General features: G+C 41.4%; 4 protein-coding genes across 6 annotated transcripts in view; 3 read left to right on the forward strand and 1 right to left on the reverse strand.

Annotated features, from left to right (window-relative positions):
* The window catches only part of LOC147020138 (microtubule-actin cross-linking factor 1-like), a 212,772-nt gene extending 204,071 nt beyond the window's left edge, over positions 1 to 8,701 (forward strand). The window contains exons 93-94 of the mRNA XM_085895175.1: positions 7,218 to 7,341; positions 7,731 to 8,701. Coding sequence (XP_085751301.1) covers positions 7,218 to 7,341; positions 7,731 to 7,984 — 378 coding nt within the window. The 3' untranslated portion in view covers positions 7,985 to 8,701. The remainder of the gene's footprint in view (positions 1 to 7,217; positions 7,342 to 7,730) is intronic.
* A 12,337-nt stretch (positions 8,702 to 21,038) lies between these two features.
* Positions 21,039 to 80,998, reverse strand: LOC147020140 (uncharacterized). 2 transcript variants are annotated; one of them, XM_085895188.1, is made up of 11 exons: positions 80,891 to 80,998; positions 74,407 to 74,584; positions 73,382 to 73,450; positions 67,218 to 67,294; positions 64,641 to 64,741; positions 58,431 to 58,547; positions 58,216 to 58,290; positions 52,574 to 52,712; positions 30,442 to 30,524; positions 26,218 to 26,314; positions 21,039 to 24,943 (listed from the first exon to the last, which is right to left on the reverse strand). In XM_085895188.1, the coding sequence occupies exons 1-11, from the start codon at positions 80,972 to 80,974 to the stop codon at positions 24,776 to 24,778; spliced, it is 1,188 nt and encodes a 395-aa protein (XP_085751314.1). In that variant the 5' UTR covers positions 80,975 to 80,998; the 3' UTR covers positions 21,039 to 24,775. The 2 variants fall into 2 exon arrangements, with proteins under 2 accessions (XP_085751314.1, XP_085751313.1); XM_085895187.1 differs by having other exon boundaries at positions 30,442 to 30,602.
* A 23,389-nt stretch (positions 80,999 to 104,387) lies between these two features.
* LOC147020141 (uncharacterized) lies at positions 104,388 to 106,261 on the forward strand. Its single transcript, XM_085893779.1, has 3 exons — positions 104,388 to 104,816; positions 104,914 to 105,090; positions 105,188 to 106,261. Exons 1-3 carry the CDS (start codon positions 104,724 to 104,726, stop codon positions 106,259 to 106,261), a joined length of 1,344 nt encoding a protein of 447 aa, XP_085749905.1. The 5' UTR covers positions 104,388 to 104,723.
* Positions 106,262 to 125,477: 19,216 nt separating this feature from the next.
* Positions 125,478 to 144,179, forward strand: part of OXR1 (oxidation resistance 1) — a 325,783-nt gene continuing 307,081 nt past the window's right edge. Inside the window, exon 1 of one of the 2 annotated variants that reach the window (XM_085895180.1) lies at positions 125,478 to 125,610. The gene's annotated coding sequence lies outside the window, so the exon portion shown is untranslated. Of the gene's footprint in view, positions 125,611 to 143,817; positions 143,837 to 144,179 lie in introns of those variants that run through there. The other variant, XM_085895181.1, reaches the window with a different exon arrangement.

Here is a 144,179-nt window from a genome sequence, read left to right on the forward strand (position 1 = left end):
ACATATAGGAGTAAGGTCACAAATATACAGCAAAACAGCTCACCTTATTGTGAGGTGGTTGTTGGAGGTTTACAGGTTGGCATGTGGCAGCTTGGAGATGGTGGCACATGGGTTGCGCAGCAGGCATTGTACTCTGTATATGGATCGACTCTAGTTTATGATGGTACAACTGCCTCACACATGCTGTAACGACTCCAAATTTCATTTTTTTGCTTTTCTGATTTGTATCATTGCATGCGTGCTGCTGAACTGGCTTTAACTTCATGTATTTGTTTAATCTGTACAACTTGGCAGTTTCAAACTACAGCCTATGGGAACTTATAGTGAGTGGCCTTCGTTAAAAACACACCAATTGTCCCGATCACGCTAGAATCTAGATCATCACGACTTAATTAAGTGACATATTCAAAATCTACTTTGTTATCAAACAATCGGAAGTCAGAATGCATTCTCTATATACCAACTCTCTCAACAACTAGATAGGTATATGGATTGAAAACGCTTGGTTTAGACAATGGGATGTATATTTGGAGGTGTAGATTTGGAGTCGTTAGCCAAGGTGGTAATTCTTTTTTCTACAAACTAATTTTTCACCCTTGAAAGTTATGCTGTTCGATGAGCAGTAAAATTATCTTTTAATTGATGTATAGGTTGTGTTTGTACTAAGCCTGGTGTTGGCGCAGTGGTTAGGGCAGCGGCTTGGGATCCAAAAGGTCCTGAGTTCAAGCCCCGTTGGGCCACTGAATTAATACACCAGGGGGTTGACTCAGCCTGTCATCCTTCCGAGGTCGGCGAAATGAGTACCAGTATACTGGGCCGGTGTATACCCCGGTTAAAATAGGTGTACCATATCCCTGTGTCGTAAGAGGCGGCCAGGGTTGCGTCAGGAAGGGCATCGGCGTAAAACATGTGCCAAATCTCTGTGCGGATCATGCGGATGATCTGCTGTGGCGACCCTTAAAGGGAGCAGCCGAAAGAAGAAGAAGAAGAAGGTTGTGTTTGTACTATTTTTCGTTTTTGAATAATTAGCACATTTGAGAGGTCACGTGACTCCTCCGAATTTTCTCTTCTTAAATTCAGTTGTTTGTTGTTTGTTAATGGTGCTTCCGCATATCTCATAATCCCCGTCAATCAGATAACATTCTTCCTCACGAAACTGATTTAATTGTTCCAGATCTTGTATGTTTATTGAAAATGACCAATTATACCATGGATCAAAATTTCCAATGATAACTGTGCTCTGCAGAATTTTTTTTTATACGTGATTACACACAAACAAAAAAAAACAAACAAACAAAAAAAAATTTAAAAAAACATACAAGCTGACTAACTAAATATATATATATATATATATATATATATATATATATATATATATATATATATATATATATATATATATATATATATATATATATACCATGGATCAAACATATCATGTGCTGAAGGTTTTATTCACAAGTTAACGACACACCCTTGTTTATAAAATCTCGTCCTAATTGGACAGTGAATGATGTCTCACCTGGTATTGTGTCTACCATTTTGTATTTTTAGAATCCATAGCCATTTTCTCATCAGTTAAATATTGTGTAAAATCAGTTAACCTCATTAAGTCAATTGCTTTTATAGGACTTGGATGATTAATTAACCTGTAAGTATTTTTCATGTTAATATTTTGGGTTACACTATATTTCTCTGTCAGCCTGTGCTTTTGTATCATAATTTGACGAATCAATACCAAATTATTGAGATGCCAAAGGTAGAACCATCCTTTCGAACATGTCTTTTTGTATTTATATTAGACTAGTGGGGTACCCGTTACTGATGGGTTCGTGGACGTCTCACCTCAAATGAGGGTATATTGGTAGAAATAAGAATTCAGTGTGCAGATATCGCAGTAGTTGGAGCTGTTAACCTCAACAACCTCATTCTATTCCACCAGCGAAGATTTCCAATCCATGATTGTTATATCTTGGAAGTACTGCTTGGGAGTGGGGATGATATAACAAAAGCTCAGCTGGGAAATGGACTTATGCATGTTTTGGGCCTACTGCCTGATGGAAAATCACCAAAGTGCTTTCCATGCCAACCGACCACCTACAGGCACCTATCCCCGTTCTCCACATCGTTTCTTCAGTCCCCGACTTGCCCCCTCTCTCTATGCTCCCCATAGCTTTGCTTTCGGAAATTTCCATTCAGTATTTCTCACAGAATTTCATTCTGGTTTCCCATCCGATGATTTTCAACATCACTTTTTCTCTAGGACATCAGTTTTGATTCGTCATTGCAACTTGGTACATGACGTGAATGGTGCATGAAAAAGGTTCTCAAAAACTATTTTGGGGGCAATTTTTGGTTTAAGAGGTCTAAAGTGGCTTAAGGGTCTTTAAAAGGTCAAAAAGGGTCTCAAGATATGATGGGTTGTGAGGGGATCTAAGTGGCATAAAGGGTTTCAGGTGTCTGAAGTACTTATCCGCTGACACTCCTTTATTTCATAAAAAAAATTGTAATTCATTACGTCTTCTCATTAATTTAACACCAGCCTGAGCAATAGAAAAATAAACCAATGTCACCCGCAGGGTGACCCGTATCTTGCCAAAAGGTGACCACGTGTGACTTCTTTAAGGTCACACTGAGGTGAACAGAGCTGCTATCCACCAGGAGCGACTCCTTGAGAAATATCTGCCTATGAGAGATTCCAATGAGAATCGTTCTACAGTAACCATGAAAAATATGTTTTCCTCATAGCATCACTAAATGACGTCATAATGTCTCAAGCTTGACATATCTAGAAAGCACTCATCGAGGTGTTCAATTTGAGGTACAACATGATATGGTTCCTAAAACTTGAAAATTTGACCTTGGGGTCAAATATGTTTGACCTCAGGCACTAACCATGAAGTTCAAGGCCAATCGCCACCAAAAACGAATCAGCAGAGCGCCAGACCATATACTACATTCCCATAAAGTTTGGAGACTATTAGATTATAATTACTCAAAAAAATAAGGGTTTCGTCGACTCCCCTGATTTGCGACAAAGTGACCTTTGACCTTGACCTTCAAAATTTTATGCGCTGAAAGGGACCTCTATAGGCCTCTGATATGCGAAGTTACAAAAATTTCCAATGATAACTGTGCTCTGCAGAATTTTTTATACGTGATTACAGACAAACAAAAAAAATAAAGAAATTAAAAAAACATACAAGCTGACCAACATATCTTGCAAAAACTTCGTTTTGGCAAGATAAAAATCACATCTCCAACTAACATTCTTGCTTCATCTGGGAGACTTTCAAGCTTTTGGACATAATCTACAATTCCACTGATCTCTTTATTATGTGATTCCAGCTCTTTTTGAGCTTGTTGTCGAGAATTCCTTTCATTGATAGTTTTTACCACTGCTGAAATACCACGAGTCAAAGCTCCCACTGCACTAAAACCAGCAAATAAAAGAATTAGAAATGATAGAAATTCATCTCCCTCAACGAATATTTCTTCAACATGGGTTTTGTTGTTTTTCATTTAAGTGAGCCAGTATCATTTTGGATTTTTACCTGTTCTTTTGTCATCAAAACATCAATTCTTAAAGTTCCTTTTCTTTGAATAAAGGACATTAATAATTAATACAAGGCTTTTGATTTTGAATCAAAAATAATTTAGTTTTTGAAGATTGCTTTGATTAACACATACTCCCATTGACACTTTCATACTCATTTAGTTATCAAAAATAATGTAAGGTGAATCATAACACCATTTTCTGTATTAACAAGAATATAAGACCCGTCGCTTCGTTGATGGAAATACCAATCTTTGCTGTGATGGCTAATCAATAGGGCAAGAAGAAAAAGGATTCCTGGGAGTGCGGCAATAACCAGCGTCGCAAGTTGGCATCTGCAATTTCGCCATGTGTGCCCATGTACCGATAAAAAAATTAAATAACTTTTTCATCACAAACTTTCCCGGGAGTTCACTGAATCCACCATAGTTCGATTTATGGAAATCCGTTAATCCGTTCTCAAGTTATGACATGGCAAACAGACAGACAGACACGGGTCCTTATATAATATAGATCTTTAATTCCGTCTCTTCTTAAAGCAAACAATAAGCATCAATTTATTCATTCTCTCCTCTTGCAATGTATAGGGAGGTATCTACTCTATTGGACTTGATTGTTTCCTTTTGAGCACTCAGGTCAATAGCATATACTGTATGGAGGCTTTTGAATCCAACCATAACTAAAATAGGTTCTTGCCGTTGCTTTCACAAAACATTTTGGTAAGAATTGTAAAGCTTCTGCATAATCGTTTTTATTCACTTGATTTCTAATCTATCTCGCAGGTAAAATTTTGCATCGTTGTTTCACCTTAGGATTATCATTTAGTGCAATATTATTGTCAGTCGCAGTATCTCTATCTGATTTCTTTAAAATGAGCCAGAAATAGCTTTGGTCGCCATATTGGATTAAAGGAAAAACTTTTTAAAATCAGCTTTTCTGAAAGCGCTTAACTGATCGATGCAAAATTATACATATGTGATCAGGTACCCATGCAGAATATTTTTTGACCGATGACATCGGTCAAGTGGTTTGACAGCCATATTGGAGTGAAGTGAAAACCTTTTTTTTTTTTTTAAATCTCCTTTTCTGAAACTACAACCAATAGATGCAAATTTTAAAATATATGATGGGGTACCCATGAATAATTTTTTTGACAATTTCTATCAGTCATGTGGAGTCTCTCTCTCTCTCTCTCTCTCTCTCTCTCTCTCTCTCTCTCTCTCTCTCTCTCTCTCTCTCTCTCTCTCTCTCTCTCTCTCTCTCTCTCTCTCTCTCTCTCTCTCTCTCTCTCTCTCTCTCTCTCTCTCTCTCTCTCTCTCTCTCTCTCTCTCTGTCTCTCTGTCTCTCTGTCTCTCTCTCTCTCTCTCTCTCTCTGTCTCTCTGTCTCTCTGTCTCTCTGTCTCTCTGTCTCTCTGTGTCTGTGTCTCTCTCTCTCTCTCTCTCTGTCTCTGTCTCTGTCTCTGTCTCTGTCTCTGTCTCTGTCTCTGTCTCTGTCTCTGTCTCTGTCTCTGTCTCTGTCTCTCTGTCTCTCTGTCTCTCTGTCTCTCTGTCTCTCTGTCTCTCTGTCTCTCTGTCTCTCTGTCTCTCTGTCTCTCTGTCTCTCTGTCTCTGTCTCTCTGTCTCTCTGTCTCTCTGTCTCTCTGTCTCTCTGTCTCTCTGTCTCTCTCTCTCTCTGTGTCTCTCTCTCTGTGTCTCTCTCTCTGTCTCTCTGTCTCTCTGTCTCTCTGTCTCTCTGTCTCTCTGTCTCTCTGTCTCTCTGTCTCTCTGTCTCTCTGTCTCTCTGTCTCTCTGTCTCTCTGTGTCTCTCTCTCTCTTTCTCTCTCTGTGTCTCTCTCTCTCTCTTTCTCTCTCTGTGTCTCTCTCATTGTGTCTCTCTCATTGTGTCTCTCTCTCTCTCTCCGTGTCTCTCTGTGTCTCTCTCTCTGTCTCTCTCTCTGTGTCTCTCTCTGTGTGTCTCTGTGTCTCTATCTGTGTCTCTCTCTGTGTCTCTCTGTGTCTCTCTCTCTGTGTCTCTCTCTGTCTCTCTCTCTGTGTCTCTCTCTGTCTCTCTCTCTGTCTCTCTCTCTGTGTCTCTCTCTGTCTCTCTCTCTGTGTCTCTCTCTGTCTCTCTCTCTGTGTCTCTCTCTGTCTCTCTCTCTGTGTCTCTCTCTGTCTCTCTCTCTGTGTCTCTCTCTGTCTCTCTCTCTGTGTCTCTCTCTGTCTCTCTCTCTGTGTCTCTCTCTGTCTCTCTCTCTGTGTCTCTCTCTGTCTCTCTCTCTCTCTCTCTCTCTCTCTCTCTCTCTCTCTCTCTCTCTCTCTCTCTCTCTCTCTCTCTCTCTCTCTCTCTCTCTCTCTCTCTCTCTCTCTCTCTCTCTCTCTCTCTCTCTCGTCATTGGAATTTCCCAAGTGTCTTGTGGTGATGTGCCAGACTTAGAAAAGGGATTTGCCAAAAAACACAACCTTCTAGGAAACTAGCCAAGACATTGAAAAGAGGAAGTTAGTTAAACAGCAAAAGCAAACACTGTCTTCTCCTTATATTACCCTTGGAATAAATGATTTAGCATTAACAATGAAGTGTGAGGAGGGGGGGAGGGGCTCTGGGACGAATATCAACATACTCCAAAGGATCAATTGGACCCCACCGGTGTCCCAGAAATGACTTAAATTGTTAAATGACAAAATGATAAAAATTATTAAAATGTTTTTTTTTTTTTAAAGTTTTTGAAATGCTCATCCATTTCTGCAGAGTGAAAAGTGGTGAATATTCATGGTTTGCACAGTCCTTGAATCTCCTTAAAAGTCCTGGAAAAAATAAGAAAGTATATTCAATTTGTCCTTGTCACACTCCCAACCTGTCCACTAAGTTTTATCCAGATTCATCCATAACTCTTTGAGATATCCTGCTCACAGACAAACCAACATACAAACAGACAAATGCACAAACCAACCAGGCTGAAGTTTACATTTTGTAGCCGACTGATTGGCTGAATCTGCATGCATACCTTAACCAAATTCTAATCAGCTTGTTCTTGTTACCTACCCAACTCATCCACCAAGTTTTGTCATAATCCATCCACAACTTTTTGAAATATTGTGCTACATGTCGTTTTTGGCCCCATCTCTCAATGGTGAAGAATCACTTAAATAATTTAAAGCTTCTCGTATCCGGATGCGGATCCAGATCTTCACCAAAATTGAATCAATTCCTCCTTTTCACATATCAAACCTGTCCACCAAATTCGTCCATAACTTTGAGACATCCTGCTCACAGACAGACAGACAGGGGTGAAAAGGTGGCAGAGGTAATAAGACAGTTTGAAGCGTGTCAAAGCTTTGTTATTTTAATTTGCCGTGGCTAAGATTTAGTCTTCCATGGCTGTGCGAACCATAACATTGTGTTATTCCCATTGACTTAAAAGTTAATCTGATATGTTCAGAACCAACATTGTCTGTTTATACTACTCACTTTCCTCTTCCTCGCACTGTGCCTCTCCTCCTTATGCTGCCTCACCCTCTTTTCTCACCACGCCCCACACTCTTACCCACTCCTCCGTACTCCCTCTTTCCCCAACAATTTACACTCCCTGGAAACTCGTCTGAATCTTCCCACTCTTCGCCCATTTAGGTGTTCAAATTGGTAGAGACCCGATGTCGTTTCAATGGTGACCATGTTGTCCAACAGGTGACGCCAATTCACGGAAGCAGACTTCGGCCCCCAGGCTATCTCTCAGGCAAGAGTCTGCACGTTGGAGAAGATAGCCTTACCTTAGACTCGACCTCTGACTTGCACATTCTCCAAGCATTTGGTGAGAAAAGTCGATTGGTTAAATTGACTGCGTTTAAATGGTTAACCAGAATCGCTCGGCATGTTCTTGGTTGATTTCTAAAGGTAACCTGTAGAAATCGCTGTTTACGACAAAGACTCGTGCACAGCCTTTCTTTCGAGTGTACAGCATAAATGCACGCATGCTAGAATTACCTTAGCACAAAGGAATGGCTTATTGTAATATTTTCAGCCTGAATTGTAAGTTGTACATCACCATGCTTTCAGATGAGGCCAAAATGGAGATTATTTTTGAGCACCCATGTGAAACTGGAGAAGCATCTCTCTGATAGAACATATTTACAAATGTGAAGAAATCAATCAAATCATTGTTAATGACATCAAACACGGTGACATATTTGATCCTCATAGATATGAGTCGATCACCAAGTCGTGGAGGAAGTCGACCAGGAAGCCGACCCGGGAGCCGAACGAGCAGCCGGAGGGGCAGCGAATCATCGGACCTTGATGTGCCAGAACGCGCCAACCTCGCCACGGACGGAACCGAAGGGCTCGGTGGCGTCGATGCTTTGGGAGGCTCACGACCTGCATCTCGAGCTGACAAAACAACAAAAATTCCCAAAGGCGCAGGGAGCGGCACGTCGAACAAGCTTACACGGAGATAGTACCTTCGACACCTTCACCTGGATTTCCCATGCTCACGGATGTAAATTATTGATACAAACTCGAGTGCAAAACGCAACAGAAAGTGACCTTTAATATACGCTACACAAGGCCTTACCTCTGTAAAAGTGTTTTACACGAGGCTCCCGCAAAGTTTCTGAATGTCCATCAACAGTAATACGTTTTGGGAAGCCAAGCAATTGCAAAAGTTTTTGAGTTGCTGAACCTATGCCTGTGTTGTCACATAGCAGGTGCGTATAGCCGCGGCCTGCCACGGAACTGACCAGTAAGATTCTGCCAACATCTCCATTGCATCTCGGCTCGGAATGAACTCTCATGTACTCACATTAATTTGCACCTCTGATCGCTCTTCTCCTCGATACCTCAGCGGAGGATGCTCCTCATGGCGATGCATGGTTGACACTAACAATGCACAGGACAGACTAAACTAAGCAACACTAAAGGGGTATTTAATGAGGTACTATGGCAAAGGAAGGTTCCAAACCACTTAACCAAATGAACATTATGCAAAAGCTTCATGCTTTGGTGACTTGCATCTAATTTTCGAACCCAAATCGCACTGTCACTGCTTTTTTGTTTTTTGTTTTGGCTTCTGTTAGACACTTCATAATTATTAATAAATAAACTTGTTTTTGTATAAAAGCTAAAATGTGCTTGCAATAAATTGAGCAACTTCAGCTGTTTCTCAATGTGCAAAATGTTGCTGTGGTGCATTTTCATTATTTTCTTTTCATGGGTCAAGGCTCATGAAAGAGCTGGATGGATGGATGGGCAGCGTTGCCATGGAGAAAGAAAACAAATCCTGGATGTGATGTGCCACCGTTGTAAAAGACAACAGTGGAAGCGATGATTGGACAGTCTCGAAAGGGTGATTCCATGGATGAAAGAAAAGGGATTTGAGTTGAGCGATGAGGTTGGATCTTTGGGGGTTAATAAGGTACGAGTTTGTGAATGAGTGCTCGTGTGATGAGGTCAGACTGAAAGGAGCAGACAATGCATAATACTCGCTCGCAATTGGCTCACCACAGATTTCCTGAAAACTTCCATCGGAAATGATAAGTTTGACGGGAGAGTTGCAGTTGTGATTTGCCCAGTGCTGTGAAAAAGACTCCATGTTTTTATTGGTGATAAAATGATTTCATTACGTCGAGTCATCTGTGGATCTGGTACAGTTTAACTTCGTCTGGTTTAAAATCCAGGGGTCTTGGGCGAACAGCACTCACTATTAGAACGCTTTTATAATCGACCTGTGAAAATAGGATTGCAGCACAAAATCATCACCTTCACACGCACGTGAGATTATAAAAAGAACTACAACTGCACTTGGTAGGGTGCATCGTCTCGCCTCGCGCACTTATTCTGAACAAAAATACCATTGTTAACTGAACACACTAATGTAATGGCCCATATACCCTTATCATCCTTTCACTCTTGCCTTTTGAACAAATCGTGACTCTTTTTCAATTCATTTCACCAACATCCGAGGTCTGTCTTCGAATCTTTCCTCTGTTGAGCAACATCTGGCAAGCTCCTCTCCTAATATCTCGCTTCGCTCAGAGACCCAATTGTCGCATGATGTTCTTGATCATTCTTTTGACACTTTGAACAACAACCTTTACTCACGATTCCGCTTCAAAGGAGGAGTCTGTGTTTACTCCGACATCAACTAGCCTGCTGTACACCTTGTGGACCTCGAATCTCCAAACTTTGAAGTCATCTGGCTTAAGATTTGTCTTCTGGCCATCATTATCTTTCTCTGTTTCACTTACTGCCCTCCCAATTCCACAAACTTTTTAGCTTTCTTTGACCATCTTAACTCTTGCCATGAGGCCATGACATCCGAACACCCTCAAGCAGAATTTCTCGACCTAGGAGACTTCAATGTACACCACAGGGAGTGGCTGAAATCTAACCACTCAGATGCTGGGGGGGGGGGGGGGGTTGAAGCTCTGATATGTCCCAGAAATGTGACAACCTTTCATCTTCTTTCACTTATAGATCTTTCTGGTCCTTCGCTAAAAGTATCTCCAACAACTTCTGTCACTTGACTTAACCTTCGCTTTTCCGTTCCGATGATACTATCGCTGTCTCTCCGACCAATAAAGCAACTCTTTTTGGTTCTCTTTTCTCCTCTAACTCCACACTGGATGACTCGAACATTCCATCTCCCTCTGATGCTCCCCTCACCAATCCGATGTCCTTCCCTATAATCTTTTTCCATGCAGTCAAAAAAATACTCCTCTCTGGACATAAGCAAGGCCTACGGGCATGATGACATTCCTCCCCGTGTCTGGAAGGAATGTGCTTCAGAACTTGCGCCAGTACTTGCTCGTTTGGTTCGTTTTTGTTTGAAAACCCAAACTTTTCCTCTTTCCTGGAAACATGCCTCAGTACAGACTATTTTAAAGAAGGGTGTTCGTTCACACCCTTCTAACTACCGTCCTATTGCTCTGACTTCTACTGTTTCCAAAGTATTTGAATGTCTTCTCAATTCCCATTTTCTCAAGCATCTTGAATCTCACAGTCTTCTATCTGACCACCAATAAGGCTTTCGCAAGGCAAGATCTACAGGTGATATCCTTTCTTACATTACGAATGTCTGCGTCTCTTCTTTGAGAGACTTTGGGGAATCCTTTGTTGTCGGCCTGGATATCTCAAAAGCCTTTGACACAGTTTGGCATCAGGGTCTGATATCCAAGCCTCCCTCTTTCGGCTTTCCTCCTTCACTCTGCTCTCTCATATCGAGCTCTCTCTCTCTCTCTGACCGCTCTATCTCCGTAATTGTTGATAGTTCAACATCTCCCCCCTTCCCCATCAACAGCGGTGTATCTCAGGGTTCCGTTCTGTCCCCAACACTCTTCCTTCTTTTTTTATCAATGACCTTCTTTCTTCCACAAATAACCAAATGCACCCGTATGCTGGTGACTCTTCGTTACATTCCTCCATGCCTTTCCTATCTTCTCCATCTTCCCTCACTCGATCTACATCTTGTTTCATCACAGCCACCTCTTTAAATCGGATTTGGACAAGACCTCCCAATGGGGAAAATGTAATCAAGTTAAGTTTAATGTTTCAAAAACTCAATTTCTTCATATGTATGTATATGTATGTATATGTGTGTATATATATATATATATATATATATATATATATATATATATATATATATATATATATATATATATATATCTTTCTCCCAATCTCCTTTGAAAGCTCTACAATTATACCATGTGATAAAATAAACCTACTCGGTATCATTCTAACTTCAAATTTGTCCTGGAATCCACACATTACGCAAATAGTTAAGTCTGGGAAAGTCACATTTCCAACCTTGCCTCAAAAGCCAGTCGCCAACTGGGAATCCTCCGTCATGCAAAGTCCTTCCTCGGCCCTCTTGAGCTCCTGACTACTTACAAAGCTTTTGTCCGTAGCCTGATGGAGTACTGCTCTCCCCTCTGGGCTGGTGCTCCTGCCTCCCACCTTTCTCGGCTTCACGCTGTCGAAACCAGGGCTTTTAAGATCATTGGCATCTCCCGCAATGAAGCTGAGTCTTTGGGCCTCTCACTCAATCACCGCAGGTTGGTCGGTGGTCTTTCTGTCTTCCACTGACTCCTCTCCAGCCTTGCCCCCCCTGCTCTCTCTGCGATTTGTCCCAACCACATTTCCACAGGGCGCTCAAGGTCCGCCAACAACCCCCTTCTGGTAAAACTACCAAAATCACGAATCACTGCTCATCTTCACTCTTTCATTCCTCTTTTTTCCCGCCTTTGGAATAAACTTCCTCACTCTATTCTTTCCCATTCTTCCCTCCAGGCTTTCAAAACAGCTGTTCACCACCACCTCTTATCTTCCCCCATCCAAATCCTCGATCTTTTCTACCCCCGATAATCCACCCAAGCCCACTTCCTTCAATTCTCCTGCTTTCCTTCCTGAAAGTCCCTGTAATGTCCATCTTCTCTTCGCCATGTTCCCCGTCCCATCCCCATCCCTCTCCCTTCCACAGTTCACCTAATGTGTCTGTTCCCCACTGTTTTGTCCCTTCCACTCCCGCCCCTCTTGTCTCATGCCTCCTTGCTGTGAGTTATGTGTTAGCTCTCATACGAGCCTCGACCAAGGTATACAAAAAAAAAAAAAAAAAGTCTGCCTCGAAGAAATTCGGAGTCCTGTTCAAATGTGGAAGATGATTCTCCTCTGAACAGTTGCTCCCACTGAACCGTCTGTGTATAGAGGATTGCTCTCACATCTGGGGAGATTCCAGCTCCACATACTTACTGGACAGAATTAAATCCAAAGTAATTCGACTTGTCAACTCTTGCAATGTGACCTCAAAACTCGACCCGCTCAAATTACTCCGCAAAGTCGGTTCTCTTTCTCTTTTCTGCAGATATTACATCTGTTTCTGCTCACAAGAACTTGCTGCTACATTTGTGAGACCAAGGAATACTCGACAAGCCACTACATAACTTGATCATTGTGTGGCCATTGGCAACTCAAGGGTGGCCCATTACGATGTTCATTTCTTCCCCTCCACTGCCAAACTCTGGAACTCTTTACCTTCTCACATCTTCCCAAACACATGACTTTCCCCTTTTCAAAAAGCAGATTTTTTACTTCCTCAAAAACTCTGACTATTCTCCCTTTCCTTACTTTTGTACAATGCAGTTATTTTATTTAAGGCCTGGCCTCGATGTGGACTATTTAGTCCGTGACTGGAGCTTTCAACATAAAAAAATAAATAAATAACCCCTATTATGTTGCACACATTGCTATTATCCGTAGCTTTATTGATTATTAATTCTTAGGATATTTAACGACCACTTTTGTGCACATTAACACTAAATTGTGTCATTGAAGATGAATGTGAAAAAAATTCAAACTCTATTCCCCATGGCTCGTCGATCATATGTATGAAGTTTCTCATTGATCTTTAAAGCAGTGCTGGAGAAGATGTTTTACGTTTTTATTTTTAATCCAACATGAACACCAGACCAGGCCACGTGACCGATGATGTCATAAATATAATTGCCCACTCATATCGGGTCGTTCCTCTGATGTACGAAGTTTCAAATTTTTCGGATACAGATTTTGATTCAACCAATTTTGGGTGGAATACCACTTCACTGATGATGTCATTGTTATAATCCTATATATCCCACGGGGAATTGATGACGTGCCAAGTTTCCATTTTTTCGTTGAGCAGTTTCAGTGAAAAAGATGTCCAATTTTTTTTCTTTCCTTTAATCCAATATAGCTGCCATGCTATGTGACCTATGACATCAGAGGTATCAACAAAATATTCTCTATTGGGAGTCCCTCCTTTGTTTAAAGTTTCACATTGATTAGATAAGCAGTTTCAGAGTGAAAATATATAGATGTGGACACAGATACACAGACAGAAACGAGTGATACAATCGTGTCGCAATCTCTTTGGGGCGAGACTAATAATATTGTTGCGGTTCTCGGAACCACATCCATCCAACAGATAGTGGTCCCACGACAGTTATTCCATTTATATACGTGTAGATAGTCCCTTCCCTTTTATCTAGTGGGACAACAGGGGCATGCGCTGCATGATCTCATAGCTAGGTTTGCTTACATCATTCCTTCTTCATTTCATTTCTACTCTTCTTTTCTGATTATTTCTGAGGTAAAATCTGAGCCACGTACGCCTTCGCTGTGAGATGGGCCCTCGCGGAGGCCAGCGCGTGCGGCGCCGCTGCGAGGAAACGATGACGCACGAGCATTAACAGCGCAGAGCCCTCGTTCCCAAGCGAGCCCTCAACCCAACGTGTGCGGCGAGTCATACAGTGCACTTGGCAGTGCGGGATTATCGACTCGAGCTTCCGATGATCTGGGGAGGATTGCCGGTTGCATTAAAAAGGCATACGAATAAATATCTCTTAAGAGGATGCACGAATGGTGTTTTTCACAACACAGGAAACACAGCCAGCATGACGCCCACGCTGCACGGAATGCGTACGGAGGCCGATAAAGGCGACTCCACACCACGTTGGGCGGGATACGAGTGTGCAAGGTAAAAGTGGCGCATTCCTTTTCAACCAAATATCTGATACATATCGGTGTTCGCCCCGCGTGCGCACGAGCAGAACCAGGTGAACGCGAGCACTGACCACGTGAGCCATGGCGGATCCACGCGTACTGCGCGAAACATGCATGGATTTATCCATAACAATGTACCTTCGGCCCTCGCTGGCAGCAGCGGATTCTCCACGGATGGTGAACATCTTTTCGTCTCTACGGCCAGCGAAGCTGCGATCAAGCAGGGGAATGTTGTACAGTGCGGGCCACGTTGGCGCGCGCGGAGCAGACGCGTTGATCGGCGCTGGTCGGGCGCCCGAGAAGGCATGCGGGACCCTCGGCCGGTCGCCAGGGCACGGCCCGGGCGATTTTGCGGGACGATTTGCACGCCAATTTCGGTGTGAGCGATTCGTGTCATGTCGTGGGGTCGGAGCGAAATATTTTCGCTGTCTGAGATGACCTTGCTGGAAACGAAGTGGTGCGGTTTCCGGCCAAAGTTAGCGGGCCGCCTGAGCGGTCGGAGCCAATCGGAGAGCCCGATTCAGGTGATGACGCTTCGCTTCGGGGTGGCCCCCCGCCCCGCGCTTCAAGTCCTATAAAGGTCGGAGCGGTCCCTCTGCCTCTCTCTCTCTCTCTCTCTCTCTCTCTCTCTCTCTCTCTCTCTCTCTCTCTCTCTCTCTCTCTCTCTCTCTCTCTCTCTCTCTCTCTCTCTCTCTCTCTCTCTCTCTCTCTCTCTCTCTCTCTCTCGCCTCTCCCTCGTCGACATCGCCACGATCCGCCTCCTGCTGCCTGGACTCCTCCTCGTCTCCACCCACATGACGTTGGCCCCGCCCACCTACCTGGTCCCACCTGCCACTCCATCTACGTGCTCTGGACTCCACCCATTCTCCACTCAAGCCCCTCCTTCACGCCCACGGTCTCCACACGCGCTGCTGAAGCCAGAGACGACGTGCCAGCAGTCGGGTGCCACACCACGGAGCATCCCCCCCTCCCCGAAACATATTGGTGGCGCGTTCGTGCAATCAAGTACAAAGGTACCGAGATCGTAGCCTCAACTACTCTCCCTTCTTGTTTCAATACTCCCTCTTCGTCGGGTTGTGTGTGTGTGTGTGTGTGTGTGTGTGTGTGTGTGTGTGTGTGTGTGTGTGTGTGTGTGTGTGTGTGTGTGTGTGTGTGTGTGTCCTGGCGCCTGTCTGCTTTAGTAAGACTGCAGAGGATCGTTATTGTTATCATTATTATTGTTATTATTTTCACGTTAAGTCTGCTCTGTGTCCCCTTTTGTAAGTTGCTTGTTTATTTGCTGCTCCACACCTCTCTCACCTATCTCTGCACAACACACCCCAATAAATCTTGATCGTGCCACATACCTTTCCTCACCCATTGTAATAAATAATTATTAGGAATGTTCCCAGATTGTTTTTGTGCTTTCTTTCATTGATCCAGCATGGTCCGAATCCCAGCTTCGCCGGGACTTTACTCCCAACGACCCGTTCCTTTTAGCCGGTATGTCCTTGGCAGTGTCGCTCGGCTGCATCCGATCCGGTAGAGCGATCCGGTTCGGACAAGGCGTACCAAGGGCGTGTTTCCCGGTAAATAAATCACGTGATTAATTAGGTAACCCGATTAACCCAGAGACGAGAGGACCCTCGGTCACGCGGTTTAGTTATTGGCGTCCACGGTCGGTGAAGCAACCCGCCGCATCATGGAATTATCCGTGTGCGACGACCTACAATTCCAGGGAGTCTGGTGGGAGCCGAGATAGCTTCCCCCACCTCGTGGTCATCTCACCCGACCCCCGGCCCGCAACAATATAATGAACATTATTCTGATCTATGGTGAAGATGCATGGAAACTGACATGGGGAGGAGAGGGTGTTAAAGACCAGATAAGATGTAACAGAAGGCCAAAAGGCTGTCAACATATCTTACGGTGAGTGAGCAGGAGACCTTACGCCTCAGACCTTTGAATTATGAAGCCTTCCCCTATCTAGAGGATATCGGAGCTGGTTGACGTAATTTTTTGACCTTGACCTAATTTTAAGGTCATGACCTCATTATAGACATTTTCACGATAACTCAACTTAGGCTTGTCTGATGAACGAAATTGCACTCTAGATATCCGATAGCAAGGCGCATTTCCACTTAATTTTCATCATACCCCTCCGAGTTATAAATCGAGGTCTTAGACCCCTCGGAGTACTAAACCACCATTTCGGTTTTTCTGCCAATGTCTGAGGACTTTTTCGAAATGAAATTTTGAATCAATAATCAGAATAAAAAGAACAAGGTCAAATGACAGTGAAAAAAAGTGCGTGTTTTTTTTTTGTCATTGCTCAATTTTGCCAAGGTGGAATCTCAGACTGCTTGGCCTTCCAATATTCTCTTGCATCAGAATAGTGGACCTGCACTGAAGTTGGGCATCTTGTATTTGATTCATGTCCTTGACCTGCTTTTTTTCAGATTGTGACCTAATTAACAAACAAAACATTTTTCATCATAACTTGAATAATTTTCCTCCTATTTTCATGATGCGCTTTATGGATGGATTGTAAATGGAGACCCATTTTCTTAATTTACACTCTCTCCCTAAATGTTGAAAATCTAGGTCATATGGTGGTCCGTAAAGAATATGGCCATCATTGGATCATGGGCCAAGGCTTACTCTTGGTGATCGCTTTGTGAAAGCAGATATCCAGTTTTCATTGTGATGAACTTCAGAGCATGCAGGAGCAAGAAGCAGGGACTGCGGTCCAGAAATAAAGTCTTACTCAACTGTGTTATGTATGAATGCTTTACAGAATACAGCGTTCTGAGGTGCCAAAGAATGATATGGCTCAACAGAGAATCCACAAAATGTGTGCCTTTGGAAGAGATATTTCAAACCTTGATGGAAGAAAACATTTTCATAAACTGTCAAAACGTTCAACTGACAACGTGACACTCATTCCTGTTTAAAGTACAATATCTCCTTTTAATGACATGGTCTACGGTTTGTGGAAGACCTGCAAACACCAATAGCACATACATAGGAGACAACACTGGACTTGACCAGCCATGTACAGCTTCCTGGGGCAGTCTTAGTACCAGTGACGACATCCTTATGAACGCTTTTCTCTCTGCACTCAGAGGGGAAATTGAAAATGTTCTTCCTCCCCATGGATGCTAATGAGAATATGAGGACAAGTGCTTCAGAGCTTCTAACCACTTACAAAGCTTTCATCCACAGTCTGATGGAGTACTGCTCTCCCCTCTGGGATGGTTCTCCTGCTCACACCGATTTCGACTTCACGCTGTGGAAACCAAGACTTTTAGGGTCATTGGTATCTGTTGTGATGAAGCTGAGTCTTTGAGCCTCTCACTCTCTCACTCACTGCAAGCAGGTCGGTGGTCTTTCTGTCTTCTACCGTCTCCTCTCCACTCTCGACACCCCACCCCCCACCTCCATATTTCTGCAGGGCGCTCAAGGTCCGCCAGCAACCCCTTTTCTGGTAAAACTACCAAAATCACGAATCACTGCTCACCTTCACTCTTTTATTCCTCTTTTCCTGCCTTTGGAATAAACTCCTTCACTCTGTTCAATCTCATTCTTCCCTCCAGGCCTTCAAAACAGCTGTTCACCACCACCTCTTATCATGCCCCATCCAAATCCTCGATCTTTTCTATCCCCATGAATACACCCCATATCCACCTCCTTCAAATTCCTTGCTTTCCTTCCTTAAAGTCCCTGTAATGTCCATCTTGTGTACCCTGTGTTTCCCACCTCATCCCTCTCCCTTCCACAGATCTAATGTCTGTTTCTCACTGGTTTGTCCTTCCCTCTCCCACCCCTCTTGGCTCATGCCCCCCCCCTGTTGTGTGTTCGCTCTCATATGAGCCTTGATAATGTATCCAAAAAAAACAAAAAACGTAAAATTGACACCTCATTAAAGACTTTGGTTTATAGGAAACCAACCCACACCAGTCTGCATTTTAACTTGAAAATGTTGGTCATTTAGTGGTCATCCTTATCCCAGTGACGTGTGCGTGCACGCACGTGCGCGCGCGCGCGCGCACACACACACACACACACACACACACACACACACACACACACACGTATGTGGATTCAGATCTGGGAGGAGTCCATTCTACCTTCTGAAACTCACGTGTGCATGTGCACACACACACAATAATACAGTACCTCTTAAGTTTTATGGAGCTGTAAATTTGTACCACTTGCTGCAGAGTTTCATGCTCCAGATGATTCTGTGTACATGGATCCGTAAAGATTTTTCTTAAAGTGCTGAGACGTTTGTGAATTAAAGTGCCTTGGAGTAAGAAGGTGAGTGGAATAGGGTAAAACAACAACTCTCCCCAACAATAATCCATGAGAGTCACACATCCACCAAAAACAGGACCTGTTTCAGGTTCCTTGCCTCATCGCTACACAGCACCAATTCATTAGGTTCAGTAGATTGCTGTAAAAAAAGACTCCATGTTTTTATCCGTGATAAAATCATTTAATTACGTGGAGACATCTGTGGATCTGGTACAGTTTAACGTCGTCTGGTTTAAAATCCAGGGGCCTTGAGCGAACAGCACTCACTATTATAATGCTTTTATAATCAACCTGTGAAAATAGGATTGCAACCGAAAATCATCACCTTCACACGCATGTGAGATTATAAAAAGGATAATATGATGAACATTATTCTGGTCTTTGGTGTCGATGCATGGAAACTGATGTCGGGAGGGGAGGGTCTTAAATACCAGATAAGACATGACAGAAGACCGAAAGGTTGTCAACATGTTCACGGCAAGATAGCATTAGGCCTTGTGCCTCAGACCTTTGAATTATTTTCATTGCTATGGTAAGAACCTTACAGCATACAGGAGCAAGAAGCAGGGGCAGCAGTCCAGAAAGAAATGCATTACTCCACTGTGTTACATAAGCCTGGTGTTGCTTTAACGGTAAGGTGGCTGGCTTAAGATGTTAGGGTCTTGAGTTTGAGCCTCTGTTATTACCGTTGAAATAACATTAGGTGGGTTGATTATGATTACCAGCTTACTGGCAACAAGGACACTGCATCAGCAGCACAGCTGTGCTTCCAGAAAATGATGTAACCAGCAGCCACAAGCTACATATGAAGCAACAACTACCTCATTACATATGAAACTGCAGTGACAAGATCCAAGCCATGAATTTGGATTCTGTCATGGTCAATCAATTGGACATACTGCTGATTCTCTATCAGCAAAGGTCAGAGGCCCTAAATCTCACCAAGGTCAGGACTATCTCCATGGACATAGCACAGGCATTCAACATGGTCTGGCATCCTTCTCTCCTCCTCTCGTCGTGCAGTCATGGAGCTTCTGTCAATGGAACCCCCTCCTCTCTCTCCCCCTCCCCTCATCCTCCTCCCTCTCTCTCTCTCTCTCTCCACCCCCCTCCCCACACTTTCTCCTCTCTCACCCCCTGTCCCTCCCCCCCTACCCCTTCCTCCCCTTGCTCTTCCTCCTCCTCCTCCTTCTCCCTCTCTTCTCTCCCAATGGAAACTGGACTACCCCAAGGCAGCCTAGTGGCTTATTCTTATTACTCATCTCCATAAATGAGATCCTGATACTCAGGAAACCACACTTTTCCTTTTTGCAGATGACTGCAATGTGTCGTACAGTATTTCATCCCACAGCCGACAGCTCTCTGTAAGGTATCATCTCATCCCACAGACAACAGCTCTCACTCTGCCGATGTGGAATTGATTAGATGCTGGTCTTCAATTGCAATATGTCCTTCAATCCTGGAAAATCTCATGCTCTCATCCCGTTGCTCATCCAATGAACCCACCTAATTCCGTAGCGAGCCACTGTGAAAGCTCCATATATTGAACGTCTAGGTCTTACCATCAGCCACAACCTCTCCTGACCAAATAGAAAAGTGGCCTGAAAAATCCACCGACAGAATGGGAAGCCTACGTCGTTCCAAGTTATTTTACTTTTTAAATCAGGACTATACACAACCCACAAAGACCTTTAACCGCAGCTCAATAAAGTCCTGTTTAAATCGCAGCTCAATATCCCCAATGGATTAATAGACAGCCCACGCATCACATGTGTTCCCTGGAATTTAAAGCCCTCAACATTATTGGCATCTCCTACTCTGAGGCTGAAGCAGAAGGCTTGGGCTGTTGCTATCAAATCACAAACAGATCGGTGACCTCTTTCTACCACCTCTCCTCTGGTCTGGCTTACTCTCTCTGGTCTGGCTTACTCCCTCTACTCTCTCTCATCCCCTCTACTCTCTCTCATTCACACACACACACACACACACACACACACACACACACACACACACACACACACACACGCGCACCCACACACACACACACACACACACACACACACACACACACACCCTCTATCCTTTCTCTCTCACATCCTCTATCCTTTCTCTCTCACACATACATACATACCCATTCTGTACCCACACACATACACACACAGTGTACACTCTACTCTAACACTCTTCAAGTCCTCCCATAATCCTCACCTGCTAACAACACAACACATTCATTTTGTTCATCTCTTCTCATGTGTGTGCACAACCTTCCACAGAAGGTTCCATTGCAACTGGTGCACAATCATCTCGTAATCGTTTCTACCCCATTAACCGAACCAAACTCTCTTAGGTACGGATTGCTGTTTATTTGTTTGCTTGCCTGTGTGCAACGAAGGTCCCACTGCCACAATTCCATGACTCTAAGTGTTACATTAAAAACTGTCTGCCATTTGTCAACTTGTGTGAGCCTAAACATAAAAAAGTGCAGATTTTAGATGCACCTCTTGTGGTTGGTGGTTATTTTTACTTGAATTTCATCCCAACCTCATTCATTGTCGACATTGAAGAAGGAATGGTTTCATTGTTTGTGAGCAGAACACAGGCAATGAGAATTGTTACATTTAAATTAAATATTATTGGTGTTCACAGTTTGCTTGTTGTTTAAAGAAGCATGTGACAGGGCAAAGTTTTGTCGATTTTATTTTCCAAAGTATTGAAAAAGTTGAAGCAATAACAAAGATGTACAATCCTACTGGATCTTCAATGTACAGACCACCAAGTTAGAGCACAGTCCTGAGTTCTAATTTTCTTTCTTTCTTTACAGGAGCGAGACTCGTGGAAAAGCAAAGTATAACTAACGGTGTGACAAACAACGGAATGAATGAACAGGAGAGGAGGAAACATTGAAACGAGAAAGTTAGGTGGTTGGTTTAGGACGGGTTAATGTTGGTAATCGGGATCACAAGTGATGGCCGTATGCTGCTTGCTTGAAGCCCTGGAGGGAAGAGTGAGACAAAACAGCCTCTGGAAGGTGGTTCCACAGATAGGAGAAGTAAGAAATAGTTGCCTTTGACAAGAGAACAACAAACCTCATGCTTCAGCCTCACCATGGGAAATGCCAATAATTTTGAGAGATTTAGGTTCCACTACGTTCTCAGTTGAGAAAGCCAAATGGTCCATCCAGTAGGCAGTGGGTATGAACGATGGACCCACGTGTGTACAAACTGGGATAGGATGAGGAGCTCTGATATCCCAAGGAAAAACTGATTGATGGAGGATGTTCAGTCTGTGTCTGGCTTTGGAGGCCAGCTTTGCTTTGTGGTTAGCCCAGGAAAAGTTATGCCTGATGGTGAAGCCTGGAAGTTCAAGAGACGATCAATTTGTTCCAGTGGATGACCAAGGAAATAGGTGGGTTCGTTTGACTATCCTTCCAGAGCGACTGAGATTTCCCAGGATTGCAGGACGTGCTCCATTTCTCAGATCAATGTCTAATCATTTTCAAATCAACAAAGAGACGCAGCTGCTGTCTGCCTAGCAGAAGGATGTCTGCTGAGCAATGTAGAGTCATCAGGAAAAAAAAAAGGGAAGAGGGTTTTCCAGAGCATTGGAGAGGCCATTTGTACAGATGAGGAACAAGTCTGGCCCCAAACACTGCCTTGGGGATGAGAGGGTCCATTGATGGCACATTTTGATTGCGTGAGTGGAGGCAGTCAGAAATCAAAAAAATGGAGGTGGCCGATGCCATAGGCAGATCTTGGCAAGCAAAGAAGAATGCCAGACAGTGTCAAATGCCAAAGATGTGTCCAGGGAGATGGTCCCAACCCCTGGTTTGAGATTGAGGGCCTCCAACCATTGCTGAGAGAGGAGTGGAACCATGTCCAGAGTTGAGTGATGGGTGGAATCCAATCTGATGGTCAGAGATCAGGTTGTTTGAAAAGTAAGACGTGACATCAGAGGAAATGATGGATTTCATTACTTAATGCTTGCAATTAGATTCCAGCTCACTGGCCTAGAGTTGGTATGGTCTTTTTTGCACCCTTAATGTGGACAGGAGTGATGTTTGCTGAATTTCATCAGAGAGGGTAGTTGGCCAAAGAAGGAGAGACTGAATAGGACAGTTGGCCAATGAAGAAGGAGAGACTGAATGGGGGTAGAGAGAGGAGAAGCAAAATTGGTCGAGTATGATTTGAGAACATAGGCACTGATTCCTTCGCCGAAGCAGCGTCAAGGCCGGACTTAACTTTAGATACCTTCTCATGAGAAAAAGGGAGAAGGACACAGAGTCCAGTATACAGTGGGTATGTTGTGGTAAGATGGGGGATAGAACATGAATGGTTGCTACACAAGGTTTGTAGGTAACGGCAGAGTTTTATTTCGATATTCTGCCTTATCTTGGGCAATGTCTGCAGTAATATAGTTTGTGGTGAGGGACAGGATGTAGGGGGAGCATACACCACAGACAGACTTGACAAGGCACCACCATGACTTGGAGGTAGGAGACTGGTTGGATAGTTTGGCCTTGAGATTTGGAAGATGATATTTTCTGGCTTGCCTCAGGATGGACACACACTTGTGAGCCTTACGGAATGAGCAATAGTTACCCTCAGTCGGGTTAGCTTTCTATACTGAGAAAGCAGGTTGTTAGGATTCAACATGCCAAGGTCTACAAGATGAATAGGAAAGCTGCAGGCAGGATGGGATAAACTGGTGCATGAGATAAAGAATTCTCTTGCGGAATCGATAACAGGTGCTGTGGAGATAATGATCAAATGATTTTGTGAGAGTGAGAGGGCAGATTGAAATCCCATGCAGTTGTCCTGTTTGAACAGCCATATTCTGTATCTGAGGTTGATCCCTTACATTGGCGAGAGAGATATGGGCCTTGGAAAGAAAGTTCGTCATTACAAGGTCCAGGAGAGAGGACATTCCAGTAATAGAAATCTCGGTTGGGAAATTTACAGATTGGGTCAAACCTTCAGTTTCAGAAACATTTCCTTCAATGCCATGGCTAGTTGTTCCTGAGCCAACACTCAGCCAGCTGGCATGGTGACGGTTGAAATCACGGCAGATGAAAAACAGAGTGGGGATGGGTGATTAGACGGTTGTAGAGAGGAAAATACAGCAGAGGGATTCCAAAGGGCTTGGAGGGGTTCGTGAAAACAATGCAGTTCTTGACATACGCAGCAACACCATCTCCATGATGTAGAAGGGGCCTGTCAAATTGAAAAAAATAAAGAGGAAGAGACACAGAGGAGTCGGAAACGTCCTGTGAGAGAAATGTTTCTGTTAAACATACAATGTCCAGAGCAGCAGCAGCAATCTGAAGGGAGAGATGGAAAACATTAGAACAGAGAACTCGAATATTGGTAACCATACTAAGAGAGGGCGATGAGGAGATGAGGATCAGGTGGAGTGTGGGATTGGGCTTGCTTTTGGGGAGGAGGGTGAGAGGGAATCACGGCGGAGAGAGGGGTAGCGGGTGCGACATGGAGTAGGATACACGGCGAGGGGTGTGGTCCATGCAGAGGGGATGGGGAGTGGGGGGAGGTATGGTGTGTGGAATGCATGTGGGGTGAAAAACGGGAAGTGTTAATGGTCGTGTGCTGGCGTTCTCTACAGACTGGACTTCTCATGATCTACAATTCAGATAAACAAAGATGGACATCATGAAAGGGATGATAAGAAGCATTATTGAAAGCACAGAGTAAAGTTGTGCTGCAAGTTCAGAGGGAAGATCCATGGACCGAGTGCTTGTGTGATCAACAGAATTGGAGAATAAATTGTCTGAAGAGGAAGAGAGTGAGATGAAGAAAACTAAAATGAGGTTTTCATGGTGGAGATATTCAGAAAATGAAACATTTTTAAAGTAAGAAGAAAATTAGTTACATGAGGTATTGAGAATGAAAGATATAAAGAATGAGTTGGTGATGTTTAAAGTTTGTTTGTTTTTTAAAGAGGAAGAGGATGATAAGGAAGTACAATAGAAAGTCTTTTTTATGAAGGGAGTCCACCCAGGATAAAGAAGTCTAATGAGGCACGCTTTCCAGCTGAGGCCTGGAGAGATTAGGCCAGAGATACAATCACGAATTTGGTGATACAACCCAGACGGTACCGTTAAGATGTGGAAATGGGTTAAAAAAAAAAAAAAACAACAAATAACCACACGGGGATAAAACGACAAAAGAAAGACAGGGCAGATCCAGTCTTAAAGAAGGAGATAAAAGCCAACGCACATGATGCGCAGACTGGGAAACCGAAAACAATTTTACCAAAACACCTGTGCCAGCCCCCCAATCCTTCCCCATACTCTCTGGTCCTCAGGCCACATTTACACCGCAAATTATAAATTGGTTTCCAAAGAGGTTCTTTGTGCAATGATTACCATAACCCGTCGCTGGGTTGCACACAATGCCGTGTCTTCACTGTGCCAGTGATGCGTCACGCCGCCGTGCGACCAACTTTTGCAGTGTGCGCACAATGGCGGAAGGATGTGTGGTGAGAGCATGGCGTGCTGTGCCATCCAGAATTACGATGGTAGATGGGTAAGGCAGGCTGTGTTGGAGATTCTCCTGGCTCCGTTCCCAAGCCTGAGGTGAAGGGGACATCACAAAAGCGTGTGTAAGTTTAGAAGGTACAACGAACAGGACAAAAGTTATCTTTTTATTTTATTTTAAAGACTTGCAGTTTGATTTGGTCGTTAACTTCCAACCAGACCTGAGTTCAATTTAATTTTTCTCTTTACTTCTGTCGAAGCAAATTTAACTCTCTAACCACCTGTTCCACGGTCAAGAGATGCTCCCAAGGCTGATGCGTTGTCTCTCGCTGTTTGTTACGCAATTTTCTTGCTGTCCACTCTGGCGTTTAAGTACACGAAAGGAATGAACAAAACTTGTGCAGTGGAACAAGTCGATCTATCTAATCGAAAAGAACAAAAAATTATTACAAAGTCGTTAAGAAACTGCAACACCACTCGGTGGAGTGCATACCTCCACCAGGCTGAACAGTTTACATTTTGTATCCCACCGATGGGTTGGATATGGATCCGGACCTCCAAAACCTAATCGGCTTGTTCTTTTCACCTAACCAACTCATCCACCAATTTTGTCATAATCCGTCCAAAACTTTTTGAGATATCCTGCTCACAGACTGACAGACAGACGGAGGTGAAAACATAACCTGCATCCATCTTCGGTGGCGGAAGTATTTATCGATCAACAACTAATGTGACACGCAGAAAAGCAAATTATAGTCGTGTCAATACAGTTAATCTCTCGAGGAGAAAACACCCATCTGTCAGCAAAGCATTGCGAAATGGAAACTAAGTTCGCTAAGAGTAATATTATCATCGTGGTGCTGCAATCTCCCTGCGAAATGGAAATTAAAATTAATTGCAGTTCACACGTGCAGCAAATCTAAGATGTGAACGCTTTGAGACTCAACAATCGTTTGCAGATCTAATCAGTCACACAACCACGTTTTTATAACCACTTTTAAATGAATAGCACAATCAGAGATTAAGAAGAATGATGCAATTTGAATCCGACTCTTGCCACGTATGGCATGGTGGAGGGAAGGGATGCTTGGAAATTCCTTGAGGGTGATGTACTTTTGTTTCACTCAATAATGACAATGGAGCCACCAATGATATGTGATCCAGTGTTAATCTCCATTAAATTTAATGTGGCGGCAACCAATGAGGATTCACTGGATGTAATAATCGTGAGAGCTCTTCAAGCCATAGAGTTATGGAGGCAAAGAAGTACAAAAAAAAAATCAACTAATTGGCAGAAGCCTGGCTAGTCCCATCAAACCATCTCTAACGTCGTGCACCAACAACCAAAGCCAAAATTAAACAACATACCTTGTTGACGCGTTCAGGAAGTTGTTCATCATACATCTTCCAAGAAATTACAGTCACGTCCACATGCTTCGGATGAGGTTTAAACCTGGAAATGGCACTGAAATGTAAAAAAAAAAAAAAAAAAATGAAGTTACTAGCGAACAAACATCCATTCAAATTACACGCAATGGCTGAGCCACAACACGCCAACACTGGATGGATCATAACGTGCTCGCACTGGCTTGCAGATGGGCAGTCGATGCAGTCGGCCTTGAAGGAGACGACTGAGAGTCTCGCACGGAATGGTCGAGACGGTGCCGAAGTTCGAGGGAGGAGAGAGGGTGACGAGAACGATTGATGTTGATGCCGTGCTCTGTCGTGATTCAAGCCACAGCACGAACTTCTCAAACTGCCGCACAAATGTAGAGTCCTGACCAGCGTGCCCACATTACACCTCCCAGCGTCCCTCCAAGTAAAAGGCCACCACAAACCTCTACCTTCACCATTTGTCTGAGTCTTTTGGCTATCTCATGTCCCTGAACAAATCTGCATGTGATGTATTTAGTTTGAAGTTCAGTTGTTCAATCTGCTTTTGTCGAGCAGAAGCACGCCGGTAGATTTCCATATTGTCGTCCTTTATTCATTAACTCCTTGCCGTGCCCCCATGCTTGTAATTTACTAAATGTGTTCGTTTCTATGCCACTGTCGCTGTGGGTTTTCAGCCAGGGAATCGCCCTCTGATGTGACCGAATTATCATTAATCCGAACGTATGCCGAGCTTCGGGGTGCAGGCCGAGTATTTGATTGCCAAAACCACATCACATGGCGGAATTGCCAGCGGTGTGCAGAACACTTCCGTCCGGGTGGCCTGGCATTCATCTCCAGCAATCTTGGGCCCGCTAAAACCTCGGCCAGTCTGGGTGTGTTATGATTCAACTAGTGTGAGAGTGTTTGTTCACAACACGATTAATTAATTAATTGTGCAGTGGAGTGACAGAGCATATGATCAGCAAAGTGTGATCCAATAGCATAAACCCATTTGAGGAAGCCAGATTCCTTAGAGAAAGGTGTCTGGACAAGTGTGTCGATCTTAAAGCATCACTGCTCTCACCTCATCACAAACTGGTAACACGATTACACAGTCAGAAAATAAATCCTGATTTTTACACAAATTAGATGTACAAAACATGCTTTTTATGCCAATGATAAAGATGACATCTTAAATAAACATCGATAATGACACTATAATAAAAGAGCTCCGACTCATCCAATGAAAATGTAGATGAGATATGATGATGTGGGAAACAAACAGATGGACGTAGACAGGAAACAAAATATCCACAACAATGTGCATCGTTCAATTCACCGGGCACTGTGTAAGGACCCCCCGCCCCCCAAACCCAAACCCCAGCCTCCCACTCATTCATCCAGCAATTTCAAAAGGCTATTCCTGTAACCATAATTATACACTATGAGACAAAATTATCATGCACCAATGTGACGATGAGATAACACTATTATTACAATTCAAATAATTTAAAAAAAAAATTGTTTGGAACGTATGAACCGAAAAACAACTTCTGATTCATAAACTCCTCGTTTTCATCGGTTTTTACAAGCTATGGTCTGCAACACTCGCTTAACACAGCACGCTCCTCTATCAGATGTATTATATTTCTGGTGTGCTTGTGAATCAAGGAGAGCTCCTTCTGTGATCTGCCGCCTTCCTTCCGTGCTGCAATCTCGCGTTATTAACCCAAATAAGGCCGTGGTGCTGCTGTCACACCACGTACTAAAAACGAGAATACAAGTCCTCATCGAGGACAAAGCCGCCAACAGGTGGAATAGTACCTCAATAATGGGATGTGTAGATTTTACATTTAAATAATGAAATCAACAAACAAATATGTAGGTAGTGGACATGGTAAAGTATATATAAATAAATAATCCAGCATGGTATGGTATGGAATGGAGGTAGCAGTGATGGTAAAGTGGATACAAATAAATAATTCAAGGTGGAATGTGGGGTCATGGAATGTTTTAAAGTATATAAATAAATAAATAAGTAAATAATCCAAGTTGGTGCGTTGGTAATGGAGATGTTAAAGTGTAGAAAAACTAGTAATAGGTGGCATCCACAACCATCGTTGAACATGTTGTGGAAGGTTGGCTGAGGTTCTTGTGCGAATGAGATGAAAAAAGACTCCACTGGAAGTTCCAGTCAACACAAGGTTCAGGATAATGTTTTCGTGCTCATTAACTTCTATGTTGTCTATTGTACCACACTTGTAGCAATTGTTCCGCACCATTATCTATTGTTCCACACCATTGTCTATTGTGCCACACCATTGTCCATTGTTCCACACCATTGTCCATTGTGCCAAACCATTGTCTATTGTTCCGCACCATTGTCTATTGTGCCACACCATTGTCCATTGTGCCACACCATTGTCCATTGTGCCACACCATTGTCTATTGTTCCAAACCATTGTCTATTGTGCCGCACCAATGTCTATTGTGCATGACTGGTGTTGGCTTAATGGTTAGGATGGTGGGCTTGGGATCCGAGGATCTGTTGAATTAATACAAGGTGTGGTTGATTCAGCCTGTCATCCTTCTGAGGTTGGCAAAATTTGTATCCGCTTGTGGTATCCTGTGTCGGAGTGGCGACCCATCTAGGATTGTGCCAAATAGCCCAGGAGACTGCTTAGGCAGCACCAATGCTCTGTACAGAGTATGGTCCCAATGGATGTATGGATGGGGTTGACTCAGCCTGTCATCCTTTTGAGGTCAGCAAAATTAGTACCAGTTGCTGGGATGATGAGCCATTCGAGTGTCCTGCGTCAGAGTGGTGATCTGTCCAGGAATGTCCCCAATAGCCCACAAGACTGCTTTGGCAGTACCGATGCTCTGTACAGAGTATGGGCCCAATGGATGGATTGTCTATTGTGCCACACTGGGAGCAATTGTGCCACACCACTGACACGCCGCATACGATAGAGATGAGAGATGGTGCAAGCCTAATTTTCTCGCGTTTGGGCTGAGAAAAGCTTTCAAACAAATCAAGCCAAAGCTAGTGTTTATTCCTGGTAAATAGTTTCCCAGGAATTCCTCCAAAATGATTCAGGATTCCTGCCTTTTCCTGTTTTTATTATTACTTATGAAATCTTATATTGATGACTTCCGTCATCTGTTTGTGTGTTTGTTTGTTTGTGTGCTTGTTTGTAGGCACGATAACTCGAGAACGGAAGAAGCTACCAATGTCAAATTACACCATGTGATTCAGGAGCGTGATGGCTAGTGCTGATTATATTTTGGTAAAAATCGGTCAAAGGTCAAGGTCACAGTGAGGTCAAGCATTCGATTTTTGATGGTTTGGTACAGAATCATCGTAGAAACTTCTGGTTTGCGTCGCTACCTTCTCTAGAGACAGCTTTTATTAGACAAGGTCAGAAGTCAAGTTGACGATTTCGTAAGTACCAGTCTATGACTGCTTGTTTTTGTTTTTTTGGGTTCGGGCTCAGAAAGTTTCGGCTCGAACCATCTCTAGAGACAAGTGTAGATGTGTTTACACCTGTGTGGTGTGTTCTGTGGACCTCCTTTCCCAACACTAAGGAAAGACTCATCAACTTGTATTTGATGGCCTTCAAAATCATCGCACAACCAATTTGACTCGATACAAAATGTGTGCAATGGTAAAAGTTCGTACAAAGTTGCATGATGAATGGATGGAAAATGCGGCCGGCATTCCAAAAAGTCTGTTTTCTGGAGGCATGCGTTCCAGGGTGTTTCATGTATCAGGAATAAACGGCCTCGACCTCGCTTCACTCTGCGTCTGCCGAACAATTCTGTACTCCTCCAATGGGACGAAGTCCAATAGTACCACGCTTCTGCATTGCCTTGGCCACGATACTCCTCCACCTTCCTCTGCCCCCAGCTAACTCTCTCCACTCTCCAACCATTCCCAGATTACTGATTGATATACCTCCTCAAACAATGCTTTACACTCTCCAAATATCCTGTACTATTCTCCATAAAAACACAATTTCCAAAATTCCAAATTGGTTCCGATCCTAAAATAATTTGACATTCCTCGTGTCCAGATATTACCATATTCACATGCCAAATATGAAAGAATTGCGTCCCGTCATTTCTCAGTAGAGGCTCCGGATGGACGGAGAGGACCCCGACCCAGGTGGGCTGATGCCTGGTTGGAGGCTTATAGCGAAAGTGCATGTGACCCACCGCACTTGTACGATGCTTTCATTGATGAAGAAGTGCTCGTCCAACGCCGCACCCACATGCTGCAAACTGCAGAGCAGAGACTTCTGTATGAAGGCACGCACAAAGCAGCCAGTCGTCAGGAAGTAGGTCCAGCACACAATGGAAGAGTTCACGGCTAGAAGCTGGGGGTAAACACGGTGTTCCTCGCGGATGAGAGTACGGGATCAATTTGGTGAGGAGCAGGTGCAGATACCACCAAAGTTTAATTTCCAAGCACACAATAAAACATTCATGCCACAGTGTGAGCTGGAACAAATCCAGATTCCAAAATGAAGAGAATTGTGTACTGCAGCAAAATACAAATCAAATTTTGCATTATTTAAACAGGTGCACAGCAACGGAAAGTGAATTACATGGGAGATTAATTTCACGAAACAATGAACGACGTGCCAACTGTCCCGTATCGCCTGGGCGAGTTCCGCCGAGTGTGGAACACAGACTGTTTCCCCCATTTGGTCACCTTCACCTCAACTCATGTTTTCCTATCACCTTCACAAGTCATTTTAAAATGTCCATCACAAGATACCTGCAGCTCGACAGGATGGAGCAGAGGTAACAAACTTGCCTTCGGGTTGTCTCGTCTGGGTTTGATTCCCGAGGTGACTGTAAACTGTTAGAATGGTGTTGCATCATGGAATGGTGGAATGGAGTGAGAGTGTTGCATCACAAAGTGCCTCGAATAGATGTTAAGCTGGGTGTCCCATCTGCTCGCATTCGTTTGTGGACAAAGATCCCACAGAGTCATTCATGGATAGTGGGTGAGTTATCGCTGGAACCCTGAACAAACTACAAAATCTGCAGAAAATGCCTCGAGTCAAATGTCAGGCCTCGCCAACCGGTTCATGGAAGGCTTTGGCCAACCAACATGGAGCTGGGAATAATTTGGTGCTGTTATGGTAGTAATAGTAGTAGTAGTAGTAGTAGTAGTAGTAGTAGTAGTAGTAGTAGTAGTAGTAGTAGTAGTAGTAGTAGTAGGAGTAGTTGCACTTTTGAATGTATAAATACAACATCGAATTGCAGAATTAATGTGAAAATTTTCATAAATGCACAGCTTTTGCAGCTTTTCCAACAGAACAAGTAAAACACCAATAACTAGGAAGTTCATGGAACACCTTACCCTGTGCAGTTTTCAGAACAACATGGGAATGGTCTTTTCCACGATTGCTTTACATTTCCGAGCACGAGCCGCCATTTTGCCTGAATCACGATATTCCCCCGTCCTGAGAGCGTAAGCAGCAAATTTGATTGGTCGAGATTGCATGGAATTTTGCTCAACTATTGCTAAACTGAAGGTTTTTGAAGTGCAGATCATGCGATTTGCATTCGACAGTGTTCAAGTATATAATTCAATTGAAGTAAAAGTTTTAAAGGCTTTTGGGAAGAATTATTTTTTGGAAGTTTACAGCTGTTGATGCAGTGTCTTATACGCCACCTTATTTCACACGTTATATTAGTTATTCATGCCAGTAGATGATAAATGGGGTTTCTGGGACACCCATTCAAATGAATGGGGGGAAAGGGAAAAACTTTCTGACTCAAGCCCCAAGAGCTCAAAATAGGAGATGATTTTCTCCCCACCTCTCCCTTTCCCTCCCATACAAGCAAATGTAAAATTGAGACTGATTTTCTCCCCACCTATCCTCTTCCCTCCCATACAAGCAAATGTAAAATTGAGACTGATTTTCTCCCCACCTATCCCCTTCCCTCCCATACAAGCAAATGTAAAATTGAGATGATGAAAGATTGAGACTTACTGATTAAAGTACTTCTTCCCCACAACATAATCACAGTCCTTTTATAATTTCATTCCACTCGAAGAGTGAACCAACGAATATTTGCCCATGTTCTACTTTAGGGAATAACTTCATTTTCTTATAACATTCATTTCCATCGAGTATATTCACAAAGAATAACTTGGAACTTGGTTCTTGGTTTAAGTCTCTTTGTTTAGCAAGCTGTTTCATTTTAATGTTAAAATGAGTCAGACTGCTTGAGAACGGCTGCCTCACCCAAAGCAAAAATGCGACTCATTTCCTGTGGGACACACCATGAAAAACCTATTGTTGTGTAATCTCCCTTGATGCCATCAACTTGGGGCGATTTATTGTCAAAGCGAACTTCGTTCTTATTCAGAGAAATTTGAGTCTTATTCAGAGAATGGAGTATTTAGAAGAGAACTTTGACCTTGCAGATCAATCGTTTTCACAAGATGAGAGGTGAGATCCTTGAACCCATTCATATTTGTTGTTTTATACAAAATGAAATCACTATATGACTAATATTTATTGTGTCTTTTTCTAACAGGTTGTCCCTAATAAGAACATTGTTGATAACTGATCTGGATCAGGAGGCGTTTGCATATCACGACGAGTGGCAAAAAATGAATGACTTCCTGAAAGATATTCAATCGTTCAGAAGAGAATTGAATGACATTTTTGTTGGCTGGAAAGAAGTTCTCTCACGTCCTCTGACCTTGAATGAGTCGAGTAAAAGCTGAGAAATTATCCGTGTGTGTGTGTGTGTGTGTGTGTGTGTGTGTGTGTGTGTGTGTGTGTGTGTGTGTGTGTGTGTGTGTGTGTATATGTGTGTGTATATGTTTGTATATGTCTGTCTGTCTCTCTCTCTCTCTCTCTCTCTCTCTCTCTCTCTCTCTCTCTCTCTCTCTCTCTCTCTCTCTCTCTCTCTCTCTCTCTCTCTCTCTCTCTCTCTCTCTCTCTCTCTCTCTCTCTCTCTCTCTCTCTCTCTCTCTCTCTCTCTCTCTCTCTTTCTCTCTTTCTCTCTTTCTCTCTTTCTCTCTTTCTCTCTTTCTCTCTTTCTCTCTTTCTCTCTTTCTCTCTTTCTCTCTCTCTCCCCTCTGTCTCTATGTCTCGGGCTATATCTCTCTTGGGTGTTGACTCATTATTATTATTATTTTTTCAGTTTAAACACCTGTCTGGATGAACCAAACACACAACTTAATCTTCTGGAGGAATCTGACACGACACTCTATCTTCTGGAGGTAAATGTTATATTTATTATTTTATTATTATCATAATAATGTTGTGGATTTTCGCCCGTCTGGCGTGCGGGTGACCGCCTTGAGCTCAATTGCGGCCGCGCACGCCCACCGAACAAGCAATCGAGTCGCAGCTTTCGGATCAACGCCGAAACCCAGCTACGGGTGTTTTTAACCACACCATAAACCAGCCAACTCTTCTGTCCACGCGCTACAGGGTCGATCGCCAAATTGTCGATGTACCTAATTATTCGCGCAGACAGAAATGCCGGGAGTTTATACCTCAACGGAGCCTGCACGAAAACGAGACGCTTTAAGCAGCTCGTTCCGTTTGCGATTGCCGAGCGGTTTTATATCGACAAGCCCCGTCGGACCAGATGTATGTTTTATCGGCTTATAATCAGCCAGCTAATTATTCCGAACGCAATTATGGCAGTCAATGGAGGAAGGGACGCAACGAGCAGGTGACAATCAAAAATGGGGACATTTATTTCCACACAGGCATGCAAGCAATGCAATGAATGGGACAGAGGGGGGGGGGATGGGGAAAAAGGACACGAGCAAAAACCTACAGCCGATGTCTATTTATGATGTACATGCACTTAATCAGTTCTACTTGGGAGACAAGGCGCCACAGACTTTCATGCAAACCCCAAGAAAGAAAGGAAGAAACGGGCTTGTAAGCCTTTATAATTGCTCGGAGCCGGGATGACCGAAGGAGCTCCGAGAGACCGAGCGGGCTACCTGTCACCCTCTTGGTGACTCGCTGGGCGACCCTTGATGTCTCTGCCCGCACTCCAACCTCCGAACTCTCCAAGCTCTCTTCCCGACTCCACCACACCAGCGCAGCGTGAACTTGAATGCTCTCTCCCAGCGCTCCTCTCAAACTCGTTCGTTCCTTGTCGACGACTCGGCGTCTCTTCAACTGCTCAAATGGACTCCAGGCTCCAAACTCCACTCTCCGGACTCCAACACTCAACTCAACTCACCCACTTGACTCCGCTCCGCGGCGAACGCAGCTTTTTATAGCCCCAAGGGGAGGGGTCGCTCTGGGCTTACCACCTGAAATCAGCGCCCTCCTTCCTTTCACCTTTGAACCTTCACCCCCAACTGTCTCCGCCCCTTTCGCCGTTCTGATCCGATTCTGCCGTCAAACGCGGCCGTGTTAGGAATCACCGTCTTCTCGCGGATGTGTTTGGAATCACTGGCTTCACGCGGACGTGTTTGGAATCACCGGCTTCACGCGGTTGTGGTGAAGATGGTGAGGAGATGATGGCGGTTGTGGAGAAGATGGTAAGGAGATGATGGCGGTTTGTGGAGAAGATGGGAAGTATATGATGGCGGTTTGTGGAGAAGATGGTAAGGAGATGATGGCGGTTTGTGGAGAAGATGGTAAGGAGATGATGGCGGTTGTGGAGAAGATGGTGAGGAGATGATGGCGGTTTGTGGAGAAGATGGTGAGGAGATGTTGGCGGTTGTGGACAAGATGGTGAGGAGATGTTTGTTTAAAATAAAAGACAGAAAAAAATAACACGACCTCAAAGGTTCACAGCCTGGCACATGATTAATTCCCGTTATACATCGCTGGGGAAATCTAACCTGGAACACACACTTATTGACATAAATGATCTTCGGGGAACCTGAATGGTGATCTGTGAATTTCCACAACCGTAACAATATAATCATTTTTATATACCCTAATTGTTCTTCCCTCTTTGTTTTGAACAGAATATGTTGACCGAGTTTCAAAATCACAAACCATCAGTCTGCTGCGAAAGAAGATTTTGTTCAATGTTTGTAATCTTGCTATATTATCCCCCCCCCACCCCCCCGGAGGGAGGGAGCAGGATATTGTAATCGTCCGGTTTGTTTGTCTGATTGTTTGTTTGTCTGCCTGTCATTTAGTAACTTTACAGCAAAACGGCTTTCGCAAATACTATCAAATTAAATCCACAGGTGGGCAATGAACCTTGGACGACCCCATTAACTTTTGGGTCCAATTGTATCAAAGGTCAAGGTAAAGGTCACGAAAAGATCAAAATCGTTTTTCGCTCATAACTTCGTCAAAAATGATCTGATTTACTTCAAACTAAGCTTATAGTGAACCTTGTTGTATTTGTCACTTATAATCCTACCCATTCCTATAGTGAAAAATGCATATTTGTGAAGATTGGTAGGGTCTGAAGTTTTGGGGGTCATGGTCATCGGTCAAAATTATAAATTTTCCATTATAAATCAAAAAAGGTTAGGAATATGCGTGTTTACTATGGAAGACATATATCAAGTCCTTTATTGGCTTTCATTTGACACCATGACCTTTGACCTTACGTGGCCTTGAAAGGTCAAAATCATTTTACGGTCATAACCATCAAAAATGGTTTAATTGACTTCAAACTAAGACTAAAATATTCCTTATTCTATTCCTTTTAATCAACATTCAGGTTAAGGATGTATCAAATTTAAATTTGATCCCCAAAATAACTTTATGCCTTAAATGGGTGGGATTTGTTGTGCCGGGCACCACTTGTTATATATGCTTTCCTTATAATTATCTGATTTTGAATTACAACAAAAGAATAAAGGAGATGTAAAGGTGGAGATGGGGGTTGGGGGAGAGTTAGGGTTGGGGGGGTTGAGGGAGGGTTAGGGCTGGAGGGGGAATAGGTGCGCTCCCCCAACGACCCACCACCCCTTCAACCCTCTCCCTTCCCTGTGTGTGTGTTTTGTGTGGGGAAGGGTGGGGGATGGGATGAGGGGGGTGGTGGGTCAAAGGTGGGGGCACACAGGAGGGTGGGGGTGGGGTTTTTGTGGGTGGGGCTTGTGTGGGTGGGGTTTGCGTGGATCTGGCTTTTGTGGGTGGATTTTGTGTGAGTGGAGTTTGCATGGGTGGGGATTGTGTGGGTTGGGTGGGGCTTGTGCAGGTGGAGCTTGTGTGTATGGGGTTTGTGTGGATGTGGCTTGTGTGGGTGGAGCAATTTTTTTAAATCAAATAAACATGTTGTGTGTAGGAACTAATAAACTAATCACTAATTATGTGGATATGATGGATGTGGATGTGGCTTATGTGGGTGGGGTTTGCGTGGATGTGGCTTGCGTGGGTGGGGCTTGTGTGTGTGGGGCTTTTGTGGGTGGGGCTTGCATGGATGTGGCTTATGTGGGTGGGGTTTGCGTGGATGTGGCTTGCGTGGGTGGGGCTTGTGTGGATGGGGCTTTTGTGGGTGGGGCTTGTGTGGGTGGGGCTTGTGTAGGCGGAGTCAAAAAGGGGTGGAAGCCAAAAGAAATTCAATATATCTTTATCTTTTGTAATTCCTGTGAATAAAATGAACCTAAAATCTCTTCCCCCTTTAAATCACGTAATTTGTAAGTCCAAGGAACTGCACCGATGACATCTACAATTTTAAAAAGTTCATTTGTCCATCGCTTGGAATAACCTTTATCAAAATGAGATTTCCACCTGTATATTCTTAATATATTGTTACGGATGTGGAAATTCGCAGACCACCATTAAGGGCCTTAGATCAGTCATGACGATAAGTAATTGTGTAGTTAGATTTCCCCACCGTTATTTAGAGGGATTTTCCTTGTTCACCGGGCTGCGATCCTTTGAGTTAGCCGTTTTTCTTTTCTCTATCACTATTCTGGACCAATCATCCCCCAACAACCAAATCGCCACCACCAACAACACCCCCAAACAACTACACCGAACCACCACCACCTTCGCCTCTTTACCTCCACCACTCCACCCCGCAAACATCGCTTCACCGCCATTCTCAAACGATTCCCGCCAGCAACCAAATCGCCACCACCAACACCCTTCCCAAACCACCGCAGCAAACTCCCACCACCTCCGCCTTTCTACCACACGTCGTACCATGGGTTGTGAATGCGTTCCTTTTGCCTCAAAAAGCGGATCAGGAATGCTTCACGCCCCCTTTTCATCCATCCAATGACTGAGCATCAGATGGTATAGCCCCGCCTCCGAACCCACTGTGATCCAGAAATCTGCATATACACTCCTCCCTCGGCCTATATAAGTGCGAGCACAACGCAGCTCGCGGCAGAAAAGTGGCAGTCTGGAGGGTCTGGAGAGCGTGGAAAAGTGGGAGCAGTGGAGTGGCAGCAGCAGTGTCGGCGGGGCAGTCGATTCGAGTGCAGTGTCGGTGGGGCAGTCAAGTCTGGAGACGGAGCTCGAAGCCGACGGGAAAGGCAGATGGGGAGCACCGGAGAGAGCTCACCGACCACGCCAGGGGCACGAAGCCAGGTGCAGCTACGCTGACATCACGGCTTGCCTGCCATCGCGCCACGAGGGCGCGGGTAAGACCCTTCAGTCTCGTGGATCTGGCCGCTCATCCAGGTTCCACACGCATTAGGCCCACGGGCCCAGTCTGACTCCCTTGTCTATGAGGGGGTCTTTTCTTGCTTTTTCTTTGAATGCGTGTTGTGGCGCCGAGTCCCGTAAGTAAAACCGTATAAGTGACTGTACATAATTGCTTATACAGTGGGGAGAACAAGTATTTGATCCACTGCCGATTTTGCAGGTTTTCCCACTTACAAAGCACGTAGAGGTCTGTAGTTTTCATCATAGGTATACTTCAACTGTGAAAGACGGAATCTTAAACAAAAATCCTGAAAATCACATTGTATGATTTTTAAATAATTCATTTTCATTTTATTGCATGAAATAAGTATTTGATACATCAGAAAAACAGAACTTGATATTTGGTACAGAAACCTTTGTTTGCAATTACAGAGATCAGACGTTTCCTGTAGTTCTTAACCAGGTTTGCACAGACTGCAGCAGGGATTTTGGCCCACTGCTCCATACAGATCTTCTCCAGATCCTTCAGGTTTCGGGGCTGTCGCTGGGCAACACAGACTTTCAGCTCCCTCCAAAGATTTTCCATTGGGTTCAGGTCTGGAGACTGGCTCGGCCACTCCAGGACCTTGAGATGCTTCTTACGGAGCCACTCCTTATTTGCCCTGGCTGTGTGTTTCGGGTCGTTGTCATGCTGGAAGACCCAGCCACGCCCCATCTTCAATGCTCTTGTTGAGGGAAGGAGGTTGTTGGCCAAGATCTCGCGATACATGGCCCCATCCATCCTTCCCTCAATACGGTGCAGTCGTCCTGTCCCCTTTGCAGAAAAGCATCCCCAAAGAATGATGTTTCCGCCACCATGCTTCATGGTTGAGATGGTGTTCTTGGGGTTGCACTCATCCTTCTTCTTCCTCCAAACACGGCGAGTGGAGTTTAAACCAAAAAGCTCTATTTTGGTCTCATCAGACCACATGACCTTCTCCCATTCCTCCTCTGGATCATCCAGATGGTCATTGGCAAACTTCAGATGGGCCTGGACATGCGCTGGCTTGAGCAGAGGGACCTTGTGTGCGCTGCAGGATTTTAATCCATGACGGCATAGTGCGTTAATTATGGTTTTCTTTGATACTGTGGTCCCAGCTCTCTTCAGGTCATTGACCAGTCCTGCCATGTAGTTCTGGGCTGATCCCTCACCTCTCATGATCATTGAGGCTCCACGAGGTGAGATCTTGCATGGAGCCCCAGACCGAGGGAGATTGACTGTTATCTTGAACTTCTTCCATTTTCTAATAATTGCGCCAACAGTTGTTGCCTTCTCACCAAGCTGCTTGACTATTGTCATGTAGCCCATCCCAGCCTTGTGCAAGTCTACAATTTTGTCTCTGATGTCCTTAGACAGCTCTCTGGTCTTGCCCATTTTGGTGAGGTTGGAGTCTGATTGAGTGCGGACAGCTGTCTTTTATGCAGATAACGAGTTCAAACTGGTGCAGTTAATGCAGGTAATGAGTGGAGAATGGGAAGGCTTCTTAAAGACAAAACTAACAGGTCTGTGAGAGCCGGAATTCTTACTGGTTGGTAGGTGATCAAATACTTATTTCATGCAATAAAATGAAAATTAATTATTTAAAAATCATACAATGTGATTTTCAGAATTTTTGTTTTAGATTCCGTCTTTCACAGTTTAAGTGTACCTCTGATAAAAATTACAGACGTCTACGTGCTTTGTAAGTGGGAAAACCTGCAAAATCGGCAGTGTATCAAATACTTGTTCTCCCCACTGTATATGGTCGTAGCACCTTTTGCTTTCCTTTTGTTCTGTATACGTGCATGTTAGTGTTTTGCATTCCTGACTGCATATGTGCTTGTATAATAAATGTATGAGTGTGCAATAAATGTGCTTGTCGAACTGTTCCCCGTTTCGTTGCATCCTTTCCTTTGTTTGAAAGTTCCATCTTGCATCACAGAAGGAATTGGTAGAGGGGTGTAAGCATCCGATAAATAATCACGTCCGTCGGGGCCGGTGATAACACCGCTCGGTTATCACTGAAGCACGGAACGGACCACTTAAGCGGTTCGTGTCCTAGGCCGGCCAGCGGCGAGGTACAATCGCCCGGTTAACTACCCGCGCAGGTACTTAGGCAGGTCGAGTTTGGCGAACATCCTGCGCGGGTGGCCGATTGGCACAATTGTGGTGTGGTCGAAAGACCCACCCGTGACTAGCTCCTGGCGGTAGTTCCACGGAGGGTCACGACTAAATTGTCCGTTCCGGTGGGCGATGCGGTCGCGATTTGAGTTACGTGGCCGATCGCATGCCGGGCGGACCGAAATTCGTAACAATATCACCAACTTTGAACTTAGGCTTTCTGACATTAATCTCTTTTTCATATTTTAATGTTGTACATGTTTCTGATGGCTTAGTTTTCGTTGAGGTATGAATCATGTCGTTGTACTTATCTACAATGTCCTGAATTAAAGATAACCATTGTTGAGAACCGAGTTGAGTGAATTTTTTATATAGTCTCTCTTTTAAAGTGCGATTAAAACGCTCAATAACAACCGCTTTTCCTTCATTAAAGGTGCTATATTGTTGTGGTGCCGGGTTCGGTGGCGAGGACGACCGCGAGACGGAGCAGTTGGGCCATCTCCCACCGAACACCGGAATGGAAAGGACGTCACCCCTGATAACTCCGGAGTCGAGGGGTCGCTTAAAGGACCGTGGTAGCCAATATTTCGACGGCGTGAGGTAGGGTCCACTTGTCTATTCCAATTTATCTAAGTACTCACACCATCTAACTACCGGGGAAGCCACACCCTCGGCCGGCTTTGTCCGAACCGAGTCGCTGTTACCGACCCGGATCTGGCGTAACCGAATGGAAATTACCAAAGCTGCGCAGGCCCAAATGACAACTTACGGCACAATTGGCCTTCCGAATTCTCAAGCCCGAACCATGCTAGGCCAATGAAAGAAAACACAGACAACGAACTGGAACATTTAACAGGGGTTTATTTACAATAAGAAGGAAGGGAGACACAGAGCAGACTTAATCACAAATATGCAGGAAATGTACAATGAGCAATCAACACTTATATAATTTCTACTTATAGGATGGCGCCACCAGAGACATATACACACACACACACACACACACACACACACACACACACACACACACACACACACACACACACACACACACACACACACACCAAAAGAAAATGGACCCAGATTGTCTTTATTTCGACCCTCGCAGCCAAGGGGATAGACAGGCTGGAGGTCAGAGTTTGGTCGGTACCTGGCTGCCTTGTGCGGTTTGGCCCGCGATTGCAGGTGTGAAACTCAGGGTCGTCGGCGAGCCCAGACACGGTATAGCGGGGTCCAGGCGGGGGCCAAGGTCACTCCTCACAGAGGGCCAGCGGAGATTCCCGGCTCGGACTCCGAGTTATTGCTCGACAAAATGAGAGATGGAAGTCAACGGCTGTGGAATAGTCAGAGGACCAGCTTGAGACACGGCGACGACAACCACCAACGATGCACACCAAGAGCAATGGCGACCCCTTTCTCCTCCGACAATTCCAACCCAACTCCAGCGAACACTAAGGGAAGCCCGGCGACTCTTATCCCTCCTCCGGGCGGGGTGGGGTCAATGGTCCTCTGAGGTAATCTTTGCCCTGATTGGACAGGGTTTTGTGGGGTGATGTGCTGGCCATCCGTGATTGTACAGGGGGGAACCCCCTTCTTTCCTGGGCGGAGTCGGTGTTCTGAGATGAGAAAACCTCCGCCCACGTCCGTGGTCGAACGCACGTGGGCAATGGCGTCAATGGTGCGAGGAAGTGAAGGATTGATTTGTTGGTGTTGGGTATTGCAAAAATCTAACGAGAAAGAAACTTCGCAGTGCACACATGTAATTCCCTTTAGACATAGGGAGGAATCTAACGATACACATACTTTTTGAAATAACTAAGCTTAGGGAATGCTGTCTGTTTGTGTGCAAATGGCTTCCAGATTCATAACACTATAATGTAATGTTATTTTAAAGAAAATTCATAAATGTTTTGTTGTAGAACTCTGTACCCTCATCAGTCCACAATTTTTTAGGTTTTCTCTTGCTTTTATTGAATATCTGTTGGAAAGCTCACATAAGAGTATTCCCTGTTTTGTTTTTCAAAGGGACAACCCACGCATATCTACTCCTCAAATCAATAACGGTTAAAGCATACTTGTACCCCTTATCATTATTGAGTTCAATTAAATCAGCGGACCAGATATAATCAACTTCCTTGGAATAAACCTTCCTTCTATGAAACTTTGTGATTATTGGTTCATGTAATTCATCAGCTAATTGCTCTTCAATCTTAATGACATCATTAGAGCCGATAAGTTTTTTGAATTTCCAAGCCCAAGTTTCAATTTAGCACTAATCATCTTCTTCATGATGAACCTCTCAACTTTTTCTCTCAAGGTTGGATTTTGTATCAGAGACAAATTATACAACATTTCTCTATCAGCTTCATGTTTTTCTTTCAACGTTGTGCTTTTTCTAAAATCAATATCGTGCCTCATGCACACTTAATCAACCCTATTGATAGGTTTTCTCCACGGTTTAGGATTGTCAGCCTCATCTAATCTTTTATTCAAGTTTGTTCCTGGACCACAGAAAAAATACCCTGGTAGATGTAATTACCCTGGTATTCCAGTTATTGTAAATTTACTTCCTGATAAAAACTTTTGTATATCTCCACCTCGTTTGTGTTAGATGATGAATTCACTCTTGTTTGAGACACACACCGAACATGTACCTTTGTGTATAACCCGATTATTTTTGCTTTTAACATACAAGATATTTTTACTCTTGGTTTTCTTTTTACATTTTAGACAATAACTCATTTATTTATGTGAAAAATTCCGACAGAGGGCGAAAACTTTTTTTAGTTTTCAACATGCACATTTGAATCTTAATTTTTAAAACATAAAGAATCCTTAGAAATGTCTTCATTCTCTCCTCCATTTATTTAAGAAAAAAAATGTAAAACTTTAATCAAAGTCAACTACACCAACATCAGCAATAATATAATCTTTTCCTTCTTTCTCTCCTTTCTCTTCACTTTCTCGTTTAAATCTCCCTGAAACTGATGTTAACAGTCTTGATGCATATATTTCTAATAGACTTGCCAATTCTTTGTTTTCCTCCTCGGTGTGTTGAGAATGATTTCTTTTCTGTAATACCTTTGATCTTTTTATAATCTCACTGGTTTCCATATTTTTATATTTATTTATTCCCTCTCTTTACTCCTTCTCCCTCTCCTCCTTCTCTCTCTTCTCCCTCTCCTCCTTATCTCTCTTCTCCCTCTCCTCCTTCTCTCTCTTCTCAGTTATTTCAACTCCTTCCTCATCCCTTACTATCCTCGAACCACTTTCACCCCATAGAATATCATACACATATTCATCTGGATTACTTGATATTCCTGCATCCAAATTTTTTTTTTTTTTACAACAGGAAACCAATAAAATTCCTTCTGATTTTCTCAGAGCCCTTTGTTTTCTTAACTTTAAAATTCTTTCATTATTTAACATTTTCGTAAAATCCAAAGTTGTTGGTTTATTAACATCAGTATTAAGCCAATCTATTATTTAAAATACCTCATTCTTATGTTGTCGAACATATTTATTAACATACCGAATACCCTTTTCTTGAAGGTATGCTTGGACACAGAAATGACAATTTTCTTGAAGCCTTCTTGCTGTCATTTATATATCAGAAATATATGACAGATTAATATAATGACAGGAAATACCTCCCCATCTTCCCATAGTTTAATCAGTTTGTATTCCCTTACTTATTATGTATAATCCTGTTCTTTGTGTTTTCATGATATAAACTATAGCAAAACCATTATTGATTTTACCATTATTAAATTATTTTATTTGTTGATTGCTAATCGTGCTTCCACAAAACTCATTCTCGGCACCAAGTGGATAATATTCTTCCTTACGAGACTGATATAATTGTTCCAGGTCTTCTATGTTCATTTTAAATGACCAATTATACCCTAAATCAATCATATTATATCCGCATTGTTCTATTCTCATACAAACGATACGCCCTTCTTTATAAAATTTTATTTTAATTGGAACTGTGAATTCTGTATGACCCGGAGGATAACATCAACACTTCTGTATCTTTGGAATACACAGTCGTTTTATTTAAGGATATATTATATTGTGATAAATCACTTATCCTCACCAAGTCATTCGCGTCAGTCAGGCTTGGATAATTTATTAATTTATAAGCATTTTTCATATTAATATTTTTTGCTTTTTTCCTTTTTTTCGAAAGTGATATCCTACACACCTTTGGCTCTTCGGTTTATAGTATCCTCTACCAAGATACATACCTACACCCTTGTAGTCTGGGGAAAGGAACATCCCATCCCCTGTAAATATTTTATATTTTCCCAACTCGTGTTTCCTCACAATAACCATCGTATTTATTTATTGGAAAACTTCACGTAGGTGAATTCTGATGGATATAATTTCTCCATTAAAAGAAATCGTGTGATTATCTTGGTCGGTTATCCTCAACTTTACTCCGTAAATGGTTTTTCCTGACAAAGGTAGATAAACCAGATTTTTGCGTTCCATATTTTCATTCAGCGCATACTCAAACCCAATTGGTTATAAATTCAATATGGAACGCAAAATGGAACGAACACAAAATATAAATTCAACGCAAAAATCAGGTTTATCTACCTGTGTCAGGAAAACCATATACGGAGTAAAGTTGAGGATAACCGACCAAGTAAAGATAATCGCATGATTTCTTTTAATGGAGAAATTATATCCATCAGAATTCACCTACGTGAAGTTTTCCAATAAATAAATATGATGGTTATTGTGAGGAAAGACAAGTTGGGAAAATATTAAATAATTACAGGGGATGGGATGTTCCTTTCCCCATACTACAAGGATGAAGGTATGCATCTTGGTAGAGGATACTATAAACCTAAGAGACAAAGGGGTGTCGGACATGAATTTAGAAAAAAAGGAGATGGTATAATTGATACTCTAATGGGTATAGGTTCAACTATTCTAAAACATAAAGACCGAATTGGTTCAACTGCTTCTGCTGTGGGAAATGTAGCGGGTGCTACAAAGCATATAAAAGATGCCCAAAAGGAATTTCAGAAATTGCAAGCAATAAAAGAAATTAAGAAAGGCAAAACTCAGTTGTCTCCCCAAGAACGACAGAAAATAATTCAAATACTTGGGTCAGAGTTTCAAAAGTTTTAACATCTTTTTTTCCTAAATAAATACAAGTCTGAAAGCAATTGATAGTATATATGATTTGGATGATGCCATTGCCATCTCAAACTCTACTAAAAAGAAGACTACTTCAAGGTAAATGCAATAACTGGAACAGACTGGAATGCAAATGGAACAAAAAGTTATGAAATAAATAATCAACAAACTTATTTGAATCGAGCCGAAAGTTTCTTGTTGTGTAAATTTACATTCACTAAGGCTGTGAATAACACAAACGCGACACTCGTAAATGATTTCCTCTGGAAAATGTTTGATAGTGTTCGTTTGTATCTTGGAACACAAGAAGTTGAAGCGGTTGATTATGTTTCTGCTACATCTGAAATTATGAAATTTACACTTTATTCATTTTGTGATAGAATGGGAAAGGGGGCCGTCTAAGGTTTTATTCCTGATATGGCAACGGGAACAAACACAGACCCTGGATATCGTCAAAGGAAAGGAATGTATAATGATGATACAAAAACAGGGAATAGTTTTACTGTGACAGTTCCTCTTAAAGGTATATTTGGATTTTGTGATCATGATAAAGTTCTGTATGGTCTTAAAATTAGATTTCAACTGCAAAGGAATGATAATGAAAATAGATTGCTTTTTGGTGGGGCTAATGCTTTTGCTGAGAAGAATAAATTTCTAATTGATGAAATTAGTCGGTATATTCGTGAATATACTCCTTATCTTAAAACAGAAGAGATGTTGAATGGAAGACTTAACTCAAAGAAACCACTCAATGTATCATACGTTAAAAGAAGATGCCAACACGTTAAACTGAACCAAACCACTTTCACATGGAATTTGGGTGTTCTGGAAGGAAAGCCACGATATCTGTGGCTCATTTTTTTAAAACCAGATGGTGATACTGCTCCTGATAAGAATAATGCATTGAGTGATAATGCAAAGGTGAAACAACTTCGCGTTTCTCTGGATGGAACATTTTATCCACGAGATAGATTGGAAATTAATTTGGAAAAAAAATGATTATGCTGAAGCATGCAAGTCTTACCAAAAGGTGTGTGAAAGCAATGGAAATAAAGAACCCATATTGGATAAGACAGCATTTAAAAGTCTGGAAACAATCTATGCAATTGACCTGAGTGCTCAAAAGGAAACTATAAAGTCTAATCGAGTGGATAATTGCCTATACATTGAAAGAGGAGAGAGTGAAGAAGTGGATACATATTGTTTGCTTTTGGAAGAAACAGAATTAGATTAATGCAGATAATGGTGTTATGATTAGTCTCACATAATTTTTTTGATACATAAATGAGTAGTAAAGTGCCAACTGGGGGAATGTTACTCAAATCAATCTTCATAAATTATCATCTTGTATTCAAAATGAAAAGCCTTGTGTGATTAATGTTCATACAATTCAGAGAAAAGGAGCAGTAGAAATTGATGTTTTGCTCACAAGAGAACAGGTGAAAATCTTGAACGATACTGGCTCACTTAAAATTAAAATGTCAAAACCAATGTTGAATAAATATTCAATAAGAGAAATGAGTGGAGGATTTCTCCCATTTCTAATTCCTTTATTTGCTGGTTTAAGTGTGGCTGGAGCATTTAAGGGTGGTATTTCTGCAGCGGTGAAAACTGCCAATGAAAGGAAGGCTCAACTCCGAGCTCAATAAGAATTGGAAGGACATAACAAAGAGTTGGAGAAACAAATTAGTGGAAGTGGTGCTAATTGGAGATTTTGCTGAAAAACTTGAAAGTCTGCCTGATAAAGGGAGATTGTTATTTGGAGATATGCTTTCTTCTGTCGCACAAGCAGGTGTAAAATTAACCAAAAGGGGTGATGGATTATATCTTTCTAATAAATAAATGAGCATTGATGAGTGGTTCAAAGAATTTGGAAAGAATACAACATCAAATTTAGAACTTATCAAATACTGTAAGAAATTAAAAATTCATAATGTGGTTATTTGTATGAGAGATCAATTAACAAACGTGTCTAAACATACAAAGAATATTATTATGAACTTAGAAGATAATAATGGGAATGGTTCAAATTGTGTTTGTATTTTTAATAGTCAAGACAAATATTATTTTGATAGTTATGGTCTTCCCCACCTGTTAAAGTTATAAAATTCTTACAGAATGGTGTTTATCAAACATTTCAAGTCCAAGAATTAAATTCCAAGTATTGTGGTCAATTATGTCTCTATGTGTTATTTCAACTCAACAAAAATAAAATTTTGAATGACATTATTTTTAATCTAATTTCAATGACTTATGTTGGAAAAGATGGTTCTATCTTTGGTGTATCCCAAGAACTGGATATTGATTTATCAAAATATTACACAAAGGCACAGGCTGAAAGACAGAAGTATAGGACAGCAAAAAATATTAAAATGAAAAATGCTTCCAAATTAATAAATTATCCAAGCCTGACTGACGCTAATGACTTGGTGAGATTCAGTGATTTATCACAATATAATATATCCTTAAATAAAACGGCTACGTATTCCAAAGATACAGAAGTGTTGATTTCATCTCCGGGTCATACAGAATTCACAGTTCCAATTAACATAAAATTTTAGAAAGAAGGGCATATCGTTTGTATGAGAAGAGAACAATGGGGATATAATATGATTCATTTAGGGTATAACTGGTCATTTAATATTAACCTAGAAACCTGGAACAATTAAATCAGTCTTGTAAGGAAGAATATTATCCACTTGGTGCCGATAATGAGTTTTGTGGAAGCACGATTAGCAAACAACAAATAAAATAATTTAATAAGCGTAAAATCAATTATGGTTTTGCCGTAGGTTATGTCATGAAAACACAAAGAACAAGATTATATATAATAAGTAACGGAATACAAACTGATTTAACTATGGGAAGATGGAGAGGTATTTCCTGTCATTATATTAATCAGTCATATCTTTCTGATACATAAATGACAGCAAGAAGGCTTCAAGAAAATTATCATTTCTGTGTCCAAGCATACCTTCAAGAAAAGGGTATTCGGTATTTTAATAAATATGTTCGACAACATAAGAATGAGGTATTTTAAATAATAGATTGGCTTTATACTGATGTTAATAAAAGAACAACTTTGGATTTAACTAAAATGTAAAATAATGTTCGAATTTTAAAGTTAAGAAAACACAAGGCTCTTTCAGAAAATCAGAAGAATTTTATTGGTTTCCTGTCGTAAAAAAAAATATTTTGGATGCAGGAATATCAAGTAATCCAGATGAATATACGTATGATATTCTATGGGGTGAAAGTGGTTCATGGAGATAGTAAGGGATGAGGAAGGAGTTGAAGAAACTGAGAAGAGAGAGAAGGAGTAGAGGGAGAAGAGAGAGAAGGAGTAGAGGGAGAAGAGAGAGAAGGAGGAGAGGGAGAGGGAGGAAAGAGAGAGAATAAATGAATATATAAATATGAAAACCAGTGAGATTATAAAAAAGATCAAAGGTATTACAGAAAATAAACTCAAGGGGGGGCACTCGGTAGAGTGCAAAACCTCCGCCGTCAATACTGCTGGGTCACTTAAGTGAACCTGATTTCCTATTCATTGTAGGTCAAAACGGATCAGACTCTACTGAACCACGATTGAATAAACTAAACTAGATCGACGCGCATGTAGAAATGCCAAAAAAAAAAAACGAAATGTTTTTGAAAAAAAAGTTGCAAAATTTCTAATTTTTTTCTCTAACAATTTTTTTTTTTGGGGGGGGGGGTTGGAAATCACTTAAAACATGTAGAAATGCAAAATATATTCAAATATTTTTCAAATAAAAGCGAAATTTTTTTGGAAAAAATGTTGCAAATTTTTTTTTTCTCGAGCAAATTTTTTTTGGGGGTTGGAAATCACTTAAAACATGTAGAAATGCAAAAACAAAAATTCAAATATTTTTTCAAAATGGCCACCATAGCGGCCATATTGGACTTTGGACCAAGTCTAAAATGTCATGGCATGATCCTTGGACCATACCTAATCCCCCCACCAAGTTTCGTCGAAATCCGTCCAGGAGTTTTTCCGTAATACTGTTCACAAACAAACAAACAAACAAACAAACAGACGGGTGAAAACAGTAACCTCCGTCCATCTTTGATGGCGGAGGTTAATCAATCTTAACGCACCGAGGAGGAAAACAAAGAATTGGCAAGTCTATTAGAAATATATGCGTCAAGGCTATTAACATTGGTTTCAGGGAGAAGATTTAAACGAGAAAGTGGAGATAAAGGAGAGAAAGAAGGAAAAGATTATATTATTGATGATGTTGGTGTAATTGACTTTGATTAAAGTTTTACATTTTTTTTCTTACATAAATGGAGGAGAGAATGAAGACATTTTGAAGGATTCTTTATCTTTAAAAATTAAGATTCACATGTGCATGTTGGAAACTAAAAAGGTTTTCGCACTCTGTCGGAATTTTTCACATAAATAAATGAGTTATTGTCTAAAATGGAAAAAGAAAACCGAGAGTAAAAATATCTCGCATGTCAAAAGTAACAATAATAGGTTTATTCACAAAGGTACATGTTCGGTGTATGTTTCAAAAAAGAGTGAATTCATCACCAAACACAAATGAGGGGGAGATATACAAAAGTTTTTATCAGGAAGTAAATTTACAACAATTGGAATACCAGGGGAATTGCATCTACCAGGGTATTCTTTCTGTGGTCCGGGAACAAACTTGAATAAAAGATTAGATGAGGCTGACAATCCTAAACCGTGGAGCAAACCTATCAATAGGGTTGATGAAGTGTGCATGAGGCACGGTATTGATTATGGAAATAGCACAACGTTGGAAGAAAAACATGCAGTTGATAGAGAAATGTTGTATAATTTGTCTCTGATACAAAATCCAACCTTGAGAGAAAAAAAGTTGATCAGTTCATCGTGAAGAAGATGATCAGTGCTAAATTGAAACTTGGACTTGGAAATTCAAAACACTTATCGGCTCTAATGATGTCATTAAGATTGAAGAGCAATTAGCTGATGAATTACATAAACCAATAATCACAAAGTTTCATGGAAGGAAGGTTTATTCCAAGGAAGTTGATTATATCTGGTCTACTGATTTAATTGAACTCAATAATGATAAGGGGAACAAGTATGCTTTAACCATTATTGATTTGAGGAGTAGATAAGCATGGGTTGTCCCTTTGAAAAACAAAACAGGTTATACTCTTTTGTTAGCTTTCCAACAGATATTCAATAAAAGCAAGAGAAAACCTAAAAAATTGTGGACTCATGAGAGTACAGAGTTCTACAACAAAACATTTATGAATTTTGTTTAAAACATTACATTATACAGCACCTTCAATGAAGGAAAAGCGGTTGTTATTAAGCGTTTTAATCATGCACTTTAAAAGAGAGACTATATAAAAAATTCACTAAACTCGATTCTCAACAATGGTTATCTTTAATTCAGGACATTGTAGATAAGTATGACACGATTCATACCTCAACAAAAACTAAGCCATCAGAAACATTTACAAAATTAAAATATGAAAAAGAGATTAATGTCAGAAAGCCTAAGTTCAAAGTTGGTGATATAGTAAGAATATACAGGTGGAAATCTCATTTTGAAAAAGGTTATACCAAGCGATGGACAAATGAACTTTTTTAAATTGTTGATGTCGGCGGTACAGTTCTTTGGACTTACAAATTATGTGATTTAAAGGGGGAAGAGATTTTAGGTTTATTTTCTTCACTGGAATTACAAAAGACAAAGATGAATTGAAATTTTTTTTGATTCCACGCCTTTTCGACTCCGCCCACACAAGCCCCACCCACACAAGCCACATCCACACAAGCCCCATCCACACAAGCCCCATCCACGCAAGCCCCATCCACGCAAGCCACATACACACAAGCCCCAACCACATAAGCCACATCCACGCAAACCCCACCCACGCAAACCCCACCCATGCAAACCCCACCCACGCAAACCCCACCCACACAAACCCCACCCACATAAGCCACATCCACATCCATCATATCCACATAATTAGTGATTAGTTTATTAGCTCCTACACACAACATGTTTATTTAATTTAAAAAAATTGCTCCATCCACACAAGCCACACAAACCCCAAACACGCTCCACCCGCACAAGCCCCACCCACTCACACAAACTACACCCACAAAAGCCACACCCACACAAGCCCCACCCACATAAGCCCCATAAACACAAGCCCCACCCACCCACACAAGCCCCTCCCTCCTGTGCACCCCCACCCTCATCCCACCCCCCACCCTTCCCCACACACACACGGGGAGGGGAGGGGAGAGGGATGAGGGGGGTGGTAGGTCATTGGGAGAGCGCACCTACTCCCGCCCAACCCTAACCCTCCCCCTTGCTTGTATGGGAGGGAAGGGGATAGGTGGGGAGAAAATCAGTCTCCTATTTTGAGCTTTTGGGGCTTGAGTCAGAAAGTTTTTCCCTTTTCCCCCATTCATTTGAATGGGTGTCCCAAAAACCCCATTTATCATCTACTCATGCCTGTTTGTGTCCTTTATGACGTCCCGAAAAACAGTAAGTTTACTGTTTGGAATGAGTTTCAATTTTGTTTGACTGCAGGACAGGCAGACAAACAAAAGCAATTACCTTCCTCCTCTGTGTGCAACACGCTCAGGATTAGATTCCGTACATTTTTTCCAGATTCAGAGCCAAAGTACTGCTAAACTGTTGGTTCGTGTTCTGATTCATAAGACAGAGTGAACCAATTGCTTAACCCTGTTTTGAGCCTCGCACGAGGTGTAAAAACATGGCTGGGCCAATCTCCACCAAATTTTGGATAAATGCTGGGGTTACCCAGGCTCAAATCATGGGCGCACCACCCCCCTCCCTCCCGCAAGCGACGACTTCCGGTCTTCGCCTGTGCACGTGGCACAGTGCAAATGGTTCACTAGCCCCTGCTGGAGACAGGGGGGATTACTTGGCAAAATATATATTACCCCATCTCTGCAAATACCCCCTACCCCCTGCTCCCAGGCTGTTCCCAACAGGAATGGTTGTTTCTGGAGTTGTTAATAATGGCAAGAAAGGGGGAAGAGGTTGATCATTTAACATTCCAGCATTAATTACTTTTCACATTATTCTTAACAAAGGGGAACAGAAACATTGTTAAGAATTGGAAGAAAGGGGGAGGTAGGGGGGGAGCATAGAGTGGGAGATTGGGAGGGGCAGACAGCTGTGAGAGGGAGGTGGAGGTGTTGGACAGAATGGAGGGGGGGCGATTGAGGACTTGGTGTTGGGAGTGAGGTTAAGGACTCAGGGTTTGGTGGATGGAGGGGGGGATGAGGACTTGGAGGTTTTTTTTGGGGGGGGGGTGGGGGAGGGTTGACGACATGAAGTCATATTTTACATTACGCGGAATTTCTTCGGGTCCCAGCTCAGACATGAATATTTCACAATCCAAATGAAGTTGAATAGTCATTGAAATGAAGAAGCAACAGAATGTATCCACTCATCTGAAAAACAAACAAGGCTGTTCTTACCTGTCTCCTGATGACGTCCTCAGGAAAATTTCCTCCTCTCAAAGGTTGCTGCATGAGACCAGTGACAAGGCCCAGACGATTGAGTCCTGTAACGGCTGCTATCTGGATTATCTGTAGTGATGGGATGAGCTGTGCATGCCTGCAATATAAACGAAATGGGAAGCTCATCTTACATACAGTAGCTTCAGAAAGTATTCATACCCCTCAACTTTTTCACATTTTGTTGTGTTACCGCCTGAATTTAAAATGGATTAAAATTTTAATTTTTTTGTCACCTATCTACACAAAATATCCCATAATGATCTTCACAAAATACCCCATAAACATGTTTTTAGAAATTTTAGAAACATAAAACATTTTAGAAGTCCCAACAATGGATGGATGCCCTCAATGTCAGACATGAGATCAGGGCCATCTCTCTGGACATACATATTTCATGGTTTTGAAAGTCTGACATCCTGCCTTGCTCTCCAAACTCTCTGCTTATGGCATCCAAGGGCAACTCCACTCTTGGATTACTCTACTCTCGTATCCAAAGTGTGGCACTCAATGGAATCCTTTCATCTCCTGTCACTGTCAAGGCTGCCCAAGGTAGTGTTCTGGGCCTCGTCCTATTCCTAATCTTCATCACTGTTCTCCCTGCCTCTGAAAAATCCCCTTTATCGATTTGCTGATGACTCCACCCTCTGCCATTGCATCCCTCATCCTTCAAGGCCCGGTCACACCTTGACGTTTTAGCCAACGTATGCCGATTTTTGAATTTTTTTTCTAAAACGCTGGCACACGTTGAATACGTTATGGGTAAGTTTTGATAACATTGAGAGCACGCTGAAAAACACTGCCATACGTCGTTGTACGCTGGCTTTAAACGTACTTTTTGGTTGTCCTCAAATTTTTTCATGCTTGAAATTTCACGACGTATGCCGGCGTATGACTCACACGTTCCGCTACGCTGGCCACAAGTTGTATGCACGGTCTGCGATCGTTGACAGACGTCAGCACATGCTACTTGTAAGTTAATCATAAGTTGAGACACGCCGAGGTAATGTTTAGCGTACCCGAAACTTTTTTCTAACCTATGATTAACGTGTTGTTGGCACGTTACGTGATCGTTGCCACACATCGACAGACGTTACTTTTAAGTTACTCATAGGCTGAAAGACGTCGGTATAATGGATCGTCCTTGCGTCAGCGTCCACGGCCACGGCCAGGACACTTATTTGCAGCATTTTTCAAACTTTTCTTCGGCATGACGAGGATGTTCACACTTCGATGTCTAGCTTCGCTATGATTCCAATTGTCCATCGGCAGCGTCTATTTAAAATAGTCGAGTTTGAGCGTTTTAACACATTCAGAAGAAACGCTTCAAATTTCAAAACCCCAGCGTCAAAAAACAAAGGCGAGTGACAGCAATTTAAATCGTTCATTGTAAACAATGAAAATAGCTGAGTGGTACCATTTAAAAGTCGTTGAGTGTAAAAAAAAATCCAATTGTTGAGCGCAAGCGTCTACTTTCAATAGTGGAGATGCAGCCATTTAAATCGTTGAGTGGCAGCCTATGAATAGCAAACCCCACGTCACCGGCAAAGATAAACTGCCGCACGATATGGATAAGTTAGGCTACCGTTGGGCATAGTTTGTGAACGCCGGCTTCACGATAATTATTCGTTGGTATATCGTATCTATAAGTAATCAAAGCGCTCTCTGCACATTATTACTTCATTGTGCATTTGTCCAACCCGTTATGAATAGACCTAAATCGTAAAAACAAGCTATAGCTCATTGTTGAAAAAGCCCCATAAAAAATTAGCCGCGAAGAACTTCGAACAATGGTGAAAGGATGTCTCCTACCCGTGGACACGCGGACGCAAGGACGATCCATCATAAACCACACCCTCCCCCTCACACTCACCTACTACTGCCAACATACACTACTACTAATACTAATACTAATACTGATACTGATACTGATACTGTTACTGCTGACATGGACATCGACTCAAAAAGGACTCGAAAACACTGTGGGGTTCCCCTTTTATGAGCAGCATTTTTATATACCAATTCCCAAAACCGCTAGGAACACGTCTTTATATGGCAGTTGTAAGCTAGAAATACGTTCATTTTTTTTTTGTCGACCGGAAGACGTCATTGGAATATGTCTACATACGTCGATGTGTGTTGGGACGACGTAAAGAATTGGTTCAAAGCACGTCAAACATAAGTTAGAAATAAGTTTCGCGTAAAAAAGACATTACCGCGACGTGTTTTGACTTATGAGTAGCTTATAAGTAGCCTTTGTGGATGTGTGTAAGCGTCCACATATCGTGTGTAAAACTTATCCCCGTCGCATGCGGAACGTGTGTCATACGCCGAGTATGTCGTAAAATTTTGAACATGTTTAAAATTTCTTGACGTACTCTACTTACTACGACGTATGATAGCGTACTTTAGCGTTCTACTCACGTATACCAAACTTACTCATACCGTATTTGATGTGCCCCAACGTTTTAGACACATTTTTCTTAGGTCGGCATACGCTAGCAAGATCGCCAAGGTGTGACCGCGATGTTGACACTTCCATTTCTACGGCAGTTATGATTTGAATCGTTGTGCGTCAGCCTTTTAATAGGCTACGTCACGACATCATCGGCGATGCGTGCAACGCGCTATGCCTAAGTTAGACTATCGTTGGGCATCAGTTGTGTAAGCCGACAACAGGTTCAGCATTCGTTGTTATAAGTTATCTATAACATAACGAAACGTTCTGTGTCCGTTACCAATGCGTTATACATAAGACCAAGTCGCTATGAATACGTCTGAATCTTTAAAAAAAAACATCAAAAGTTCAACGTAAACCAGCGTTTTACATACATTTTAATACGTTGCCATCGCTGGCTAAAACGTTTACAAAACCCCCCCATCCACTTTCTCAACAATCCTCTGGAAGAAGTCTTTTCTTTCAAGCTTCTGGGTCTCACTATCTGCCATGACCTTTCCTGGGAAAGTCACATTTCCAACCTCGCCTCAAAAGCCAGTCGCCGACTGGGAATCCTCCGTCGTGCAAAGTCCTTCCTCGGCCCTCTTGAGCTCCTGACCACTTACAAAGCTTTTGTCCGTAGCCTGATGGAGTACTGCTCTCCCCTCTGGGCTGGTGCTCCTGCCTCCCACCTTTCTCGACTTCACGCTGTCGAAACCAGGGCTTTTAAGATCATTGGCATCTCCCGCAATGAAGCTGAGTCTTTGGGCCTCTCACTCAATCACCGCAGGTTGGTCGGTGGTCTTTCTGTCTTCTACCGACTCCTCTCCAGCCTTGCCCCCCTGCTCTCTCTGCGATTTGTCCCAACCACATTTCCACAGGGCGCTCAAGGTCCGCCAACAACCCCCTTCTGGTAAAACTACCAAAATCACGAATCACTGCTCATCTTCACTCTTTCATTCCTCTTTTTCCCGCCTTTGGAATAAACTTCCTCACTCTATTCTTTCCCATTCTTCCCTTCAGGCTTTCAAAACAGCTGTTCACCACCACCTCTTATCTTCCCCCATCCAAATCCTCGATCTTTTCTACCCCCGATAATCCACCCAAGCCCACTTCCTTCAATTCTCCTGCTTTCCTTCCTGAAAGTCCCTTTGATGTCCATCTTCCCCTCGCCATGTTCCCCGTCCCATCCCCATCCCTCTCCCTTCCACGGTTCACCTGTGTCTGTTCCCCAATGTTTTGTCCCTTCCACTCCCGCCCCTCTTGTCTCATGCCTCCTTGCTGTGAGTTGTGTGTTAGCTCTCATACGAGCCTCGACCAAGGTATAAAAAAAAAAAAAAAAAAAAAAAAAAGGTGTGACCGGGCCTTCAGACAGGAAGGGTGCAGCCTCTCACCTCTCTTCAGACTATGAAATAAAATCACAAGCTGGTCTAACACTGAAACTGCAATTCTGACAAACGTTACACTCTCACTATCTCTCTCTGAAAAGACAGTCATATTTACTTTCTTAGTAATCCTTTTGAGGAAGTTCAGTCATTCAGTCTCCTTGGTCTCACTATCAGCCATGATCTTTCTTGGGCAAATCACATTTCAAAGTTGGCCTCTTTGTCACACAAAAATCCTTCCTTAGCACATCTGAACTCCTATCCACCTACAAAGCTTTCATCCTCAGCTTGAGGGAGTACTGCTCTCCCCTGTGGATGGTTCCCCCTCCTCACATTTTGTTCAGCTTGATGCCGTGGAAGCCAAGGCCTTCAAAATTATTGGAATATCTTGTGACGAAGCAGAGTCAATGGGCGAACACTTCGCCATCACAGACAGGTCGGTGGTCTATTTGTCTTCTCACACTTCCTTTCTGGTCTTACATCCTCTGCGCTTTCCATGCTTTGTACACCCCCCCCCCCCCAAGGTTTCTACTTCAACAGGACACACATGATCCACCATCAACCCCTTTCTGGTGAAACTCCCAAAAATCACTGTTCCTCTATTTTCCCACCTGTGGAGCAAACTTCCACATTCTCTTTATTTTCATCCTCCCCTCCAGGTCTTCAAGACAGTTGTTCACCACCATCTCAGATCCTCCCCAATCCAACACCATGATCTTTTCTACCATCCCTCATCCCACCCCAATCCCTCCTCCTCCTAAATTTCCAGTTTTCTCTCCTGGGAGTTTCCTTCTGCATCAATCTTGTCTACCCCGTGCATCATCTCCTGCCCCCCATTCCTTCCCACACCCATTTGTCCACATCTCCCTGTATTTTGGCCTTCAACTCTGCTGTTGACATGCCCCCCCCCCTTCTCTCTCTCTCTCTCTACTGTTCCTTTTATTCTATTGCATCCTGATATGTTCAGCGTTCTAATTCCAGGTAACCCTAGAGCTGAAAATTTCATTAAATACATATCTGTATTTAAAATTACCTTCATGTGCCAAAACACACATAAACTTTCATCCAAAATTTAGACTTTAGTTAACCATCAAGAAGTTTCTCATTCTTCTTAGTTTCTAGCTCTTCCATGAGCCTTCACTCTGGAAGATAAAAAAAAAAATGAAAGACCTCCTCACATGTTAAAGTCGCATGTATAAAGTTGCTTCGTCATTGAAATGGAGCATCTATGTGTGTTTTGGCACATGAAGGTAATTTTAAATACAGGAATATTGACATTACACTCCCAACTTCCTTAATCCTTGCTCCCGAATTATATTTCTTCACACTGGCATGAGTGAGCGGTTATAGGATTAAAGGAGCGAGTAAAGCGATTAAAGCGATTCATCATCAATCCTGAGCACCTTTCGCAGAAACCTCCATAGTTTGATACAGCTACTATCCAGGTAGTCTCACAGCATGATATCAGAGAAATAGCTGATGTCTGTGCAGAAGGGTCATAATTTCGCCATTTAATTCCATAACTCCTCACGATATATGAAATGTTGTCATTTAATAGCTCGTACAAACGCTGTTTAATATCCACACGACCAGACGACTTATATTAACAGACGCAAAAATAAGTTGTGTCCGTGATGCGAAGAAAGCTTTCATATTTCATTCCGTATTTGCAACAAGTAGTACAATAGTATACAATGGTGTAATTACACAGAAATTTTTGCTTAGAAATGAATCTAACTTCATTGTGAATGTTATGTCAACCATATTACACTTGAACGTACCAATAATTGATCCAGTTGTCATCATTGAACAGCTCCTCTGTGAGTGGGTTTATCAATACCAGTTCAGAGACTTCCCTGCAAAGCAAAAAGTATAACATATGCAACGTTAATCGTAAAAGTACAAACAAGTGTGAGAAACCGTTTTGTGAAAGCTATAATTAAAACAATGCAAAACATTAAATGATGTTCCGAAGGAGTGTCCTTCCTATCCTCACCAGTCATAAATATGGCTGTAAAACCTGGCGTTCAAAGCTCCAATCTCAGAACCAACAAGAATGAATGGCTTGGGCAGTTTGACTTCTTGGATTATCCTGTGCAGGTCGTCAACCATCCTGCACGACAGCGTCAAGGTCAAATATTTCCTCCAAACACATCAATTGCACCGACTTTACATTCAACACATCTCACCCACTCCTGGAAAAGGAGCCTCAAGTGTCTCACGTGATCTAATTTTAAGCCCTGCTGCACTCCACCGCTTCTCAAACCTGGAGTGCGCAAGTTGGAGAACTCTCAAGATGTGAGGAAGTGACTGCACATAAAATGGAATGTTCTTAACAAGCCCGTTCAGCCGAATTCTTAGTGCCATGAAACCGTTAGGACAACATTCCAATTTGAGTCAGCATCCTCTAAACCATGGCTCAATTCCAGGTTGATTTGACCTGACACGGCCTGCTGGCTCTAACCATCGACAAAACTGAAGGCAATGTCAACAATCCCACATGAGCCTATAAATTAACACATAAATCTTTATGCAGACATACTATTATTCTACGTACTCAAAATTCCAAATTTCATCGTGATCTGGACATGTACAATACACAGCTAATTCAATCTTTTCTAAACAAAGACCAAACCAACAACAGTGTTTGCAACATTAATTTACTTTATTCACAACAATGGTTGTTTTTGCCATTTTCCAAAAATATTGAACATGTGATTTTATATTCAATGGTTTCCATTCGTACCGTGGTTCATTCAATACCTTTTGGTAGTTACCATTACACAATATGGGGTTGTGGAGTGTATAGTTGAACTGACAACCACAAACTACGGATTGGTATCACATGATGTGCCAGACCAGGTGGGGCAGGAAGTTTACCCCATCCCTGAAGGTCATGAGTGAGCCAACAGGGTTTTTCCAGAAATTCTAAGTGACATCATAATTTTTCAAAAACTAGTTCAGTTTATTTAAACCGTGAATCCAAATCCTTAAATACCGCTACTTCGAGTTTGATTCAAACCCACAACATTCTGAGATGCTCGTGCATTGACCTCGCTACTTGGCAGCTGAAGGTAATTCCTACATGGTTTGACGTCATATTATAAACAAAGAGCAATTGGCTTGTTCCCATTTTTGCAATCATTTAAAATTAGAAATTAATTTTGTGCAAAGCATTTCGTTGGTTAGGTTTGCATCTTCTTTGACATGCCAACGGCCTCCATTCCTGCATTGCCTATCACTTCCTTTCTCGTGCTTTGGTCTCCAGTGCGTGTCGTGGAAGTTTCTGCTTGTTTTACTGATGAATTACATTCTTTCTTCATGGTGATGACAATGAACTGGTATCCTAGAGGTTGTGAGTTCAAATCCGACCTGAAAGCGGAGGTACTGATGTGTTGGATTCCAATTTGGTATCCTGGAATTTTATTGTTTAGATTGTCAGGCTCGTTGTGACAGCTCTGCAGCCAGCAATGACTATCACGTGACTTACAGATGCCATTCGAGCAGACACAGATCGACCTTGAACAGTAATGTGGTGACCGAACAATCTCACGACAACATTATCATGGAGATAATCATAGCCCTCTAGACTGTGTGTATTCGGGTGTGGGAGAGTGGGAGAAAGAGCTTGATCATTCCTCCAATCATCCAAACCTCAATAAATTCGCTGTCCTTTTGTACATAATTTTAATGTTGTATTCATGCTCAGTTTCTCTTTGCATCCTTCTTCATGTTGACTTTCATTGGGAAGTAAGGTGGAGATGGAAGAAAGGAGGGTGGAATGGTGGGAGGGGGGCAGACATGGGTTGGTGATGGAGTAAGGACTGTGAATGAATCATCTTCTCACAGGAAGCCTCCCTGTCCACGTACACAAATTTATGGATGATCTCCATCTTTATTGCTGCATTTTTTGCCTCCATGTATCTTATCACCCATCTTGTTTTTCTTTCTGGCATTTTCATTGATATAGTATTAATTTTTTTTTCCTTGTGTTTTGCCTCGTTGACGATTTGTGTTGTAGTTTGTGGTGGCAATGACTCCTGGAGTCGTTGTATGCACAAATGATTTCCTGCTGCAGTCTTTCCTTCTTCTCAAGCGTGAAACGTCGTGCAAATGAAAAGTACGATTGTGTCGGTTGAGGTTAAAAGATCTCTAACATCTTCCACGCTCAGTCACCACTCTGTTTTGAGTAGAAGGAACCACCAAACAACCAACCTCAACCTACACTGTTCAACCTGCTTCCATGAACTTCCTCCATATCCAGAGTGAGCCTTTCACCACGACTTGAGCCACTGTCGCATATACAGTATCTTCCTTCTTACCGTCTCACACACTCCAAATCGAGCCAGAAATCCTTAAAATGAATTACCAAGATATCCTCAACACCCCACCTCCAATGGCTGAAAATGAACTCACCAACCATTCTCCCGACACTGCCTCCAGCTCACCATACTTTCCTCTCTTCCGTTCATGCACCTCCTCCATATTCTCTTCCCAAGATGACCTGCCTTGTTGCAACTGACCAGATGACAATGTCAGGCTGCAACTTTGTCGGGCAGATCTACTCTGGGAATACCATTTGCTGCTTTACTATGTAAGTGTGTGTGTGTGTGTGTGTGTGTGTGTGTGTGTGTGTGTGTGTGTGTGTGTGTGTGTGTGTGTGTGTGTGTGTGTGTGTGTGTGTGTGTGTGTCAGTGTGTGTGTTTCAGTGTGTCAGCATGTCAGCGTGTCTCCTCCATGACTCCAAAACCATGTAACCTATCAGCCTGAAACTTTGCATGCACACTCAGAAAACTCCAAGGAAGTGCAGGAGTGAAAATTGGGTATTTGGGTAAATTAAAACACCCTTTTGAAGATAATTAACGGCCTTATTTAATTGTATCTTTCATCAGGCAATCCTTGGTCACCTCGCTGTCTGGGGTCTTAAGACGTTTCCTGGGTAACCCCGCTGGGGTCTGAAGCTGCCATGTTTTTTGACATTCTCAACCATGCCTTGACTTGGAACAGGCTGCAACTATTTCTTAGTGATGAAGTTTTTTTTCACTTTCCTCACTCATATTGAATGCCTCTTCATCACAGCTATGAATTGTTGTATACATCGATTTTGTAAGTACGAGAGTTTTCAAATTAGGAGCTTAGGGCGATCTCATGTATTATATGATACGACTTTCCATGATCAACTCTCACGAACTAATTAAAGCATATCATCAAAATATTATTTTGGTTTTGAGGATCGGATATCATCTGGACGAAATGAGTGCCAAAATCTGTTGTGAAATCTGAAAATTTAAAGAAATAACGAGTCTTATAATTAAGCCGATATACCTATTTACTTTAAGCAAGCAAGGCTATGTTCCCTTCTTCTCCATACATACACAAGAAAATGTGAAATTTCCAAAGCATTAAACTTATCTTTTTCTACTGCTTGAAGAACTATATTGAGTGAACAAAACAATTTAGGAACGTGCCAAAATTAACGAGCTTCATTGAGCTCGATGATTTAATGCATTCACTGCAAGACCTCACGCCCTGTCCCCCAAAGGGATTGCTTATCCATAGCGTCTGCCAGATCTGTGTCTATATTTTTGGAGGTTTCGTGAGGTGCTCTGCAGGGGATCAAAAGCAAATCTGGTAAAAAAAACAGACATTAAAAAAAAAAATTTATAACATTTGCGCGGAACCCAAACCGATGTACCACATGACACATGCACAGATGAGCAGGCAAAATGGTGGATTTATCGATTCTTTTTATTTCATTAACTGCTGCCTGCATGGTGAAAACCAGCTTGAAAGTTAAAGGGATGCTTTATGGGATGCAGCGACAGCCGAGCTCACCGTTCCTTATCAACCATTGAATTGGAGTGCTTAAACCACTTGCCGAGTGCCAATTGTTGATAGCGGTACTACACGAGGGTCATTCTGAGCGAATCGTTCACTCACTGCAGACGCTTTTGCCACGCCACATCATTCAGAGCGAGTGGTTCATGCACCGTCACCCTGAGCGAGTGGTTTGTGCTCCGTCACCCTGAGCGAGTTGTGAAATAACACCGAATTTCCGTGCAGTTTCCCGTATTAACGTGTTTTCTATATTGCCGAGCAATTTTTTTTCCACCCGTGATACGCAGCTGTTTCTAGAGATTAATGTTTGTGAACATATCCCTGAAACGTCTATTTAAATGCAACGTTGTTTTTCACTGAAAGCTACTCAAGGTTTTTGGGTTGTTGCCGATATCAGCCAAGTGTGTGTGTGTGTGTGTGTGTGTGTGTGTGTGTGTGTGTGTGTGTGTGTGTGTGTGTGTGTGTGTGTGTGTGTGTGTGTGTGTGTGTGTGTGTGTGTGTGTGTGTGTGTGTGTGTGTGTGTGTGTGTGTTGTTCATGAAGCATAACTCTCTCTCCCTCTATCTCTGTCTCATCCTTGCTCAACCCCACTCATCCCAATACAGTGCAGCATCTTCTTCCCACCTCTCTCCCTCTCCCTCTCTCTCTCGATGGTGGTTATATGTGGACGGTGCTTGTCTCCGGATATGTCCGGGCGGTGTTTATGTCCGGACGGAAGTTTGTCTCCAGACGTGTTCAGGCAGTGTTTATCTCTGGACCCATCTGGGTGAGGTTTGTCTCTGGACGCGTCCGAGCAGTGTTTGTCTCTGGACGTGTCCGGGTAGTAATTAGCGCTCCACTGCACATCTGCCTTCCCTTCCTCCACCCCTCCTTGATCCCCCAACCCTCCTCGCTCCCCCTCCCGCCTCTCTCCTCTCTCCCCGCTCTCTCCCCCACCCCTCTCTCCCTCTCCCCCCTCTTTTTCTCCCTCCCCCCTTTAGTATTCCCGTCAGCAAAGCGACGGGTGGTATTTGCTCGTGCTTCATGAGCTCTGCCCGCATGGGATGCCACCCCATTCATATCTGTTGTAGGGTTTGTTTCTACAATTAGTGATCCCAAATTTTTAATGGTACCTTGGAGTTTCTTAGACCCCAAGGAGTACTATATGACGATTTAGGTGTTTTTTTCTATGCTAATGTCTGAGCTGTATCTCGGAGTCAGCTGGGATCTTCAGAATGAAATGCTACATCAGTAATGGGAATGAAAAGTATACAAAGTTGACAATTATTTTCACCTTGACCTAACTGATCATGACCTAATTATAGACATTTAAACATTTTTCACCTTAACTCGACAAGTTTTTCTGATCGGAACAAAATTGCCCTCACTAGATAGCCGAGAACAAGGCAAATTTCTGCTTAATTTACATGATACTCCTCTGAGTTAAGGGTCAAGGTCTTATACCCCACGGTCAAGGAGTACAAAACCACCATTTGGTTTATTTCTTCCTTTTTTTCTGTCAATGTCCGAGCTGTATCTCAGAGCCGGCTGGGACTTTCAGACTGAAATTTTGCATCAATAATGGGAATAAAACGAATGCGGTGTTGACATCATTTTTTGACCATGACCTAACCTTTAAGGTCATGACATAATTACACATTTTTCACCATAACTCGACTTATTTTTGGCCGATCAGAATGAAATTGCCCTCTCCAGATAGCCGAGCCCAAGAGCAAGACACATTTATGTTTAAATTACATCGTACCCCTCCGAGTTAAAGGTCAAGATCAAATGGCGGTCTGGAAAAAAAACACTTTTTTTTGTCATTGCTCAATTTTGCTGATGCCGCATCTCAAAGACTGCTTGGCCTTCCATGATGGTCTTGCATCATAATAGTGGACCTACATTGAATTTTTTCATGATCGTGAGTTTTATGGATAGACTGTAGATGGGAACACAATTTTTTAATTCATATTCTATCCTTAAATGTTGAAGGTTAAGGTCATATCGTGATCCCAAAAAAAGTACAGCCATCATTGGATTGCGGGCCAAGGGTAAGTCGTGACGTGATCACCACGGGAAAGCCTCCCCGGCCGGGGGACGGTTACCCTGGGTGATCGCTTTGTGATTGCAGATATCTAGTTCTCGTGCACTGTAGCAAATGAGGCTTTGCGTTTCATGGTGCTAGTGGCTCTAGAAGCCTTTTTTCTCTCTTTTTTGCAAAGAGATTTATCCAATCATTTGTGTGAGGACATGATTGTGTAAAGAAGCATTCATTCATGATATTCATTGAAAAGAGATATATCTCTGATGACAAGTGGGGTGAAAAGGAAGGGACATGAGGAAGCGATGGGATGGGAGTTGCTGAGATTAATATGTGGTAGACTGACCTGCCTGTTGTAAACATTCGCCAGGCCTTCTCAAGACCAGTGCTTTCATTGGGGAAAGACTGCTTGCTGAAGCCAAGACTTGCACGGTCATAGCTGCAAACCTACACAAGAGTAACAGTCCTGAGAATGAATCCATCAATTTGTGAGTACTGTCCTTGCACACACAAGCCTCAGAATTGCCTCAGTCCTAGCTTTCTTCCCTGTCTACTGAAATGTGGAATTAATGAGTGCCTTTACAACTTTGACACTGACCTATTGAGCAATAATCCAAGTAAAATTTGACACGGTGCTGGCAGCTTGCCAAAAGCAGACTTGGGCCTGAAACATCATATTATGAAAGTTTTGGTAAACATTCAGCCTTTAAGGCCCAGTCACACCTTGACGATTTAGCCAGCAATGGGAACGTATAAAAATGTATGGAAAACGTTGGCGTACGCTGAAATTTTGATGTTTTAAAAAAAGTTTTGGTCGTATTCATAAGGAGTTGGTCGTATGCATAACATATTAGTAACGGGCACAGAACGTTTCGTTGTCTTAGAGATAACTTATACCAACGAATGCTTAGCCTGTTGTCGGCGTTCACAACTTATGCCCAACGATAGTTTAACTTTGGCATAGCGCGCTGCACGTACCGCCGACGAACTCGTGGCGTAGCCTGTTAAAAACCTGCCGCACGCCGATTTAAATCATAACCGCCTGAGAATTGGAAGTGCAAACCACGCAGTCACACCTTGAAGATTTAGCCAGCGTATACCGAACTATGAAAAATTTGCCGAACCAAGCTGGCACAAGTCGAATACGTTATGGGTAAGTTGTGTATACGTTAAGAGCATGCTGAAAAACGATGAAGTACGCTGTCATATTTCGTGGTACGTCTCGTACGTCATGAAATTTCAAGCATGCTGAAAATTTTACGACGTACTCGCCGTATGGCTCACAGGTTCCGCTACGCTGGGAATAAGTTGTAGGCACGTTATGCGATCGTTGACACACGTCGACACAAGTTCTTTGTAAGTTACTCATAAGTCGAAACACGTCGAGGTAATGTTTAGCATACCCGAAACTTATTTTCTCCGTCAAGGCACATTTTCTTTTTTTCTCCTTGGCTCCGTGAAGGCACGTGACGAAATATCCGGTTGTTGTTTTTTTTTTGTTTGTTTGTTTTTTTAGTCTATCACGAATTTTAAAATATATTCGGACATTTGCTTTTAAGTTTTGACGTCGACGTGACAATATCCTCAAACAGAAAATATTCACAGAGGAGGAACTAAGAATAAGACATGAGCAAACTGAAGAGGCAATAGGACGTGACGTAACGGCACGTGACGAAATATCGGAAGTTATTGTTGTTGTTTTTTTTAACGCTGCCAATACGCCATTATACGGGAGCTGTAAATTAGAAACACGTTCAGTAAGTTGCGTGGTCGTCCGGAAGACGTCAATCAAATACGTCTACATATGTCAATATGCGTTGGAGGTACGTTACACATAGGTTCAAAGCACGTTACTCATAGGTTAGAAATAAGTTTTGGGTAAGCTAAGCATTACCTTGACGTGTTTCGACTTATGAGTAACTTACAAGTAACGTGCCTCGACTTATGAGTAACTTACAAGTAACGTGCCTCGACGTGTGTCAACGATCGTGTAACGTGCCAACAACACGTTACTCATAGGTCATAAATAAGTTTCAGGTATGCTAATCATTACCTCGACGTGTTTCGACTTATGAGTAACTCACAAGTAACGTGTGTCAACGATCGCATACCGTGCCTACAACTTATGGCCAGCATAGCGGAACGTGTGAGTCATACGCTGGCATACGTCGTAAAATTTCAAGCATGCTAAAATTTGAGGACAACCGCAAAGTACAACGATGAAAGCCAGCGTACTACGACGTATGGCAGTGTTTTTCAGCGTGCTCTTAACGTATACAAAACTTACCCATAACGTATTCGACGTGTGCCAGCGTTTTAGACAAATTTTTCATAAGTCGGCATACGCTGGCTAAATCGTCAAGGTGTGACAGCGCCTTTACTAAAGCTCCAAATGTATAAACTGCTTCTAATTCCCTTTACGTACCTCTATCTTTTTCAATTTCAATACCAAGTTTATATGTGATTAACTTATCACTGTCTTTGTCTGTCTCCAAGGTCGTGACAGAATATGTGAACAATTTCTGTGCTGTCATCTCAATGAGCCTGGGATTCTGTGTCTAAAAATAAAAAAGGATAAATGCAAAAGCATGATTTAAAGGAATTTATGAAAGCATAAATCAGCAAGCAAAGTTCCCAAAGTGCAGACATGTGAGACTTATGGAAATTTTTGCTTGTGAGCTTGGGAATTAAATAAGATTTAGAGCAAGTCATGGGCATAAGGATCATCAGTCATTGAGGGCTAAAGCAATCCAAGGAGTGAAAAGCTGAAAGAAGGGAAGGGAAGGGGGAGGGATGGGGTGGTGGATGTGGGGGAGATGACTGAAATAATGAAATGTGGCATACGATAAATAAATAAATTAATTAAACCACACCATTCACACAGCGCAATCTCCAAGTCACAGAATAACAAGGCAATACAAACCTGTGTAAGCTCCGACAGCTTTTGCTGAACGAAGAACCAAACATCAGAGGAAGCTCCGGTCGGGGCGTCCAAAAGTACTGACACACAAAAGCATGGAGTGTTTCATTAACGCGACGACTATATTATCACTTTCCACGATGATTCATTTCCCATTCGAGTGGTTTAATCACCTCAAGCACCACCCCATTCTTGCATATAACAATACACTTCAAGGTCTGCCTTTTGCAGCAATATGAATAGCATCGCTCAGTGTGTGGCAGAAAGCACATGTGTGTACACAGAAGAAGCAAACAAATGAACAAATGTGAGCAAACAAGCGAACGTGATTTCAACATTTTTTTCACAAGGAAAAAGAAATTATAAAAGCAAATGAGCTCAAAAAAAAATCAACAAATGAGCCAACAAATTAAAAATAACAAGAAGAAGACATCGTGTATAGCACGATACTTGCGATATCCATAAAACAAATTTGACCTAAAAAATAATTGGTGGGTGAATTCAATGACCGAATATGCAACTCTTCTTCAAATTTCAAGTCAATCGGATGAAAATTCTCTTCTGCCATATCCTCTCCGGTCTCGACCCCCCCCCCTCTGTCTTCGATTTGTCCCCACCATATTTCCGCAGGGCACTCAAGGTCCGCCAACAGCCCCCTTCTAGTAAAACTAACAAAATCACGAATCAGTGCCCACCTTCGCTCTTTCATTCCTCTTTTTTACCACTTTTGGAATAAACTCCTTCACTCTGTTCAATCTCATTCTTCCCTCCAGGCCTTCAAAACAGCTGTTCACCACCACCTCTTATCATGCCCCATCCAAATCCTCGATCTTTTCTATCCCCATGAATACACCCCATATCCACCTCCTTCAAATTCCTTGCTTTCCTTCCTGAAAGTCCCTGTAATGTCCATTTTGTATACCCCGTGTTCCCTCCCCATCCCTCTCCCTTCCACAGATCTCCTAACGTCTCTGTTCCCAACTGGTTTGTCCTTCCCTCTCCTACCCCTCTTGTCTCATGCCCCCCCCCCATTGCTGTGCGTGTGTGTTCGCTCTCATATGAGCCTCGACAAGGTATACAATTTTTTTTAAACACTTTTAGAAATTCAGCCATGTTGACCTTTTGGTCTATGTTGACCTCAAAAATAATTTGTGGTTGAATTCAGTAACCTGATATGCAAATCCTCTTCAAATCCCAAGTCAATGGGATGAAAATTAAAGATTTTAGAAATTTCAGCTTAGTTGTTGACCTTGGGCCTATGTTGACCTTTTGAACACAAAAACAATAGGCTTCTTCCTTCTGACAAACTCTCCCGTGTAGTGAAGTTTTGTGAAGATCAGTTTAAAATTGTGACCTGTAGGCGATAAACATTAAAAAAAAGGAAAAAGTCAAACAAACAAGAAAAAGACGTCGTGCAGAGCAACAATACTTGCAAAATTGGACCCCCCTCTTCAAAGGTTGCCATGGCTACATCAAAATTGTCCATTTCATTAAGGCTGAAATTGACTCGGGTCAATCGGATGAAAATTGATTATTTTTCAGATTGAAATTGATGATTTTAGAAGTTTGACCTTTGACCTTTCGATCTCAAAAATAGTTGTTTTCCCAATTCAGTGACACACTTTGCAATTGCGGTTTGATTGTGAAGTCAATCGGATGAAAATTGACGATTTTTCAGATAAAAATTGATGATTTTAGAAATTTGACCTTGAATTGACCTTGGACCCTTATAATCTCAAAAATAGCTAATTCCCCAATTCAGTGAAGCAATATGCAAATCATGTTCAAATTTCAAGTCAATCGGATGAAAATTGACGATTTTAGAAATCTGAGCTCAAGATGACCTTTGAGATTAAAATCAATAGGCTTCTCGGTTGAGACTACCTCTACAACTTGGTGAAGTTTCATGAGGATCGGTTTTAAATTGTGACTGGTAGGTGATCGACAGACAAACAGACAGACAGAATCACAAAATCAACTGACCAAAAAACTTGAAAAATCTTCGATTTTCACAAGTAATAAAATAATACAGAAAAAATAAGCAAATAATTGAGCAAGCGCATCAATTATATACAATACTGTAAACATTTTCTGATTTATTTTTTCTCCTAGAGGTTAACATTTTATGGCATAACAATAGTTATTTCCATAGTCCGTGTTTAGCACAAGCATGAGATAAAATGACCTTATTAGGAAATGCATCGTTATTTGTGTAGAAAGCAGCCATCTTCCTTCCCTGCATTTTTGTGTCTAAATCTGCTTCCCCTTGGAGCCTATTTAATGCTTTATCCCTCTGTAATCTGTTTTCTGTTCCTTTTGGGGAGAGAACAGGCCGTGGGCACAAGTTTTAGCGTGAAGGCGCGGTTTCAGCGCAAAGGGCACTCCCCGGCCATGTTTGTCGATCTTTTGCGAAGTTTAAGAGAATAAACGGGAATCACGGCGTCTCCATGCAGCACCTCTTTGAAATCCTTCCTTTTCTCTAACAGCCTCATCTCAGATCACCCATTTGGATTCAGACCAGGTCACTCCACCTTGCACATGCTACTTTTACTCACCCACCAATGAAATGAGGCTTTCAATGTCCAGCATGTTACATTGGCAAAATTCTTGAATGTACTCCTCAGCCCCCCCCCCCCCCCTCCGCAACGTGCATTATATTCAACGTGAATTTTGAGAATGGTCAAAGGGTTGACTTCATGAACGAGAAAGCATGCCAGAAACCTTTGGAGCCTCCAAATACAGTACGGTACCACATTGACATCATTCTTCAATCTGTGTTGATTGAATGATTTCGCACGGACCTTACTCGATGATGAAGTTCCACAAGATTACAATTATGAACAGGTTCAGCCATTCTGAGAGTTCTTCATTTTCTCTCGAACTTGAAACTGCAATTGTATAAGCACTTGGGCAAACTTCTAGCATACCATCAACATAGATTGTTCACCAGCCTGATGTATCCTTTGTTTTCCAATCTGATTTTGACAATTTTAATCAGTTTCTCGCAAGCTTAAGAGGTTCAGGTTCAATTCACACCTCACATGGAATGATGATGCAGGATGTAGTGGGTTCTGAAGCTCCTGCGGACACCAACCCTGATGTCCCGTCAGTTTCAGGCAACAAAAATCGTTTGCTCAAACTCCAGCTGGAAGGATCCCTACCAGTATGTTACGTTGCCAAAAGGTCAAGGCCAGACTTCAGAACTTGTTCTTTGATACAGAAAAGGGCAACAAAAGAAAAAGGGTTGCTTGATGTCTCTCAACTAATGCAGAGCTGCCGACCAGTGATGGATTGGTTTACATATGCGCATGATGCCAGCATCATGTTGTATTCAGTCGGAAGAACTGTTTTTTTATTTAATTTATCTTGCCTGACTACACCCCCATCTCTTTACTGATGCTCCGGTTAGCAGGGCAGAGCCAATACATTTGTGAGGGAGACGACGCTTGTTGCTCACAGGCCGTGCAGCATTTGCTTGCATATTACTGATCATGTTGTCCTCGTAGTCAGGATGGAAGTTTAGGTATATTAATGTTGTGAGGACATCAATGTTGATGTGCACGTTGACTTCAGAAGACGAGATTGTTTTTGTCTGCTTGGTGTGTAGATTTAAAACCTGAAATTGTTTTAATTGGTGGCATGCTTCAGGAGTGCTGATGGGAGAACTATATCTTTGGGAAATGTGTAATCTTGTGGACTGCCATAGTAACTGATGCTGTGAAATTGTTACATGTGATGAAATGATACATTTACCCAGGGGAAAACAGGTTTTTTTTTTCCCTTCAGGTGAAGGCTAACTCTTTGTAGTATTTTTCCATGGGCCTTATTTATTATCATGGCAAATTCTGGTTGAATTGGTAACTGGTGATGATGTCACTGAAATAGTACACTTGTAATTTTTGGAAACTACTTAGAGATTAAGTAACTTCAGTCATGAGCAAAAATATTGGCACCCTCGCACTTTTTTCAAATAGCTCACAATTTTCTCCAAAAATAATTTGAAATTGACGAAAGTATTTGATCTCCACAATTCTTTATTTCACTGTGAATATGACAGAACCTTTGTTTTTGATTCAGAACTTAATATATCCTTTTAAATCAGAAAATAAAAATAAATGGCATTGACAAAATCATTGACACCCTCGACTTTTGGTTGCACAGACTTTGGACAAAATAACTGCAGTTGAGCACTTCCTATAGCCATGAATGAGCTTCCTACACCTCTCGACTGACAGTTTGGCCCACTCTTGTGCAAACTGCTCCAGTTCTCCCAGATTTGAAGGGTGCCTTCTCTTCTCACAACTATTGTTTTCAGATCTCCCCACAGGTGTTCAATGGTATCTAGATCTGGATTCATTGTTGGCCACTTCAGAACAGTCAAGCGTTTTGTCTTGAACCATTCCTGGGTGCTTTTTGAAGTGTTTTGGGTCATTGTCCTGCTGCAAGACCCATGGCCTTCGATGGAGACCCAGCTTTCTGACACTGGGTTGAACATTGCTCTCCAAAATGCCTTGGTAATCTCCAAATTCCATCATGTCGTGCACACATTCAAGGCACTCAGTGCCAGAGGTGGCACAGCAACCCCAAAACATCACTGAACCTCCTCCATGTTTGATTGTAAGGAAGGTGTTCTTTTCTTTGAAGGCTTCATTTTGTTTTCTGTAAACATAGAGATGATGTGCTTTACCAAAAAGCTCTAATTTGGTCTCATCTGTCCACAGGATATTCTCCCAGAAGGATTTTGGTTTGTTCAGGTGTGTTTTGGCAAACTTCAGTCCGGCTTTCTTATGTCTCTCCCAGCAGTGGGGTCCCTCCTGGGTCTCCTACCATCGTACCCCCTTTCATTGAGTTGGCGATGGATGCTGCGAGTTTAAACTGACGTACCTTGTGTCTGAAGGTCAGCTTGAATGTGTTTGGCAGTTGATAGAGGTGCTTTCTCCACCAATCGAACAATCCTTCGCTGAAATCTTCGATCAATTTTTCTCTTGTGGTCACGTCTTGGGAGGTTGGCTAAAGTGCCAAGGGCCTTAAACTTCCTGATAACATAGCGTATGGTGGAGAGAGGAACATCAAGGTCTCTGGAGATGGACTTGTAGCCTTGAGATTATCCATGCTTGGCTACAATCTTGTGTCTGACTCAGAGAATTCTCTGGTTTTCTTTCTTTCCTCCATGCTCATTGAGGTATACACAGTGACACGAAACAGCAGAATGACTCCTTTTCTCTATTCAAACTGGTTGAATGAGTGATTTTTATATTGCAGGCACCTGCAACTCACCACAGGTGAGTTCAATTCCAAAGTAAAGGAGAATCACCTGATTGAAATCCAATTACTTCTCATAACTTCTAAAAGGTGCCAATAATATTGTCCAGGCCATTTTAGGATTTCTGTGTGGAATAAGCTAAGATTTAGTAATTTTTTTTCAGCTGTTTTTGTTTTGTTCCACCGCAAACCAAAGAAATAAATGTGTGGATACCAAAATATTTTTTTAATTTCAACAATTTTCTGGAAGAAATTGTGTATTATTTGAAAAAAGTGCAAGGGTGCCAATACTTTTGGCCACGACTGTACACAACAAATGACTCTTCAAAAGCAAGTTTTCAAAGACATTCACCAAATTAACGGACAATGTGCAGTTGAAAGTGATGAATTTTGTTGATTTATTCATCAGAATGTTTGTCAAAGGTCAGCGATCAGGCAGTTTCTGTAAATAATTTGTTGTCACACGTGAAACGTACGCTCACATAGCAAGATGGCACACAGCAGGATCACTCGATTATTTTTTTTAATGGAAAGAAGAGGAAGAAGAAGGTGGAGGATAAAAGTTGGGTGCCCAATCATAAAAAAGCAAAGTCATTAAATCGACGTACTTGCATGAAAAAATAGTTGAACAGCATTTACGCGACGGATTTACATTGAGAGTTCTCTGTTCCGCGTGACATGTGCATCATACGTCACAGTACTCGCTCAGCTCACTGAAAGTGGACGCATTTCATGGTTTCATATCAATTCGATTAAGAATTTAATTTTTTTTTTGTGTGTGTGACATTGATCTTCCTCATGTGAAAATAATTTCGCACAGCACGCCTGGGGCAAATGCGCATGCCTCAATCTTTTTATTATTATAGACATAGTGCAAGTGGTGCAGGGAATGTCAAAAGCCTTACCTACAGGTTGTCCCTTGCCCTGACAACTGAGGAAAAATCTTTGTCCCAAACCGATATCAACAAAGTTTCCTGTAACCAAGAAGGATGATGAGTCGCAAAAATCATTGTGCATATGGATTAGAATAATATCCTTACAGATCGTCATAGTTCTATGGTGATCCCACGTTTACTGGATATGCAACAATAAACAAAGTGTAAATATATAGAGTGGGGGGAATGGGGGAAGGGTGGCGGACAGGAAAGAGATGTTGTGCCTTTGCTGAATCATCATAGACCGCATAAAGGCTTTATTTTGGCAGGGTCTTTGTAGGGAAGTGAGCACAAATTACGAACAATTCTGATGGGAAGGGTAAGCCAAAATGTTTGAATAACCATTCTGTGTTTTGTCTGCAAAAGTTAATACCAGGTATAGAACTTTGTACATTTGAGAAGGAATAGCCAGTTCCATGTGGTCTATATTGTATGGTGTGATACTCAATCTGAACAAATCGACATAGCAAATGCGTTCAACTGAAGGAGATGCAAGCCCTGAATCGTCAGTGAAGCACAGATTGCTGCAATAACTTTAAAATAAAAAAGGGATGGCTATCGAATGTTTACCCTCAATGTACTCCACATCTGAGATGCCTAACTAATGAACAACTGGAAGCAGTTCAAAGCACTGCATGCATTATTCACGCATGTGTCATAATAGTTAAATTACCTTGCAATGCTTCAGTGGAAGAAAGGATGGAATACAAGAATCTCAAAATACACAATTTACCCACTAGCAAATATAACAAATCATGTAGTCGTGCTTTAAGAAAATGCAACAGGGTGGATAAAGCATGGTTGGGCGTTAGCAAAACTTCCATCAAGCAAGGCTGATACCATTGTCGTCGCCGTTAAAGTTGGCAAAGCCACCATGCTTGCTGTAGAAGGCCAATGCCATTAACAATACAATCGTAATGGGCCACAATAAGGACTATGGTGTAAAACTATAGTATAGTAAGGAATACATCAGAAGGGATCTGAGGAGGAAGTACCATTAGGTGCAAGAAGATCAGCCTCACGCTGTAACGATGCGAAGTTGAGGATGGGTGGAATGGCCAGTAATAGTAGAAGATATTTTAGGATGTTAATAGCCTGGCAGACCCAACGAAAGACCCGTGATTGGCCCTCTGGTGTGGACGTCTGGTCACGGAATTGCTTGGAAGCTGTCTCCTGTGTGAAACAATGCAATGGAAACAATACGCTGAAACATAATTGAGCTGCTGTGCACGGTGCAGCAACTTTCATCGTAATGAGATCAAGCTTCAGGTTGGTTGAAGAAATGATGACAGGTGTTCTCCCTTTTTGCAATTGTAAATCTTTCATTATTTTACAGGCCGCCCTTTAGGATTTCATATGAACTTCAAGAAAACAATGTAGCAACTAATTAAGTTTCCAAAAAGGTCAATGCCCTCGACAAACATCAGCAGGAAGATGCAGCATCACATGGCACACGGATATTGCCAACGGCTTCAGCAGAGTGCAGGAAGTTTGACAACCTTGCTGAAAGTCCTGTGACTCCTACTTCTTCAATAACCCCATTTATTACCACCTTCTTTCTGGTAAACTGAGACATATTTTTCACCGCGTTCTTTCATGAACCGGCTGCCTAGTCCTGATGTTAGACTGAAAGTGATTTGGGCAGGAATTTGTAATTTGTCCAGGGTACCGGCTATAACTCGCCTACTCGTCGGAAAATACAGCAACGGGTCCATCCAATTGTCCAATTGGATGGACCCGTTGCTTCATCCAATTGTCAATGTAAATTGTCTTGTAGCATGGATGGGGAAGAGGGAAAGGAAAGTGCATTTGTGGGTTTTTTTGAAACCATAGCTTTAATATTCATCGGATATAGCAATGCCCTTCTCCAGAATGAAAATGTGTCCAAACCATCAAGATTTAACTCGGTCTCCCTTAAAAGAGGTTGAGCAGATCGTGAGAGCAGAATTATAAATGTAGCCTTTCAGTAACAGGGTAAGGATACAAGATTTAGGCTCATTCACGTGGTTGTCTGGAGCAGCTTTTAATGTCCCTTTGACAAAAACAGGAAGTTACAAAGGGTGAGCAGAGAAATAATGTGTGAAAACGGCAAATAATGGCCAAAAAAAAAACAGCACCCCAAGGTGGTGGTGGGGGGGGTAGGGGGTGAGAGGGAGGAAGGGGACAGGGCGTGCCATCCTCCGTTAGAGGGAAGATAAATATGTCATACATTGAAGGAATCTATGAGCGACCTGGAGAGAAGACTTTGGAAGGTATTTCTTCTTCAAAAAAATGCTTTAGTTATACATTAAAGTTTGTGTGTAATTGGCATGATCAAAGCCTTTACAGTTTACAAGTTCCATGTTTGTAACTTATTAGATGTGTTTTTGCACCTTCGATCAGCAACATACTTCATATAATCGTCAGTTGGTGGATTTCTGTGTTCACATTTAACAAAAGGCTTTTTTTGGTTTCTTCATCTGCCATGAAGGTGCAGAGAAAGCACACTTTGGAGTGTCAAATTTGGGTTTGATCGCAACCTGACTAAATTGTCGGATTGTTCCTTCGCTGGTTGTATCGTCTGTTATCATTCGTTGGTGGACGCTACAGATCCCACGGTGTCTTTCGAAAAGAGTGTGTGTGTTACCGCCGGCACTTTGAAACAAATTAAAAAATTCCTGAAAAAATCACCTTCAGTCGAACATCAAGCCTGTCCAGCCAATTTGGGAGAATTTAGCAGCACATTCATTATATTGCAAGCTCTTGAGGCGGGCTGTCAGATAGGGAGTTGTGGGGTTTTGAGGTTATTTTCGCCTTATGGCTTGCATTCATGGTCCTGCAGTGCCTGCTCGAGGGTACCGTTGAAGTCGGTGTTTTATTATTTTATTGTATGACAATCATCTGTGGCATTCCCATCCTGATTCTGTTTTCCCATCTTTCTTTGCTTTTCCATCGAGAGAGCCACTTTTGGTTTTTGGGTCTGACCCTTCCCCTGTGGTGTTAATAAATAAATAATTTATTAAATAAATAATGCATTCGCCTTTATCCATTCTACAGACCTTTCTCGAATCAGGAGCTGGTCCAATACTTGCAATGTGCCATTTAACCCTGACAAATCATACACACGTCTCACTATGCTTCTTCAAAAGAACCATCTGGAGAACCCTCCAATCGACTTTCTTAACTAACCTTTTAAATAAGTTAATTCCCTCAAACTTTGAGCCATGATCTCTCTTGGGCAAACAATAAGTCAAAATTGCCTTCCAAAACCAGCCGCCCACTGGGCATCCTCTGTTGTGCCAAGTCTTTCCTTGGCAAATATGAACCTCATACAACCTACAAAGCCTTCATCCATAGCTTGATGTGCTGCTGTCTGCATTTGTGGTGGCCCTGCCTTTTGCATCTTGATGCCGGACAGACCAAGGCCCTCAGAATCATTGGAATCTCCCACCGTGAAGCCAAATCTTTGGGCCTGTTTCTCTCACAACTCAAACAGGTCGGTGGCCTGTTTTCTGCCACCTCCTTCCTGGCCTTGAACCTCCTGACCTTTCCATGCTTTTGAAGTGCTCTTCTGCATTACACCGAGTTCTTTCTGTTCTGCATTCTCGCTCTTCCATGAACATCAACTTTGTGCACAATAAAAGCGAATGGCCCTTTCTCTGCTGGAATTGGTTTTGATTGGACACGTTATATCATTCCAAGACGGATGTATTTTGTACATTTTCATTGACTCGAAGTTTAAGTCAGGTGCTGAGAGCCTGCAAACCCATTACATCCATTAATCTTCCTTGCTCTCAGATTCTGCTGCTGGTGATTTCATTTACCACGGTACCTTCGAATTCTAAAATGGATAGTCTCAAAATTGGGATTCAAAGACAAATGAGGCTTCTGAGCAATAACAGCATACATCATCCTCGAACTTCTACAACCTTATAGGTTGAAAGGGATCATTATTTACCGAAGCAACTGCAAATATATTTAATCCCCCACCCCTTCTCTCCGCTCTCTTTGTCATTAATGGAAGGACCCAAGTCCATTCCCTCGGAAGTACCTGCTTTACAAACACAGTAAAAATTTACACATGAACTTTACATCTTCTTTCTTTTTACTATAAATGAGTATCCGGTGTGTGTGTGTGTGTGTGTGTGTGTGTGTGTGTGTGTGTGTGTGTGTGTGTGTGTGTGTGTGTGTGTGTGTGTGTGTGTGTGTGTGTGTGTGTGTGCGTGCGTGCGTGCGTGCGCGCGAGTGCTTCGACTGGAGCTTTCTGATGAAGTGTGATGCACCGGAATAATCGTCATGATATCCTCAGTTGATTATGCTAATTAACTACAAAGAACCCAGAAGAATTCCCATGTTGAGGTGTGTTGAGCAGCTTACTCGGTCCTTCAACAGCATGGCATGCTATTCACAAAAGAAAAAAAAATACCCCCGAGAGGGAGTGCCGGTCATCTCTGCCAGAGGTCGAAAGTAACTCTGTGCCAGACTGGAATAGGGGCAGTTCATAAAGTACGTACGCTCTACTTCCGGGTTTCAAAACCACCCACCCCCCTCTGTATGCAGGCGAGTGACCACCCACCCAACCCCCTCATACATCGCTAATCGCTTGCAAAGCCAGCAGTTCCTTATGAACCGGTGTTTGTAAGTCATGACAATGCAGTCCCTAGCGGTGTAATTTACCTTTTTCTTTTAATATCACAGCACGTCATTTATGAAAATAAAAGTACAAATTGACATTCAAAACAATATTAATGTCATAAATGAAAGTAAGTGTGCATATAAACTTGTGTTCCATTGTTTTAGTTAAATCTGACAAAAGCTTCAAATGTAATATTTGTCTCGGAGAGTCCCGGTTCTTAATTTTTTAACACTTTTATTTTTGTATGTACGTACTTTATGAACGGTCCATACGGGGAATCAGAACGAAGTTTGAAGGGCTATAAAATCGGAATGAGAGCAAATTTCAAAAAAAATGGCTCGTGGTGTTCTTGATAATAGTCCATAGTATCTGAATCACTAATAACATTTGATCTCTCTTGATAAATGAGGGAGGAGATACGATTTGAAATCGACGATTTTCGCAACTTTGACAGCCTCGTGACGTTGACCTCGACCTTGGACGACCTTGAAAGTTATATCATTGTGCATGTCTCATCGACCTCTATCCATTCCACTATTAGTTATTTGTCTCCACTCGGTTTGATTGTGTACGGACGGACGGACGGACGGACGGACAGACTTCGAGACTGGGTCTCGACTGAGGTCATCTCTACTGAGATGATAGAGATGACCTAACAAAATGAATGATAATTGTAACAAAGCATATATTAATTAATTCTAATAATATTAACACCAATGAAAGTAGTCATATAAATTGGCAAGAATAATAACTAACGTATAATCCTCGCCCTGGCACAGGAGGCTGGGCTTGGTGAATAGTGGGGCAACTCAGCATGACAATTGTGCATTTTGTGAGGAAAGCACCAAATTTGGCACACTAGTAGCCAAACATATTATGAACAGATTTGGATATTGGGCCATCTCAAATTCAGCTGCTGATAGCTGTGGCAGCCATTTTCCACTGCCATCAAAAATTTGAGATGGCCCAATATCCAAATCTGTTCATAATATGATAGGCTACTGGTGTGCCAAATTTGGTGCTTTCCTCACAAAATGCACAATTGTTATACTATATTTAGCTAAGTTGCCCCACCAGAAAGGCAAACTAATGCTCAAGCAGTACAGCAGGCAGGTATGCTGCAAGACCATGAAGACCAGTGAAAATTTGGTCCAACGAACCAACGCGCCCACTGGAGTAATTCTCAAATAAAGTTGTTGTCTGGCAAACGCGTGAGCACATTTCCAGTGTTAACTTAAAAGAGGGGGGGGGGGTATTCCATCACCAATCAGCTTGTATCACTTGCCAAGCAAGCCATTCCTTTATGTTTCGTTGGAGTGTTTTCTTGAGAGCGTAGGCTACTTGGCGAGCACTTTATAAGCTGATTGCTAATGGTATACATGACACCCCAGATGCATTTGTACATGGTCTTAAACTCTTAAAGGGTCTATTTAGAATGTATCCTGGAATAAAATATTTAAATAAATGCCATTAACAACGGAACTCGACCAATTTGAAATATTTTAGCTTCACGTTGTTTATATCGTTCAGCAATCAACATCTCACTGTTTTCGGGTGGTGGGCTTGGGATCCTAGGGTCCTGAGTTCAAATCCTGCTTTCCGTTGAATTAATACCAGGTGGGGTTGACTCAGCCTGTCATCCTTCCGAGGTTGGCAAAATGAGTTCCAGCTTGCTGGGATGATTGAGCCATTTGAGTATCCGGCGTCGGAGTGGTGCCCCGTCCAGGATTGTGCCCCAATAGTCCAGGAGACTACTTCAGCAGCACCGACACTCTGTACAGAGTGTGGTCCCAATGGATGGAGGGATCTCACTATCGTTCGGTATATACAGAGCCTAGTAGATTGAAGAAACGCCTTCGCAAAGAGCACTTTTTCGATCCTTGTGGAGGATCTCTAAGTCTTACTCACGTTGTTGTTCGTCATCTTCTTCTTGTGGACTTGTTTGTTTCACAGCCTACAGTTTTCATCGAAACTTCCTGAAACTTGGCATATATATGTAAAAATACCCTGCGCAGACAGTAACCATCTCCGATTTTGAAAATTCCTCCGAGAAAAAAAGTTATGACTTCAAAATATCTCCGCTAATGGAAATCGCCGAAAAATTATCTCCGAAACTAGGCAAGTTTTTTGAATTCTGTTTGTGGGAATCGAACAGGGCATTAGCAGAGATGAATTACCGCACATATGATACATCACTACGACCTCATATCAATTTTTATGACGTCATTCCTATTTTTTTGACATTTTTTTGTTTCACAACCCAGAGTTTTCATCGGATCTTCGTGAAACTTGCCATGTATATGCAGAAAGCCCACGCGCAGACAGTAACCATCTCCGATTTTGGAAATTCTTCCGAGAAAAAAAAAAGTTGACGTCATAATATCGCCGCTAATGGAAATCGCCTATACCATTATCTCCGAAACTAGGCAAGCTGTTTGAATTTTGTTTGCGGGAATCAAGCCGGGCATTAGCACAGATAATTTATCGCAAACCTGATAAATCACAATGACGTCATATTCGTTTTTATGACGTCATCATTAAGAGGACGAGGATCTTCGCTCATTTGAGCTTGTTTATATACTGTATATATATATATATATATATATATATATATATATATATATATATATATACATATATATATACATATATATATATATATATATATATATATCACACACTTTGTGTAAAGCATATCTTGTGAACCAATTGAAGATATTTACACGTTTCCATCATCGATGACTATATCGATCAACGATGACGGTCGCAGTGTAACAGACGAGGCATGATAACGCTCATATAAATATTTAAAATGAACACGATGTATAAATATAACTTGTAGGAGGTTTCGCAATAATCGAGACCTTGTCATTGTCCGCTATGCGATTGGAAACCACATCTGCCGTGTTCCCACCCGCTCCGGAAGACCGAGTCCGCCGGCTCGCCATGCTATCACATACATCTGCTTCAAATAATTAAATAAACCAACAGCCTTCACATTGCCAATCCAATCTGAGCACGCCGAATATTGGGCGCAATGAGGTGTTCATTTCGCTGACGCAGTCGGAGAAAAATAACCGGCGCAGCATCGCTCAACGTAAATTCGAAGTACTGCCGCGAACACCAACACCATGGCTGACATACAATGCATAAATCGCACAGATGTTGGGTTAATTGCCAATGTTACATACGCTTCAAATTAACATACCTCAATCGTTATGGAAAAGCAACACAATGGTTACTTCCTCCAAACCGATATATATATATATATATATATATATATATATATATATATATATATATATATATATATATATATATATATATATATATATATATATATATATATATATTTTAATTTTCTTCACTTTTTTATCTTTAAGACGAAATAATTATTTCAAAACAAATCCCCCTGCCGCGTGCGATCGTGTCAGTGAGACAGTGAGCAAGAATCACGTCGGGTGGATTTGTTCAACACGATCGTCATCCGTGACGACATGACGTGCGTTACCTGTTACGTCATCACAAGGCAACCCCCTTCTCGTGATTTGGAGATTCTCGGTGTGAAGACATCTCCTTTGGCATTTCCAGTGGTTTATGGTTGCTTCAATCACATGTGGGTGGCGTCGACCGTTTCACACGAAGCCTTGTTCTATGTCAGAGCTTTGGAGCATCCATTATTCCTCAGCAATATGATGGGGGACCGAATTTTGAGCACCAAGTTGTGAGGTGACATTCCAGAAAGTTCCATTGAGTTGATAAATACACAGCTTGGTTTGTTTCTAATACCGAGTCTACAGATTTGTGTGTCCTTGAATCACCCGGTAGTTTCTGGAGCAGCTGGGAATTTATAACATTCACAGTTTCATTACCTGGGGGCAGGTATTGCATGTTCACATCTGCAGCCATTTGGTCTTGATGTAATGTTGGCCAATGTTTGGATAGACTCGGTGTTTCAGCTCTTCAACAGATTGCACAACATTGCCACAGCCAACTGGGATTGACATCTCGCCATCTTCAGGATCAACTGGAATTTTTCCATTGCCAATCTGGGAGGAGGAGAGTAGGAAATTCCTCCTTTTTTTTTTTTTTTTTTTTTTTTTTTGTATACCTTGGTCGAGGCTCGTATGAGAGCTAACACACAACTCACAGCAAGGAGGCATGAGACAAGAGGGGTGGGAGTGGAAGGGACAAAACATTGGGGAACAGACACAGGTGAACTGTGGAAGGGAGAGGGATGGGGATGGGACGGGGAACATGGCGAGGAGAAGATGGACATTACAGGGACTTTCAGGAAGGAAAGCAGGAGAATTGAAGGAAGTGGGCTTGGGTGGATTATCGGGGGTAGAAAAGATCGAGGATTTGGATGGGGGAAGATAAGAGGTGGTGGTGAACAGCTGTTTTGAAAGCCTGGAGGGAAGAATGGGAAAGAATAGAGTGAGGAAGTTTATTCCAAAGGCGGGAAAATAGAGGAATGAAAGAGTGAAGATGAGCAGTGATTCGTGATTTTGGTAGTTTTACCAGAAGGGGGTTGTTGGCGGACCTTGAGCGCCCTGTGGAAATGTGGTTGGGACAAATCGCAGAGAGAGCAGGGGGGCAAGGCTGGAGAGGAGTCGGTAGAAGACAGAAAGACCACCGACCAACCTGCGGTGATTGAGTGAGAGGCCCAAAGACTCAGCTTCATTGCGGGAGATGCCAATGATCTTAAAAGTCCTGGTTTCGACAGCGTGAAGTCGAGAAAGGTGGGAGGCAGGAGCACCAGCCCAGAGGGGAGAGCAGTACTCCATCAGGCTACGGACAAAAGCTTTGTAAGTAGTCAGGAGCTCAAGAGGGCCGAGGAAGGACTTTGCACGACGGAGGATTCCCAGTCGGCGACTGGCTTTTGAGGCAAGGTTGGAAATGTGACTTTCCCAGGAAAGGTCATGGCAGATAGTGAGACCCAGAAGCTTGAAAGAAAAGACTTCTTCCAGAGGATTGTTGAGAAAGTGGATGGGGGGGGTTTGTAAACGGTCCTTTCGAAAGGTCCTTTCCTTGTGAGATCTTGAAGGTGGACTCGCATGCTTGTGTTGAGGTTTTCCATTGCCAATCTGGAGGAGAGTAGGAAATTCCTCCTTGTGAGATCTTGAAGGTGGACTCGCATGTTTGTGTTGAGGTTTTCCATTGCCAATCTGGAGGAGAGTAGGAAATTCCTCCTTGTGAGATCTTGAAGGTGGACTCGCATTACTTATAACGGCCTTCGCTAAAAACACACCAATTGTCCCAATCACCCTAGATCATCACGACTTGATGAAATGAGATTTTCGAAATCTGTTTTGTTGTCAGACAATTCAAATCCACTCTCTAAGCAACCATATAGGTAAGCGGATCAAAATCGCTTGTTTTTAAATTTCCCCATGGTGTATATTTGGAGAAGTTAGCTTAGGTGGTAACCTCTCTTCTACACACCTTCTTTCACCCTTGAGAGTTGCGTTGTTAGATCAGCAGTAAAATGACCTTTAAGTTGATGTATAGGTTGTGTTTGTACTATTTTCGGTTTTTGAATAATTCGCCATTAGCACATTTGAGAGATCACGTGGCTCCTTCTTTGCAGTTGTTACTCATCATGTCCTAACTGTTATTTTTCACATTTGATATCATATTTGATGATCGGAGCTCACCATCTTACCATTGATGTACAGTAGGTGTCCAGGTTGATATCTGAAAAAGTTTGGGCTTTTTATCAAGCAATGTAAATGGATCTACCATTGGAGATGGCGACAAGTGGCTCGTGTGTTTATAAGTTATGGATTGTGAGAAAATGACTGTTTAAAATCCTGAGCAAGGTGATTCATGCTTAAAACATGCGATCCTATAAAGTTTTGTTGGAATTAACTTTGGAAGCTCAGAAGAGTGGCGTCACAAACAAACCAACAACCAGACTTCTCATTCGCTTTTATATAGACGATACACACATACACACACACACACACACACACACACACACACACACACACACACACACACACACACACACACACACACACACACACACACACACACACACACACACACACACACCCGGCACTCCCCCCCAGGCAATGGCACACAACATACGGTATTGTGGTCCCTAGACAGTTATCTCATTCATGTTCATTTTTGATAGCCCTTCCCTTATGTCTAGTGGGTTTATAGGACAAAATATGTAGTGAGGGCTTTTACGCAGGTCTTTATTTCCATTCTTTATTCTTTTATCTTATTTATTTTATTTCACACATGAACCCCTCCTATCCTTCACCAAGTATGCAGACCACAGCAACAGGCAGCTTTATTTGTGTACGCGTGCCATTTCTCCTTCAAACCTCTTTGACACTTTGACAGCCAGAGAGATGTCCACTTTGACAAGCACGTGGTCAGAAGAACCGATTGGGGCGGAGGGAGAACAGCAAGTTGTGGCGAGGCAGTTGTCCTGAAACAACTTGCCTTTTCCTCATGGAAAGCAAACCCAACTGAGGATCATCTTAATTCCTTCCATAAAGCTCACGCCATTATCAAACATCCGCTCACCTCTGACCTTCTCCGGATTCAGACCACAACGGTACAACATTTCTACAACCACTACAACACCTATATAAAAATCCATGCATCAATCCAAGCTCCCTCACCTTCACCATTAACCACCACAACCGCTATGACTCCATAACCTCACTGCTACACCACTGCTACAAATTCCACAACCACAGTCACCATCATGGACGCCCACCACTGCCCTTTGGAGGTTGCGGGGAACAATGTGCACCACATACCACTGCTGATGCTTATGCTTGGAACATACTGGTGTGTAGCTTGAAGTGCAAGTGTGCGCTAGAATCTGTTCAACATTCCATGGATAGCCCAAGTGCTCCGCTCAATTACGGCCGCCATTTGATGTCTAGCACATGTTCGTGACTGGAGAGCGCCACGAGATATCCTCGCCCCATGTTAATGTCGGAGCTGATTCGCGTGGCGAAGTCGCAAAAGGGTCACCCCACTTTTAGACCGAACCAGCGGACCAATGGTGAGTGAGATGAGAGGGATGTGGCGTATCATCAGTGGCGCATGGACCAGAGGCAATAAAAGGCGGGCGTGAGGAAGAGGAGTCATCCAGAATCTGCTTCGGAGAAGTTGCGTTTCTTCGCCACTCCTGTTCAGCCACAGCCAATCCCCACCTGCACCAGACCCATGCCCTCTCCTCTACTCTCCACCAGACTCAGTCCACGGGAATGAAGCACTGTTCTCCCTGCTGAGCAAGCTGGGACTGTGCCAGGAGCCTTCTTAGGGATTCTGGTGGGAGTACTGATATTTTTACTGTCTTGTGTATTCCCTGTCTGCTCTACCATGCTGTGAATGTGGGCCCTGTTAAGGCATTAGCTAATTAAGGAATCTCATTTGTCATTGGTTTCGTTGGCGCATATGTCGTTCGTAGGTTTAGGAGTTTTTATTGTTACTGATTGTTATTGCTTCATTATATTCCTGTCCAGTGTACCATAACTCATTCTTAAATCCTCTTGGGCTCAGAGTGAACTCGGGTCGTCGTGGTGATTCGGAAAGTCACAGGGACATGGGACATGCGTCTGTGATTCGGAAAGCCCGTTAAGGGTTAATTTGGATACGACTGTTAACGCCATCAATCCAGACCATGCCACATGTCCCTCGGCTCACTCAGCCATTAATTGCAGATGAGGCACGTGGTATCAATTTGTGTAATGCCAGACTTATTTTATGGTCCCACCAGTATAGTGTTAAAGTGAAAAGACCCGTAATCCGGCTGAGAACAGCCGACCAAACTGTCTTTTACTGTCACATTGAAGCAACCTGTTTGATTCGTACCGGACAACTGGAATGAACCCTCACAACTACAACAATATATCAATATATTTATAATAGCCCTCACAGCTCTCAATCCTCTCCCCCGCCCCCCCCCCCGACTCTCACCAAACATGATGAATTGCAAAAACAGCATATTTAAAGTTATGTTTAAACTTACCCTGTGTATTCACAAACCCTTGATATGATCTTGCCATCAGTATTAAGAAGCACCCAAACAAGATACGGAATATGGAGTCTCCCTCAGGGAAGTCTTCCTGGTACATCTATCGAAAATCGAGTTATCAACTTCCACTCACCGCTAAGGGTTGATGGCTTCATACAGTCGGAGGTTCAACAAGAAGCAAGAAATGGCATATCACCAGTGGACCAATTCGGTGTTGTGTCTATGTAATCATATTATCCACTCAATGACTCGGTTGTCATAAATGGCCATGTCATAAATGCTCATGAGAATAACCTGCTCACCAAAAGGGATTCGATGATAGTGGACCCACGATTTAAAGGAACGAAAACCCAATTAAGATAGAGCCACGATGCAGAACGTGTTCCGAAGCTGTGGGTGAAGAGAGCAAAGTGCTGCTGGAGGATAGGGTCGCGAACGTGGTTTAACTCCAGAGAACCTTAGTTTAACTCCAGTGAAACTCAAGTCCGTGAGTCATTTTCATGACAGTGTAAATAGCGAGCTGCCAGGCAGAGAAGCGTCGTCACACTTGGGTAGAGCTTCCCTCTCTGCTCGACCCTTGACGGGGAGGTACAAGAGCCTGACAGTTGTGTGGGGCAAAATGATTGGTTGGAAACCAGATACTTTCCTGTGTTCTGACATTGGTTGGACAAGTAAATGCAACAAAGTTCATGATGTAAAAGTACGAAGAAGTTGGCACCAGTGAAAAGTACACCACACATCTGTCTCCCGCACAAACAATAGCTTTGTGAGTCATTTTAGGTAACAATCTCTCTGTCTGTCTCTCTCTCTCTCTCTCTCTCTCTCTCTCTCTCTCTCTCTCTCTCTCTCTCTCTCTCTCTCTGTCTCTGTCTCTGTCTCTGTCTCTGTCTCTGTCTCTGTCTCTGTCTCTGTCTCTCTCTCTCTCTCTCTCTCTCTCTCTCTCTCTCTCTCTCTCTCTCTCTATCTATCTATCTCTCTCTCTCTCTCTCTCTCTCTCTCTCTCTCTCTCTCTCTCTCTCTCTCTCTCTCTCTCTCTCTCTCTCTCTCTCTCTCTCTCTCTCTCTCTCAATCTCTCTCTCTCTCTCTCTCTCTCTCTCTCTCTCTCTCTCTCTCTCTCTCTCTCTCTCTCTCTCTCTCTCTCTCTCTCTCTCTCTCTCTCTCTCTCTCTCTCTCTCTCTATCTCTCTCTCTCTCTCTCTCTCTCTCTCTCTCTCTCTCTGTCTCTCTCTCTCTCTTCTCTCTCTCCCTCTTCTCTCTCTCTCTCGCCCCCTGCTGGCTGTTTTTTCGTTGTATACTGTCATGGCCGCTCCTTGCTTCGTGTCGTGAGTACCCCTCCTCTGCTTCGTGTCGTGAGTACCCCTCCTCTGCTTCGTGACGTGAGTACCCCTCCTCTGCTGTGCTGTTTGTTGTTTCCACTTCCCCATTTTTCGTTTTCTACTTGTGGACTTTTCCCGTGTTATTTTTCCGAGAGAGAGAGAGAGAGAGAGAGAGAGAGAGAGAGAGAGAGAGAGAGAGAGAGAGAGAGAGAGAGAGAGAGAGAGAGAGAGAGAGAGAGAGAGAGAGAGAGAGAGAGAGAGAGAGAGAGAGAGAGAGAGAAAGAGAGAACGCGAGAGAGAACGCGAGAGAGAACGCCCACGGTCTCGTGTCGAGAAAATCGTAGGCCGAAGGCCTGTCATGGCCGCTGGGGGAGGTTTTTCTCGTTCACTCCGACCTAGTTCTTTGTTAATTCTCAACTTTAATCGTTGATTTCTTGGTGTTTGTGAAATCGCCTTTTTTTCTCTCGACAAAGTTTACTAAATTGTCTTGAGTTCGAATGGCGGGTGAACGTTTCCGTGTCGAGATGTTTGAGTCACTAACTCGTAAAAACGCTGTTTTTTTCCTCCCTCCCAGTGAGGTGGAACTTAACGAGGTGCTTTCCGCCATTGGTAACATCGTTGGTTTACATAATATTCGTGCTGCTTCTCGCATGAATAAGAAGTTTGTCGTGTTTGTGGTGTTTGTGTCCGAGGAGCACATGGTCGCCACGGTGGTTGAGCATGGCCTGTTCATCGACCTGAACACTTACCTCTCTGTGTTCGCTTTACAGGCCCCAACAGTTAAAGTTAACATTAATAATATCCCACCATCTAAAAGAAATCGGGACTTGTGTAACCAGTTAAACAAGTTCAGTAAGGTCGTGTCGAGGATCTCAATGGTGCTGATGCGTCATGTTAGTGATAAAGGTAAACACGTCATGTCCTTTAAAAGAGTGGTTTATATCATACTACCTGAATATGGTAAAACACTGAATGTTGTACTCAGTGTAAAAATGGAAGGATTTGAATATAAAATGTTTGTCCCCTCAGAGGTTGTGACGTGTTTTGGGTGTGGAGCTTACGGGCACGTGAAGAGTGTTTGTCCCAATGCGGTTACACCGCAAGAACGTGAAGGTGCGTGAGGAACGATTCTTCCTAACCACAAACTAATGGGGAAAAGGTGAATCGGGAGCCTAGCCCCGCCCCCCCACCGGCTGAGGTGTTCGACGAATTGGACTCGTCCACCCCGACCGGCTCTGGAGAGAGGGTGTGTAATCGTGACGTAATTAATCCACCCCACCAAACGAGGAAGTGAAAGTGGTTGCTTCCTCTCCTTTACCATCCACTGTACAGGACAGTGTGGACGATATGGAGGTATCTGTTACGGATACCAGAAAAAAAAGGCCAAAAACGGTCAAATGTTGATGCCTTTGATGCTAAGGAGCAGAATAAGGTCCAGATCGTGCCAGGCTTGGTGGACCTCCAAGGTACGTCTGACATCGGAAACCCCTTTGGTGGTACCGGAATCGTGTGTGGATGTAGAAACTTCGTTTGTTCCACTTGCTGACTCCGAGCGGGACACAGAGAACAGTGAAGTATCTCAGGATGTTTGAAGCGTTTGTCCTGTCAGCCAAACCTGTTCAGACGAGTTGACAGCTATGTCTGACAGTGATGGAGAAATAGATAAAGGGGAAAATCCCTGTGAGTTAAATGTCAACCCCTCCCTCACAGATGATGATGGAAGGGTTATAGAGCTTAAGGACATGGACAAGGCAAATTCGGAGGGGTTCGTAAACAGAGCAAAACTTTCTGTTGAGCCAAAAGTAAATGTTCCACAAGTAATAGGAGAGGCCATAGATGAAGCACTTGATTCAGATGAAACCTCTTATACCCCACATTTTAGTGCTTTAAGCTTTCAAGAGGATGATTGGGGAAACAATACAACCTTAGTGTCTCAAGAAAATGTGATTAAATTCCTGGATGAGACATTCAGGAAAAGAAACGTAAAAATCAAAGATTACTTCCCGAATTTACATGATTTCATTAAAACTGCAAGGAGTATGATTCGTGATCCTTCTCAGGCTACCATGTCAGAGCCTCAGTTCCAAAGGTTAAGGAAATGTGTTACTCGGGCTGGTAAAGAGCTTCAAGAATAACTAACTGAATGGAGATAAAAGTAGCATCTCTGAACATCAATAGGGGCCGCAGTTGTGTGCGTCGCCTCCAGGTATTTCAGCTCTTCCAAAATGAAAAAAATTGATGTGTTAATGCTACAGGAGACGCATGCAAATCAGTCTTCTGAGGATGAGTGGTGTAAAATCTTTAAAGGTTGTCTTTTTATCGAGTGCGCTTGTTGAGGCCAAGGCTGGTTTGGCAATAGTGTTGCATCCTCGACTTCAGCCTTCGGATATAACTTGTAAGGAAATTTGTAAAGGTTACTTACTGTCTGTGCAACTTGTCAGTAGTAACCTAAAGATTTGTATGACAAATGTTTACTGTCCTCGTGCTAACTCTGAAAGAGGTGCCTTTCTGTACAAGTTGGTAGAGTTTGTAAGCACCATTGACTTAACCATGTTGTTGTGTCTGGGGGTGACTACAACTGCACCCTCGACCCACAACTTGATCGGAACACTTGTGAGCCTCATCCACCCAGTGCAAGGCCTTTGGCACAGCTCGTCAAAAAGTTTAAACTGGGGGATGTGTGGCGGATACAAAACCGTAATATCCGTCAGTATACATGGGTTTGTGCATCAAGAAATGTTTTGACGATGGCTCGCCTTGACAGATTTTATGTTAATCATGAAATGGTAAACATTGTTAAGAACTCTTATATAAGGCCGTCTGGTTTTTTCCGATCATCACATGATTGTTATGGTGTGTGGCTTTCCTCATCATGTCTGTGGAAGTGCATATTGGACTTTTAATTTGAAACTTTTACAAAGTGCACATTTTATAGAAGCTTTTAAAATGGTATGGGAAAAATGCGAGTCACAAAAGGGTTCATATTTGAACTTAAGACAATGGTGGGACTGCACAAAGTCCCAAATCAAATGTTTTTACCAACAATACTGCTCTTACAGCACATACAATGCTTTTGGTGTGATATCTGCTTTAAAAAACGAGAAACTTATCTGTGAGCAGAAAGCTGAATTGTCTAGCGTGAATTTCCAGCAGTTGTCGGAGAAAAGGACCCTTCTGGCTGAAATGGTGAAAGAGCGGGCGGCCGGTGCTTTCGTCCGACTGCGGAACGAAAAAATCCAACTTGACACACCAAACAAAGGGTTCTTCAATTTGGAAAAAACGGTCAAGACCTCTCAACAAATCCATGCTTTGCGCTCTTCTGGTGGTGATTTGTTGACCTCCCAGAGTGATATCAAGCATGAACTGCAAGACTATTTTTCTAAACTCTTCGCAAAAAGAGCTGTGAATGAGGAGAATAGGAATGCGATGCTTGAACAGCTCCCTTCTCTGTCTGAAGACCAACAGCAATTGCATGAGCCTGGCATTTCTCTTGGAGAATTTACTGCTGCGCTCAAGGATAGCAAGGATGGGAAAGCCCCTGGACTAGATGGCCTTCCGGCTGAATTTTATAAGGCTTTCTGGGACATTCTAGGCCTTACTCTTCTTGAGGTCTTTCGGGAGAGTGTTGAACAAGGTGAATTGCCATTGAGCTGCCGGAGGGCAATTTTGTGTCTCCTTCCGAAGAAAGGAAATCTACATGAGACCGCAAATTGGCGGCCTGTGTCACTCCTCAACACGGACTATAAAATATTGTCAAAAGCACTTGCAACCCGTCTAAAGGAAGTCATCTCCTTCTTGATTGGCACTGATCAATCATACTGTGTTCCAGAACGTTCCATATACGATAATATTTTTTTGGTGAGAAACTTGATCAGTCTTGGTCGAACTACATCTCCTGGTTTTGGTTTATTACTTTTAGATCAAGAAAAAGCTTTTGACAGTGTTAACCATTCTTTTTTGTTTGATGTATTAAGGAGAACGGGGTTTGGGGAAAAATTTATTGCTTATGTTAAGTTATTGTACAAAAATGCATCTTGCCTGCTGAAGGTTAATAATAGTCTTTGTTACCCCTTCCCCTTTCAGCGAGGCATCCGTCAGGGCTGTGCGCTATCAGGCATGCTCTACAATCTATCCGTTGAACCTTATTAGTTTTACTTCGGAACTCAGTGTTAGGAGTCTCTTTTTCACAAAACTCCAAAGTCGTCGTTTCAGCTTGTGCTAATGATATTTGTGTTGCTATTGCAAATCAAAAAGATGTTTCTGAGGTCTCTCGTTGCCTTACCCAGTTTGAGCTTGCTTCTACTGCAAGGGTAAATTGGAAAAAAGTGTAGCTTTCTGGGTGGGCCCCAGATTGCCTTCCTCGTCCCTGCCTGTTTTACCAGGAGGAATACAGTGTAGTAGTGAGGGGTTTAAATATTTAGGCTTATTTCTAGGATTTGAAGCGTATGAACAAAAGAATTGGGAGAATTTCCTGGAAAAAATTTAATTGAAACTGGCAAGGTGGAGAAGATTGTACCAACTTCTCTCGCTTAAGACACGGGTATCTATCATAAACAACCTGGTGGTTCCATTTATTTGGCATAGAGTTATCCCACTTGAACCTCCGAGATACTTGATCACAGGCATTCAGAGGGTTCTGACTGATTTTTTCTGGGGTGGCCACCATTGGCTGGGCCCAGACGTGGTCTGCAGACCCCGAAATATGGGTGGTCAAAATCTGATGCATATCCCAAGTTGGATAATGGCATTCCAGATTTCCAAATCAAGCGCCTACTGTACAGTGAGAGTGTTCCTTGGCGACCTCTCACAAACGCCTGTTTGCACAAAGTGGAAGGTCTGAAATATGACCGTGAACTTTTCCTCATCGACCTGCAACACGTTGACATGTCTCAGCTCCCCAGTTTTCATCAGAGCCTTTTAAATGCTTGGCAAGTCCTCGGAGTGCAACGTTTAGAGGTATCATACGATGCCCAAAAGTTTGTACATGAGCCATTAGTTCGGAATCCTTTATTCTCTATAATTTCAACCTCCAGGTCGTTTATGCATTGTTTCACCAGTGTTGGAATAAACAGAGTGCGAGACCTGTTGCATCCATCCTTGAATGCCTGGCTACCTGTAAGCTCACTTTCATCAAAAACTGGTGTTCCTTCTGCTCGTATTGTGGAAAATGTCTTGAAAGCAGTAATTCAAATCTTTCATCGACTAAACATCGGGTGGACTGGGGTGGATGAAGTGGTAGACTCACGTCTCTATTTCCCTGAACTTCAAATTGCCTCAAAAAAACAAGAGGGTGTGTTCTCCTCAAACTTAGAGGAAATTGGTGTGTTTCACGTCATGGGGAAAACGGCTATCTACAACATATGTCTGGAAGCATGTATACCTTCTTTTACAAAACTGTTGAAAAATCGGTGGAATGAGACCTTACCCGCTGGAGCTTTTTTAACTCCAGTGTGGAACAAAATGTATAGTTCTCCAACTCTTGGGCGAACTGGAGACCTGAATTGGAGACTAGCGCATTAAGCCCTGGTCACACAGACATTACTCCATAAGTTTAATTCTTCTGTTCCAATTTCTTGTCCTTTTTGTGATTTGATTGAAAATGTTGCCCACGTTTTTATTGAATGTAAGAAATTGGTACCCCTCTTTCTCTTCCTTCAACAGCTTTTCTATAAATTTAATTTTGTTTTTTCCTTTCCAGTCTTTATTTATGGAATCGGGGGGAATTATAAAAGTAAACCAGTCCTCTCATTTTTGTCTTTTCTGTTGGGCATTGCTAAACTGGCAATTTATAAAACTAGGAAAGCAAAATTGAAGGGGGAAAATGCAAATGTGCTTTTGTGCTTTTAAGGTATGGTTTCGGCACGAGTAAAAATAGAGCAGGCGTATCTTTTGAGTCTGGATATTGTGGGTGATCAGTGGTACACTGATGAGGTTTTGAGTTTCTTTTCGTGAGGAATCTGTTTGTAAAAGTGTAAAGTACTTACTTACTTTTTTGCATATATGTATTATTCTATGGTATGTTTGACATGAACAGACACCCTTGCTTTTGTTGAATTTATTTTTGCTGTAAAATTGTTTGGATTTGTTTTTATGGAGTGTGCTTTTTCTGGTGTGTTTTGATACTTTTATAATAAAAGCATACAAAAGTCTCTCTCTCCCCCTCTATTTTTTTTTCTTCTAATTTTTTTCTTTTTTTTGGGGGGGGGGGGGGTAGGCAGACCCATTTTGCCACCTAAAAACAACATGCAGCAGAAACGATTTTACCATGCCACAAAAATTTTAGGGGGGGTTCTGCCCCCTTTTACCCCCCCCACACTTTTCCACCACTTCCAGCGCTCTTTCATGCAAGCATGTTTAACAAACTGCATGCATGTGTTCAATCAAGTTTCTTGTCGAGCGCTCGCCAAGTAGCTGAAGCATTCAATTCAAAACCGTTGATAAGGAACGGCTGGCTTGGCAAGCACAAGCTAGCTGCTTGGTAACTCAACACACCTCCTCCTGTCCTTGAAAGTGGAAAGTGATCACCATACGGTGCAGGGAACTTCGCTTGCTGCTTTTGAGCCATTTTGTCGTGTGAAGATAAATAATGCAGACGCAGGGCTCATTCTGTCTGCAGAAGCACAACTCAGCGTTTTGTCGGAGCTGCAGAACGTTTCACCGCCGGATCCTTTTATCCAATTATTATCTTGCCAAAACGAAGTTTTTGCAAGATATGTTAGTCAGCTTGTATGTTTTTTTTTGTTTGTTTGTCTGTAATCACGTATCGATCACTCTGCAGAGCACAGTTATCATTGGAAATTTTTGTAACTTTGCATATCAGAGTCCTATAGAGGTCCCTTTCAGCGCATACAATTTTCAAGGTCAAGGTCAAGGTCACTTTGTCGCAAATCAGGGGAGTCGACGAAACCCTTATTTTATGAGTAATTTTGATCGGATCGTCTTCAAACTTCATGGGAATATAGTTCATGGTCTGGCGCTCAGCTGATTAATTTTTGGTGGCGATCTGCCTTGACCTTCATGGTTAGCGCTGGAGGTCGAAAGTTTTTGACCCCAAGATCAAATTTTGAAATCTTTGATACCATATCGAGTAATACCTCATATGAAAGCGCTTGATAAGTGCTTTTCAGATCTGTCAAAAGTTTGACGCTATGACGTCATCAAATGACGTCATAGCGTCATGACGTCATGACGATCAAATGACGTCATCAATCAATCAATGACGTCATGACGAAAAAACGGATTTTTTCACGCTTACTCTGTAGAACGATTCTCATCGGAATCTCTCATAGGCAGATATTCCTCAAGGAGTTGCTCCTGGTGGATAGCAGCTCTGTTCACCTCAGTGTGACCTTAAATAAGTCACACGTGGTCACCTTTTGGCAAGGTTTTTTTATTTATTTATTCATCGAGCAGCCTTCTCGTTCCCAAGAGTTCTTGCACACTGCCACACTGGTTGTTATTTCATACAGCTCAGTTAAAGATACATCACTCGAGGTTTCAGAAAAGACTTTCCAGTACAGTACACACAATTCAAAGGTAACTTCTTCACAACACATTGTTCATCTTGAGTGGTGTCAGACTGTCAGCAGATCCTGTGTGTGTGAGAAATTATTGTGGAATGGACGATAGCTCCACACCTGGGGCATGCTCTGTGAGCAAGCAGCTTGCCATTGCTTGGCAAGCCAGCCGTTCCGTATCAACCACTTTGCAAGAAGCTCGCCAAGCCGCTTGTCAAATGGTGCAAGCAATTGAGAGAGGTGCTTCGTTGTGTTAGCAAAAGCACACCGTAGTCGGATTCAAAACGATACTACAACCAATGAAATGTTCAGAGGCATACCCATACTACTCATGTTATGTATACCGTACATACTCGTAATCGATACTATGATCAAAAGCCATCCATGTCTGTCTGTATGTGGGAAAAGTTACACTGCATACTACCATCGCTTCATAATTACGGACTGTTTGAATGTCAGTTGCACCGTGACTGTTATTATGTGTTATTGGAACATACCTTTTAAACCTTTAGACCATCTTTAGACTGCTTAGACACCTTTGACCCCTCCAGACCTGTAGACCCCTTGAGACCCTTTGAACTTGTTTGACCCTTTTGACCAGTGGTTCTCAACCTTTTTTTCCCCCATGCACCCTTTTCACCATATGTCAGAATGTCATTCCCCCCTTTCCAAGATTGTCTGACTCAAAAGTGCATTCCAAATAATATGCATATAATATTGAAAATCATTATTGTTATCTTGCCAAAACGAAGTTTTTGCAAGATATGTTAGTCAGCTTGTATGTTTTTTTTGTTTGTTTGTTTGTTTGTTTGTTTGTCTGTAATCACGTGTCGATCACTCTGCAGAGCACAGTTATCATTGGAAATTTTTGTAACTTCGCATATCAGAGTCCTATAGAGGTCCCTTTCAGCGCATACAATTTTCAAGGTCAAGGTCACTTTGTCGCAAATCAGGGGAGTCGACGAAACCCTTATTTTATGAGTAATTTTGATCGGATCGTCTTCAAACTTCATGGGAATATAGTTCATGGTCTGGTGCTCAGCTGATTAATTTTTGGTGGCGATCAGCCTTGACCTTCATGGTTAGCGCTGGAGGTCGAAAGTTTTTGACCCCAAGGTCAAATTTTGAAATCTTAGATACCATATCGAGTAATACCTCATATGAAAGCACTTGATAAGTGCTTTCCAAATATGTCAAAAGTTTGACGCTATGATGTCATTTGATGACGTCATGACGAAAAAACAGATTTTTTTCATGAAAATTTTATTTCCTCAGTTCTCATCAAATCTCTTGATATTTCATGTACAACGGTCCTGGAGAGATACCATGAACCGTACGAAAATATAAAGGTCAAGGTCAAAGGTCAAGGTCACAAAAAGGTCAAGCATCAAGGTCAACGAAACCCTTATTTTTTGAGTAACTTTAATCGAATAAATAAGTCACTCATGTTCACATTTTGGCAAGATACTGGTCACCCTGGGGGTGACATTGGTTTATTTTCGATATTAGTACATATACATTTACTTGGATTATTTTTATCATGGAGTTTTACAATTTTAATAGCAATAGAAAATGTTGATGGATTTCAAAACTTGAATAAAAGTTGTGTTTTTTATATTCATCTTGTATATTATTTCCGAGTTTGTGGCTTCGTGTCGCGCTATCTTCGACTTTGTTCTGCGCTCGAGTAACGTGATATTCGGCTTACATTATCTCAAAGACCATATGAGGTGCATGGTACAAAAAAAAGTAAATAAAATGGTTCTGAAACAGTGAAATCGTATTCCACTTACTGCATTAAAGTAAAATTACTACTGATACTCTGCATCAGTTCCTTTCTCAAACACACCCACCCCAACATGTCGCGCAGAGCGCGGGTTATGCTAGTAACTAATTACTTAACAGACTAAAGTTACTGAAGCATACTTCAATAAACAAAAAGTTCAATAGAATGCCAGGGTATTGTAATTCATTTTATTCTGATGAAGATTACAGTCAATGAGAAACCTGTGATTGTTTTGTCTTCGCCAATTCTTGGCTACGTGGAGGAGTGCTTGAAAGGGCACAACGCGGGTCAATTTCAACCTCCAATATACTTCGTTGCTTCGTTTTAATTTGCAACAGAGTTGAAAAGCCTGACTCAAAGATATGTCGACACAAATGGAAGCAATGCATGGAGAGCTCTTTCTGCCACTTTTGGGTTGGAATCGCATATCGAGGGCCAAAATTCTGTGATCAATTTCTCATCGAACATATCTCTTGCTCCCGAATCAGTCTTCAGCTCCAGAAATTCATCTTGACAATCATCAGAAACTTTTTCAACTGACAATTTAAATGGATTTTGCACTAAATCCAACTCCTCATCACTGAGTTCAGGAAAATATCGGCTGAATTCATTTTCCAGTGTTGTCAAATGCTGCAAAATTTCATTTTTTGCAAATTCTGGAAGCACTTGGTCTTCACCACCAGCAAAAAGAATTGATGACAGTTTCTCAAACATTGCAACATTTTTGATCTTGACCTTTCTCTTCCAATTTTCCAGCTTGCTCATGAAAGCTTTCAAGGAATCCATGAATTTTATGATGTTTGTATTCCTTCCTTGCATCTGAAGATTCAGTTTATTCAGCTGCTCAAAAATGTCAACCAAATAGGCAAGGCACATGATCCATTCCTCATGATCCAGCCAGGCAAAACATTCCATCTTACTCTGAACTTCAAAAAAATATTTTGAGCTCATCTCGAAGCTAAAATACTTGCTCAGTTACATTTCCTCTTGAAAGCCATCGAACATTTGTGTGGAAAATAAGCAAATGATGGCCTGCATCCATGTCAGTACATAACTGCTTGAAAAATTGTGAGTTGAGAGCTCCTCCTCTACCAAAATTCACAATTTGAATTGTTTGATCCAAAGCCTTCCCAAGTTTAGCTGGAAGTGTTTTTGAGGCCAGTGCCTGACTATGGATCATACAATGAATGTCTTTCACTTTTGGAGCTCACTTTTTCACACAAACTTGAAATCCAGATTTTGTCCCCAACATAGCTGGTGCTGCATCTCTACAGCACCCACAGATATTATCCCACAAAAGATTTTCTGCTTCAAAGAAAGATGAAACCTTTTCCAAAATATCTGAGGCCCTGATAGTTGTTTCAAGAGGAGAACAAAAGAGAAACTCCTCTTTCAATGAATCTGAGTGAACATATTGTTACGAATTTGGAATTCAATTGCACACAACATACAGGTTACCTTAGTCAGCTATGTCGATAAGTGCATGTTCCCTAGATAGCTCACCTTTCATTGTTTAAATGTTCAGAGATCGATTTAATAGTTAGGGAACGAAACAATGGAGATGTCCCTCCCCCTCTTCTGCAAAGAGGAAGAAGAACCCTGCCATCCCGTGACGTCAACAACTCCCTCCCACCCGTGGTTGAGCGGGGGGTGGATCACGAGGGCATGAGTCACGCCGGGTGCTGGGGAGGGGGTGCAAAGGATAAAGAGGACATCTTTTCTTTGTTCGTGTGGGAGTCCCGTGGTAGGGCTGAGTTCGTGGGAGTTCCGTGGTAGGGCTAAGTTCGTGGGGAGTCCCGTGTGCAGAGTTAGTGTGCTGAGTCCCGTGGGAGGAGTAAGCTTTTTTGCTTCGGAGAGAGCAGTCGTTCAGCCGTCGGGTCCTGCTTGGCTTGAGGCCTTCGGAAGCTTTTTGCTTCAGCTGGCTCAGTGAGCTTCGGCTGCTGCTTTGTTTTGGAAGGAACTTGAGCCAGTTGTTCGGCTCGAGCTGCGAGTGGAGGCTTCTTCCTCTTCTTCCTCTTCTTCCTCTTCTTGGTTCGTGGAGCTTTTTGTTCTCCATTTTGTTTCCCGGCTTGGTGTGACGCATCGGCCTCTTCTTGGAGTTGGATCCTCGGGGAAGCGACGATCGACAGGAAGGATCGGCGCCTCGTCTCACCGGCACCTGTTGAGAAGCGCGGGAGGATTCGCGGGAGCTCGGGAAGGATCGCGGCGATTGGATCCAGCTCGCTCTCGCTGGAGCCCGGGTCCGGACAAGTTGAAGATCACACGATGTGGAAAGGTTCGAGTCAAGCTCTGAGTTTCAGCTCACCTGTCCTCCGAGCTGGAGCTCGTGATTAAAGGCCTCAGCCATCGTTTCGTGTGTGTGTGTGTGTGTGTGTGTGTGTGTGTGTGTGTGTGTGTGTGTGTGTGTGTGTGTGTGTGTGCGCGCGCGCGTACGTGTGTCCGTGGGCCCGTCTAATAAGTAGGAACTGCTGTTAAGTGTAAATGACTGTACATAATAAGTAGATGGTTGTAGTTCTTTTGTCGTGCTTTTGTTGCTTGTATAATTGCATACGTGTTTTGCCTTATTTAATTGCATATGTGTTTTATTATAATAAATGTCCTTGTGTGAATGTAAACCTGCTCGTTGCGTCCATTTCCTCATTCACTGAACATTTCGTGTGTTGGGAGTTAGAAAGCCGTTGGTTTGCCGTAATACGGGGACATTTGGACTGACGGTTCTCGGCGATTACACCGCTTGGAATCGCGCACGGACAAGCTCGCCTTGGCGGTTTGTTCCGTACGAGTTCTGTCGAGGGTGGAATACCCCGGAAGTTGGATCACGTGGGTATTTAGGTCCATTGAAGATTGGCAATCGACCCTACCCCTTGTGATCTGCCGATTGGCGTATTTCGGTTCTTGTACAAGGACCCGTCGCTCGGAGTTATCCGGGCGGCGATCTATATTCCGGGTGATCGGTTGGGCCGACTCGACTTGCGGCTCCGTTCAGAGCGGTCGGTTGGTGGCTGACCCCCGGCCAGTAACAATATCTTGCAAACACCAGCAACTGGGAACGCGATGCCACATCAGTCGATTCATCAAGTTGAATTGAAAATAAGCCAAATGCTGCAGACTTGATCTCCTGCACAACTTGATTCTTGATGTCAATGGCCAAGTCGCTGATCCTCCTTTGAACAGTACTGTTTGATCGTGAAACTGCTGCAAGTTTTTTTCTCCAATCCATTTCCCAACACAATTTCCACCATTTTGAGAGCGCAAGGTTTGATCAAAGTTTCCCCAATTGTATGTGTTTTTTTTTCTGCTTTGCTTCCTCCAGTGCTACGACATAAGAAGCTTCAATAACCTTTTGGTTCATTTGTTGGAATGCCCTTGTTGAATCCAGCCTCATCTTTTTGAGAGCATTCCCATGACGTTCAAAAAAGCTATGGTCCTTATCCTTGTGTTGAAGATGAACATCATGCAAATGTTGCTTCAACTTTGTTGGTTTCATAGAATCATTTGACAAAGCTTTGCTACAAATAACACATTCAGGCCTTTCTTCTCCATTGATGATGATGGATGTGAATCCATATTGAATATATGAATCATCGTACCCTCTTTTTTTGACACTCATGATGGGCTCCAAATTTTGTGAATAAAAAACAAGAATAAGTCAAATATTCCGGGTTCCGGGTTTGGAGCGACGAGAGGTCTCCTTAGGGGCTCTCTGCTGACGTTCTCAAAGTTAAGTTTCTGGTCGTTATTTGTCCCGTTTTAACTGTTTAATTTTCTCACCTACATGTTACTGTGTGTTCCTAGTTCGGTTTTGTTTCAAAAAATCGTGCTATTTTGTGAGTTTTTTGTCGACGTTCTTACCGAGTGTTTGAGGCCGAGGCCTTGGCCTAGGATTGAGGCCCACCGGTTCCCCTCGGTGTTCGAACGGTTTTTTTTTTTCTCCCCATTTCTTTCAATTTCTATCTTCCCATTACCTTCAATTTCCATCCTCCCCACTTTCCTAATGTCCCCCATTCTCCCAACTAATCTCTCTATTTCTTATCTCAAAAAAACAAAAAAAAACAAAAAAAAAACATACAACAACAACAACAACAATACGCTGAGCTTCTCCCGATTATGCTTCTTCTTCCTCTTATTTCCTCGTCTTCTTCGTCAATTTTTTTTCTCCAACACTTCCATGACCTAATCTGTTGAAAACTCTCTCAAACATTAATAATAACAACAAAAACGATCTTATAATGCTTCATCTTCCTCTCTCACACATGTGGTACTCTTTACTGTTTCATAATGCACTACTCTTCTGCTATTTTAACAGACTGCTCTCATTTCGACCTCTCTTTCATTCCTTGCCGAAAAAATCCAACTATTACAGCACTTCTTCTCTCCATTCTCTGAATTCGCCTTCATTGCATCCATCAAGAATTGTGTTAAATCGCATCTCTGACCTGAAACTTTTAAAAACCAGTTTGCTTTCCATCAACCATTCTTTTTTTCCAACTTCAGTGCCAACTCACCCCTCTCACCCCTCACTCTCACTCTCAAAGCAACCATCCTCCTCTCCGACCTCTTCATTAAAAGTGTGGACCTCAAATATCCGGGGCCTTCGCTCAAACCTTTCAGATCTTTCCATACAGGCTGCCACTGACAAACCAGACATAATCTGCCTAACAGAAACTTTCCTCTCCCAAGACGTGTCTGACTTCCAAGTATCTCTCCCCGGTTACTCCCTCCTCCGGTATGACAGACCTGAGCCTCGTCCTGGTGGAGGTATTGCTCTCTTCATCAAAGACTCTATTCCTCACTCTCCATGCACTGCTCTCACTCCCCCACACCCCCAGGAATATCTCTGGCTACGGCTTCCCCTCCACTCCCTCCTCATGTTTATATGTGTACTGTACCGTCCACCAAACAGTGATGACTCCATCTACACCTCACTATCTGATAACATGGACCATACTCTATCTTCTCATCCAAACTCTCTCTTCCTCTTATGTGGTGACTTCAATTGTCATCATGCCAGTTGGCTAGGTGTGGGTACCTCTCTCACCTGTCATGGCACCTCAGCAAATGTTTTCTGCGACTCATTGGGACTGACTCAATCGGTCAACTTCCCGACACGGATCTCAACCAATGGTACTCCATCTCTTCTGGATCTGATTTTGACAAATTTCCCTGACAATATCTGCTGCTCTTTTCCGCTCCAATCGGTTCTTCTGACGACGTCCTTGTCAAAGTGGACATCTCTCTGGCTGTCATCAGAGAACCACCTCACCGCCATCAAGTCGGGCATTTCACTCAAGCCGACTGGCAGGGTCTCCAAGCAGCCATCAAACTTACAGACTGGTCTCCTATCACTACTTTCTCAAACGACTCATCCTGGGAATTCTTTCAAAGAAACTTGCTTTCCCTCATGCACAGATTTATCCCCTCTCGTGTTGAGTTGTCCTACCCTTCCTCCCGCCCTTGGTTTACTGAAGCTTGTGGCGAGGCAGTTGTCCTGAAACAACTTGCCTTTGCCTCATGGAAAGCAAACCCAACTGAGGGCAATCTCAGTTCCTTCCATAAAGCTCGGAACAAGTGTGTATCTACACTCAGGAGAGCCAGAAAACAACATCTTTCTCATCTCAAGTCTGAACTCTCAAACCTCTCTCCCTCCTCAAAATCCTGGTGGCGTTAAATCAAATCTGTTTCTGGTGTATGTTCCCCCTCCATCCCCTCCCTTACCTCAAATGGCCGCACTGCTGATACCGCACTTGATAAAGCTGAATGCCTAAACTCCGTGTTTGCAGCTAAATCTTGTGTCCTAAACCCATCACTTTCTCTCCCCACCTTACCCAGTCGCACCCAACTGTCCCTGGACTTTGTGTCCTTTTCTCCTAACAAGGTGGAGAGCTTGCTTTCAAACCTCGACTCTGATTCTGCAACCGGTCCAGACGGCATCAGCCCACGTGTCCTCAAAGCCTGCTCTTCTGCTCCTCCTCACCCTCTCTCTGTTCTATTCACCCTCTCATTTGCTCAAGTTCATCTGCCATCTGCTTGGAAATCTGCTAACATCACTCACTGCCCTGCATAAAAAAGGTGCAAAAACAGATCCCTGCAACTACAGACCAATCAGCCTTCTCCCAATCATCAGCAAGGTTATGGAATCCATCTTCGCTGCAGACATGAAATCCTTCCTCTTCTCCAATGGCTTGATTTCCGACCATCAATTTGGTTTCAGACCAGGTCACTCTACCCTCGATATGCTGCTTCTGCTCTCCCATCAATGGATGGAGGTCCTCAATGCCAGACAGAAAATCCGAGCCGTATCCCTGGACATATCACGTGCTTTTGACACAGTCTGGCACCCTGCCTCTACTCACCAAACTCTCTTCCCATGGTATCCAAGGCCACCTCCACTCATGGCTCGCAGACTTCATCTCCTGTCGCAGTCAACGTGTGGCCCGAAATAGAGTTCTTTCATCCCCTCTTCCTGTCCAGGCTGGAGTCCCTCAAGGTAGCGTTCTGGGCCCTGTTCTTTTTGTGGTTTTCATCAATGATCTCTCAGACTCTCTGGAAAATCCTGTATATCTCTTTGCTGATGACTCCACCCTCTGCCGTACCATCGGTCATCCCTCAGACTGGCAAGCAGCAGCTTCTTCGCTCACTGCACATCTGGATAAAATCACAAACTGGTCCAACACGTGGAACATGTCTTTCAATCCAGACAAATCTCACACTCTCACTATGTCTCTTCGAAAGGACCGTTTATAAACCCCCCTCATCCACTTTCTCAACAATCCTCTGGAAGAAGTCTTTTCTTTCAAGCTTCTGGGTCTCACTATCTGCCATGACCTTTCCTGGGAAAGTAACATTTCCAACCTCGCCTCAAAAGCCAGTCGCCAACGGGGAATCCTCCATCGTGCAAAGTCCTTGCTCGGCCCTCTTGAGCTCCTGACCACTTACAAAGCTTTTGTCCGTAGCCTGATGGAGTACTGCTCTCCCCTCTGGGCTGGTGCTCCTGCCTCCCACCTTTCTCGGCTTCACGCTGTTGAAACCAGGGCAGTAGGGTAAGAATACTGATTCTGGCTCACTTTTCCCCATGTAAATGAATGGGGGATTTTCAGCGATTCATATTTTTTTTCCCTAAAAATAAACCCCCCTTTTTATCCCAAGGTATATTTATTTGTCTCCCCTTTTAACTTGGAGGTTGAACCTCATTGAATTGAACACCTGGGGGTTGAACAGCTCACTCATTGAACCTATAAAGATTTGTTCATTCTCAAATTCCTTCAATAGTTTAATTTTCTTTGCACAATAATCCCCATCTAAAATATTGATAAACAAAACATTTGAATCTTTATATTTTTTAAGATACCCCATTTGTGCCATTACGAAATGATAAACTTCTCTTAATGCTCTCATCTGACCACCTCCTGAGCCACAGGTTATTTTTTGTTAAGCCCCGCCCACTTTTCTTTAAGCCCCGCCCACTTTTGTTAAGCCCCGCCCACTTTCCACAAGGTATTCAATAATCCCCGCCCACTTTTCTTTAAGCCCCGCCCACTTTTGCTAAGCCCCGCCCACTTTTGCTAAGCTCCGCCCACTTTTCATAAGGTATTTTTTCTAAGCCACGCCCACTTTTCCTAAGCCCCGCCCACTTTTGCTAAGCTCCACCCGCTTTTCATGAGGTATTTTTCTAAGCCACGCCCACTTTTCCTAAGCCCCGCCCACTTTTGCTAAGCCCCGCCCACTTTTCATGAGGTATTTTTTCTAAGCCACGCCCACTTTTCCTAAGCCCCGCCCACTTTTGCTAAGCTCCGCCCACTTTCCAGGAGGTATTTTTTCTAAGCCACGCCCACTTTTCCTAAACTCCGCCTACTTTTGCTAAGCCCTGCCCACTCTTACATCATTTCCAGTTCATCTCTGACTCACAAAGAAATCACTAGAAAATTACAGGATGTTATGGTTTTGAAAAATTTCCCAATGAAGGCTTGCCTAGGCTTGCCCAGGGAATTTCCAAAGGAAACCACACCCACCAGTCTTTCTCTATAAAAGCTTCAAACCCAGGCTCCATTTTAAACATTTGTTTTTGCTGGCAATGGTGTTTTGTGTGCTTGTCTCGAACTCTCTGTCTTCTATGGAACTAAACCTTCAAGTTGATGAACTGGATTCAAACCTCTTATCTATTGAGGTAAGATTTTTTATTTTCCTATTTTCAAACTTTGATTGAAGCATACTCATTTAATAATTAAATAACTTAATTAATACATTATTATTTTCTCTCACAGGAAATTGTGTCTGAAATACGAAATGAAAATACTGCTTTTGCTACAACTTGGGGGGAAATTGTTGGCTTGGTTGAAGACCTTGAGTGGGATGACTTTGGTGTTCCTTGGAACTCTCTGTCTTCTATGGAACTAAACCTTCAAGTTGATGAACTGGATTCAAACCTCTTATCTATTGAGGTAAGATTTTTTATTTTCCTATTTTCAAACTTTGATTGAAGCATACTCATTTAATAATTAAATAACTTAATTAATACATTATTATTTTCTCTCACAGGAAATTGTGTCTGAAATACGAAATGAAAATACTGCTTTTGCTACAACTTGGGGCGAAATTGTTGGCTTGGTTGAAGACCTTATGAGCGACCAAGACCCACAGAACGAGTTCGTCCTTGATGACCCAATCAAAGAGTTATACCTTGGAGACCAACAAAATCCTGAAAAAGAGTTTTACAGCAATAGTACTCATTGTGAGTTATCAAGACAATACCCACTGAACAAGTTATACCTTGATGAGCCAGAATACAAGTTTTACCTTGGAGACTCACAAATTTTGAAAAAATCAGTAAATGAGTTCTGCCTTGATGGTTTAAATAACTACCTTGGAGACTCAGGAAAAGGGTTCTGCCAAGATGGTTCTAAATATGGGGCCTACCTTGGAGACTCACAAATTTTGAAAAAATCAGTAAATGAGTTCTGCCTTGATGGTTTAAATAACTACCTTGGAGACTCAGGAAAAGGGTTCTGCCAAGATGGTTCTAAATATGGGGCCTACCTTGGAGACTCACAAATTTTGAAAAAATCAGTAAATGAGTTCTGCCTTGATGGTTTAAATAACTACCTTGGAGACTCAGGAAAAGGGTTCTGCCAAGATGGTTCTAAATATGGGGCCTACCTTGGAGACTCACAAATTTTGAAAAAATCAGTAAATGAGTTATCCTTAAGAGACTTTGTAAGTTGGTTTTACTTTGAATACTTGAAATGTGGGTTCTGGATTGATAACTCACAATGTGATACATATCTTGGAAACTCAACGGGAATGTGGTTATACCTTGAAGACTTGGAAAGTTGGGTTTATGTTGGACACTTGAAACTTTTTTGGGGGCTTTTATTTATTTATTTATTTATTTATTATTATTATTATTTTATTTATTTATATTTTGGAGACTTTTGGAGTTGCTATCACTCTTTGGGATCTAAACCTATCGATGTAGTTCTTTGTTGGATGGTGCTTGATGGGAGCAAGATCAAGAAAGTTCTGGGAAGAAAGTGCAGGCTTACTCCCCCTTTCTACGTCATCAAACCTGAAAGCCTTAAAAGACAGAATTGGAAGAAGAGAAAAAAAACGTAAAATATATATATATATATATATATATATATATATATATATATATATATATATATATATATATATAAATATATACATAAATATATATATATATATATATATATATATATATATATATATATATATATATATATATATATGTATATAGGTGGAAATCTCATTTTGAAAAAGACTGTGTTGGGTGAGGATTGAGTTGGGGTTGAGATTTTGAATGTGAAGGTTGGGGTTGAGATTTTAAATGTGAGGGTTGGGACACACACACATACACATCAACAAACAAAAGTTAAGCCTTGACTATTCAGTTGAGGATTCTGTGTTTGGGGTTCACAGATCTAAGAACGTCCCCCTTGACACACATTATATACTGTTATACACCTCGGACTTGGCCCTCGAGTGTCCACAACGGTGTATAGTAGGAGGGAGTGAAGCGCCAACCTATTGCTCCCATTACACACACACACACACACACAAACAAAAGTTAAACCTTAACTATTCAGTTGAGGATTCTGTGTTTGGGGTTCACAGATGTAAGAACGTCCACCCCTTGACACACATTATATACTGTTATACACCTCGGACTTGGCCCTCGAGTGTCCACAAAGGTGTATTATCTGCTTAGTTTTGTCTTTTGTAATTCCTGTGAATAAAATGAACCTAAAATCTCTTCCCCTTCCAAATCATATATTTTATAAGTCCAAGGAACTGTATCTATTACATCTACAATTTTAAAAAGTTCTTTCGTCCATCGTTCAGTAAAACCCTTTTCAAAATGAGATTTCCACCTATATATTCTTACGATATCACCAACTTTGAACTTAGGTTTTCTGACATTAATCTCTTTTTCATATTTTAATTTTGTAAATGTTTCTGATGGCTTCATATTCGTTGACGTGTGAATCGTGTCATTATACTTATCCACAATATCCTGAATAAAAGATGACCATTGTTGTGAACCGAGTTGTGTGAATTTTTTATATAGTCTCTCTTTTAAGGTACGATTAAAACGTTCAACAACAACTGCCTTCCCTTCATTAAAGGTACTGTATAATGTAATACTGTTATTTTTTAGAAAATTCATAAATGTCTTGTTATAAAACTCTCTACCCTCATCAGTCCACAATTTTTTAGGTTTTCTCTTACTTTTATTAAATATCTGTTGAAAAGCTAACATAAGAGTATTACCTGTTTTGTTTTTTAAAGGGACAACCCACGCATATCTACTCCTCAAATCAATAACGGTTAAAGCATACTTGTACCCCTTATCATTATTGAGTTCAATCAAATCAGCAGACCAGATATAATCAACTTCCTTGGAATAAACTTTCCTTCTCTGAAACTTTGTGAATATTGGTTTATGTAATTCATCAGCTAATTGCTCTTCAGTCTTAATGGCATCATTAGAGCCTATAAGTTTTTTGAATTTCCAAGTCCAAGTTTCAATTTAGCACTAATCATCTTCTTCACGATGAACCTATCAACTTTTTCTCTCAAGGTTGGATTTTGTATCAGAGACAAATTATACAACATTTCTCTATCGGCTTCATGCTTTTCTTCCAACGTTGTGGTATTCCCATAATCAATATCGTGTCTCATGCACACTTCATCAACTCTATTGATTGGTTTACTCCAGGATTTAGGATTGTCTGCCTCATCTAATCTTTTATCCAAGTTTGTGCCTGGACCACAGAAAGAATAACCTGGAAGATGTAATTCCCCTGGTATTCCAGTAGTTGTAAATTTACTTCCTGATAAAAACTTTTGTATATCTCCTCCGAGTTTGTGTTTGGAGATAAATTGATTTTTTTTTGAACCACACACCGAACATATACCTTTTTGTATAACCCTGTTATTTTTACTTTTAATATATGAAATATTTTTAGTATTAGTTTTCTTTTTACATTTGAGACAATAACTCATTTATTTATGAGAAAAATTTCTGCAGAGTGCAAAAACCTTTTTAGTTTCCAACATGCACATTTGAATCTTAATTTTTAAAACATAAAGAATCCTTAGAAATGCCTTCACTCTCTCCTCCATTTATTTAAGAAAAAACTTGAATTAAAATGAATAGCTTGACGATGCTAATAGTTTTGTTGAAAGTATTGCAAATAGACTTGTTAATTCTTTGTATTCCTCCCTGGTGAGATAAGTTATTTTCTTTAATACCTCTATTCTTTTTTGAATCTCACTGGTTTCCATATTTTGATATTTATTCATTCTCTCTCTTTCCTCCCTCTCTCTCTTCTCCCTCTCCTCCCTCTCTCTCTTCTCCTTTTCCTCCTTCTCTCTATTCTCTCTTTCCTCCCTCTCTCTATTCTCTCTTTCCTCCTTCTCTCTCTCCTCCTCCTTTTCCTCCTCTTCCCTCTCTTCTTCAACTCCTTCCTCATCCCTTACTATACTTGAATCGTTTACACCCCATAGAATATTATACATATATTCATCAGGATTTCTTGTTATTCCTGTATCCAAAATAATTTTTTTTACAACAGGAAACCAATAAAATTTCTTTTGAATTTCTAAAAGAGCCTTACCTTTTCTTAACCTTATAATTTTTTCATTATTTAACATTCTAATTAAATCTAAAGTTGTCGGTTTATCAACATCAGCATAATGCCAATCTTTTATTGAAAATACCTCATTCTTATGTTGTAGAACATATTTATTAAAATACCGAATACCCTTTTCTTGAAGGTATGCTTGGACACAGAAATGATAATTTTCTTGAAGCCTTCTTGCTGTCATTTATGTATTAGAAATATATGTTAGAATAATATTATGGCACGAAACACCTCCCCATCTTCCCATAGTTAAATCATTTTGTATTTCCTTACTTATTATATATAATCCTGTTTTTTCTGTTTTCATGAGATAAACAAGGGCAAAACCATTATTATATTTACCTTTATTAAATTCTTTTATTTGTTGTTTACTAATCGTGGCTCCACAAAACTCATTCTCGATACCAAGTGGATAATATTCTTCCTTACGAGACTGATTTAATTGTTCCAGGTCTTCGAGGTTAATTTTAAATGACCAATTATACCCTAAATCATTCATATCATACCCCCATTGTTCTATTCTCATACAAACGATACGCCCTTCTTTATAAAAATTTATTTTAATTCGAACTGTGAATTCTGTATGACCTGGAGATAATATCAACACTTCTGTATCTTTAGAATACACAGCCGTTTTATTTAAGTATATATATTGTGATAAATCGCTTAATCTCACCAAGTCATTCGCGTCAGTCGGGCTTGGATAATTTTTTAATTTATAAGCATTTTTCATGTTAATATTTTTGTTTATATTATATTTATGTCGTTCAGCCTGTGCCTTTGTATAATAATTTGATAAATCAATATCCAGTTCTTGAGATACACCAAAGATAGAACCATCTTTACCAACATAAGTCATTTATATTAGATTAAAAATAATATCATAAAATTTTTTATTTTTGTTGAGTTGAAATAACACATATAGACATAATTGACCACAACACTTGGAATTTAATTCTTGGACTTGAAATGTTTGATAAACACCATTCTGTAAGAATTTTATGACTTCAACAGGTGGTGGAAGACCAAAACTATCAAAATAATATTTGTCTTGACTATTAAAAATACAAACCCAATGAGAACCGTTCCCATCATTATCTTCTAAGTTCATAATAATATTCTTTGTATGTTTCGACACATTTGTTAATTCATCTCTCATACAAATAACCACATTATGAATTTTTAATTTCTTACAATATTTGGCAAGTTGTAAATTTGATGTTGTATTCTTTCCAAATTCTTTCAACCACTCATCAATGCTCATTTATTTATTAGAAAGATATAATCCATTACCTCTTTTCGTTAATTTTACACCTGCTTGTGCTATAGAAGAAAGCATATCTCCAACTAACAATCTCACTTTATCAGGCAGACCTTCAAGTTTTTCAGCAAAATCTACAATTACACCACTTCCACTAATTTGTTTCTCCAACTCTTTGTTATGTCTTTCCAATTCTTTTTGAGCCTGGAGTTGAGCCTTCCTTTCGTTGGCAGTTTTGACCGCTGTTGAAATACCACCCGTCAATGCTCCAACCGCACTTAAACCAGCAAATAAAGGAATTAGAAATGGGAGAAATCCTCCACTCGTCTCTCTTATTGAATATTTTTTCAACATTGGTTTTGTCATTTTAATTTTAAGTGAGCCAGTGTCATTCAAGATTTTAACCTGTTCTCTTGTGAGCAAAACATCAATTCTTACTGCTCCTTTTCTCTGAATTGTATTAACGTTAATCGTACAAGGCTTTTGATTTTGAACACAAGATGATAGTTTATGAAGATTGATTTGATTAACATATACCCCAGTTGGTACTTTGCCACTCATTTATTTAACAAAAAATTATGTAAGACTAATCATCACACCATTATCTGTATTAATCTGCAATTCTGTTTCTTCCAAAAGCAAACAATATGTATCAACTTCTTCACTCTCTCCTCTTTCAATGTATAGGGAAGTATCCACTCGATTAGACTTTATAGTTTCTTTTTGAGCGCTCAGGTCAAACGTATAGATTGTATACAAACTTTTAAATGCTGTCATATCTAAAATAGGTTCTTTATTTCCATTACTTTCACACACCTTTTGGTAAGACTTGTATGCTTCAGCAAAATCATTTTTCCCAATTAATTTCCAATCTATCTCGTGGATAAAATGTTCCATCTAGAGAAACGCGAAGTTGTTTCACCTTAGCATTATCACTCAATGCATTATTCTTATCAGTCGCAGTATCACCATCTGGCTTTTTAAAAATCATCCACAGATATCGTGGCTTTCCTTCCAGAACACCCAAATTCCACGTGTAAGTAGTTTGATTGAGTTTAACGTGTTGACATCTTCTTTTGAGGTATGATACACTGAGTGGTTTCTTTGAGTTAAGTCTTCGATTCAACATCTCTTCTGTTTTAAGATTAGGAGTATATTCACTGATATACCAACTCATCTCCTCAATTACAAATTTATTCTGATCACCAAAAGCATTACCAACACCAAAAAGCAATCTATTTTCATTATCATTCCTTTGTAGTTGAAATCTAATTTTAAGACCATACAGAACTTTATCATAATCACAAAATCCAAATATACCTTTAAGAGGAACTGCCACAGTAAAACTATTTTCTGCTTTTGTATCATCATTATACATTCCTTTCCTTTGAATATATCCAGGGTCTGTGTTTGTTCCCGTTGACATATCAGGAATAAAACCTTCGACAGACCCCTTTCCCATTCTATCACTGAATGTATAGAGTGTAAATTTCATCATTTCAGATACAGCAGAGACATAATCAACCGCTTCAACTTCTTGTGTTCCAATATACAATCGCACACTATCAAACATTTTCCAGAAGAAATCATTTACAAGTGTAGCGTTTGTGTTATTCCCAGCCTTAGTGAATTTAAATTTACACAACAAGAAACTTTCGGAGAGATTCAAATAGGTTTGTTGATTATTTATTTCAAAACTTTTTGTACCATTTGTATTCCAGTCTGTTCCAGTTATTGCATTTACCTTGAAGTAATCTTCTTTTTTAGTGGAGTTTGAGATAATAATAGTATCATCCAAATCATAGATACTATCAATTGCTTCCATACTTGTATTTATTTAGGAAAAAGATGTTAAAACTTTTGAAACCCTGATCCAAGTATTTGAATTATTTTCTGTCGTTCTTGGGGGACAACTGAGTTTTACCTTTCTTAATTTCTTTTATTGCTTGTAATTTATGAGATTCTTTCTGAGCATCTTTTATACTCTTTACAGCACCTGCTACATTTCCCACAGCAGAAGCAGTTGAACCAATTAGGTCTTTATGTTTAAGAATAGTTGAACCAATACCCATGAGAGTATCAATTATCCCATCTCCTCTAAATTGATGTCCGACACCCCTTTGTCTCTTAGGTTTATAGTATCCTCTACCAAGATACATACCTTCACCCTTGTAGTACGGGGAAAGGAACATCCCATCCCCTGTAATTATTTTATATTTTCCCAACTCGTGCTTCCTCACAATAACCATCGTATTTATTTATTGAAAAACTTCACGTAGGTGAATTCTGATGGATATAACTTCTCCATTAAAAGAGATCACACGATTATCTTGGTCGGTTATCCTAAAATTTACTCTGTGTATGGTTTTTCCTGACACAGGTAGATAAACCAAATTTTTAGGTTCCATATTGAATTTATAACCAATTGGGGTTGAGTATGCGCTGAATGAAAATATTGTATTTGTTTTTAATCCATCATTATAAGCACCATCAATCAAATCACAGTGAATTAACACCGAATTTATTCCTGAGGATATTTGAATGACATTATCACTGTAAAACGTCCCATTAGTTTCAATCTTTTTGAGGAGAAACCTAATAACTCTCTAAATGAATTATCAATTGTGAAATCAACCTTGTAGTTATTTTTAACTTTAATCGTTGATTTTGAAGTATGTTTTTGAATGTTTATAACAATATTTTTGGTTCATCACCCTGTTCTTTCATAAGACGAGCAATTTCGGAAGATATTTGAGAAATCTCGTATGCTCCGGTGAGACTGTTATCGTTTTGTATCCACTTCCCGGATTATAACTAAACTTGTCATTTTTCTCGGTTATATTAAATAAGGTATTATAAGTCTCCATGGACAATAAAGATGCCTCATATTCTTTTGTTGTGTCAAGTTGTAGTGGGTATGGGAATGAAGATGTGTGGTCGCTTGTTGTGAAATTAAAACTCAGGATTGTGCTTCTCATCTTATTTAATATGAGATAAAATGTCTTTATATTGAGATTTATTAATTATTTTCATGTTCATCAACTGGTCTAAAATGGCTGATGCTTCATTAAAACAATTGTTATTTCCAGCCTTCTTACTGCCGAACAACAATAACAGTCTATTAACTAATTGCGATGGGTCATTTGGAAGAAAACTAATACCTGAACCAAGGATACTTAAAGCCTGAATAATGTGTTTCTCCTTCTCATTCTTCCTACTTTTACCAGAAAGAATAACCTTATAATTTAGAGTGTTCAGCAAATCAATATATACTCTATCATCATTATTTTCCATATCCAATGGTTTATCAATATACTTTGATTCATCCCTCACAGTTGAACCTTGCCTTCCATCTTTTGTGAGAAGAAACATTAATCTCGGAGTTAGTTTAACAGGGGGTTGAGCAGAACTTAAGAACCTTAATTCATCATTAAATATCAATACCTTTTCTTGAACAAGATGAAATATTGCTGGTTGTTCTGTTGGAATGAGTCCTGCTTTGGTTTTTGAATCTGCTGAATATTCATTGTTTTGAACAGCATTCACAATATAATCAGGGGTTGATTAATCTCTTCCAGTTGTTGAAATAAACCTTCATCATGTTCTAATTCTCCAATATGCTCTAATTCTTCCTCCGTCATTTGACTGAAATCTTTTAACATTTGGAGCTTTCTGGGAGTATATTCTACTGTGGGAACTGTGGAAACATCTTTCATTTTTCTTGGGAAGTTTTTAAAAGTGGTTTAAAAAATTTCTCTTGTTTTTTTCAAATGCTTCTTCGCCCGTTAGTTTCTGTCTGCGTTTCTTCTTTATGTCTTCCTGTTGTTTTACAACTTTTGAAACCAACTCTTGATGTTCCTTAAATCTTCTTGCTCTTTCTTTTGTATCCATTTATTTATTGTAAAATATCATTTAATGAATTGTAAAGATCAACAGGGAAATTTTCCTTTTCTTCATCATTCAAGTAGATGTGTTCAAATAAATCCTTTTCTTTAAATATTTCATCAAATTCTTTATTAACATTAATGCGAGTTGTAATTTCTTCTTCACTAATCCTTGCATCTCTGCTTTTCATACGTTTGTGTTGAGTTTCTTCATCAACATCAAAACCGAATGATAAAATCTTCACTCCGCTCAGATATTTAATAATTTGTCTCGTTCCTTCTGGATTAGTTTCTAATATCCCAACACCACCAGATTTTAGTTTCTTTAACTCACTCTTACAATGTGAATATTTTGTTGTACCAAGAGAAACCTCCTCAAATATTTGTCCTTCATTCCTCAATCGCATATGTTCCTCCACTGAAATATAGTGATAATCTTCACCTTTTACTTCTCCAGGTCTTATTGCTCTAGTTGTTGTTGATACAATGCGTATCACGGGGTGTTTTTTAAGTAAATTTACAATATTCTCATTTGTACTACACAAGAACCTTGATTTATGAAAGTTTTTTCCAGAAGCAGATTTACCCACAAGATTTATAATAATAGTTGTCATTTATATATGTAATTGTTTATAAAACAAAAAATATATCCCTTAATATCTCATCTTGTTTCACAACAATATATTTATATTTTTCAGTCGTGTGCTTCATATAATCCTCAAATTTCTTTTTACTACATAATGTAGAACAATTATCTCTCCAAAAATTATTGATATCTATTGAATTTAACTTGAATAAAATAAAAGTATTAGCATTGTTTCTGATGGAACGACGAGGAAGTTGAAAGTACGATTGACTAAGATAAATACAATTACAAGAAGAATGTCTCCCTCTTGTGTAGTAGCTGTCCATTACCGTTTGGTTTCTCTCATTAACACAATCATCAAAGATAACGAGGTTCTTTTTTGATTTATCCAAATCTTGTCAAGACGGTATATCATCCGTATTATCACTAAGAATACAAGTTATAAGATTTGATTTCTTTTTACATCTCTGTGTATCACAAAATAGTTGAATTATATCTTCAATGTTATAATCATTTAGGTTTTTTTGACGTTTAAATAAACCGATTATATCTTCTTTTTGAAGACCAGCATTAAAACCTTGTGAGAGTAGTTGATACTCTGGTTGAAAACTCGACTTTGTGAAAATTATTAAATTGTCATAATCTAAAAAGTTGGGAGTGAGGAGCATTTTTAAAAGTAAGCAGGTTTTTCCACATCCACTTGAACCAACTATGAGACATCTTAATGAATTTGAGAGATTTTTATGGTTGTTAAATTTTATCTTATTTTCCCAAATAGGTAAAAAATCATTCATTTATATATTTGAAAAACAGGTTATTTAATTTATTATTAGCTTTTTTAGAAACTCTATATTTTATCCTAAGTTCAGGTTTAATTTCAAGATAATCCATTATTTTATTTATACAATATCTTGTGTTGATATTTCCCTGAAAATTACATCCATGAATAATATACAACAACAATCCTTTGAACATTTCTCTTATACGTTCAGTTTCTTCCCTTGTAAGGAAAGGTGTGTTATCATCCTCATACTTTACATTCATTTCTCTAATCAATCTTGTAAAGTAATTCATTTTTGGTGTAAATCTAAAAGAATTATTTTCCTTTTTATATTTTTTATTATCATTAATTAGAAGATAATCACAGAATATACATTGTTTATAGGCTTTTGACTCTGTGTTTAATCCCCGTCTTTCACACGCAGGACAATTCTCAAATTTGTCATATGGAGAATCAGGAAAGTCTAGCATATTTATAAAGTAAAACTTTACTTAAACTGAAATTCATCTATACTTTCAGTTGTATATTACCATCGATATCGATATACTTTTTTCATTATCAGATTCAACGACAACATTTTTTATATTAAAGGTAATTTTAAAATTATCGTTAACTACTATTGAACGAAATGTCATTTCACCTGATATATTAACATCCTTTATTTCATCAAGATTTACATCTTTAGGGTTGTTGAAAAAAATACAAATTTCTCCTTGCATATTACAGATGGTCTTATCTTTTCTTTCTAAAGCTTCATCCATAAGGTTTTTGTTCTTTGATACTTTTTCTTGTTTCATTGCTTTTTCTAGTTTTGAATATATTACTAGAAGGAGAGGAGAAACTTTTGTTAGAGATACTTTAATTGATGTTCTACCAGGTATACTAAAAGCCCTTCCACTGAAGGAAATTGAAGAACTCATATTATTTACCATAATAGTTTTTATCCAATAGTTGTTATATTTATCTTTGTTCAATTTTACATCCTTGACATATTTCTCAGTATCTTAAACAGATGAAGAGATTGATTGAAACTTGTCTTTTGTGTCTTGAAACATTGTATTTATTAAGTGAAAAAGTTGGAGGATAAAATGTTTTTAAGCACAGATTCACCTATAAATTAAACGAAATTTTCATCAAGAAAATTTTAGTTTAAGCAAAGTTTTATTCTATAAATATGGTGAATACAACGTACTGCGATGTTTGTAATCACGAATATAAACATTATAGAAAACACCTCCGAACCAACAAACACACATTTAATCTATTTCATCAAATATCTCCTCTTGAGTTGGAAAGAAAACATTGTGATATCTGTTCAAAGGATGTTTTGAAGAGTAGTTATAATCAACATCTTCAATCACAAAAACACAAGAAAAATGAGTTTAAAGTAAAGGGAGACTATTATATTAAAAACACTGATGAGGCATTTAAAGGGCATATAAAAATAAGGATTTTTCAATTTGGAGAACCCGGTCCATCATCAATAGCTGAATCAATTGAAATAGTGAAACCCGATGTTGAAAAATTTATTAAAAAGACATTAAAAGAAATGAAAACTTTAAAGTTTTATATGGGAGTGAAAATGAATATGAAAAGACAAGATGAAGAACAAACTCCTTATATGAGAACAGATCTTCATTTTATAACATCATTTCAAGATTTTTTGAATAGTGGGGTTTATGAAGAACTATCAAGACAAGAGGAGGATGTTGATAATACAGTGGTAGGAAGTGGATTCAATATTAAAAAAATCATCTTTTTAGATATACACATTCTAAAATCAAACCCTCTTAAAGCTTCTTCTTATATTGAATTACCAAAAGAAATAAAACTAAAGAAGGCAGTTGTTAATATTAAGAACAATGATAATAAATGTTTTCTCTGGTCTGTTCTTGCTCACTTACATCCACCAAAATGTAATTCAGAAAGAGTAAAACAATATATGAAATATGAGAATACCTTGGACATTAAAGATTTTAAATTCCCAATGCCACTAACAGATATTCCTAAATTTGAGAAAAAGAATAATCTTTCTATTAATGTATATGGATTAACGGATACAAACAAAGTTCAAATATTAAAAATTTCAAACAACTATAAAAATGAAGAAACACACATTGACCTTTTATATTTTAGTGTTGGAAAGAATTCACATTACACATACATCAATAATTTATCAAGATTAATCTCTTCTCAGGTATTCAGAACAGCAAACAAAATATATCCTTGTAAGCGATGTCTTAATTCATTTCATACAAAAGAACGATTAGAACAACATTCAAAATATTGTAGTAATCATAAATCAGCTGTAATTACAATGCCTAAACCTGGTGAAAAGATTTATTTTGAAGATTATAATAAATCTATCATGCACCCATTTGTGATATACGCTGATTTTGAATGTATCCTTAAAAAGATAAATACTGCTTCTCCTAATCCAAAAGAACCATATACAAATAAATATCAAAAACATATTCCTTGTGGTTTCTGTTATTATATCAAATCATCTGTTGGAGAAAAGTATAACAAACTTGAACATTATCGTGGAAAAAATGCTTCACAAGAGTTTGTAAAACGATTAGAAAAGGATTGTATAAGACTCACTAAATTAATGAAAGAAACAAATGAACCGATGAAATTAACCAAAGAAGAAAAATTAGAATTTAGAATGAACAATATCTGCCATATTTGTGAGGGGGAAATTAAGGAGTCTAAAGTTAGAGACCATTGTCATCTTACTGGTAAATATAGAGGTCCCGCTCATTCCTGTTGTAATCTTAATTATAAATTACCTTCTTTTATTCCAGTCTTTCTTCACAACAGCGCCAACTATGATACACATCTATTTATAAATGAACTTTCAAAAACACCAGGGAATATTTCTGCCATAACAAACACAAGTCAAAAGTATATTTCATTTTCAAAAATGATATTCACAAAACCTTTAACTCGTATTAGGTTTTTAGATTCTTACAAGTTTATGGGAACACCACTAGCCTACCTCGCATCAAATCTAAGCTCCACGGACTCTTTTCCAAATCTTAATTCATTCTTTCCAAAAGAGGAAATTCTCACTAAAGAGGAAATTCAGATTAAAGAGAGAATTCAAAGTAAAGAGGAAACTCTAATTAATGAAGAAATTCTAACTGAAGATGAAATTCTAATTATAAAGAAAATTCGAACTAAAGAGGAAATTCAGATTAAAGATGAAATTCTGATTAAAGAAGGAATTCTTACGAGAGAGGAAATTCAAACAAGGAATGAAATTCAAAGTAAAGAGAAAATTCTTACAAGTAAGGGAATTTATCCTTATGATTATATGGATTCATTTATGAGATTTAAAGAAACACAACTTCCTTCAAAAGAAAGTTTCTATAATAACCTTTATGAAGAAGAGATAAGTGATAAGGAATATAAACACGCACAAGAAATATGGAAAATATTTAAGATAAAGAACCTTGGAGAATATCACGATTTATATCTAAAAACAGATGTTTTATTGTTAGCTGATGTGTTTGAAGCTTTTAGATCACTCTGTCATAATAAAAATTGTTATGGATTAGATCCTGCCCACTATTTCACAGCTCCTGGTTTAGCTTGGAGTGCAATGTTGAAAATGACAAAACAAGATATAGATTTAATCAGTGATGTGGATATGCTTTTGATGATTGAGAAGTCCAAGAGAGGTGGAATATCACAAGTATGTTCAAAAAGATATGCTAAAGCAAATAATAAATATCTTCCAAATTATGATAGTGAAAAAGATAGTAATTATTTGATGTATTTTGATGCTAATAATTTGTATGGATGGGCAATGTCTCAATCTCTGCCTTATGGTAAATTAGAGTGGGTGGAAGAAAAGGATTATGAAAAGGCTTTGATGAATATTGTTATTTCTTCTCAAGAGGAATTGAATGACGAAGAAGAAGGTTATTATTTTGAAGTTGATTTGAGGTACCCGAGTGATCTTCATAATAAGCATAAAGATCTTCCTTTTGCATGTGAGAAAGAAACTCCAAAGAAAGAATGGTTAAGTGATTATCATAAAAGTTTTAATATTAAAGGTAAATCAACAGAAAAGTTATTAACAACATTCTATGATAAAGAGGGATATGTTTTGCATCAGAGAAGCTTAAAACAGTTTTTGAGAGAAGGATTGAGAGTAGCTAAAATTCATAGAGTTTTAAAATTTAAACAAAGTCCTTGGGTGAAAAAGTATATTCAATTCAATACAGATATGAGAGCAAATACAAAAGTAAAATTTGAAGGGGACTTTTATAAATTAATGAATAATGCTGTATTTGGAAAGACTATGGAAAATGTTAGAAACAGGCAAAACATTAGATTCGCAACATCTTGGAAAGAAGCTTCGAGATTGATAAATAAACCAAGTTTTGAGAGAGAAGAGGTTTTTTCAGAGAACTTTTCTGCAATTCATATGAAAAAGGAAAGTATTGTAATGGATAAACCAATTTATATTGGAACAGCAGTTCTTGATTTATCAAAGATATTGATGTATGATTATTTGTATAATGACTTAAAGAAAGAGTATGGTGAAAATGTTTCATTGTTGTATATGGATACTGATAGTTTTATCCTAGATATAAAAACTGATGATGTTTATGAAGATATGAAGAAAAATATTGGAGTATATGATACAAGTAATTTCAGCAAGAAGAGTGAGTTATTTTCCAAAAAGAATGAAAAGGTTATTGGTAAGTTTAAGGATGAGTTGGGTGGAAAAGTAATGAGTGAGTTTATTGGATTGAGAGCAAAGGCATATGCTTATAAGTATGGTGAACAGATTGATAAGAGGTTAAAGGGAATAAAGAAATATGTAATAAAGAAATCAATAACTTTTAGAAATTATTATAATTGTTTGATGAATAAGAAAGAAGAATATAGGAAAATGAATACAATAAGAAGTTATAAACATAACATATATAGTGAAGAAGTAAATAAAAAGGCATTAGGAGCCTTTGATGATAAGAGATTTATTTTAGATAATGGAATAGATTGTGTTCCATATGGATATTGTATGATAGAGTGTATAAAATAGATTATGTTTTAACGATGGGAAGATGGGTTAGGGTTTTTTAAGGGCTACCGCTGGTTTTTCACAATATATAAATGGTTAAACCAAGTATTAATCAAACTAAAGAGTGGAGAAAATCTCAGTCTTGGTATATAAATGGAAAACATAATGAATGTGAAAAATATCAAATAAGTCTTATTGAAAAAAATAACTAAAACAAAGGTAAATAAAACAAATAAGCGAATTAATTTAAAAACTAGTAAGTTAGAGGATGTAAAGAAAAAAATGAATATCCTTGAATGGACTGAAAACTTTGATGGTTATCAATTGAACAATGAAAAAACAATTTACTATAATCTCAAAATGATATGTGGCTCAGGAGGTGGTCAAACAAGAGCATTAAGAGAAGTTTATCATTTCGTAATGGCACAAATGGGGTATCTTAAAAAATATAAAGATTCAAATGTTTTGTTTATCAATATTTTAGATGGGGATTATTGTGCAAAGAAAATTAAACTATTGAAGGAATTTGAGAATGAACAAATCTTTATAGGTTCAATGAGTGAGCTGTTCAACCCCCAGGTGTTCAATTCAATGAGGTTCAACCTCCAAGTTAAAAGGGGAGACAAATAAATATACCTTGGGATAAAAAGGGGGGTTTATTTTTAGGGAAAAAAAATATGAATCGCTGAAAATCCCCCATTCATTTACATGGGGAAAAGTGAGCCAGAATCAGTATTCTTACCCTACTCAGGGCATTTAGGATCATCGGCATCTCCCGCAATGATGCTGAGTATTTGGGCCTCTCACTCAATCATCGCAGGTTGGTCGGTGGTCTTTCTGTCTTCCACCGACTCCTCTCCAGCCTTGCCCCCCTGCTCTCTCTGCGATTTGTCCCCACCACATTTCCACAGGGCGCTCAAGGTCTGACAACAACCCCCTTCTGGTAAAACTACCAAAATCACGAATCACTGCTCACCTTCACTCTTTCATTCCTCTTTTTTTTCCCGCCTTTGGAATAAACTTCCTCACTCTATTCTTTCCCATTCTTCCCTCCAGGCTTTCAAAACAGCTGTTCACCACCACCTCTTATCATCCCCCATCCAAATCCTCGATCTTTTCTACCCCCGATAATCCACCCAAGCCCACTTCCTTCAATTCCCCTGCTTTCCTTCCTGAAAGTCCCTGTAATGTCCATCTTCTCTTCCCCATGTTCCCCGTCCCATCCCCATCCCTCTCCCTTCCACAGATCTCCTAATGTGTCTGTTTCCCCTGTTTTGTCCCTCCCACTCCCGCCCCTCTTGCCTTATGCCCCCTTGCTGTGCGTTGTGTGTTAGCTCTTCGACGAGCCTCGACAAGGTATACAAAAAAAAATAATAATAATAATAATAAAAAATGATAACTATAAATGGAATATTTCCACAGATAAAAAAGTGAAATATTGTTGCGAATTCGCGCCCGCCGGCGTGTGATCGGCTGCTCGACTCGAATGGCAGACGCCTCGCCCACCGGAACGGACAATTCTGTCGTGACCCTCTCGGAACAACGCCGGGAGCCAGTCACGGGTGGGGGTTTAACCCCACCACGACCGTGCCAATTGCCCACCCACGCAGGATAGGGTTGCTTGCCAAATTTGATCTACCTAAGTACCTGCGCGGATGGTCGACTGGGCGATCGTACCTCGCCGCAGGCCGACTCCAGACACGAACCGCTTAAGCGGTCCGTTCCGTGCTATCGGGATAACCGAGTGGTGTTATCGTCGGCCTCGATGGTTCCGATTAATTATCGGGCGTTTTAAGCCCACTACGAACCCTTTACGTGAAGCAGGATGGAGAGTCAATAAAGAAAAGACGAAGCGAAACGGGAAAACCGTTCACACAATGCACATTTATTACGCGACACACGGAAAGCACACATATACAGCCAAACAGTCACAATGCACCTATATCAAGAAAACAAAAGAAACAACGACGCAGAGTTACAACCGAATACGCGTACACACGGCAACACTTACACAGTTCTACTTTACAAGACACAGCGCCACAAGATCCATAAAAAAAACCCCGAAAAGAAATGGTGACTTCCCTTTGGGCCGTCAAGTCCCTCTCCTACGTCTGTCGACGTGGTCGCGCCTGGCCGCGACTCCGTGCCCTGGCGTGGTCAGTGAGTCCTCTCCGGCGTGCCTCGCGCCGGCACGTGTTGGCCGCTCGACGCCACGGACGGAGTTTCCGGCGCTATCCCAGCGCGGATAGAAAGGGGGGGGGGGGGAAACATGGTTGCTCGAGGTCGCGGTGTGGGGAATGGAAGACGCTCCGTCCTGCCAGCGGGGTCTCGGGACCGCCCCACAAAAGACCAGGCCAGCAGCCACCAAGAAGAGAAGAGGATGAGCGAGCCGGAAGACAGGAAGAGGACCAAGAGAGCCAGAGCACCAACCCAAAACCCTCCGCCGGTGTCCGACTTTAATAACCCGGGGCTCCGCCCTTCACTCCGCCCCCGTTTTCGGCCCCGCCTCCCTTCGAGCTTCTTGGAGAAGCTTCTCGAAGGGGGCGTGCCCTCCCGCTTTCCCTCCACCCCGCTCCTTCCGGGGGCCGAGGGAGTCAGTTTTTTTGCTTGGAGCCAGAGCATTATTCCCCCAAAAAGAGACTCCCACCTTTTCTCACCTTTGACCTGCATCGCTCTTCCGCCACTCCAAAGCGCGGGGAAGTCAGACGGGAAAAATCCATGCGCCATCGTTGTGCCTTCTTCTTTCCCTCCTTGCGTTCTCGACGGTTTCCAACGCGGAAACCGTCGTAGTGTGAAAATTGGAGGATGGTGTTCGTCAGTGGGGTAGTGGCGAAGATGGTGGTGGTTGAGACGTGGTTGGTTCAAAATATAGATAGAACAGAAAAACGCCTAACTCAAAGCGTCGCAGCCCGAATGATTCACATAAATTCCCTCTAAACAGCGGGTTTGGGGCTAACTACACATGTACTTAGAGTTATCTCACCTCCGGGACCTGAATGGTGGTTTGCGAATTTCCACAGTCGTAACACTATTTATCTTTATTTTTAATTTAATCTGTGGCATTCAATAAACTTTATTGAATATCACAGATTAAATTAAAAACAAACGACAATTCTACAGATTGTGCATAATCTACAGGACATCACACCTTGTTCAATAAAGTGTGATGTCCTGTAGATTATGTACAATCTGTAGAATTGTAGTTTGAAGAAAGATCAATATTCCAACAGTTTGAGTCTGCCAATCTGTGGTCCCAATTCCCCCCCTGAAACCCTAAAATTCTTGCAAAGGGGGGGGGGGGAATTCCCCCCTGGTTGAGAACACCTGCCTTAGACCTTCAGAGCCCTTAAGACCCCCCATTGAACCTTTATACCCTTTGGTCCCCTTTCACTTCTTAGACCCTCAACACCTAAACACCCTTTAGACACATTTAAACAGACGCTACACAAACACGAAAAGAGTCTTCTTGCAATGTCCAGACTACTTTTTCTTCGTAAGTAATGCACAAACTCTACCCACCTACAAACATGCAAAACCTCCAGCCCTATCCTCAAAATGCACAATGGTTGGTGTATATATAAGCTTGACAGGGGGCTTCTCCTTCTGACTCCCCATTTCTTTATCTTTCTTTCACTCTTCTTCGTACTCTGTGGCTATTAACACAATAAATTTGTTTGGAGAAATTGTCACAAGAGGATTGAGTTTAACTGAAAACGATGGCCTGGACATCGTTTGTTCGATTTCCAAGGTGGCATTATTTACATGGGGACCTGCGTTGTTCGGCGGTGCTGAGCATTCCGTTCCGTTGGAATGCTTGCTTAAGCGCTTTAAATCAAGGAAGCCTCTTTGCCTTGGCAAGTGCTAAGCAAACAGCAAGTTGATGGAACACACCCCAGGCAGGACAATTTATGGAGTAGCTTAGTGTGAATGTGCTGGGGGCAAACTTGGCCTTATCAAGGACGAGAAGGGGTTCCCAGCATTTCCCAGTGCTGTTCTAATTCTGTTGACATTTTGAAGAAAAAAAAAAAAAAAACCTGCCAGGGCAAAAACAAGCTCAAATGAGCTAAGATCCTCGTCCTCTCAATGATGACGTCATAAAAACGAATATGACGTCATTGTGATGTATCAGGTTTGTGATAAATTATCTGTGCTAATGCCCGGCTTGATTCCTGCAAACAAAATTCAAACAGCTTGCCTAGATTCGGAGATAATGGTATCGGCGATTTCCATTAACAGCAATATTATGACGTCAACTTTTTTTCTTGGAAGAATTTCCAAAATCGGAGATGGTTACTGCCTGCGTGTGGGCTTTCTGCATATACTTGGCAAGTTTCACGAAGATCCGATGAAAACTCTGGGTTGTGAAACAAAAAATGTCAAAAAATAGGAATGACGTCATAAAAATTGATATGACGTCATAGTGATCTATCATATGTGCGGTAATTAATCTCTGCTAATGCCCTGTTCGATTCCCGCAAACAGAATTCAAAAAGCTTTCCCAATTTCGGAGATAATTTTTTAGGCGATTTCCATTCGCGGAGATATTTTGATGTCATAACTTTTTTTCTCGGAGGAATTTTCAAAATCGGAGATGGTTACTGTCTGCGCAGGGTATTTTTACATATATATGCCAAGTTTCAGGAAGTTTCAATGAAAACTGTAGGCTGTGAAACAAACAAGTCCACAAGAAGAAGATGAAGAACAACAACGTGAGTAAGACTTCGAGATCCTCTACGAGGATCTAAAAACACAATGCCTGATAAAGGGTGGATGAGCTGCCGAAGGGAGCCAAAAGCCATCCAGTATGGAGATGGTGTCTCCTAAAAAAAACATCCAATTTGGGTAGGAAAATTTATTTTTCCACTTGGCCGAGTTACTCCCTCCTGCACAGTGGTCCTGTGAAGAGATTTCATTGTTTCAGGACGAGGTGAAGGTTTTGCCAGTTTTTCCTCTTCTTTTTCTTTGTAACCCTTTACAAATAGTGGCTTCCAGCCTTGTTTTTGGTGAACTTCAATAAATATATCAATGATAGAACAACCAGGATGTGCTGGAGTTCAAATTTATTCTTCTTTGTCAAAATCCATTCTTCTTTTTTTCCTTTTATGTTTCAGGGGAAAACGAATGCAATTGCCAAATGTCTCATCTCCAAGTGTGCCTTGCCTATTACGCATGCCCAACATATGCATTGTCTGAAGGAACACCATAGCAACCACGCAAATCTGGGAGGAAAACACACCGGAGGAGGTAAAACCATTTATTTGTTCTCATCCAAGGACCAATGGCATTTATGTGTGTCCACGTTTCAGCATATGTGTTAAAATGGTTATTAAGAAGATTGAGAAGATTAGTGCAGAAACATTGATAGTGGTTGAACTTCTGCCTGACAATTTTTATCCACACGCTTTTTGAAAAAAACGGGGGGGATATTGTGATCGGCTCCATCCGTCCGTCTGTCCATCCGTCACGCTGTCTCCTCCCAAATGGTTGTGCAGAAATTCACCAAACTTGGTTGTTATGATCACCAAATGGCAAGAAGGTGTGCGAGCAATATCATTTGTAGCCCTGACTCCTGGGGAAGGGTCAAAAGGTCAAATACCAAAAAATGCAATTTCAGGCACATTTTTCAAGATTGTTTTCATGAAACTTTGTAGATGTAATCAAAATTGGGGGACACATGAAATATGTAACGATTTCTTGGATTTGACCCTCGGTTCATGCCCCATGGGGTGGGAACTTAGGATCACAGGGGTCAAAAAACAGGGAATTTTTTAAACTCAAAATTTGATATTGGGTCATTCTAGGAAGAACTTTTTGCCATCTTTCAACATTGCTTTAGGTGGGAAGTGTGGGGACTTGCAATGGCATGCCATCGGCTTTCTACCAGTTTAAGTGTTCAAAGCCACTCTGTGTATGTGGCCACTTTGAAGAGCAGCTTTTAAATTCAAACTGGAGCCATAATGATAATGCGGTGTGTTTAATTGACTGAGATTTCAGAGATTGCAGACCCTCGCCAGGACTTGTTTTGTGTGATGTATTTTGTGTGGCTAATAAATGGAAGGATGTACTAAATAAAAGGTTTGCAGAAGAGATCTCGCATCAAGAGTTATACTGTGTGGTTTGCCGTTGCCTTCCCAGCAGTCAGTCATCGCAGGAATTTGGAATTTGTTCAGGGTGCCGGTGATAACGCACCTACTCTTCGTGAAAGACACCATGGGATATTTAACATCCACTAATGACCGAGCTGTTAGTATAACTCTTATTGAATATGAAAAATTAAAAAATGGCACAATCTGGATATCTACCTGTACAAACACAATGTGTTTGTGTATTTGTCTGTCCCTGTTCATAAAGACGATTTAAGTTTTAAATTTAAGTTTAAAAAGGGGTTTTAAGGCCAATCTTTTAACATGACTGTGTGTTGACTACGGTCTAATTTTCAGGACGAAAAAGAAAACTTGAAAAACATTTTTTCGTAAAAGAGTAATTACGTCTCTTTTATTGCAATTGTCGACAGTGAATTGCATCCAGACCTCAAGGGCAGTGTACAGAATCATTTGAAAAACAACAATATTAAATACAAGGCACAAGGCATAATGAGGTGAAATCCACTGCATGTGATGTGCAACGCACATTGAGTAAGTGTTAATTTATCTCTGCAGGAGGTCAAATAAATAAAGAAGAAGCCACTTGATGCTAGGCCAAGGCTTCAGACTTTGGCATGCTTACGAGGCTTTACCTCCGAAATGAAATGCCCCAGAAGATAAAGAAAATATGATGACATTTGTACATGTAGTGTTTTAAAATAACGTTTTTTTCTTGCTCCAAATTGTAACATCACATCTTCCAGTCTCCTTGAATATTTCGAATAAAATAATTCCAACCCGTCATTTTGACGGGCTTTTATACTAGTTTTTAGATATTTTAAAACCCGGCCTGATGGACATTTAAGGACCCAAAAGGAGGGCATGTCTGGGAAAATCCGGATGTATGGTAACCATCCCTAACGCATCCATATTCACTGTCCCATGAAAACTACCAATTTTGAGCCATGCTTCCTTCAAGGCCTTGAACATGCCCTCACCGGTGTGTAAAAGTTTCTTTGCTTTTTAAACGCTTGTGATTCGGTTTTGATCCACATTGGGTAATGACTCTTCAGCGATTGACAACTAACTTTTAACGGGTGATCATCACACAATTCACGATTGGACACTCGTCTAAATCTTAAACGCCTTTCGGAAATTTGGCCTGATAACTTGGAATTGTTTTTCTGTGGCAATTGAACCTGAGATCGTTTGAAGGAGTCATGTGTATCTTTGAAGGAGTCAAGGAAATTATTTGTCAGTCATGTGTATCACTTTTGAGCGAAGAGCCAAAAGGAGTGGAGTGTCGGCCAAAAAATGTGTCACTCCTCCCTGAGCCGCAGGTGGGATTGAATCTCCCATGTGTGTACCAAATGTCTCCATGTAGGATACACTCATAACATTTTGGGACGAAACGTTTGCACATAGTTAATGAAGTCTTAGTATCTCACAAGTGCAATTCCTGAAGTATTTTGGTTAGCTTGCCGCTCTCGGTCCGTCACTTTAGCCAATATTTTTCATCCCAACGTTTTCTTTCATGAAGATTGTTCTTTATTAATCACACATGTGTTGTAATTATATATCAATAGGACACATTTTGGAAATTTTTGGGCATGTGGCATCATCTCTCAACAAATCTCACAAGAAAACCAGAGATAAACTGAAGGAGATAGCTCAAACAGTCGAGACAAACAGTGTAGACACCGTGGCACCAGTCAGTTATAACACACATTCCTGTTTGTCAACAGTACTGTAATAATCTTGATGAGGCCATGTAGAATTCTTGCAAATAAAAAAACTTACATATATATATATATATATATATATATATATATATATATATATATATGTATATATATATATATATATATATATATATATATATATATATATATATATATATATATATATATATATATATATATATATATATATGCTAGCAGGGATTCCTGGGCTACGCACAGGAATCCCGTGGATGACGGCGGGTCTGAAGGAGTATATGTCACAGTTAATTGGAAAATTGTAGAGGCTGCCACACATACACTGACACACACACACAACACACACACACACACACACACACACACACACACACACACACACACACACATACACACACTCTTGACACACACACACACACACACACACACACACACACACACACACACACTCTGACACACACACACTCTGACACACACACACTCTGACACACACACACACACACACACACACACACACACACACACACACACACACACACACACACACACACACACACACACACACACACACACACACACACACACACACACACACACACACACACACTCTGACACACACACACTCTGACACACACACACTCTGACACACACACACACACACACACACACACACACACACACACACACACACACACACACACACACACTCTGACACACACACACAAACACACACACACACACACTGATGCACACACAAACACACACACACACACGCACACACACACTGACGCACACACATAGACACAAACACACACACATACACTGACACACAAACACACACACACACACATACACACATACACACATACACACACACGCACACACACACACACACACACACAAACACACACACACACACACACACACACACACACACACACACACACACTTTTAATCGTGTGGATACAATATTCACAACATAGAAATCGAACCCGATCGTGTTTATACACCGCACAGCGTTTATTAATATTCGCAACATAGAAATCAAACCCGATCGTGTTTGTACACCGCACAGCGTTTAATATTCACAACATAGAAATCGAACCCGATCGTGTTTATACCCTGCACAGCGTTTAATATTCACAACATAGAAATCAAACCCGATTGTGTTTATACACCGCACAGCGTTTAATATTCGCAACATAGAAATCAAACCCGATCGTGTTTATACACCGCACAGCGTTTAATATTCGCAACATAGAAATCAAACCCGATCATGTTTATACACCGCACAGCATTTAATAGCGAACGTAGTGAGTTTCATACTCAACGCGTGCACATGAGAGAATAGTAAACAACAACAACAACACAATACCCTAGCAATTTGGAATCCGTGTCGTCGGCTATGACCCTTTTGCTTCCGGTTTTTGTCATGGGGAATGATGCGTCCCTGGAGGTAAAGGCATCGTCGGAGACATGAAAGACCCAAATATCAGACATGGTGTATATTTCCTCTACTGATTTTAATAAAGATAACTCCCGCATCATCAAAAAATAATTTTTAATCGTGATTTACATTATTTGATCGCTGATCGCGAATCCAGGCCAAAGTGACGTAAAAACGTTATACAGTAACAATAAAAATGGTTTTTATAACCATGGTTATAACAATAATGAACAAAGAAAATGTTAATAAAATATGACTTACAGATGATTATTATATCATGATACGGTATAATATACATACGGTCATTTTTGCAAGTGTGTCGGATGCATGTCATAATTCGGAAACCGGGAAGTCGGAAGTCATTGTCTTCAATTGACTGTAGTATTAATTTCTCATTCTCTAGCAAATTCCGTTGGTCCCATGTCAATCGGCTGAACTTGAAAAATTAATGTTACACAATCAGGTGATGACGTCATAATTCGGAAACCGGGAAGTCGGAAGTCATTGTCTTCAATTGACTGTAGCATTATTTTTTCATTCTATTGCAAATGGCGTTGGCCCCATGTCAATCGGCTGAACTTGAAAAATTAACATTACTAAATCAGGTGATGACGTCATAATTCGGAAACCGCAAGTCGGAAGTACAATTCTTTTACATCAGGACACTCCCGGGTACATGTTCTGTCAGCATGTGAAGTTTGGTGAGGATCAGTCCAGTACTTTTCGCGTGCATAGGTCACAGACAAACACACACACAGACACACAGACAGACACACTTTCAACTTTACATATATATATATATATATATATATATATATATATATATATATATATATATATATATAGATATATATATATATATATATATATATATATATATATATATATATATATATATATATATATATAGGAATAACAAGGAATGACAAGGAAATCCAACACAGGTGGAGGCCATTCATCCCATCAAAGCTGCGCGAACACCAAAACCAACCCATCTTCACAAGATCCAAGGAAGAAAATGCAAAAAAATGTTTGTTTGTTTGTTTTGTTTTGTTGTTGTTTTTTGTAGTTTTTGTAGATTTTGTTTTTTTTTTTTAAATATTTCCTTTTCTTCCCCTCATGGGAGGGGGCATGAGCTTGTTTAAAAACACACATCAACCACACAAACCCCCTTGACAAGACCCCCACCAACAGCACTCTGTGCACAATCACCCATCAATGCTCAAAAATGGCACTCATCTTGTTTGGGTCTGCGCATATGTTTACCATAGTATCTCACCGTCTGTCTTCGCTGACCACTGCAGCCGCGGGTGTCTCCCACGGACGGCAAACATCCTCTAAACATCCTCTCGCCTCTCCACCCAGTGAGGCTGCAGCCAGGCAGAGGCACGCTGTATGGCTAGTGCCGCATGGCTTAGACAGTCAGCGCATTGACCAGTGCTGACTGCTGGTCGACGTGGACGGCCCGGGAGTTCGGTGCAGGGCGATTTGTGTCACAGTGCTCGGAGCATGGCGATTCCGCAGCTTGGAACCATCTGGCCGGATTTAAAGTGGAGCCGCTTCCAGCCATCATGGCAGGGCCGTGTTCCTGGCCAGGGCCCAACCAGAGCACCCGATTCGGGTGACAACACATCGCTTTGGGTCTTCACCCCCGCCCGCACCAACAGGGTCTATAAAAGTACGGGTCGCGGGGCCGTTTGAGCGTTCCTCGTCTGCTGACTCCGCCTTCCTTCACCAGTTCACCTGCTGACTCCGCCTTCTTCACCGCCTCGTCGCTGGCTCCACCCATGCTCCTGATCCTGCCAGCCATTCTCCACCCACTGCTTCGGACTCCACCTTCCTCCACCCACTGGCTTCTGACTCTGCCCAAAGTCCTTCCTTCATGCCTGACGGTTGCGCCCATTCTCTCGATCGACGCTGAGCTGCACGAAGTGCCTGAAGTGGGAGACAATGCACCAGCTGTCAGCAGAGCATCCCCCAGCAGAGTATCCCCCCAAAACGTACTTGTGGTGTGGTCGGTCAATCGTGCAAGGTATTGAGAGACTGTTAGCCTCATCTCCTCTCCTTTTTCTCTTCGTTAACTCCTCTTCACCGGTGTGTGTGTGTGTGTGTGTGTGTGTGTGTGTGTGTGTGTGTGTGTCATGGTGCTTATCCTCGTTTAAGTTAAGAGTGTAGAACAATTACATTGGGATAACTCTGCTCTGTGTCTGCTTTTGTAAGTTGCTTGTATTATTGTGGCCCCACACTTTTCTTCCGATCTCTGCTTACACACAACAATAAACTACATTCACTGTGTCACATATCTTTCCTTGCCTGCCTGTAAATAAATTATTCGTACAAATGTTCCCAACTCGTTTTCGTCTTTTCTTTCATTGATCCAGCATGGTTCATGTCTTAGTCTAGCCGGGACTTTCTTCCCAACGATCCGTTCCTTTTTGCCGGTATGTCCTTGACAGTGTCGCTCAACTATATCTGATCCGGTAAAGTGATCCAGTTCGGACAAAGTGTAAAGATGGCATGTCCCTGGTAATTATATCATGTGATTAATTAAGTAACCTGATTAACCCATAGATGGAGGACCCTAGGTCACGTGGTTGAGTTATTGGCATTCATGGTTGGTTAGCGACCCGCCGCGTCATGGAATTATCCGTGTGCAATGGCCTGCAATTCCGGGGAGTCTGGTGGGAACCCGAGATAACTTCCCCCCTTGGTGGTCTTCTCACCCAACCCCTGGGCCGCATCAATATATATGGCTGACCGTGTATGGTTGTGAAGTCCTTGATCAGCAACTTAATCAAGGACCGGCTATACCTAATGGTGACAAAGACTCCCTCAGAAGGTTTTCTGATCAAACCACTAAGGCACTGGCAACGTTATGAGCTATGGATTGCTTGAGCGAGATCAATTAAGGAAATGTGGATGTGGTGGAGTGACTGCCTAGACACCTTCGGGACAATTTCGCCCATCTCTCTCATGATTTTGAGGAAAAGGGCCGACGATTCCCTCCCTACCTTTGCTGACTTTGTCAAGCTTGTGAACAAATGGGCAGCCACAGCGAATCACCCCATCAACAGCAAATTCATGGAGTCAAACCCTATTTGTTCAGTGAAGCAAAAAGGTTCGAATTTAAGACCGTTTCTCCAAGGCCGACATCGATGGCTAGAAGTAACAACCAAGCCACGTTTGCTGAAAGCCAGAGACAGACTTACTTCAAAAAGAGAGGGAAGCCTCGAGCCTGTCTCTGCTCTTCCCAGAATCATCCTCTGCACATGTGTGATGTATTCAAGGCCAAAACTCTTCGAGAAAAATTCGAATTTGTACGTATCAAAGCCTTATGCCGGAATTGTTTGAAGGACACCCCTGTCATTCAGTCTGGTGTTACCGTGAAGCACATCACCACTGGAGTATGCCCCAGCTCTTTCAAAAGTAAGATATCCGATGTGGTGCTCTTCACCACACACTCTTGCACATCCCTGAATCACAGGCAAGAGCCACCACCAGGACCACAGAAAGTCTTATTGCGGAGTCCAAAGCAAATGGCCTTGCTAATTCTTGTGGTATTGCTGCCATTAAAGGTTCAGGAACAGAACTACTTCAAGTTATACTGCTATGAGTAGTTGCTAAAAATGGAAATACTACCACCACGTACGCGATGCTCAACTCAGGATCTGAGATTACGGTTAAAGATCCCTCCTTAGTCAAACAGTTAGACTTGAGAGGGAAATCAGATTGCCTGGTTCTTTCCACATTGAGTAAATCTGATGAACAGCATCAAGGAGAAAGGGACAGTATCGCTGTGGAGTCACTTATGGACAATGAACCGTGCCACTTGGAGTTATACCATATATGGTCAGTGAGGGATTTGCTAATTCCCTTATGTAACCAGCTCATTATCAAGAACAAGAGGCGCTGGCCTCACCTGCACAGCGTTCCACTGCCTGAAGTTGACCGAAATAAAATTTATATGATAATCGGCACCAATGTTCCTGAGGCATTTATCCCACTGGAGTTTCACTGTGGTGGGCCACGTGATCCAACAGCCATCTGGTCTTTTCTTGGATTTTCTCTTCTTGGCTGTGTAGAAGGTGAACCAAAGTGACAATGCTACAATGTTCACCACATTAACACAATGACAGATGACATCACCCTTAACAAGCACCACCATGTATGGTGGTGAACCGTGTATGGTGGATGGCATCGGGGACAAGGAATTCTGGAAGGTCGAATCTTTTGGCATTAAGGATCCCTGTCACGGCCTAATGTCTGTTAAGGACAAGTGTACCACAAAGATGATCGAAGACACGATGACAAAGGTTGATGGCCACTACCCAATGGGACTGCTGTGGAAAGAAAGTAACCCTCACCTTCCCTTTAACTACCCAATGGTCGAAATCCGGCTCTGTCACCTCAAGCGCAGATTGGAGACGGAATTTAGGCTAGCCCTTCAAAAGTGGGACCAGATGATGGCCATTAAGCAAGCTTTACACAAGGAGGAGGTCGAGTGGCATTGTCAGCCATTAAAGAAGTGACATTTTCAACCCCCCTATGGCAAGCCACATGTCAGGAGTATAAGAGTGACTGACTCATCAGGAGTGTTAGAAGGACAATGAAGGTTATCCGAGGTCATTCTTATGCCTTTGTCAGTGGAGAAACTCTTCGCACAGTATTCGCCGGGGTAGTAGAGATATTAAATTCTCATCCACTGTGTCAAAGCCATGACAACCCAAATGACTGGGAGCCAATAACACCTAGTCACCTTCTCCAGCAACGCCAAAGTCTAGCCATTCCGCCAGGATCCTTCAACGATAAGGAGGTATATTCACGCAAGCAGTGGCATAGGGGACAAGTTCTTTCAAGCCACTTATGGACCAGATGGGTGTGCGAATACCTGCCTCTGTTGCGGGAAAGTAAGAAATGGATCCTACAGAGATGCAACTTGGCAGTCAACAACCGAGTCCTCTTTGCCGATGACAATCTACCCCGCGGACACTGGCATCTAGGCCGAGTAATGAGAGTGTTCCCTGGCGCTGACGGGTTTGTACGAACAGCTGAGGTCAAGACCAAGAGCTCGGTGCTGATAACGTCTGTCGACAAGTTATGTCTGCTGGAGGAAGCAACTTAAGATGACGGGAGAAGACTGTCAAAAAGACATTATAAACTTCAAGGAATATATTTGTATGCATGTGTGTGAGTGTCATGAACGCCTCAGTTTAACTTTCTTAAAATGTTGAATGACCCCTTAGTTCGTTCAAACAGGGAACCATGTTGAGGCGAGGCAACAACACCTGTTGAGGCTCGGCAACATCAACATCAGCGGCGACAGCGTCAGCGACAGCAACATTTCCCGCCTTTGGCGCCATTTTCTTTTCATACTGTATCTGCCATGTGATGCAACGTTTCTGCTTTGTAGTTCTGCAAACCCCCGTTTATCTCTGTTTTATGTTTTCCCTGAAACATTCACTCATTCTATGGGTATGAACTCTTGTTAGGTTATTATCCTGTACTGAAAATACCTCTCTGTAACACATTAATCGGTTGGCATGTTGTGGTCGTATCTGTACGCTTCATTGCTCGATATTCCCATACTGCTTGTGTGAACTAATATTCCTTATGTATGATTTTGTTCAGTTTCGAATAAAACGACATTCTTTGGGAAAGTTGTCATCACATTCATGTTCATACGCCCGTTTAGTCCATGAGCCAGTCGAGTTGGTTGGTACCATCTGGGCAGGAATAATTCTCATAGTAATTTTTGGCAAGGTATACAACCCTAGAGTTAGAAAATATGTGATAGCATTGCATCGGTGGTAGCGTTTTGTGTGTTATCACCCTGTTTATATGCCTACCCTGATATAAGCTTTATTTGTGCAAAATGGCCAGTACAAGGTAAGACCTCCTACTTCAACTTAACAACATTTCTTTTTATCAGTCAAACATTAACATTGAAATTTGTCTCACCTTTTGCTAGGATAATTTGCTTCTCAACAAAAAGTGCCAAACATGCTTCGGTTGAAAGGTATGTCATTGGTGACAATTATATATCAGTGTCTATTTCCTGTGTGATAAATCATACCACCTTTAGCAAAGTATTTGTCTATCATTTACTGTGGAAAGTAAATAAAAGTTCTGGAACAATATAATTACATGGGTGTTTAGCAAATTTATTAAGAAATCCAAAAATCTAAATTTCTTTTTTGTATATTGTATATTAAGATCAGTACAACAGACAATGTTACCCCACCCCCCAAATGAAAAATACCTAATTTGGACAGATTTATGTCGGTTGGTTAATGTCATGATATTTTCCCTGTTGTTATTGAAGGATATTTTCCAAGAATCAAACAAAGGTTATGATAGCATGTTCATGAACAAAATTAATGTTTTTTTTCCCTGTAATTTCACAAAAAATACAGAATTTCAGGAATTTAGATACTCAATAATGCACATATGATAGTATCAAACACCCGTATTACACAATATAAACCAATAAGACAGTAGAAAGATGGTTAATCATGTGCAATCTGATGAATGAGTCAAAGGTTAAAATTAAACACAATCTTCTGTTGTGGGGCATAAAATTACAGAATAGAAACACAAATGTGGTGTTCCACACTAACAAGGCTATTACCTCGGCCCAATGTGTTGCTGATAAACATATTGTCTTCTGAACCAAAGATGGGTCCTTTATAGTTTCTAAGACATCTCTGATCATATGCATTGATTGTAAGTGATATAAAATGTTCAAGATGAACTTAAAAATCATAATCATTATCCAGTTCTTCAATATCCTCATCTGAACTTTTCCCATCATCTGACTCAAAGATGGATGCCTGGTTCTCACTGTCTGGCAGTCTGCACATATCAGTGCATTTCAGTCCGTTTGACAAACACACACATTTTGGTAGTGAACACTTCCTTTTACAATTGCGGTTACTTCCTTTTACAAAATGGGGTTACGAAACGGCTAATAACACACAAAAGGCTACCACCAATGTAATGCTATCACATCGTTTCTGAATTTAGAGATGTATACCCTGCCAAAAATTCTGATGAGCATTATTCCCCTCGGATGGTACCGGTGGCCAAAAATTATTGGGTGTGGCTCATGGCCTATTGGCATGGTACAGGTCACCAAGCGCCTACACAATATTTATTCAAGAAAAGAATGACGGTTAAGTGTTAAGTGAAGCCATACTTATTCATTAAACCAAACATGATTTTTTGATTCTGTGGACCTTTTTCAGTGTTTTTACTGCCCGTCGTAGCAGGCCCTTCAGTTCGTGACTAGTACTCGTAACTAGTGTATACAAAAAAATATAATCCCAGGGCCCTTATCCCAAATTAAGGGCCCATTAAATCACTGCAAATTATTTCTGGAAGTTCAGGGCTTATAAGGCCTCTGTGGGCCTTCCCCAATCATGCTTTCAATTTATCAACATGATGGTATACCTCTTCTTCTTCTTCTCCTTCTCCTTCTCCTTCTCCTTCTCCTTCTCCTTCTCCTTCTCCTTCTTCTTCTTCTTCTTCTCCTTCTTCTTCTTCTTCTCCTTCTCCTTCTCCTTCTCCTTCTCCTTCTCCTTCTCCTTCTCCTTCTCCTTCTCCTTCTCCTTCTCCTCTCCTTCTTCTTCTTCTTCTTTTGTATGCAGCACATAGCTGTGAGTGGCATCATTTGCTATTGGCGTTGCTATGCCACTGATGCAATGCCCCTGTAGGTCAGTGCAGGAATTTGGAATTTGGCCAGGATGATGCCAATAGCTTGTCCACTCTTCGTGAATGATACTACGGGATCTTCAACGTCCGCCAACTAATGCTGCCAGATGGTACGCCCAGTTTAACATCCATTTGAGGGATGACACACATATTTATTCCTCACCCTGCTTGCTGCTTGTGAGACGCCAGGCTCACAGTGTGTCGCTCGGCTGAGATTCAAATCCAGGCTTGACTGCCTTGAGGTGAGTATGTATACCTCTAGGCCATCCTACCAGCCCATAACATTCCACAGCTGTTCCAGTTCGTTCACCAGTCGCAATCTCATACCCCAGTCCTCGTGAGGATCCAACAACCAGCCCAGCATGTCAGGTCGTCACATACTGGGCTGTCCTCGAGCCTCAGAGAGAGGCTGCTGGACCACCTGCCCAGGCGGTTACCCTTCACGTCTTCACTTTTTCTCAGCAGCACTGTCACCAAGGTGTGTCACCCAGCCATACTTTCCTTTGGTGGTCCACCAAGCCACACCTCTCATAGGTGACCAGGATAGACCACCTCGGACCCCCAGGAGACTTACCCCCGACCGGGGTTCAGTAACCCCGTACGTCCATCTGACACTATAGCTCGGGCTACACCCGCATGGAGTTGGGATGCCCCACAGCCAAACCACGAGGCTCCCTCTGGGGCCCAGCCACCAAGCCAGGCACCTATTTTGATATATGAATGCACGATGAGGCTTTGCTCAGCTAGACACTGACTCGTGGGTTAATTTCCGCTCACACGATGCTTTGCTTCTGTTTGAAGGAAGCCCACTCACTGTTTGATCTCTGGGCTTTGAGGTTTTGCTCCTGTTCGACAGAGATCCTGGCTGTTTCATACATATCTGCATTGCACTCAGACTTTGCTCATCTTGGGCACAGACCCACGGCTTGATCCTTGCACTACAAGACTTCTTTGCTCCTGTTGGATGTAGACTCATAAATTGATCTCCACGAGTGAGAATCCTTGCTCCTGCGCAAGACAGGCTCATGTTTTGATATCCACACCATGAAGCTTTGCTCCTAATGGATCTGCAGTTTCATTTCTACTAATGCAAGACACGGGCCCATGGTTTGATGTATATTCATGCGAGGCTTTTATCCTTGATGAATAATTCATTATTGTTTGGCGTTTGAGTTTAGATTGGTGTACCCATCTGGTCGGCTTAGCAGGGGAGAATTAACTCATTGTGCCGATTGTAGTCAGATAATCTACCTGCATCGAATGCTGCACATTCAGGGACTAAGTAGGAAATGACACACACGTAAGGTTATTTGTAAACCATATTTCAATACATTTGTTGAGCAGCCTTCGGGTTGGCAGTATGACCTCCAGGTATGCACACTCGTCTCAAAGCTGTCTAGCCTGGGTTTGAATCCCAACCTAGCTATAAACTGTCATCCTGGTGTTTCACAGGCAGGTGATTCATCAATGTGTGTGCCGTCCCTCGAATGGACGTTAAATTTGACATTCCATCTGCCAGCCTTTGTGAGTGGATGTTAAAGATCCCACGGTGTCCTTTGTGAAGAGTAGGTGAGCCATCGCTGCACCATGGCCAAATTACAAATTCCTGCCTTAACGACTGCTGGGAGAGGGATGGCAAACCGTTGGGAGAGCGATGGCAAACCGCTAAGCATGACCCTGTTGCTAAGAAACTTCTTCGGCAGCACCAACACTCTGTAACAGAGTATGGTACATCGGATTGGATTTCATCCTTCACAAATGCACACACTACATTATGAGTCTTGCAAGCTCCCCACAAAGCTCCCCACAAAGCTCCCCACAAAGCTCCTCCATGAGCATTGCAAGCTCAATCATAAGATCATAACAAGTTCCATCATGAGTCCATGACCACCATACATCTCTTGGTGGAGATGTATAAGCTCCTGGGCAACCATTATAATGTGTTCCATAACCTTGCTCATGAGCCTTATGAGATCCTCCACAAGCTCCTCCATGAGCATTGTAAGTTCCACTGTGAGGCATTATCAGCTCCACCATAAGACGTGTAAGCTCCTCTGCGACCATGATATTGTTTTCCATAACCTCGCTCATGAGCCTAAAAGATCCTCCGCAAGTTTCTCCATAAGACCATTACAAGCTCCTCCATGAGATGTATAAGCACCCTTATATATCTATAAGATGTATAAGCTATTATAAGGTGTTTCATAACCTCACTTACAAGCCCCATAAGCTCCTCCGCAAGTTCCACCATGAGACCATTAAAAGCTCAACCATGAGATGTACACAACCAGTCAAAAGTTTTAGAACACCCCCATTTTTCCAGTTTTTACTGAAATTTAAGCAGTTTAATGCTTTAATGTACTCTGAAATTAAAGCATAGAACAAATAAACAATTGCAGATAAAAAAAGAAATCATGGAATCGTTTTATTGAACAAAATTTAATCTAAACTTTTGACTCCTCAAAGTAGCCACCTTTTGCAGATATAACAGCCGAACATACTCGTGGCATTCTTTCCACAATGGAAATCAAATATTGTTTGGAATGTTCTTCCCAACACTGTTGCAGAAGTTCCCACAAATGTGTTGCACTTGCAGGTTGCTTTCCTTTCACCCTTCTGTCCAGTTCATCCCAAACCAGCTCGATGTGGTTTAAGTCTGGAGACTGGGCTGGCCATTCCATGATTTGAAGCCAACCATCTTGTTCTTTTCTTCTAAGGTAGTTCTGACATGGCCTGGAGGTATGTTTTTGGTCGTTACCTTGCTGTAGGATGAACCCCTGACCAGCTAGGCAAAGACCAGAGGGTATTGCATGGCGCTGCAAAATGCTGTGGTCGCCCTTTTGGTTCAGGGTGCCAGTCACTCTGTGCAAGTCGCCGACTCTGGATCCAGCAAAAGAGCCCCAAATCATCACGCTTCCTCCTCCATGTTTGGCAGTTGGTGTCACATACTGAGGAACCATCCTTTCGCCTACTCGACGGTGTTAAAAAACCCTGTGTGCTGAACCGACATTTCTAATTTTGATTCATCGGTCCATGACCTTCTTCCAGTTTTTAGTAGTCCACTGGCGCTGCTTCATGGCCCAGGCAAGCCTCTTTTTCTTATTTTGCCATCTCAGCAATGGCTTTCTTATTGCCATTCGACCTGTCAAACCTGCAGCTCGAAGTCTTCTCTTCACAGTTGAAACTGAGACTTCCTTACTTTGAAGTGTTAAGCTGTGCTTGAAGCTGCTGTCCTGTGAGCCGCCTATCATGCAAGTTGTTGACTCTCAGAAACTTATCTTCTGATTGAGTTGTGGCTTTGGGTCTGCCAGACCTCTTCCTGTCAGAGTCAGAGTTTCCTCCAGTTTTCAAGTGCCTTTTGATGGTGTAGGAAACTGTACTCACTGACATCTTGGCTTGCTTTGAAATTTCTCTAAAGGAAAGACCTACACTTTTAGGGGTTACTCGACGACCCACGAACCAGTTGGGTTCCCGTTGTGACAGCGGTTGATTAAAAAAAAATCATTTCAAGAAAAAAAAGAAAAAAAGATAGCTCCAGCGAACTATACCGCTGAGGTTGTTTGCATTGATCAAATAATCCTGAAGAGTACTTGACTGAATCGGGAATTGATTTTTTAATAATTATTTTCCCGATTTGAACGAAACTTGATATTGCACGTCAATGTGAAAAACAAAACGGAGAAAAGAAAGTAGAAGAAATTATTGTGCGTAATCTTCTCAACACAATTTTATTTATTAATGAACACGGAAGTATTAGATCAAAATGGCAACGTTTATTTTATGCTTAAAAATAAATCGTTATTTGTCTATACTAAATGTTTGAGATTTTAAAAACGAATCATTTCAAGAAAAAAAAAGGATAGCTCCTGCGAACTCCACAACTGAGGTTGTTTGCATTGATCAAATTCTCCCGAAGAGTACTTGACTGAATCGGGAATTGATTTTTAAATAATTTTTTCGTTGCCCAATTTGAACGGAACTTGATACTGCACACCGCAGGAAAATGGCAAGTAAGGTGGCCCTAAAATTTTTGCGCTATCATGCACCGTTTTAGCTGTATTTTGGGAACATACGTACATACATACAAGATGAGAGTTTTAGGAATATATATATATATATATATATATATATATATATATATATATATATATATATATATATATATATATATATATATATATATATATATGTATAGATCGATAGATAGATAATGGTGTGTCTGTCTTCCTTTGTTAATTGTCTTTTTCTCGCCATTATGATAGCAATATACTTTTTTAATTTATTATTATTATGTTGAAGGCTGCAGGCACGGACGAAATAGTCCTCATCAAGGCCAAGCCTTAAATAAAAGAACTGCATAGAGAAGTAAGAAAAGAGAGAATAAAGTGAGGAGGGAAAATGAGTGAGTCAGAAAAATGTATGATGAAAAGTATATGATGTTTGTTTACAGAAAAAGAGAGATTAAAGCTCGCCCGTAGCTTTTGTTTGAGTGAGACAGAAAGGAAGACCAGCAATCCTGACACGGAGAGTTTAAGATGGTTCTGGGCACCACTTTAACGCTCCAAAGTCAGAATGGTAGTACCACCCTGGGTGGTTGCTGTCTTCAATCTAGTACCGTAAGAGACTTCCTGCAGTGCAATATTGTCCAAATAATGCTTCAGAGGGTGTAGCTACACAGTCTGTTCCAACACTGCTTTTATACAGACAGAGGGTTTGTAACTAATCAACAAAAGATGGGACACCTGCAGGAATTGTTTGCATCAACTTTCAAGGCTTAATTTACTTCCATTGCTGCAGAACAGCTACAGTTGCTAACCCATTACTTGTTTCCTGAAAAGGGCCTTTTTAACAACTCTAAAATTTACATCATTTTTCAGTTTTTGGTAACCTAAACTTTTTTTAACCTCTGTCAGTTTACCGCTTAGCTTTGTACCATTTCAGGTTATTCACTGGACTTGAACTGCTTAAATTTCAGTAAAAACTGAAAAATGGGGGTGTTCTTAAACTTTTGACCAGTTATGTATAAAATACGACGTATCCACTATGAGTCGTACCCTGTGTGACCATTATAAGGTGTGACCATCACCTCGCTCATGAGCTTTATAAATTCCTCCACAAGTTGCTCATCCAGCCTCCTGAGTTACTCCTCCATATTATAACCCCCTACACCACCTCATGAGCATCGTAATCCCTTCCACTAGTTCCTACTCTTTGACACTCGAAAGGAAAACGTGACCATGAGTTCAAAATGACATGGACTTGTTCCTTCACTGGCGAAACATGACTTTTGGACATTGATCCAGACAAATCACCAAAATAATAATTTTGCTGAAATGCGTGCAACAATTAAACCATCCTCCCTTCCTTTATCTCATTTTAGATTGCCTATAACTATGATGCAATTACTAATGGCTGCTCGAGTCCCGGATCTTGACGGAGCCAATAATTATTGCAAATATGCTCTTTATTTGAATGCCACGTTTTCAGCGTCACTCTTTGATTTCAGATTAATTACCACTTTGCGTTTGGCGTGCAGTTTGAATCAAATTAGTTTTTCCCACCTTGTACTTTCCGATTCAGATGTAAATCTGCACGCGTGCCGTAATTACGATTATGACGTTATTTGCCCTGGAAATGACTGCGGTTCACTGGTATGTGATGGTGTAAGGGAAATTCAGGTGAAAATGAACATGAATGACGGAGGTGAAAAAGTGTTACGTCATCACGCGGGTTTGAGAAACGGTAGGGGTTATAGGTGGGCAGGTCAAAATGCTTCAGAAGACCCGGTGTTGCTGACACCCTGATCCCATCAGAGTGCTTCATGCAGGGCGAGTCGATCGAGTTCACTCGAGTTGTTATTCATTGACCATTGTGCTTTCCCTGCTGTAAGGGGGTCACAAGGATATCTCCATCAGTGATGGAGTGACATGAACTATCGCTGAAAAAACAAAAAGTTACGAGGGGCAGACAGCAGGGTCGCACCTTGACCGAGGACCTTTGTGAGGTGATTATGGTGGTTGGCTTTTATTGGCGGTGTGGTGTTTTCTATAAATTGTTAGAACACCTCAGAAAAGTACCGCTTCCCTGTTTGATATCTCCGCTTCAGCAGAGTGCAATGAAGCGATCGTAAGGTGAAGGGTACATGTGCCATGGGCTACGAACAGAAATGTTTTTCGTTGAGGGAATGGACGAATTGGATGCGGATTAGCCGAACAGACATGGTGTGAGGTGGAGGCCACGGCCTGATTCCAAACGGGTGTAGTAAAAGTGGTTCAACTTGATTCAAACGGGCCATAGTGTGGGTGGTTTGGACTGATTCGACATGGCCGCAGAGCGAATAGCTAGGCCAGATCCGAACCGGGCGCGGTGCGAGTGGTTCGGCCCGTCCTGATCGGGCTCTCTGGAAGTGGTTGAGTCTGTTTCTCACGGCCCACGGAATCTTTGTTGCGATGCAGACCCGCTTTGCTCTCCACTATGAGTTTGACTGTGCGTGGGTACCATCTCCATTCTGTGTAAGTTGGATATCCTTGGATTTGGAGAAAGTACCCCTTACTAAGATCGAATGAGCCTTGCCTGCGAACGACCAGTTGCCAAACAATTTCTTTCAACAGCCTGTGTCACCTATTTAATTGTTCACATTGTTCATGCATAATCTGTATCCATTTCGCACAACGTTTGCAACTACTCAGACCGGTTTACATACGAATTGAGCTGAACTTATAACTGGGCACCATCTTGGTACTTTTCATCCCATATGTTCATGTTTTGCTTTTCTTGGGAGACTGGTGCTTTGGACGATGTTGATGATGTGAATACAATTGGAGACTTCAGTGCTGTTTGTCATTCTGTGTACCG

This window comes from Eptatretus burgeri, chromosome 9 (assembly GCF_056783735.1).
Source record: "Eptatretus burgeri isolate ZD-2024b chromosome 9, Ebu_testis_v1, whole genome shotgun sequence".
NCBI lineage: Eukaryota > Metazoa > Chordata > Myxini > Myxiniformes > Myxinidae > Eptatretus > Eptatretus burgeri.

Excerpts from the sequence above, each read along its gene's own strand:
- LOC147020141 (XM_085893779.1), top strand. The coding sequence starts at position 104,724 with ATGGTGTTTTGTGTGCTTGTCTCGAACTCTCTGTCTTCTATGGAACTA. Across the intron at positions 104,817-104,913 it reads CAAACCTCTTATCTATTGAG|GAAATTGTGTCTGAAATACG; the intron begins GTAAGATTTTTT and ends TTTCTCTCACAG. Across the intron at positions 105,091-105,187 it reads CAAACCTCTTATCTATTGAG|GAAATTGTGTCTGAAATACG; the intron begins GTAAGATTTTTT and ends TTTCTCTCACAG.
- LOC147020140 (XM_085895187.1), bottom strand. The coding sequence starts at position 80,974 with ATGGCGAGCCGGCGGACTCGGTCTTCCGGAGCGGGTGGGAACACGGCA. Across the intron at positions 52,713-58,215 it reads GACAACTGGATCAATTATTG|GCATGCACAGCTCATCCCAT; the intron begins GTACGTTCAAGT and ends TTTATATTGCAG. Across the intron at positions 24,944-26,217 it reads TTCCTGAACGCGTCAACAAG|GCTTGGGAACGGAGCCAGGA; the intron begins GTATGTTGTTTA and ends CCTTCACCTCAG.